This window comes from Arachis ipaensis, chromosome B6 (genome assembly GCF_059453495.1).
Source record: "Arachis ipaensis isolate K30076 ecotype BB chromosome B6, ASM5945349v1, whole genome shotgun sequence".
Taxonomy (NCBI): Eukaryota; Viridiplantae; Streptophyta; class Magnoliopsida; order Fabales; family Fabaceae; genus Arachis; species Arachis ipaensis.
The window spans coordinates 111,025,272-111,169,450 of record NC_142441.1 but is presented as its reverse complement, the minus strand read 5'-3'; the positions used below and the strand labels follow the sequence as shown (position 1 = coordinate 111,169,450).

At 37.7% G+C, this 144,179-nt stretch overlaps 1 long non-coding RNA gene and 5 other non-coding genes across 6 annotated transcripts; 3 read left to right on the top strand and 3 right to left on the bottom strand.

Moving 5' to 3' along the window:
• The first annotated feature begins 20,941 nt into the window (after positions 1-20,941).
• Positions 20,942-21,049, top strand: LOC148562312 (small nucleolar RNA R71). Its single transcript, XR_015886896.1, has one exon. It is a non-coding gene; the product is annotated as a small nucleolar RNA R71 (small nucleolar RNA).
• Positions 21,050-47,359: 26,310 nt separating this feature from the next.
• Positions 47,360-47,467, bottom strand: LOC148562311 (small nucleolar RNA R71). Its single transcript, XR_015887790.1, has one exon. It is a non-coding gene; the product is annotated as a small nucleolar RNA R71 (small nucleolar RNA).
• A 26,072-nt stretch (positions 47,468-73,539) lies between these two features.
• LOC148562310 (small nucleolar RNA R71) lies at positions 73,540-73,647 on the bottom strand. The gene has a single exon (XR_015886906.1). It is a non-coding gene; the product is annotated as a small nucleolar RNA R71 (small nucleolar RNA).
• Positions 73,648-90,253: 16,606 nt separating this feature from the next.
• Positions 90,254-90,357, bottom strand: LOC148562309 (small nucleolar RNA R71). Its single transcript, XR_015888250.1, has one exon. It is a non-coding gene; the product is annotated as a small nucleolar RNA R71 (small nucleolar RNA).
• Positions 90,358-122,285: 31,928 nt separating this feature from the next.
• Positions 122,286-125,837, top strand: LOC107604696 (uncharacterized). Its single transcript, XR_015886147.1, has 8 exons — positions 122,286-123,212; positions 123,333-123,468; positions 123,671-123,864; positions 123,990-124,084; positions 124,243-124,294; positions 124,630-124,746; positions 125,263-125,346; positions 125,633-125,837. It is a non-coding gene; the product is annotated as an uncharacterized LOC107604696 (long non-coding RNA).
• A 7,853-nt stretch (positions 125,838-133,690) lies between these two features.
• LOC148562308 (small nucleolar RNA R71) lies at positions 133,691-133,798 on the top strand. The gene has a single exon (XR_015887394.1). It is a non-coding gene; the product is annotated as a small nucleolar RNA R71 (small nucleolar RNA).
• The last annotated feature ends 10,381 nt before the right edge of the window (positions 133,799-144,179 follow it).

Here is a 144,179-nt window from a genome sequence, read left to right as displayed (position 1 = left end):
GGAGTTCCCTAAAGAGGAACCATGGGAATCTGAGGCTCACACTGAGACCATAGAGATTCCATTGAATTTACTTTTGCCATTCATGAGCTCTGATGAGTATTCTTCCTCTGAAGAGGATGAAGATGTTACTGAAGAGCAAGTTGCTAAGTACCTTGGAGAAATCATGAAGCTAAATGCCAGGTTGTTTGGTAATGAGACTTGGGAGAATGAACCTCCATTGCTCATCAAAGAACTGAATGACTTGACTAGGCAGAGATTACCTCTTAAGAGACAAGACCCTGGAAAGTTCTCAATACCTTGTACCATAGGCACCATGACCTTTGAGAAGGCTCTGTGTGACCTGGGATCAAGTATAAACCTTATGCCTCTCTCTGTAATTGAGAAGCTAGGGATCATTGAGGTACAAGCTGCAAGAATCTCACTGGAGATGGCAGACAATTTAAAGAAACTGGCTTATGGACTTGTAGAGGATGTCTTGGTAAAGGTTGAAGACCATTACATCCCTACTGATTTCATAATCCTAGAGACTGGGAAGTGTATGGATGAATCCATCATCCTTGGCAGACCCTTCCTAGCCATAGTAAAAACTGTGATTAATGTTGACAGAGGAGAATTGATCATTCAAGTGAATGAAGACTCCCTTGTGTTTAAAGCTCAAGGATATCCCTCTGTCACCATGGAGAGGAAGCATGAAGAGCTTCTCTCAATACAGAGTCAAACAAAGCCCCCACAGTCAAACTCTAAGTTTGGTGTTGGGAGGCCACAACCAAACTTTAAGTTTGGTGTTGAACCCCCACATACAAACTCTAAGTTTAGTGTTGGGAGGTTCCAACATTGCTCTGAACATCTGTGAGGCTCATGAGAGCCCACTGTCAAGCTATTGACATTAAAGAAGCGCTTGTTGGGAGGCAACCCAATCTTTAATTATCTATGTTAAATTTCTATTTTCTATTGTTATTTTATGTTTTCTGTAGGTTGATGATCATGTGAAGTCACAAAAATAATTGAAAAAGCAAAAACAAAGTGAAAAACAGAATGAAAAATAGAACACCCTGGAGGAGATAGTTACTGGCGTTTAAACGCCAGTAAAGGTAGCAGAATGGGCGTTAAACGCCCAGTCTTGCACCATTCTGGGCGTTTAACGCCAGAAAAGGGCACCAGACTGGCGTTTAATGCCAGGAATGGGCAAGAAGCTGGCGTTAAATGCCAGAAATGGGCAGCAGCCTGGCGTTTAATGCCAGGATTGGCAGAAAGGGGCGTTTTGCACGCCACATGGTGAAGGGATGAGAAATCCTTGATACCTCAGGATCTGTAGACCCCACAGGATCCCCACCTACCCCACCACTCTCTCTTCTTCACCCATTCACCAATCACCTCAATACCTCTTCCCCTAAAACCCTTCACCTATCAAATCCTACCATTCTCTTCACCACTCACATCTATCCTTCATAAAACCCCACCTACCTCACCATCCAAATTCAAACCACTTTCCCTTCCAAACCCACCCATAATGGCCGAACCATACACACCCCTCTCACTCTTATATAAACCCATCTTCACTCCTTCATTTTCACACAACCTAAACACCACTTCTCCCCCTTGGCCGAAACACAAAGCCCACTCCATCTCCTCTATTTCTTCTTCTTCTACTCTCTTCTTTCTTCTTTTGCTCGAGGACGAGCAACCTTCTAAGTTTGGTGTGGTAAAAGCTAAAGCTTTTTATTTTTCCATAACCATTTATGGCACTAAAGGTTGGAGAAACCTCTAGAAAGAGGAAAGGGAAGGCAAAAGCTTCCATCTCCGAGTCATGGGAGATGGAGAGATTGGAGAGATTCCTCTTAAGGGTGCATCAAGACCACTTCTATGAAGTTGTGGCCAAGAAGAAAGTGATCCCCGAGGTCCCTTTCAAACTCAAAAAGAATGAGTATCCGGAGATCCGACATGAGATCCGAAGAAGAGGTTGGGAAGTTCTCACCAACCCCATTCAACAAATCGGAATCTTAATGGTTCAAGAGTTCTATGCCAATGCATGGATCACCAAGAACCATGATCAAAGTGTGAACCCGGACCCTAAGAATTGGCTTACAATGGTTCGGGGGAATTACTTAGATTTTAGTCCAAAAAATGTAAGGTTGGCATTCAACTTGCCTATGATGCAAGGAGATGCACACCCATACACAAGAAGGGTCAACTTTGATCAAAGGTTGGACCAAGTCCTCATGGACATATGTGAAGACGGCGCTCAATGGAAGAGAGATTCAAGAGGGAAGCCGGTTCAACTAAGAAGGCATGACCTCAAGCCCGTGGCTAGGGGATGGTTGGAGTTCATCCAATGCTCAATCATTCCCACTAGCAACCGGTCCGAAGCTACTATAGACCGGGCTATCATGATTCATAGCATCATGATTGGAGAGGAAGTGGAAGTTCATGAGGCTATATCCCAAGAACTCTACAAGGTGGCGGACAAGTCCTCCCCTTTGGCAAGGTTAGCCTTCCCTCATCTTATTTGTCACCTTTGTAATTCGGTTGGAATTGACATAGAGGGAGACATTTTCATTGATGAGGACAAACCCATCACTAAGAAAAGGATGGAGAAAACAAGAGAACCTCATCAAGAGCATGAGGAAATTCCTCATCATAAAATCCCTGAGATACCTCAAGGGATGCATCTTCCTCCACAAAACTATTGGGAGCAAATCAACACCTCCCTAGGAGAATTGAGTTCCAACATGGGACAACTAAGGGTGGAGCACCAAGAGCATTCCATCATCCTCCATGAAATTAGAGAAGACCAAAGAACCATGCGAGAGGAGCAACAAAGGCAAGGAAGAGACATTGAGGAGCTCAAGCACTCCATAAGATCTTCAAGAGGAAGAACAAGCCGCCATCACTAAGGTGGACCCGTTCTTTAACTTCCTTGTTCTTTATTTTCCTGTTTTTCGAAAGTTATGCTTTATGTTTATCTATGTTTGTGTCTTTATTACATGATCATTAGTGTCTATGCCTTAAAGCTATGAAAATGAATCCATAACCTTTCTTAAATGAAAAATGTTTTTAATTGAAAAAGAAAAAGAAGTGCATGAATTTCAAATTTTAAAATAGTTTAATTATCTTGATGTGGTGGCAATACTATTGTTTTTCTGAATGAATGCTTGAACAGTGCATATTTTTGAATTTGATTGTTTATGAATGTTAAAATTGTTGGCTCTTGAAAGAATGAAAGGAAAAGGAGAAATGTTATCTGATGATCTGAAAAATCATAAAATTGATTCTTGAAGCAAAAAAAAGCAGTGAAAAGCTTGCAAAAAAAAAGGATATATGCGAAAAAAAAAAGAGAGAGAAAAGAAAAAGAAAAGCAAGCAGAAAAAGCCAATACCCCTTTAAACCAAAAGGCAAGGGTGATAAAAAGGATCCAAGGCTTTGAGCATCAGTGGATAGGAGGGACCACAGGAATTAAATCCTGGCCTAAGCGGCTAAACCAAGCTGTCCCTAACCATGTGCTTGTGGCGTGAAGGTGTCAAGTGAAAACTTGAGACTGAGCGGTTAAAATCGAGGTCCAAAGAAAAAAGAAGAGTGTGCTTAAGAACCCTGGACACCTCTAATTGGGGACTCTAGAAAAGCTGAGTCACAATCTGAAAAGGTTCACCCAGTTTTGTGTCTGTGGCATTTATGTATCCGGTGGTAATACTGGAAAACAAAGTGCTTAGGGCCACGGTCAAGACTCATAAAGTAGCTGTGATCAAGAATCAACATACTTAACTAGGAGAATCAATAACACTATCTGGATTCTGAGTTCCTATAGATGCCAATCATTCTGAACTTCAAGGGATAAAGTGAGATGCCAAAACTGTTCAGAAGCAAAAAGCTAAAAGCCCCGCTCATCTAATTAATACTGATCTTCATAGATGTTTTTAGAATTCATTGTATATTCTCTTCTTTTTTTATCCTATTTGATTTTCAGTTGCTTGGGGACAAGCAACAATTTAAGTTTGGTGTTGTGATGAGCGGAGAATTTATACGCTTTTTGGCATTATTTTTAGTATATTTTAATTAGTTTTTATTATATTTTTATTAGTTTTTATTTAAAAATCACATTTCTGGACTTTACTATGATTTTGTGTGTTTTTCTGTGATTTCAGGTATTTTCTGGCTGAAATTGAGGGACCTGAGCAAAAATCTGATTCAGAGGCTGAAAAAGGACTGCAGATGCTGTTGGATTCAGACATCCCTGCACTCAAAGTGGATTTTCTGGAGCTACAGAAGCCCAATTGGCACGCTCTAAATTGCGTTGGAAAGTAGACATCCTGGGCTTTTCAGCAATATATAATAGTCTATACTTTGCTGAAGATTTGATGGCCCAAACCGGCGTTCCAAGTCAGCTCAAGAATTCTGGTGTTTAACTCTAAAACTGGCACAAAAGCTGGCGTTTAACTCCAAGAAAAGTCTCTACTCGAAAATGCATCAATGCTCAGCCCAAGCACACACCAAGTGGGCCCACAAGAAGATTTATGCATTAATTACCTATTTCTGTAACCCTAGGCTACTAGTTTTCTATAAATAGGACCCTTTGCTATTGTATTTTTCATCCTTTACTCAGACTTTGATAGACCTTTTCACGTTTGGGGCTGGCCTCACGGCCATGCCTAGACCTTGATCTTATGTATTTTCAACGGTGGAGTTTCTACACACCATAGATTAAGGTGTGGAGCTCTGTTGTTCTTCATGAATTAATACAAGTACTATTGTTTTTCTATTCAACTCAAGTCTATTTCTTCTCCAAGATATTCATTCGTTCTTCAACTTGATGAATGTGATGATCCGCGACACTCATCATCATTCTCACCTATGAACGAGTGATTGACAACCACTTCCGTTCTACATGCAAACAAGCTTGAATGCATATCTCTTGGGTTTCTAATCTAAGATTGGAACCTTCGTGGTATAGGCTATAATTATTAGCAACCATTCCAGAGATCCGGAAACTCTAAACCTTGTCTGTGGTATTCCGAGTAGGATCTGGGAAGGGATGACTGTGACGAGCTTCAAACTCGCGATTGTGGGGTGTGTGACAGACGCAAAAGGATCAATGGATCCTATTCCGACATGATCGAGAACCGACAACTGATTAGCCGATGTTGTGACAGAGCATCAGGACCATTTTCACTGAGAGGACGGGATGTAGCCATTGACAACGGTGATGCCCAACATAAAGCTTGCCATGGAAAGGAGTATGAATGATTGGAAGAAGGCAATAGGAAAGCAGAGGTTCAAGGGGAACAAAGCATCTTCATACGCTTATCTGAAATCCACCAATGAATTACATAAGTATCTTTATCTTTATTTTATGTTTATTTTCATCACCTTAAACTCCATAACCATTTGAATCCACCTGACTGAGATTTACAAGATGACCATAGCTTGCTTCAAGCCGACAATCTCTGTGGGATCGACCCTTACTCACGTAAGGTTTATTACTTGGACGACCCAGTGCACTTGCTGGTTAGTTGTGCGGAATTGTGACAAAGTGTGATTCACGTTTAAGAGCTCCAAGTCCTTTGGCGCCATTGTTGATGATCACAATTTCGTGCACCAGCCTTCCGTGAAGAGTAGAAAACACACTACTAGTGCTAAACGCCAAACTCGGCATTTAGTGCCGCTAGACAGAAAGTAAATCTGTTGTTACTGGCCTCCTGGCACTAAATGCCAGGTAGCAGCATTTAGTGCTGCTACCGTACATCCTTGGCACCAGTTACGAAGCTTCTGGCGCTAAATGCCAGGTCGTGGCGTTTGGCGCTAGCTTCATAGAATGCTTGCACACTACACGAGGCTTGTGTCACTAAATGCCTAGTCATGGTGTTTAGCACCAGCTTGATAGCATCAAAATTCTTCCTTTTTTCTCTGCACGAACTCTATCCAACTCGCTCAAACTTTACCTAAAATAACCAGAACAATAGTGCACATCAAAGTAGCATCTAAACTGGTCTAAAACACCAAAATCTAATAAAAACTCCACAAATTCACATCTAAATTGCTATGAAAATATAGAAAAGATGTTCACACATCACAACACCAAACTTAAATTGTTGCTTCTCCTAAAAAAACTAAAAATAATATGAACCTGAGATGTGGGTTTGCCTGAGAGTTGAGTTTTCAATATAGCTCTTCATCCGTCTTGAAAAGGAAAATCTGTAGGGGGGGTGAGAACATCATAATCACTAGTTCTCAGTAGATGCTTTTAAGAATTATCATAAGAGAATACATATAAGAAAAGAATTGATTTCAATGGCAGTGATTATCGCTCGTCTTATGAATCTATTCAAAATATTTACAATTTATTATCCAAAATTTCAAAGTTTACTTCTTTAGTTAAAAGGATTTCAAAACTCAATTAATATCTCGTAATATAATCAATTACAGCCTCTGGCCGAACTCAAATCAACTCACGGCCTCTGGCCCAACATATAATCAACACCATCATCATTTCATTCGCCAATACTCAATTCTCAAACTAAATCAATCATAGACTTTAAATGTTGCAAGACAACACAATCAGGAACAATTTCAATCAGTACCACATCAGAAACAACCCTCTGCATCACCACCACTAGCATAAGGAATCTCTCAGTTATTCAAACACAATCAAAACAATACAAGGAATACACAAACAAAGAGAATAGTTACACCAATTAGTTCAATTAGAATATAGATACAATTATGCAAATAGGTAAACCAAATATAAGATGCACACCCAAACAATGCACATAAATACAAATAATGCATGCCTACCCTATGATCAATGATATCATCTATCGGTTATACAGCCAAACCCGACATGTCCGGAGCAAGTGAAATCACTCCACTATATTTACCCAGACAGGTATGTCTAGCAAACGGAATCATTCTGCTGCGACAAGTGGAATCACTCTACCACAAGTAATGGCAAACAGAATCACTCTACTGCGACAAGTGGAATCACTCCACTGCAATTCATAAATAAGTAGAATCACTCTACTACGGCAAGTGGAATCACTTCGCTACAATTAAATCATTTTCAAAATCATTCTCTTCATAGCTCAATCATAATCAATCGCTCATCACCTCTTAACATCATAATCACTCCCATCATATCTTAATCAAATTGATTCATCTTCATCTCTCAGTATCATTTTCCTTTAAAACCAAAACCAGTTTATTTTATAACATTTTCTGAAAGGGTTAAGTACTGAAATCGTCCCTAAGGTCTGGGGTGAAAATCAAAATCGTCCCCAACCTTTTTTTGTTATTAAAATCATCCTCAACATTACAAAACGTTATAAAATCATCCTTTTCCACTTCAATTTTATTTTTTTTTACCATATTACCGTTTATTATTAATAAAAATAATTAAAAATAATATTAAAAAAATTAAAACAAATCCCCCCACCACCCCCTCCCCTCCCACCCCTCAACCCTCCCCCCTCCCTCACCCTTCCGTAACCCCCTCAGCCCACTCCCTCACCCCCCACCCCTCAACCCTCACCCCTCCCGCCTCCCCCCTCCCTCACCCTCCCGTAACCCCTTCAGCCCACCCCCTCACCCCCCACCCCTCATCCCTCACCCATCACCCATCCACCCAATCACCCCACAAAACAAATTAACAGCAAATCAGAAGCAGAAGAAGTATAACAATTTCAATAATCACATCAATTTCAATAAACAATAATTCAATAATGATCAACTACAATTTTAGTTTTCAGATCCAAAAGTTCAATAATCATCAAGTTACAATTTCAGAAGCAGAAGTTCAAGCAGAGCAGAGGAAGAAGCAGAAGTTCAATAATCATCAATCATGTATATGTTCATCAAAAATTAAAAAAAAAAAAGAAAAAAACAAAAATAGGAAGAACAAAGGGTGGCGGCGGGTTGGACGCAGGGGTCGCGCGGGTTGGACGCAGGGGCGGCGGCGGTGGTGCACGAAATTGTGATCATCAACAATGGTGCCAAAGGACTTGGAGCTCTTAAACGTGAATCACACTTTGTCACAATTCCGCACAACTAACCAGCAAGTGCACTGGGTCGTCCAAGTAATAAACCTTACATGAGTAAGGGTCGATCCCACGGAGACTGTCGGCTTGAAGCAAGCTATGGTCACCTTGTAAATCTCAGTTAGGCAAATTCAGATGGTGATGGAGAATTGATATTTAGAAGATAAATAAAACATAAAATAAAGATAGAGATACTTATGTAATTCTTTGGTTGGATTTTCAGATAAGCGTATGAAGATGCTTTGTTCCTCCTAAACCTCTGCTTTCCTGTTGCCTTCTTCCAATCATTTATACTCCTTTCCATGGCAAGCTTTATGTTGGGCATCACCGTTGTCAATGGCTACTTCCCGTCCTCTCAGTGAAAATGTTCTACGCACGCTGTCACCGCACAGCTAATCATCTGTCGGTTCTCGATCATGTTGGAATAGGATCCATTGATCCTTTTGCATCTGTCACATGCCCAACAATCCCGAGTTTGAAGCTCGTCACAGTCATCACCTTCCCAGATCCTACTCAGAATACCACAGACAAGGTTTAGACATTCCGGATCTCAGGAATGGTCGCCAATAATTCTAGCCTATACCATGAAGGTTCCAATCTTAGATTAGAAACCTAAGAGATACACATTCAAGCTTGTTTGCATGTAGAATGGAAGTGGTTATCAGTCACGCGTTCATAGGTGAGAATGGTGATGAGTGTCACATAATCATCACATTCATCATGTTCTTGGGTGCGAATGAATATTTTGGAGAAGAAATAGACTTGAGTTGAATAGAAAAATATTAGTACTTTGTATTAATTCATGAAGAATAGCAGAGCTCCACACCTTAATCTATGGTGTGTACAAACTCCACCGTTGAAAATACAAAAGTGATAATGGTGTAAGCATGGCCGAATGGCCAGCCTCCAAGGTCTAGGGACTAAACATCCAAAGATCCCCCCAAATACAATAGTATAAGGTCCTATTTATAGAGAACTAGTAGCCTAGGATTTACAGAAATCAGTAATTAATGCAGAAATCTTCTTCTGGGCCCACTTGGTGTGTGTTTGGGCTAAGCATTGAAGCTTCCATGTGTTGAGACTTTTCTTGGAGTTAAACGCCAGCTTTTGTGCCTGTTTGGGCGTTTAACTCCAGCTTTTGTGCCAGTTTTGGAGTTAAATGCCAGAATTCTTGAGCTAACTTGGAATGCCTGTTTGGGCCATCAAATCTTAAGCAAAGTATGGACTATTATATATTGCTAGAAAGCCCAGGATGTCTAATTTCCAACGCAATTGGGCTTCTATAGCTCCAAAAAATGCACTTCGAGTGCAGGGTGATGTAGCGGAAAACGATCCGACACAAAACTCACCGGCAAGTGCACCGGGTCGCATCAAGTAATAATAACTCACGGGAGTGAGGTCGATCCCACAGGGATTGAAGGATTGAGCAATTTTAGTTTAGTGGTTGATTTAGTCAAGAGAATCAAGATTTGGTTGAGAGATTTGTGATTTGCAAAATTTAAATCGCATGGAAAGTAAAGGGAATGGGTAATTGGCATGAAATTAAAGAGAACAGGAATTAAAGTGCTGAATCTTAAAGAGCAAGAAATTAAATGGCAGAAACTTAGAACGCAAGAAATGTAAATTGCAGAATCTTAAAGTGCAAGAAATGTAAATGGCTTAAATTGTAAAGGGAATTGGGAATTGGATTTGCAGAAATTAAACAAGGAAAAGTAAAATTGCAACAAGCAGAGAAGTAAAGGATGACTTGAATTGAACCGGATCTTAAAACAGAAATGTAAAATGAGCTTGAAAGCAGTAAACAGAGAATTGAAAATGGGAAATCCGGATCTCAGGGCCCAAGAGACTAGATAACCAAGTCTAGATCTCAATGCCTTCCTAGATCCAACAAGAGTAATTGCAAAGGAAATGTAAATTGCAAAGAAAGTAGATGAAGAAGCAATTAACAGAAATTTTAAATTCAATTGTGCAGTAAAGAAACAAAGAGGTCTCAGGATGAGATTGAAACAGAATTCCTTCAATTCTCCAACCCAAGATCCAAGACAATTGTAATTGAAATTGAAAGCAAGAAAACTAAGAGGAAGGGAATTCAATTCTCCTTCCCCGAGACTTAGAAATTAAAATTCACTCCACACCAAAATCTCCCCGAAAACTCTCTATGAAAACTAAAAGGAAAGCTCTCTGAAAAAAACTTAAAGGAAAAAACTCCCCGAAAAACTTAAATCCTATGCTATTTATACACTTTCTTCAAATGGTCTTCAAGCCTTCAATTGGGCCTTTGCTCTTGATGGAATTGGGTTGATAGAGGCCTTGGTTGATTGCTCTTGGAGTTTGGAGAAGAACCAAATTGAACCGGGTTTGGAATCATGAAAGCTTGAGTAAAAGTTTGAGTAAAAGTTTGAGGCAAACTTTTACTCAAACTTTTCACATCAGCCACCCTCTTTTGCTGATACCAACGTTGGGGCAAAAGTTTAGGGTCAAACTTTTGCTCAAACGTTGGCCTCCCCTTGCACACTCATGGCGCCAACGTTTGCCAAAAAGTTAGAGGCAAACGTTGGCGCAAACTTTTGCTCTCCAGGGTGTGTTGTTCATGCGCCAACGTTTGCCAAAAAGTTAGAGGCAAACGTTGGCGCAAACTTTTGCTCTCCAGGGTGTTAATTTGTGATGCCAAAAGTTTGCCAAAAAGTTTGAGGCAAACTTTTGCTCCAGCTTTTTGCCCAAAAGTTTGCACAAAAGTTTGAGGCAAACTTTTGGTCCAGCTTTTTGCTCCCTGGTTCATTTTCACTTATTCCAAAAGTTTGAGCTAAAGTTTGAGGCAAACTTTTGCTCAAACTTTTTGTCCTCTCTTCCTCCTAGCCATTCCTTCTTGCTTCAACCTTTCTTCAAGCTTTCTTCACCTATCATTAATTAACCAAACACATCAAAGCTATGCTCAAAATCATGAGATATTCATTCTTTCATAATATGTGACAATTATAGCATAAAACCTCATGAAATTGCATTAATTCATCTATGGTTGATTAAATCAAAGGAAGCATGAAAATCTACCCAATTGGCTTGCTTATGGCTCAAGAAAGTGCATAATTCAATTGAAAATAAAAGAAAAAGGCTAGTGAAACTAGGCTAAGATGACTTGTCATCACAACACCAAACTTAAAGCTTGCTTGTCCCCAAGCAAGAAATGAATTTTGCTCAAAGGTTCTTTCAATTAAGACGGATTGAAGAATAAATTGTAAGGTCCTGTGAGTGAAGTGATTAAGTGTCAGTGGGGTGAACTCTAAATCATATGCTCATGCAAGGGCTTCAGTGCTTACTAGTCCTCACATATTGGGAGTCTTAGGTCTTAGGATTTTCATCCAAATGGTATCATGGAGATCTATTTATATGTAGTCACCTTGAAGCAGCTTATAGTTTCTTTGCTTTGGCCTTGACTCTAAGTGTCATGTCTCAAAGCGGCTCTTTAAATAAGCTTTCAATCAATACTCCTAAACCAGTTGGTTTTAAGGTATTAGGTGTTAAAGAACCCCTAAGGATTTACTTGCTCAAGCCTCTTTCTTTGACACAACTCAACCACAAGCATTTACTAGGCTAACAACTCTTTGAGTCATTGTTTCTTCTTTCTTTTCTGCCTAGTAATTGATGCTCAGAGCCTTGGGCCATGTTCTTTTTTGTTTTTGTATTTTCTTTATTTTCTTTTGTTTTGTTTGCTGCTTCTTGGATCAATAAATTTTTGAGAATCTCTACAATACTTCTTTGAACTTCATGTCCTGCCTATGAGCTCCCATGCAAGTTTTCATAAGCATGCAACCTCAATACATGATCATACAACTAGAACCGCCACTTCTCCTAATCTTTTGCTTGCCTCAAAATTGTCTAATTCCTCCATCCTTCTTTTCAAAGAACTTTTATGTGATGCATTTTTGAACATTGAGTGCAAACAAGTTTTGAAGAGAAAAATGTTGTGAATGATCAAGCATCTTGCTTATTGAATTATAGAGAACTATACCATGCAGACAGGCAGGGGTATTATATCACTTTCAATCATAGCAGTGTTTGATGTAAAACAATCATTTAACAATACAATCTTTTGGAGTTCGCTTGCTTTCCTTCTTCTCATCATCATTAGTGCTGGCCTTCCCGTTCATCTTTCATCTCTTTGGTTGATGATGCTTAATCTTCCCAAAAGTTTGTATGGTACTCTGCAGTGATATTGAAAGTTGCTTGTTCCCCAAGCACTTAAAAGAAGAAATGGTTAGCTTGCATGATTTATTTGTGGGCCTTTGAACTTACTTTGGTGTGGGAACACCAAACTTAGTACCTTGCCAATGGTTCTCATGCATCAGATTAACCATGTGTGAAACTCTTTTTCTTTTTCAAAAGTAATAAAACTGAAAACTTGGGAAACAGCAGAACAGTTAATTAGTTTATCTAAATGCTTGAAGCTAGCATTATGCAGAAAGTGAGAATGTGTGTTTATGATGGGATTTTGGTGGAACCCCAAACTTAGAATCCTTCATTCTCCTTTATATTGTTTTGGTGTGTAACACCAAACTTAGCTTCTAGCAATATAGATAAAACTAATTAGCCTTTTTATTGAAATAGATATAAAAAGATAGTTACCTCCGGTTGGGTTGCCTCCCAACAAGCGCTCTTTTATTGTCACTAGCTTGACATCCTTCATTCTGTGCTCATGGAAGTTGAGGCTTCTGTTGCCTTAGGTTTCCTCCTCTTGCTATGGGCTTCCTTCCCTCTGTTTCTCTTTCCATAGCCTTCTTACTTTCCTCCATGACTCCCTTCTCTTTCAACCCAGCATCCTTTTCATGGCTCTTTGGGTTCAGAGTCCCCTTCTTCTCACCCAATTCCGCAAGGTTTTGAACCAGTTGTTCCATCTGCCTTTCAAGTCTTCTGAGTGAGGGCTCTTGGTTCTTGTTTATCATCTCTTGATGTTTCTTTATTTCTTCCTGCTCTATTGCCATCATTTCTTGAATTTTCATGAACCTCTCCATCAGCATTTCTAGAATATAGATTCTTTGAAAGGTTGGAAGTGGTTGTGGCTGTGTCAATTGTGGTGGTCGATGAAGGTCATTTTGGGCGAATGGTGAGGTAGGACGGGGTTGGAAGTGTGTGTGATTGTTGTTGTGGGGATGTGTTTTATGTTGATTTTTGAAGCTGGGATTGTTGCAGTTGAAGTCCCTTGGTCTTTGGTTTTGGTTCTCAACCCCCCTCCCATTAGAATGAGTTCTCCAAGGTGGATTGTACACATCATTCTGAGGCCTGTGTTGGAGCACGCTAGAGTGATTGCTTGGAGATTGTAGTTACTCATAACTTTGTTGCTCATGGTTAATGACCCCAAAACTGTGTTCAGCTTGATTACACCCATATGAGCTTTGAGTCAGGTTGTATGTATGTACTACAGCATGTCTCAACTCAGTGATTTTTCTGGCCATCATGTCTAGTTATTGTAGAGTCTGCTGATGCATCTGCTTGTTTTGGCTTATGACTGCACGAGCACCTTCAATTTCTTTCTCTTGTGTGAATGGATGCACTTCTGCCTCTAGCTTAACAACTCTCTGTGATGGGTTCAACTTGACTAGGAGTTCACTCATCAGTTCTTCCCATCCGATAATGCTTCCTTGTGGAAAAGCTTCAAACCATTGGGCAACATCATTCATGGCTATGGATAGTTGCTTCGAACTATGGGTTACATTATCATCCAAGGTGGGGATATTACTCTCATGATTGCTAGAATTTGTTGAGTTCCCCTCCATGATCTGCACAGTCACAAACAATTCAAGTGATGATTGAATATTTTCAAGCTCAGAATGTGATTCAGAAGGTTAGCTGGCACAAAGTATCGAACAGTTGATGGACTTGGGATATTAGTGGCAGAGATTTGCTTCTCTTGTGTAAGCAAGAGCATTGCATAGAGCCAGAAATTTCTAGGAAAGCTTCACTTTGTTGCTAAAGCGAAGTTTCAGTCATCTCAGGCAAAAATTCAAACAGTTAATGGGTTAATTGAAAATTAAAGGACAGAAAAGAAAAAGTGCTTGATCTAGATCTCCACTTCACTTAATCATTGTCAATCTAATCAATCCCCGGCAACGGCACCAAAAACATGATGTAGCGGAAAACGATCCGACACAAAACTCACCGGCAAGTGCACCGGGTCGCATCAAGTAATAATAACTCACGGGAGTGAGGTCGATCCCACAGGGATTGAAGGATTGAGAAATTTTAGTTTAGTGGTTAATTTAGTCAAGCGAATCAAGATTTGGTTGAGAGATTTGTGATTTGCAAAATTTAAATCTCATGGAAAGTAAAGGGAATGGGTAATTGGCATGAAATTAAAGAGAACAGGAATTAAAGTGCTGAATCTTAAAGAGCAAGAAATTAAATGGCAGAAACTTAGAATGCAAGAAATATAAATTACAGAATCTTAAAGTGCAAGAAATGTAAATGGCTTAAATTGTAAAGGGAATTGGGAATTGGATTTGCAGAAATTAAACAAGGAAAAGTAAAATTGCAACAAGCAGAGAAGTAAAGGATGACTTGAATTGAACCGGATCTTAAAATAGAAATGTAAAATGAGCTTGAAAGCAGTAAACAGAGAATTGAAAATGGGAAATCCGGATCTCAGGGCCCAAGAGACTAGATAACCAAGTCTAGATCTCAATGCCTTCCTAGATCCAACAAGAGTAATTGCAAAGGAAATGTAAATTGCAAAGAAAGTAGATGAAGAAGCAATTAACAGAAATTTTAAATTCAATTGTGCAGTAAAGAAACAAAGAGGTCTCAGGATGAGATTGAAACAGAATTCCTTCAATTCTCCAACCCAAGATCCAAGACAATTGTAATTGAAATTGAAAGCAAGAAAACTAAGAGGAAGGGAATTCAATTCTCCTTCCCCGAGACTTAGAAATTAAAATTCACTCCACACCAAAAGCTCCCCGAAAACTCTCTATGAAAACTAAAAGGAAAGCTCTCTGAAAAAAACTTAAAGGAAAAAACTCCCCGAAAAACTTAAATCCTATGCTATTTATACACTTTCTTCAAATGGTCTTCAAGCCTTCAATTGGGCCTTTGCTCTTGATGGAATTGGGTTGATAGAGGCCTTGGTTGATTGCTCTTGGAGTTTGGAGAAGAACCGAATTGAACCGGGTTTGGAATCATGAAAGCTTGAGTAAAAGTTTGAGTAAAAGTTTGAGGCAAACTTTTACTCAAACTTTTCACATCAGCCACCCTCTTTTGCTGATGCCAATGTTGGGGCAAAAGTTTGGGGTCAAACTTTTGCTCAAACGTTGGCCTCCCCTTGCACACTCATGGCGCCAACGTTCGCCAAAAAGTTAGAGGCAAACGTTGGCGCAAACTTTTGCTCTCCAGGGTGTGTTGTTCATGCGCCAACGTTTGCCAAAAAGTTAGAGGCAAACGTTGGCGCAAACTTTTGCTCTCCAGGGTGTTGATTTGTGATGCCAAAAGTTTGCCAAAAAGTTTGAGGCAAACTTTTGCTCCAGCTTTTTGCCCAAAAGTTTGCACAAAAGTTTGAGGCAAACTTTTGGTCCAGCTTTTTGCTCCCTGGTTCATTTTCACTTATCCCAAAAGTTTGAGCTAAAGTTTGAGGCAAACTTTTGCTCAAACTTTTTGTCCTCTCTTCCTCCTAGCCATTCCTTCTTGCTTCAACCTTTCTTCAAGCTTTCTTCACCTATCATTAATTAACCAAACACATCAAAGCTATGCTCAAAATCATGAGATATTCATTCTTTCATAATATGTGACAATTATAGCATAAAACCTCATGAAATTGCATTAATTCATCTATGGTTGATTAAATCAAAGGAAGCATGAAAATCTACCCAATTGGCTTGCTTATGGCTCAAGAAAGTGCATAATTCAATTGAAAATAAAAGAAAAAGGCTAGTGAAACTAGGCTAAGATGACTTGTCATCACAGGGAGGTCAGAATCCAACAGCATCTGCAGTCCTTTTTTAGCCTCTGAATCAGATTTTTGCTCAGGTCCCTCAATTTCAGCCAGAAAATACCTGAAATCACAGAAAAACACACAAACTCATAGTAAAGTCCAGAAATGTGAATTTTAAATAAAAACTAATAAAAATATAATAAAAATTAATTAAAATATACTAAAAACATACTTAAAACAATGCCAAAAAGCGTATAAATTATCCGCTCATCACAACAGCAAACTTAAATTGTTGCTTGTCCCCAAGCAACTGAAAATCAAATAGGATAAAAAGAAGAGAATATACAATGAATTCCAAAAACATCTACGAAGATCAGTATTAATTAGATGAGCGGGGCTTTTAGCTTTTTGCTTCTGAACAGTTTTGGCATCTCACTTTATCCCTTGAAGTTCAGAATGATTGGCTTCTATAGGAACTCAGAATCCAGATAGTGTTATTAATTCTCCTAGTTAAGTATATTGATTCTTGAACACAGCTACTTTATGAGTCTTGGCCGTGACCGTAAGCATTTTGTTTTCCAGTATTACCACCGGATACATAAATGTCACAGACACATAACTGGGTGAACCTTTTCAGATTGTGACTCAGATTTGCTAGAGTCCCCAATTAGAGGTGTCCAGAGCTCTTAAGCACACTCTTTTTGCTTTTGGACCACGACTTTAACCGCTCAGTCTCAAGCTCTTCACTTGACACCTTCACGCCACAAGCACATGGTTAGAGACAGCTTGGTTTAGCCGCTTAGACCAGGATTTTATTCCTGTGGGCCCTCCTATCCACTGATGCTCAAAGCATTGGATCTTTTTTATCACCCTTGCCTTTTGGTTTAAAGGGGTATTGGCTTTTTCTGCTTGCTTTTCTTTGCTTTTTCTTGCTTCATGAATCAATTTTATGATTTTTTAGATCATCAAATAACATTTCTCCTTTTCCATCATTCTTTCAAGAGCCAACAATTTTAACATTCATAAACAATTAAATTAAAAAATATGCACTGTTCAAGCATTCATACAGAAAAATAATGGTATTGCCACCACATCAAAATAATTAAACTGTTTTAAAATTTGAAATTCATGCACTTCTTTTTCTTTTTCAATTAAAAACATTTTTCATTTTAAGAGAGGTGATGGATTCATTTTCATAGCTTTAAGGCATAGACACTTAGACACTAATGATCATGTGATAAAGACATAAACATAGATAAACATAAAGCATAATTTTCGAAAAACAGAAAATAAAGAACAAGGAAATTAAAGAACGGGTCCACCTTAGTGATGACGGATTGTTCTTCCTCTTGAAGATCTTATGGAGTGCTTGAGCTCCTCAATGTCTCTTCCTTGCCTTTGTTGTTCCTCTCTCATGGTTCTTTGGTCTTCTCTAATTTCATGGAGGAGGATGGAATGCTCTTGGTGCTCCACACTTAGTTGTCCCATGTTGGAACTTAATTCTCCTAGGGAGGTATTGATTTGCTCCCAATAGTTTTGTGAAGGAAAATGCATCCCTTGAGGCATCTCAGGGATTTCATGATGAGGAAATTCCTCATGCTCTTGTCCATGAGTGAGATCTCTTGTTTGCTCCATCCATTTCTTAGTGATGGGCTTGTCCTCATCAATGAGGATGTCTTCCTCTATGTCAATTCCAACTGAGTTGCAGAGGTGACAAATGAGGTGAGGAAAGACTAACCTTGCCACAGTAGAGGACTTGTCCACCACCTTGTAGAGTTCTTGGGATATAACCTCATGAACTTCTACTTCCTCTCTAATCATGATTGAGCATTGGATAAACTCCAACCATCCCCTAGCCACGGGCTTGAGGTCATGCCTTCTTAGTTGAACCGGCTTCCCTCTTGAATCTCTCTTCCATTGAGCGCCCTCTTCATAGATGTCCATGAGGATTTGGTCCAACCTTTGATCAAAGTTGACCCTTCTAGTGTATGGGTGTTCCTCTCCTTGCATCATAGGCAAATTGAATGCCAACCTTACATTTTCCGGACTAAAGTCCAAGTATTTCCCTCGGACCATTGTAAGCCAATTCTTGGGGTCCAGGTTCACACTTTGATCATGGTTCTTGGTGATCCATGCATTGGCATAGAACTCTTGAACCATTAAGATCCCGACTTGTCGAATGGGGTTGGTGAGAACTTCCCAACCTCTTCTTCGGATCTCATGTCGGATCTCCGGATATTCGCCCTTTTTGAGCTTAAAAGGGACCTCGGGGATCACCTTCTTTTTGGCCACAACTTCATAGAAGTGGTCTTGATGCACCTTTGAGAGGAATCTCTCCATCTCTCATGACTCGGAGGTGGAAGCTTTTGCCTTTCCTTTCCTCTTTCTAGAGGTTTCTCCGACCTTTGGTGCCATTAATGGTTATGGAAAAATAAAAAAGCTTTAGCTTTTACCACACCAAACTTAGAAGGTTGCTCATCCTCGAGCAAAAGAAGAAAGAAGAGAGTAGAAGAAGAAGAAATAGAGGAGATGGAGGGGGCTTAGTGTTTCGGCCAAGAGGGATAGGTAGTGTGTATGTTGTGTGAAAATGAAGGAGTGAAGATGGGCTTATATAGGAGTGGAGAGGGGGGTATGATTCGGCCATTATGGGTGGGTTTGGGTGGGAAAGTGGTTTGAATTTGAATGGTGAGGTAGGTGGGGTTTTATAAAGGATGGATGTGAGTGGTGAAGAGAATGGTGGGATATGATAGGTGAGGGGTTTTTGGGGAAGAGGTATTGAGGTGATTGGTGAATGGGTGAAGAAGAGAGAGAGAGGTAGGGTAGGTGGGGATCCTATAGGGTCCACAGATCCTGAGGTGTCAAGGATTTCTCATCCCTGCACCATATGGCGTGCAAAACGCCCCTTGTTGCCAATCCTGGCATTAAACGCCAGGCTGCTGCCCATTTCTGGCGTTTAACGCCAGCTTCTTGCCCATTCCTAGCGTTAAACGCCAGTCTGGTGCCCATTTCTGGCGTTAAATGCCCAGAATAGTGCCAGACTGGCCGTTTAACGCCCATTTTGCTTACCTTACTGGCGTTTAAATGCCAGTAAGTTTCTCCTCCAGGGTGTTCTATTTTTAATACTGTTTTTCCTTCTGTTTTTTCTTTTTCAATTGTTTTTGGGACGTCACATGATCATCAACCTATAGAAAACATAAAATAACAAAAGAAAATAGAAATTTAATATAGATAAGTAAAAATTGGGTTGTCTCCCAACAAGCGCTTCTTTAATGTCAATAGCTTGACAGTGGGCTCTCATGGAGCCTCACAGATGTTCAGAGCAATGTTGGAACCTCCCAACACCAAACTTAGAGTTTGAATGTGGGGGTTCAACACCAAACTTAAAGCTTGGTTGTGGCCTCCCAACACTAAACTCAGAGTTTGACTGTGGGGGCTCTGTTTGTCTCTGTATTGAGAGAAGCTCTTCATGCTTCCTCTCCATGGTTGCTGAGGGATATCCTTGAGCTTTAAACACAAGGGAGTCTTCATTCACTTGAATGATCAATTCTCCTCTGTCAACATTAATCACAACTTTTGCTGTGGCTAGGAAGGGTCTGCCAAGGATGATGGATTCATTCATGCACTTCCCAGTCTCTAGGATTATGAAGTCAGCAGGGATGTAGTGGCCTTCAACCTTTACCAAGACATCCTCTACAAGTCCATAAGCCTATTTCTTTGAATTGTCTGCCATCTCTAGTGAGATTCTAGCAGCTTGTACCTCAATGATCCCTAGCTTCTCCATTACAGAGAGAGGCATAAGGTTTATACTTGACCCCAGGTCACACAGAGCCTTCTCAAAGGTCATGGTGCCTATGGTACAAGGGATTGAGAATTTTCCAGGGTCTTGACTCTTCAGAGGTAATTTTTGCCTAGTCAAGTCATCCAGTTCTTTGATGAGCAATGGAGGTTCATCCTCCCAAGTCTCATTACCAAACAATCTGGCATTTAGCTTCATGATTGCTCCAAGGTACTTAACAACTTGTTCTTCAGTAATATCTTCACCCTCTTCAGAGGAAGAAAACTCATCAGAGCTCATGAATGGCAGAAGTAAATTCAATAGAATCTCTATGGTCTCTATGTGAGCCTCAGATTCCCATGGTTCCTCATCAGGGAACTCCATGGAGGTCAGTGGACTTCCATTGAGGTCTTCCTCAATGGAGATCACTGCCTCTTCCTCTTCTCCAGGTTTGGCCATGTGAGATGTGTTTATGGCCTTGCACTCTCTCTTTGAATTCTCTTCTGTATTGCTTGGGAGAGTACTAGGAGGGAGTTCAGTAATTTTCTTACTTAGCTGACCCACTTGTGCCTCCAAATTTCTAATGGAGGACCTTGTTTCAGTCATAAAACTTTGAGTGGTTTTGATTAGATCAGAGACAATGGTTGCTAAGTCAGAGTGGCTTTATTTAGAATTCTCTGTCTATTGCTGAGAATATGATGGAAAAGGCTTGCTATTGCTAAACCTGTTTCATCCACCATTATTGTTGTTGAAACCTTGTTGAGGTCTCTGTTGATCCTTCCATGAGAGATTTGGATGATTTTTCCATGAAGGATTGTAGGTGTTTCCATAGGGTTCTCCTATGTAATTCACCTCTTCTATTGCTGGGTTCTCAGGATCACAAGCTTCTTCTTCAGAGGAAGCTTCCTTAGTACTGCCTGTTGCTACTTGCATTCTAGACAGACTCTGAGAAATCATATTGACTTGTTGGATCAATATTTTATTCTGAGCCAATAATGTATTCAGAGTATCAATCTCAAGAACTCCTTTCTTCTGAGTTGTCCCATTATTCACAGGATTCCTTTCAGAAGTGTACATGAATTGGTTATTTGAAACCATTTCAATGAGTTCCTGAGCTTCTGCAAGCGTCTTCTTCAGATGAAGAGATCCTCCAGCAGAGCTATCCAATGACATCTTGGATAGTTCAGACAGACCATCATAGAAGATACCTATGATGCTCCATTCAGAAAGCATGTCAGAAGGACACCTTTTGATCAATTGCTTGTATCTTTCCCAAGCTTCATAGAAGGATTCACCTTCCTTCTATCTGAAGGTTTGGATTTCCACTCTAAGCTTGCTCAATTTTTGAGGTGGAAAGAACTTTGCCAATAAGGCATTGACTAGCTTTTCCCAAGAGTTCAGGCTTTCTTTAGGTTGTGAATCCGACCATGTCCTAGCTCTGTCTCTTACAGCAAAAGGAAAGAGCATAAGTCTATAGACTTTAGGGTCAACCCCATTGGTCTTGACAATGTCACAGATTTGCAAGAATTCAGCTAAGAACTGATGAGGATCTTCCAATGGAAGTCCATAAAACTTGCAATTCTGTTGCATTAGAGAAACTAATTGAGGCTTAAGCTCAAAATTGTTTGCTCCAATGGCAAGGATTGAGATGCTTCTCCCATAGAAGTCGGGAGTAGGTGTAGTAAAGTCACCAAGCACCTTCCTTGCATTGTTGTTTTCGGCTGCCATGGTTTCTTCTTCCTTGAAAAGCTCTGTTAGGCCCTCTAGAGAGAATTGTGCTTTAGCTTCTCTTAGCTTTCTCTTTAAGGTCCTTTCAGGTTCAGGATCAGCTTGAACAAGTATGTCTTTATCTTTGTTCCTGCTCATATGAAAGAGAAGAGAACAAGAAAGTAGGGAATCCTCTATGTCATAGTATAGAGATTCCTTGAGGTGTCAGAGGAAAAGAAGAATAGAAGGAGGATGTAGATAGAAGAGAATTCGAACTTATCAAGAGGGATAGAGTTTGAATTGCACCTTGAGGAGGAGTGTTAGTCCCTTAAATAGAATGATGTGAGAAGAGGGGAAGAATTTTTGAAATTTAATTAAAAGATTTTAAAATAATTAAAAGAAATTTTTGAAAATTTGATTGATGATTTTCGAAAACTAAGATTGGGAAAGAAATTAAGTGATTTTTGAAAAAGATTTTGAAATTAGAAATCAAAAAGATATGATTGAGAGTTAAGTTTGAAAAAGATGTGATTGAAAAGATATGATTGAAAATCAAATTAAAAAAAGAAAGTTTTTAAAATTAAAGTTGATTACTTGACTAACAAGAAATTAAAAGATATGATTCTTAATTTAAAATTTGATCCTTTCTTAATAGGCAAGTAACAACTTGAAAATTTTGAAGTAAATCATTAATTTTAGCAAGGATTTTTGAAAATAGTAATAAATAAAAAATGGAAAGAAATTGATTTTGAAGAGATATGATTGAAAAGATATGATTTGAAAAAGATTTGATTTTGAAAAATTATGAAGATTTGAAAAAAATTTGAATTAAAAACAAAATCTTCCCTCTAGTGTCATCCTGGTATTAAATGCCCAGAATGGCATCCATTCTGGCGTTTAACGCCCACAATCCTACCTTTTTGGGCGTTAAACACCCAGCCAGGTACCCTGGCTGGCGTTTAAACGCCAGTTTTCCTTCTTTATTGGGCATTTTGAACGCCCAGCTTTTTCTGTTTAATTCCTCTGCTGAATGTTCTGAATCTTCAATTCTCTATGTTATTGACTTGAAAAGACACAACTTCAAATTTTTTTTTGAATTTTTAAATGATGAGAAACAATAGTTAAAAGAATGCAACTAAGATTAAACAACCAATGCATGCAAGACACCAAACTTAAAAATTTTCATATAAGAGACACTAATCAAATTGAGAATGCATATGGGAAATAATAAAACATACAAAATAAGAGAATTTAAAGATCAGAGCAATCAAATCATCAAGAACAACTTGAAGATTAATGAAGAACATAATGCATGTTTTCGAAAAATGCAAGAAGAATAAAGACATGCAATTGACACAAAACTTAAAAATTGATACTAGACTCAAACAAGAAACATAAAATATTTTTGGTTTTTATGGTTTTATAAAATTTTTTTTTGTGATTTTCGAAACTTATATGGAAAAGAAAATAAAGGGATTCAAAACTTTTAATAAGAATTCAAGGAATCATGCAATGTTAGTCTAAAGCTTTAGTCTAAAAAGATTAGACATGGCTGGCCAAGCTTCAGCAGGACATTACATTTAGCAGCTAAATTGATGAGAATCAATCAGCTTTTGTGATGATAAGAACATCATCTTGAAACTCTAGAATTCATTCTTAAAAATTCTGAAAAATAAAAAGAAAAGTACCTAATCTAAGCAACAAGATGAACCGTCAGTTGTCCAAACTCGAACAATCCCCAGCAACGGCGCCAAAAACTTGGTGCACGAAATTGTGATCATCAACAATGGCGCCAAAGGACTTGGAGCTCTTAAACGTGAATCACACTTTGTCACAATTTCGCACAACTAACCAACAAGTGCACTGGGTCCTCCAAGTAATAAACCTTACGTGAGTAAGGGTCGATCCCACGGAGACTGTCGGCTTGAAGCAAGCTATGGTCACCTTGTAAATCTCAGTCAGGCAAATTCAGATGGTGATGGAGAATTGATAATTAAAAGATAAATAAAACATAAAATAAAGATAGAGATACTTATGTAATTCTTTGGTTGGAATTTCAGATAAGCGTATGAAGATGCTTTGTTCCTCCTGAACCTCTGCTTTCCTATTGCCTTCTTTCAATCATTCATACTCCTTTCCATGGCAAGCTTTATGTTGGGCATCACCATTGTCAATGGCTACTTCCCGTCCTCTCAGTGAAAATGTTCTACGCACGCTGTCACCGCACGGCTAATCATCTGTCGGTTCTCGATCATGTTGGAATAGGATCCATTGATCTTTTTGCGTCTGTCACACGCCCAACAATCGCGAGTTTGAAGCTCGTCACAGTCATCCCTTCCCAGATCCTACTCAGAATACCACAGACAAAGTTTAGACGTTCCGGATCTCAGGAATGGCCGCCAATAATTCTAGCCTATACCACGAAGGTTCCAATCTTAGATTAGAAACCTAAGAGATACACATTCAAGCTTGTTTGCATGTAGAACGGAAGTGGTTGTCAGTCACGCGTTCATAGGTGAGAATGGTAATGAGTGTCACATAATCATCACATTCATCATGTTCTTGGGTGCGAATGAATATCTTGGAGAAGAAATAAACTTGAGTTGAATAGAAAAACAATAGTACTTTGTATTAATTCATGAAGAACAGCAGAGCTTCACACCTTAATCTATGGTGTGTAGAAACTCTACCGTTGAAAATACAAAAGTGATAATGGTATAAGCATGGCCAAATGGCCAGCCTCCATGGTCTAGGGACTAAACGTCCAAAGATCCCCCCAAATACAATAGTATAAGGTCCTATTTATAGAGAACTAGTAGCCTAGGGTTTACAGAAATCAATAATTAATATAGAAATCTTCTTCCGGGCCCACTTGGTGTGTGTTTGGGCTGAGCATTGAGGCTTTCATGTGTAGAGACTTTTCTTGGAGTTAAATGCCAGCTTTTGTGCCAGTTTTGGAGTTAAACGCCAGAATTCTTGAGCTGACTTGGAACGCCTGTTTGGGCCATCAAATCTTAGGCAAAGTATGGACTATTATATATTGCTGGAAAGCCCAGAATGTCTACTTTCTAACGCAATTGAGAGCGCACTAATTGGACTTCTGTAGCTCCAGAAAATCCACTTCAAGTGCAGGGAGCTCAGAATCCAACAGCATCTGCAGTCCTTTTTCAGCCTCTGAATCGGATTTTTGCTCAGGTCCCCCAATTTCAGCCAGAAAATACTTGAAATCACAGAAAAACACACAAAATCATAGTAAAGTCCAGAAAAGTGAATTTTAAATAAAAACTAATTAAAATATACTAAAAATATACTAAAAACAATGCCAAAAAGCGAATAAATTATCCGCTCATCAGGCGGCGGGTTAGACGCAGGGGCGGCGGCGGCGGGTTGGACGCAGGGGCAGCACGGGTTGGACGCAGGGGTTGTGCGGGTTGGACGCAGGGGCGGCGGCGACGGGTTGGACGCAGGGGCGGCGCGGGTTGGATGCAGGGGCGGCGGTGGCGGGTTGGACGCAGGGGCCGGCGGCAGTGGGGTGAGGGGGTGAGGGAGTGAGGGAGGGGGTTTGGGGTGGAGGGAGAGACGAAGAGATCTCGGTGTGGGTGGGGGTGGGTTTTATTTTTTTTAATATTATTTTTATTAATAGTTAAGGATAATTTGGTCCAAAAAAATAGAAAAGGACGATTTTATAACGTTTTATAACGTTGAGGATGATTTTAATAACAAAAAAAGGTCGGGGACGATTTTGATTTTCACCCCAGACCTTAGGGACGATTTCAGTACTTAACCCTTTTCTGAAACCTTCTAAATGACATCACTCTAAACCCCCGTTCTCTTTCATAAAACTCAAATTTACTCAATCAAAATCTCCCAAACCAACTTCAAAACCATTTTCCAGTTTAAATCTCTTTCAAAAGACTCAAGAAAATTATTTATTTTAAATTCAATAAATACTTTCCAAAACATAACCCTTTCATTAAAAGTAATCAAATAAAACTCTTTCTCAAGTTTACTAACTTCCTAAAAACTCAAAAATCATCTCTCTTCATCAATCAAATTCAACTATTGTAAATTTACCAAACTCTTTAAAAGGTAATCCTTTATTTCAAACGCAAAGCATAACTCTTTTCATATTGAATCGAACTCAAAACAAAATTTCTTTCTTAAATAATTCAAACTCGAATTATAAACCTTTTCTTGGTAAATCAATTCAAAATAGTATAATTCTTTTCTTAACTAAATAAAACTCAAAACATAATTTTCTTAATAGTTCAAAGTTAACTAATATAATTCTTAAATCCAAGTCTTTCTAATCAGTCAATTCAAACGAAGTTTCAATTTTTATAAAAGTTTTGGCAGCAACTCCTTTAAAATTTGGACTTTGTCACCCTTCAAGGGTCCCAACAACCAAACCAAACAACTCTTGATCATTCAAATCATTTTCAATAAATCATTATCTCAGCAACTCTAACTCAACCCAAGGAAATCAACAAAAATCCAGAATTCAAACAACAAATCCAATAATTCACAATAATTCAACCTCAATTATCAATACACATTCAAACGCTCAATAATCATTATATTGAAATTCAGAAACCAATTTAATCAATAAATAAGTCAATCATTTATCCAAAATAACTCAGTGTAATCCATAAGACTCACATAATCATAAAAAGTATATTATTTGCATCAATATCGATTTATAACAATTCTTGAGAATAAAATAAGTTTAAGAAAAGCACCCTTACCTCAATCGTCACTTAACTACACGATACAGAACTCCTTTTTCTCCCAACTCGCAGCAGCGACAATATCATTCACGAGTTGGAATAACCGGGACACGACCCTATATTACCAAAACCTCAGAATCTCTAACTAAACATAACAGAATGCTGATTTTCAAAGGTTATAGAATGAAAACGCTTACCGTAACAAAGGAAGAACGACTAAACCTAGCAGCAGCAACCCTGGTAGTGGTTCCGATGACACTCACACCATACCTAATGATCAGAATGACAATGGAGCAGCTCCAATAGCAGCAGACAACTCAGCGGCATCATCTATCCGCAATAACGGCCACCGCAAGGACAACACCCCTCCCCATAGTCATCTTCTCTCTTCTCGGCGTCCAGTTCCAGTGGCGGACTCACCCATTGCGGTGACAGATGCGAGAACGGCAACGGGTTGCAGCAGCTCGACGGCGGCGAGGCAGAACGGTGAGGACGAGCTCCTGTAGCTCGCGACAGCAGTACTGTTGATGGACGCGGCAACGGCAACGGCCAAACGCAAACGACGACTAGGGTGACCACATCCCTCTCTTCCTCGCGCGTCGTCCTCCCTTCTAGCAACCACAACGACGGCGACGTTTGGACGAGACGCAGCGACTCCATGATTCCTCCGTTATCAACGCGAGCTCTCTCTGCGGGCTCTCCCCCCTCGACAGCATAGCGGCGGCGACATGGCAGGAACACCCAATGTGCTATCTCCCTCTCTTCTCGGCTTTCCCTTCTCCGTTCTCCTTCTCTTCCTCTGCTCTTTGTGTGTGTGGTTTTGTTTGAGTGTGTGTGTGTGTCTGTTAACAGTGAGGAAGGGGTGTTTTGGGGGGTGGCGGTTATGTTTAATGAAAGGGTGAGGAATTGTGTGTAAGACCCAGATTTTTAAAAATTAAATAATTAACTATTTATAAGTTATTATATTATATTGAGATATAATTTTTAAGAAAATTATTTTAACAAAAATAATTAAATAAAATTTTATGATTATTAAAATTTAATTTAATTATTACTTATTTTAATAAATTTAAATTATTTATAAAAACATATTTTAATTAGACAAATATTAAATTGATTATTATTATTATTATTATTATTATTATTATTATTATTATTATTATTATTATTATTATTAAAGTTAAAAAAAAAGAAAGAAGGAAGAAATTGGCCGAAGCCATTAGGGAGTAAAAGAAAGAAAATATAGCTTATATGTATATATACATATATAACACCAATACCACCAAATCACCATTTATTATATTTATTACCTTAGTTCCATAGATATAATTGTGACACTACCATTAAATTGGCCGAAGCCTTTAAAGGGAATCAAAGAAAAGAGATTGAAACGTGGCTTGTATGTATGTATATACATGTATAATCAATGACACCTATTAATGCTTTATAATCACAAATCTTTATTAATCACCATCATCCCTAATTATCTTTTTTCCCTCATACATCACCGAATTGAACTTGAAAGAAAAGAGAGTATGTTGTGAGTGAGGAACGAAAAACCATGGAACCTCTAACTTTTGGCGCTCGATTTCTTGAGATCTGTAACTCCAATTAAAAATTTAATCTGGTAAAAGTGTTTGTATTCTCTTCTTTTACATGTTGGTGTTACTTTTGTCCGGTAGAAGTTGACAGTGACGTAGCTCCTCTTCTCCTTGAGTTTGGTCAATTGTTGTTCTAGGAGGCACAGCCGACTTCTGACGTTTTCTTCTTCAGCAGCTCAGTTAGAAAGCTTCTCTAAAATTTTTGTTGATTCTGATTTTGTACGAAAGTAGGGAATTTCATGTTGAAATTAACTGTTTTAATTTATGAATGTCATGGAAGCCTAGTGGATATTTACAAATAATTTATGTTTGTTTGGAATGACTGAATGATAATTTTGAATTGCATTTGTGACTGAATGTGATGAATATGTATTTGATTTCTTGATTGTTTAGGAAAGTTGAGAATTCTGATTGTTGAGTTAGAAAGTCGGTTTGATTTGTTGGTATTGAACTGAGTTTTGAAAATAATTTCTGATTTTGGAAATGTTTGAAAAGAGGTTGGGAATTGTTCGGTTGGGACCCGAAAAGGGTGGCAAAGTCCGAGTTTTAGGAGAAATGCTGTCAAAATTTTATTATAAAACTTAAGACTTTGTTTGAAATATTTAGAAAAAGGTTGGACTTGAGAAATTGTATTATTTGGATTTTGATTTATTAAGAAAAGATTTACGTTTGGGTTTGATTTATTAAGAAGGACTTTATGTTTTGAGTTTGATTGTTGTCCTTCCTAAAGTCTCGAGACCCTGCCGTGAGATTCATTTAATAAATGATTCTTTTAAAGAGGTTTAAATCTGAAATGGTTTTGAAGTTGGGTTGGGAAATCATGGTTAAGAAAGAACTGGTTTTTGTATGAAAGAAGAACTTGTTGTAAGTAAAGTGGTTTCAGTGGTTTGGAAAGGTTATAAAGAGAGGTGTTGGTTTTAAATAAAAATGACTTGAATCTGATTTATTAAATAAAGGGACCTCTGCTATAGAAGAGCAGAGAGCAGTGACTGAAAAGATATTGAGTGTTGTTGGGCCTTAGTGCCAAGTGTCTAGTGAGGATGGCGATACATAACGCTCACTTGACACAATAGAGATGGCTTAGTAAGGACGGTGATACGTAACGCTCACTGGAGGCCGTGGGCTTTATGTGTGAATGATTGTGCGGGGATGCCAGTGTGCATGGAATAGCTTCCAGGGGAAAGTGGCACATGCTTCAGATGGAGAATCAGCGCCTGCAAGTACTTGCAGAGGTCATGTTCGGCATACTTCAGCTGGAGAATCAGCGGGTCATGTTCGACATACTTCAGCTGGAGATTCAGCGCCTGCAAGTACTTGCAGAGGTCAAGAAGTAGAAACTTGTAGAGGTTATGCGCTGGAATGCCATATTTGACTTTCGAGTCGGATTGCATCAGGTGTGGGTCGAAACCAACAAATGAGCTTATTACCTGCGATAGGACTAGACATGCATCATCATTGTTTGCACATTTACATTTGATTGTGTTTGCTTATCTTGTCTCTCTGTGATTGTGCTGTTTGTCTTATTGCTATTTGTTTGTGTGTTGATCTATTTCCTATGCTATTAGTTTGTGTATTGAGGTGACTGAGAACTGAGGTTGTGATTGAGATTTATCTTAAGTTCGGAAATTTAAAGAAGGTAATTAATTATATAAAGTAATAATAAAAAGTATTTTCAGAAGGTTTGATAAACATATAGTTTTATTGAGTAAAGTTAATTATTTGCATTTTATTTCATTACTCTTACGGCATTCCCATTCCCTACTGAGAACAAGTGGTTTATTTTCACCCCAAAATCTTCCACCCTTTCAGCTACAGGTGTGAAGGCTTAGTGCGCAACTACAAGAGCATAGAAGATTATATTCACGAGTTGAGTTGTTAGAATTTATTTTCCATTATCATTTATTGTTTATATTTTAGAGGGGGTAGAAATTGTATTTGAGGGTCTTTGAATAAGTCTATGTATATCATGCTATGTGAATATATATATATATATATATATATATATATATATATATATATATATATATATATATTAAGTTAGTGAAAGTAAAACTATTTTATTTTCTTAATTAAAGTTTCGTTTCGTATTCGCGAAAGCTCAGTATTAAATAAACATAGTAAATAACTAAAGGAATAGAGGTTAGTAGCGCTCGGACTTTTAGTACGATCATGAGGTGCTAAAAGTTAGGGTGTTACATTGTGTTGTGTGTAATAGAATTAGGGTTAGGGTTTCTTTGAATTAAAAAGGCGTAAGGATAGGTTGGTAATTTTAAATAAAAATATGGATAATATAGTAAATAAAAATCAATTTTAATCAAACACTAATATTTATAAAAATACTATTTAATTATCAACTTACAAATTATTTTCAAATAAATACTCTAATTCAATAATTAGAGATAATATAATTAATTCTTTTTATTCATAAAATTAAAAGTATTAAACTCCAAATATCAATTATTTAAATCAAATCATATAAAATTCTTACTATTTTATAATTACTAAACTTTATAATTTAAATATGAAAATTATCCAATAATTATAAAATTAGATAAAAATTCTAATTTAATTATCAAAACTTGATTTAATTATTTTTAATAAAAAAATTTCTAAAATTAAAGTCTTTAATGAATAAATAAATTGAAATTGAGTCATAATAAGATTTTCCAAAGGTTCTGGATCTTACATTCTATCCACCTTATAAAAATTTTTGTCCTCGAAAATTGATTCAAAATGAAAGAGATTTCATATCACTTCACTTTCGAACACATTTAAAGAAAAGCAAAACGATCTCATCATATATACATACAGTTTCAAATAATATACTTTTCATATGGCATAAAGATATAAGGGTATAAGTGTGATGCGAAACAGATGCTAAAAGACAGGCTTGATGCAAAAGATTACAAAACAGACTGGCATTAAAATAATGTGATTAACGTGTGCACACTAATCTTGCATCATCTTCAAAGATTCAACTACTCAAACTTTCATATAACTTATCTCCAGCATTCTCAACCGTACTTCATCGAATAGCTCATTTGAGGCTTCTCAACCTCATTAAACACTTTACAAACCACAACCAGTCGCAAGCCGATCATCATCAAAACTCTTTCACGTGAATCAAGGCTCCACTACTTCTTGTGACGTCTCAGACTTACAAGCTTCGCCTTCTGCGTCCATAAAATACATCCTAAAGAATTAATATATCGCTTGCTACTGGTGCGGGAATTCAAAATTCCCACAGCTTAAACGGCAAGTGCACCGGGTCATCCAAGTTCAGGTGAGTGAGGGTCGATTCCACGAGGATTGTTGGACTGAGTGATGAGCGGATAATTTATACGCTTTTTGGCATTGTTTTTACATAGTTTTTAGTATGATTTAGTTAGTTTTTAATATATTTTTATTAGTTTTTAAATAAAAATCACATTTCTAGACTTTACTATGAGTTTGTGTGTTTTTCTGTGATTTCAGGTATTTTCTGGCTGAAATTGAGGGACTTGAGCAAAAATCAGATTCAGAGGTTGAAGAAGGACTACAGATGCTGTTGGATTCTGACCTCCCTACACTCAAAATGAATTTTCTGGAGCTACAGAACTCCAAATGGCGTGCTCTCAATTCTGTTGGAAAGTAGACATCCAAGGCTTTTCACCAATATATAATAGTCCATACTTTGCCCGAGTTTAGACGACGCAAACTGGCATTCAACGCCAGCTCTCTGCCCTATTCTGGAGTTAAACACCAGAAACAGGTTGCAAAGCAGAGTTAAATGCCAGAAACAGGTTACTGATGACCGGATAATTTATACGCTTTTTGGCACTGTTTTTAGTATATTTTTAGTATATTTTAGTAAGTTTTTATTATATTTTTATTAGTTTTTATTTAAAATTTACTTTTCTGGACTTTACTATGAGTTTGTGTGTTTTTCTGTGATTTCAGATATTTTCTGGCTGAAATTGAGGGACCTGAGCAAAAATCTAATTCAGAGGCTGAAAAAGGACTGCAGATGTTGTTGGATTCTGACCTCCCTGCACTCGAAGTGGATTTTCTGGAGCTACAGAAGCCCAATTGGCACGCTCTTAATTGTGTTAAAAAGTAGACATCCTGAGCTTTCCAGCAATATATAATAGTCCATACTTTGCCCAAGATTTGATGGCCCAAACTGGCGTTCCAAGTCAGCTTAAGAATTCTGGCGTTTAACGCCAGAACTGGCATAGAAGCTGGAGTTAAATGCCCAAACTGGCACAAAAGCTGGCGTGTAACTCCAAGAAAAGTCTCTACACATGAAAGCTTCAATGCTCAGCCCAAACACACACCAAGTGGGCTTCGGAAGTGGATTTTTACACTAAACACCCTAGTTTACTCATTTTCTGTAACCCTAGGTCACTAGTTTACTATAAAAACTACTTTTAGTGATTCATCTTGGACCTCATGACACTTTACACGTTTCATATTATATCTTCTATGGCATGAGTCTCTAAAACCCATTGTTGGGGGTGAGGAGCTCTGCTGTTCTTCATGAATTAATGCAATTACTACTATTTTCCATTCTATCACGCTTGCTTCTATTCTAAGATATTCATTCGCACTTCAACCTGATGAATGTGATGATCCGTGACAATCATCATCATTCTCACCTATGAACGCATGCCTGACAACCACCTCCATTCTACCTTAGATTGAATGCATATCTCTTAGCCTCATGATTCAGATCAGAGTCTACGTAGTATAAGCTAGAATTATTGGCGGCCATTCCTGAGATCCGAAACATCTAAACCTTGTCTGTGGTATTCTGAGTAGGATCTGGGAAGGGATGACTGTGACGAGCTTCAAACTCGCGAGTGTTGGGCGTAGTGACAGACGCAAAAGGATCAATGGATCTTATTCCGACATGATCGAGAACCGACAGATGATTAGCCATGCGGTGACAGCGCATTTGGAACATTTTCAATGAGAGGACGGGAAGTAGCCATTGACAACGGTGATGCCCAACTTAAAGCTTGCCATGGAAGGAGCCTTGCATGCATGAAGAAGAAGATAGTAGGGAAGCAGAAATTCAGAAGACAAAGCATCTCCAAAGCCTCAACCTGTTCTTCATTACTGCATAACAAGTATTTATTTCATGTTCTTTTACTTTTTACAATTAAATCTGAGAATTGTTAATATCCTAACTAAGAGTTACAAGATAACTATAGCTTGCTTCAAGCCGACAATCTCCGTGGGATCGACCCTTACTCACGTAAGGTATTACTTGGACGACCCAGTGCACTTGCTGGTTAGTTGTGTGGAGTTGCAAAAAGTGTGATTGTAATTTCGTACACCAAGTTTTTGGCGCCGTTGCCGGGGATTGTTTGAGTTTGGACAACTGACGATTTATCTTGTTGCTTAGATTAGGAATAATTTATTTTTGTTGGTTTAGAGTCTTTTATTTGAGTTTAGTTTCATATTTTAAGTTTGGTGTCAATTGCATGCTTTTATTTCCTTTTAATTTTTCGAATTTGCTTGTTCCTAGTCCTTTCTTGATCTTTAAAAATTTTAAGTTTGGTGTCCCTTGTGCTTTTATTTATTTAAAACTTTTTCAAAAATTTGTTCTTAGTATTCATCTTGATCTTCAAAGTGTTCTTGGTGTTCATCTTGACATTCAAAGTTTTCTTGTTTGTTCTCTGTGTTTTGATCTAAAATTTCTAAGTTTAGTGTCATTTTTTTGTTTTTCTCTTTCCGCATTAAAATTCAAAAATAAAAAAATTATCCTTTCCTTATTTTACTCATAAATTTCGAAATTTTGCATTAATTTAGTCAAAGATTTTCAAAATCATATCTTTTTTTTAGTCAAGTCAAAATTCTAATTTCAAAAATTGATCTTTTCAAATCTTTTTGAAAAATCAAATCTTTTTAATTTCTTCAATCATATCTTTTCAATCATATCTTTTTTTTTTATAAATTGCAATCATATCTTCTCAATCATATCTTTTTCAAAATAATTTTCAATCATATCTTTTTTTTTTTAATAAATTGCAATCATATCTTCTAAATCATATCTTTTTCAAAATAATTTTCAATCATATATTTTTGATTACTTTTTCCAAATCTTTTTAATTAATTAATTAATTTAGTTTTCAATTTGCTTTTATTTCATTTTCTTCTAATTTTTGAAAGTATTATTTTATCTCCCATTTATTTTGTTTTATTTTCGGTTACTTTTAATTAAATAAAAAAAATATATTTAAAAATATAATTTATTTGCAATTCATATCAATTCCCTTTTCTCCATCATGGACATAAGTGGAAATGAACAGTCCAGAAGGACTCTGGGGTCATATGCTAACCCCATTACAACTGCATATGGGAGTAGCATCTATATACCTCCCATCAAAGCAAGCAGTTTTGAGCTTAATCCTCAGCTCATTATCATGGTGCAGCAAAATTGTCAGTATTCCGGTCTTCCACAGGAAGAACCTACTGAGTTTCTGGCACAGTTCTTACAAATTGCTGACACAGTACGTGATAAAGAAGTGGATCAGGATGTCTACAGATTATTATTGTTTCCATTTGCTGTAAAAGATCAAGCTAAGAGGTGGTTAAATAACCAACCCACAGCAAGCATAAAAACATGGAGACAATTAACCGACAAATTCCTGAATCAATTTTACCCTCCAAAAAGGATGACACAGCTAAGGCTGGACATCCAAGGCTTTAAACAAGAGGATCATGAATCTCTTTATAATGCCTGGGAGATGTACAGAGGGATGCTAAGAAAATGCCCCTCTGAAATGTTTTCAGAGTGGGTACAGTTAGACATCTTCTACTATGGACTTACAGAAAAAGCTCAGATGTCTCTAGACCACTCAGCTGGTGGATCTATACACATGAAAAAAATGATTGAAGAGGCTCAAGAACTCATAGATACGGTTGCTAGAAACCAACATTTGTACTCTAGCAGTGAGTCCTACATAAAGGAAGAGGCCAGGGTAGTAACTACTGATCCTAATCCTCAAGAACAGATTATTGAGCTTAATCAGCAATTACTCCTTATGACAAAACAATTATCAGAATTTAAAGAGATGCTCCAAGACACTAAAAATGCTAACAAGAATATGGAAGCACAATTGAATCAGACAAGACAGCAGCTATCTAAACGGATAACAGAAGAATGCCAAGCTGTTCAACTAAGGAGCGGAAAGACATTGAATAAAACAGCTCAAAGTAGCAGAAAGCCAAGAAAGGAATAACTAACAGAGGATAACCAAACTACTGCCCAAAATCCCTCTGAGGACAGCAAGAGCCTAGAAAGGAATAACTCTGGCGTTCAAACGCCAGAAAAGGGTGAAAGATTGGCGTTAAACGCCCATCCAGCACCCAATCCTGGCATTCAAACGCCAATGAGGGATCAGACACCTGCAAATGCTAATAGTAACCCCTCTAAGAAGGCTTCTCCAACCACCTCTGTAGGGAATAATGATGTGGGCGGAAATTGGCGAGTTAAGAATGATTATAAAATATGCGTTGCAAGTATAGTTCTTAACCAACCAGAAATCCGCTTATCAATTTAGAAGGGTGTCACAGAAATTAAAATTGAAATACTGGGAGTATGAATCCCAGGTCGTCTCCCAACGAGTTGCAGAAAAGTGTGCTATTTTATTAATCGGATGGTTTTCAAAAAGGTTTGAGTTGAATGGCAGAAAATTAAATTAGAGAATTTATATAAATTTAAATAAAAGCCTTGACTGGCAGTTGATTAGCTGGAAGCCCTATTCTTGTTGGAGTACTCTCAAGATTAATTGACAATTGAGGGTTATTATGTTTAGTTGTCCCCCACTAAGTAAGGGAAAGTTAAACAAGTTGGAAGGCTGTTTCTATCCACAAGTTCCAATCCGCTCTTGGGAGGATTGGTGTTAGTGACTAGAGAGCAATCCAACAATAAACCCAATTACAATCTTTCTCTTGAGCATCCCAACTCAAGGGTTCCTTTCAATCAACTCCCCATCAAGTTTGGGAACTACTCGCTCATTGTAAATGTAAAATTTATAACATAGGAAAGGGAATTAAAGAAAGACATAATAAATAATGATCAAAAGATTAATTAAAAATAAAAAGTGATTCTTGTATTAATAAATGCTAAAATAATCCAATAGTAAAATTAAGTAAATTAAGGAACATGGAAGAGTAAGAGACAAGTAAAGAGAACGAACTAGAATGTCGAAGTCTTGAGGAGGCAATAACTCTTCTCAATATCCCAATGCAAAAACAATGAAAATAACAAATCCTAAAAACTATGAATGTGTAGATAGAAAACCTAGAGGAGAGGAAAACTAGATCTGAAAAACTAAAACTATGCGGAATGAATGTTCTCTTTGGTTTCTGCATGTTCTCTGGCTCTAGTATGCTTTTCTGGGCCAAAAACTGGGTCAAAATAAGGCCCGAAATCGCCCCCAGCGATTCTGCAGATTATGCAGATCGCGCATGTCATGCGGACGCGTCATTCAGGCGGACGCGTCATTCGGCGTTTCGCTTTGCCACGCGGGCGCGTTGTCCACGCCTCCGCGTCACTTGTGCAGTTTCCAATTCGCACGGCTGCGTCATCCATGCGGCTACGTCATTGCGATTTCCTCTCTTCCGCGTTGTCGCGTCATCCATGCGGCCGTGTCGCTTCTCGATGGTCATCTCCTCAATTTCTTGTGTTCCTTCCATTTTTTGCAAGCTTCCTTTCCAATCTCTAACTCATTCATGCCCTATAAAGCCTAAAACACTTAACACACAGATCACGGCATCGAATGGAATAAAGGAGAAATAAAATACATAATTAAAAGTCTCTAGGAAGCAAGTTTTCAATCATGCAATAACTTTAGGAAGGAATTATAAATGCATGCTTATTTAATGAATAAGTGGGTAAAGATCATGATAAAACCACATAATTAAACACAATATAAACCATAAAATAGTGGTTTATCAAATAAACCTGCAATAACTAAGGTTGAAGAATATAAAGCCAAGATGCCTTATCCTCAGAAACTCCGCCAAGCGGAGCAGGATAAACAATTTGCCCGCTTTGCAGACTATCTCAGGACTCTTGAAATAAAGATCCCATTTGCAGAGGCACTTGAGCAAAAACCCTCTTATGCTAAGTTCATGAAAGAGATCTTAAGTCATAAGAAGGATTGGAGAGAAACTGAAAAAGTTTTTCTCATTAAAGAATGCAGTGCAGTCATTCTGAAAAGCTTACCAGAGAAGCTTACAAATCCAGGAAGCTTTATGATACCATGCACATTAGAGGGTGCTTGCACCAAGACAGCTCTATGTGATCTTGGAGCAAGTATCAACCTAATACCTGCATCCACTATCAGAAAGCTTGGCTTGACTGAAGAAGTCAAACCAACCCGGATATGTCTTCAACTTACTGATGGCTCCATTAAATATCCATCAGGCATAATTGAGGACATGATTGTCAAGGTTGGGCCATTTGCCTTTCCCACTGACTTTATAGTGTTGGAAATAGAGGAGCACAAGAGTGCGACTCTCATTCTAGGAAGACCATTCCCAGCAACTGGACGAACCCTCATTGATGTCCAAAAAGGGGAAGTGACCCTGAGAGTCAATGAGGATGAGTTCAAGTTAAATGTTGTCAAAGCTATGCAGCATCCAGACGCATCAAATGACTGCATGAGCACTGATATTATTGACTCTTTGGTGGAAGAGATCAATATGACTGAAAGTCTCGAATCAGAGCTAGAGGACATCTTTAAAGATGTTCAGCCTGATCAGGAGGAATCAGAGGAAATAAAAGAACCTCTGAAAATTCCTCAGGAAGAGGAGAAACCTCCTAAACCCGAGCTCAAACCACTACCACCATCCCTGAAATATGCATTTCTGGGAGAGGGTGACACTTTTTCAGTGATCATAAGCTCTGCTTTAAATCCACAGGAAGAGAAAGCCCTAATTCAAGTGCTAAGGACACACAAGACAGCTCTTGGGTGGTCCATAAGTGATCTTAAAGGAATTAGCCCAGCAAGATGCATGCACAAGATCCTATTGGAGGATGATGCTAAGCCAGTGGTTCAACCACAGAGGCGCTAAATCTAGCCATGAAGGAAGTGGTGCAGAAAGAGGTTACTAAGTTATTAGAGGCTGGGATTATTTATCCTATTTCTGATAGCCCCTGGGTGAGCCATGTCCATGTTGTCCCTAAGAAGGGAGGAATAACAGTAGTTCATAATGAAAAGAATGAACTGGTTCCTACAAGAATAGTTACAGGGTGGCGTATGTGTATTGACTTTAGAAGGCTCAATACAGCCACCAGAAAGGATCATTTTCCTTTACCATTCATAGACCAGATGCTAGAGAGACTAGCAGGTCATGAATACTACTGCTTTTTGGATGGCTATTCAGGATACAACCAAATTGCAGTAGATCCTCAGGACCAAGAGAAAATAGCATTCACATGTCCTTCTGGAGTATTTGCCTATAGAAAGATGCCCTTTGGTCTATGCAATGCACCTGCAACCTTTCAGAGGTGCATGCTCTCTATCTTCTCTGATATGGTAGAAAAATTTCTGGAAGTCTTCATGGATGACTTTTCTGTATTTGGAGACTCATTCAGCTCCTGTCTTGACCATTTAGCACTTGTTCTGAAAAGATGCCAAAAGACCAACCTAGTTTTAAACTGGGAAAAATGTCACTTCATGGTGACTGAAGAAATTTTCCTTGGGCATAAAATTTCAAACAAGGGAATAGAGGTGGATCAAGCTAAAGTGGAAGTAATTGAAAAATTACCACCACCTGCCAATGTAAAGGCAATCAGAAGCTTTATGGGACATGCAGGATTTTACAGAAGGTTTATAAAGGATTTTTCAAAAATTGCAATACCTTTGAGCAATTTGCTAGCTGCTGACATGCCATTTGTATTTGACACAGAGTGTCTGCAAGCGTTTGTCACAGCACCAGTCATCTCTGCACCAGACTGGACATTATCATTCGAACTAATGTGTGATGCCAGTGATCTTGCCCTTGGTGCAGTGTTGGGACAGAGGCATAACAAGCTTCTGCACGTCATTTACTATGCTAGCCGTGTTTTAAATGATGTACAGAAGAATTACACAACCACAGAAAAAGAGATACTTGCAGTGGTTTATGCCATTGACAAGTTTAGATCCTATTTAGTAGGTTCAAAAGTGATTGTGTATACTGACCATGCTGCTCTTAAATACCTACTCACAAAGCAGGATTCAAAACCCAGGCTCATAAGATGGGTGTTGTTTCTGCAAGAGTTTGATATAGAAATAAGAGACAGAAAAGGGACAGAGAACCAGGTAGCTGATCACCTGTCCCGGATAGAACTAGTAGCAGGGGCGTCCCTCCCTCCTACTATTGTTGGATATTCTCCAGAAAAAAGTCAAAATATGGTTCTTATGGGCGGGTTAACAAAACTTACGCCAATTACAAAAACAGCTTTTTTAATAGGTACGCTCTCTCTTTGTGGTATTCCACCCTTTGCTTGTTTTTGGTCCAAAGATCTGATTCTTAATGATAGTTGGTTGTATTCGCCAATTTTTGCAATATTAGCTTATTTTACAGCTGGATTAACCGCATTTTATATGTTTCGCATCTATTTACTTGTTTTTGAAGGATATTTCAATGTTCATTTTCAAAATCTCAATGGCAAAAAAAAGAATTCATTATATTCAATATCTTTGTGGGGTAAAGAAAGAAAACAAAAAGTAAAAAAAAGATAACCTTTCCGGATGAGCAACTCTTTGCCATTCAGGAAGCACCATGGTTTGCATACAGGAAAGGGAAGAAGCATGAAAGGCTTCTCTCAATACAGAGTCAAATAACACCCCCACATTCAAACTCTAAGTTTGGTGTTGAGAGGCCACAACCAAACTCTAAGTTTGGTGTTAAGAGGCATTCATCATGCTCTGGGTATCTGTGAGGCTCCATGAGAGCCCACTGTCAAGCTACTGACATTAAAGAAGCGCTTGTTGTGAGGCAACCCAATTTTACTTATCTATGTTAAATTTCTATTTTCCATTGTTATTTTATAATTTCTGTAGGTTGATGGTCATGTAAAGTCACAAAAACAATTGAAAAAGCAAAAACAAACTGAAAAACAGAATGAAAAATAGCACACCCTGGAGGAGAAGCCTACTGGCATTTAAACGCCAGTAAAGGCAGCAGAATGGGCGTTAAACGCCCAGTCTGGCACCATTCTGGGCGTTTAACGCCAGAAATGGGCACCAGACTGGTGTTTAACGCCAGAAAAGGGTAAGAAGCTGGCGTTAAACGCTAGAAATGGGCAGCAACCTGGCGTTTAACGCCAGGATTGGCAGCAGAGGGCGTTTTGCACGCCTAATTGGTGCATGGATGAGAAATCCTTGACACCTCAGGATCTGTGGACCCCACAGGATCCCCACCAACCTCAACTCACTCTCTCTCACTTCTTCACACCTTTTCATAATACTCTTCCCAAAATAACCTCTACCAATCACCTCCATTACTCCTCCAAAACCATCATAACCACCTAAAACCCCCCTTGGCCGAACAATTCACACACCTCTATCTCCCCCATCTCTTCTTCTTTTCCTCCTTTCTTTATTCTTTTGCTCGAGGACGAGCAAACCTTTTAAGTTTGGTGTGGAAAAGCTCAGCTTTTTTGTTTTTCCATAACCATTTATGACACCTAAGGCCGGAGAAACCTCTAGAAAGAGGAAAGGAAAGGCAATTGCTTCCACTTTCGAGTCATGGGAGATGGAGAGATTCATCTCAAAGGTCCATCAAGACCACTTCTATGAAGTTGTGGCCAAGACTCCTCATTGAAGAGAACAAGCCCATCACTAAGAAAAGGATGGAGCAAACAAGAGAGCCCACACATGGACCTCAACAAGAGCATGAGGAAATCCCTTATCATGAAATCCCTGGGATGCCTCAAGGGATGTATTTTCCTCCACAAAATTATTGGGAGCGAATCAACACCTCCCTAGGAGAATTAAGTTCCAATATGGGACAACTAAGGGTGGAGCACCAAGAGCATTCCATCCTCCTCCATGAAATTAGAGAAGAGCGTTATGAGAGAGGAGCAACAAAGGCAAGGAAGAGACATTAATGAGCTCAAGCACTCCATAAGATCTTCAAAAGGAAGAACTAGCCGCCATCACTAAGGTGGACCCGTTCTTTAATTTCCTTGTTCTTTATTTTATGTTTTTCAAATTTTATGCTTTATGTTTATTTATGTTTGTGTCTTATTACATGATTATTAGTGTCTAAGTGTCTATGCCTTAAAGCTATGAGAATGAATCCATCACCTTTCTTAAATGAAAAATGTTTTTAATTAAAAAAAAAAGAAGTACATGAATTTCGAATTTTAAAATAGTTTAATTATTTTGATGTGGTGGCAACACTTTATGTTTTTCTGAATGAATGCTTGAACATTGCATATTTTTGAAATTGTTGTTTATGAATGTTAAAATTGTTGGCTCTTGAAAGAATGAGGGAAAAGGAGAAATGTTATTGATGATCTGAAAAATCATAAAAATGATTCTTGAAGCAAGAAAAAGCAGTGAATGTAAAAAAAAAAAGATAAAAAAAGAAAAAAAAAGAGAGAAAAAAAGGAGAAAAAGTAAGCAGAAAAATCCAATAGCCCTTTAAACCAAAAGGCAAGGGTAGAATAAAAAGGATCCAAGGCTTTAAGCATTAGTGGATAGGAGGGCCCACAGGAATAAAATCCTGGCCTAAGCAGCTAAACCAAGCTGTCCCTAACCATGTACTTGTGGCGTGAAGGTGTCAAGTTAAAACTTGAGACTGAGCGGTTAAAGTCGTGGTCCAAAGAAAAAAGAGTGTGCTTAAGAGCTCTGGACACCTCTAATTGGGGACTTTATCAAAGCTGAGTCATAATCTGAAAAGGTTCACCCAGTTATGTGTCTGTGGCATTTATATATCCGGTTGTAATACTGGAAAACAAAATGCTTAGGGTCACAGCCATGACTCATAAAGTAGCTGTGTTCAAGAATCAACATACTTAACTAGGAGAATCAATAACACTATCTGGATTCTGAGTTCCTATAGAAGCCAATCATTCTGAACTTCAAAGGATAAAGTGAGATGCCAAAACTGTTCAGAGGCAAAAAGCTAAAAGCCCCGCTCATCTAATTAATACTGATCTTCATAGAAGTTTTTGGAATTCATTGTATATTCTCTTCCTTTTATCCTATTTGATTTTTAGTTGTTTGGGGACAAGCAACAATTTAAGTTTGGTGTTGTGATGAGCGGATAATTTATACGCTTTTTGGCACTATTTTTAGTATATTTTTAGTATATTTTAGTTAGTTTTTATTATATTTTTATTAGTTTTTATTTAAAATTTACTTTTCTAGACTTTACTATGAGTTTGTGTGTTTTTCTGTGATTTCAGGTATTTTCTGGCTGAAATTGAGGGACCTGAGCAAAAATCTGATTCAGAGGCTGAAAAAGGACTGCAGATGCTGTTGGATTCTGACCTCCCTGCACTCGAAGTGGATTTTCTGGAGCTACAGAAGCCCAATTGGCGCGCTCTTAATTTCTTTGGAAAGTAGACACCCTGGGCTTTCCATCTATATATAATAGTCCATACTTTGCCCAAGATTTGATGGCCCAAATTGGTGTTCTAAGTCAGCTTAAGAATTCTGGCGTTTAACGCCAGAATTGGCATAAAAGCTGGAGTTAAACTCCCAAACTGGAACAAAAGCTGGCGTTTAACTCCAAGAAAAGTCTCTACACATGAAAGCTTCAATGCTCAGCCCAAGCACACACCAAGTGGGCCCCGGAAGTGGATTTTTACACTAAACACCCTAGCTTACTCATTTTCTGTAACCCTAGGTCACTAGTTTACTATAAAAACTACTTTTAGTGATTCATCTTGGACCTCATGACACTTTACACGTTTCATATTTTATCTTCTACGGCATGAGTCTCTAAACCCCATTGTTGGTGGTGAGGAGCTCTGTTGTTCTTTATGAATTAATGCAATTACTACTGTTTTCCATTCTATCACGCTTGCTTCTATTCTAAGATATTCATTCGCACTTCAACCTGATGAATGTGATGATCCGTCACAATCATCATCATTCTCACCTGTGAATGTGTGCTTGACAACCACCTCCGTTCTACCTTAGATTGAATGCATATCTCTTAGCCTCATGATTCAGATCAGAGTCTTCGTGGTATAAGCTAGAATTATTGGCAGCCATTCCTGAGATCCGGAACATCTAAACCTTGTCTGTGGTATTTTGAGTAGGATCTGGGAAGGGATGACTGTGACGAGCTTCAAACTCACGAGTGTTGGGCGTAGTGATAGACGCAAAAGGATCAATGGATCCTATTCCGACATGATCGAGAACCGACAGATGATTAGCCGTGCGGTGACAGTGCATTTGGAATATTTTCACTGAGAGGACGGGAAGTAGCCATTGACAACGGTGATGCCCAACTTAAAGCTTGCCATGGAAGGAGCCTTGCGTGCATGAAGAAGAAGATAGTAGGAAAGCAGAAATTCAGAAGACAAAGCATCTCCAAAGCCTCAACCTATTCTTCATTACTGCATAACAAGTATTTATTTCATGTTCTTTTACTTTTTACAATTAAATCTGAGAATTGTTAATATCCTAACTAAGAGTTAGAAGATAACCATAGCTTGCTTCAAGCCGACAATCTCCGTGGGATCGACCCTTACTCACGTAAGGTATTACTTGGACGACCCAGTGCACTTGCTGGTTAGTTGTGCGGAGTTGCAAAAAGTGTGATTGTAATTTCATGCACCAGTTACAAACTGGCGTTTAACTCCAAGGAAGACCTCTACACGTGAAAGCTTCAATGCTCAGCCCAAGCACACACCAAGTGGGTTCCGGAAGTGGATTTCTGCATCATTTACTCATTTCTGTAAACCCTAGTAACTAGTTTAGTATAAATAGGACGTTTTACTATTGTATTTATATCTTTAGTTTTATCTTTAGTTTCATCTTTGGATTATCTTTTGATCCATGGATCACGTTTTAGGGGATGGCCATTCAGCCATGCCTGGACCTTATTCTTATGTATTTTCAATGGTAGAGTTTCTACACACCATAGATTAAGGTGTGGAGCTCTACTGTTCCTCGTGAATTAATGCAAAGTACTATTATTTTTCTATTCAATTCAAGCCTATTTCTTATCTAAGATATATACTTGTTCTTCAACCTGAGGAAGATGATGATCCGTGACACTCATCATCATTCTCACCCGTGAACACGTGCCTGACAACCACCTCCATTCTACTTGCAATCGCTTAAGTGCATATCTCTTTGCCTTCTGGTTCATGACGCATGGTTGCCTCGCCTGACAACCGAGCCTTCCATTCCATGAGATCAGAGTCTTCGTGGTATAGGCTAGAATTATTGGCGGCCATTCTTGAGATCCGGAAAGTCTAAACCTTGTCTGTAGTATTCCGAGTAGGATCCGGGAAGGGATGGCTGTGACGAGCTTCAAACTCGCGAGTGCTGGGCGTAGTGACAGACGCAAAAGGATGCTGAATCCTATTCCAGTATGATCGAGAACCGACAGATGAATAGTCGTGCAGTGACAACGCATTTTGGACCATTTTCACTGAGAGGACGGGATGTAGCCATTGACAACGGTGATGCCCTGCATAAGCTTGCCATGGAAGGGAGTAGGAATGATTGGATGAAGACAGTAGGAAAGCAGAGGTTCAGGAGGAACGAAAGCATCTCTATACGCTTATCTGAAATTCTCACCAATGAACTACATAAGTATCTATATCCTAGTTTATATCTTAATTATGTTTTAATTATCAATTCTCTATAACCATCTGAATCCGCCTGACTGAGATTTACAAGGTGACCATAGCTTGCTTCAAGCCGACAATCTCCGTGGGATCGACCCTTACTCACGTAAGGTTTATTACTTGGACGACCCTGTGCACTTGCTGGTTAGTTGTGCGAAGTTGTGACAAAGTGTGATTCACGTTTGAGAGCACCAAGTCTTTGGCGCCATTGTTGATGATCGCAATTTCGTGCACCAAGTTTTTGGCGCCGTTGCCGGGGAGGGAACGAACAACAATTTCACATTTGTTTCCGGCAACAACAGTGCCAAGTTTGGTCCGGCAACAACACCAAGTTTTTGGCGCCGTTGCCGGGGATTTTTCGAGTTTGGACAACTGACAGTTCATCTTGTTGCTCAAATTAGGTAATTTTATTTTAATTTTAACCTTTTTGTTTTATTATTCTTATTTTCAAAAAAATGGAAAATAAATAAATAAATAAATAAATAAATAAAATTTTTAATAAAAAAATAAATTATTCTATGTTCTTTAGAATTTTTAAGAAGGAATTCTAGAATCTCATAAGATGGGTTGAATCCTGGCTGGCTGTTAAGCCATGTCTAATCTTTTGGACCGAGGTTTCAACTATCTCAAGAGAAGAGCTTCTTTGTCTTTTCCAGCAGATTAGCTGTTGTACATAATGTTCTGCTGAAGCTTGGCTGGCCATTGGCCATGTCTAGTGTTTTGGACCGGAGCTTTCACTGAAAGCTTGGCTGGCTAGTAAGCCATGTCTAATTCCCGAACCGGAGTTTTAGACTAATATTGCATGATTCCTGGAATTCCTATTAAAAATTTTGAAATCCTTAGTTTTCTTTTTCCAAATAATTTTCGAAAAAATCCAAAATTTTTTTTTAATAAAATCATAAAAACCAAAAATAATTTTGTGTTTCTTGTTTGTGTATAGTGTCAATTCTTAAGTTTGGTGTCAATTGCATGCTTTTACAATTTGCTCTAATTTTCGAAAATTCATTATATGTTCTTCATGATCTTCAAATTGTTCTTGATGAATTTTCTTGTTTGATCTTTGCATTTTCTTGTTTTGTGTCTTTTCTTGTTTTTCATATGCATTTTCAATTTGTTAGTGTCTAAAGTTTGAAAATTTTTAAGTTTGGTGTCTTGCATGTTTTTCTTTTCTTAAAAATTTTCAAAAATAAGTCTTGATGTTCATCTTGATCTTCAGAGTGTTCTTGGTGTTCATCTTGACATTCAAAGTGTTCTTGCATGCATTATTTGTTTTGATCCAAAATTCTCATGCATTGAGTCTTTTTGTTGTTTTTCTCTTTCTTCATTAAAAATTCAAAAAAAAATATCTTTCCCTTATTTTCTCATAAATTTTCGAAAATTTGATTTGATCTAGTCAAAAGTTTTTAAAATTTAATTGTTTCTTATGAGTCAAATCAATTCTTCAATTTAAAAATTCTATCATTTTCAAACCTTTTTTTTCAAAAATCAAATCTCTTTCACTCTTCTTTTATGATTTTCGAAAATTGCAAATTTATTTTCAAAAATCTTTTTCTCATTTTGTTTCATAATTTCAAAATCTTTACTAACAATTAATGTGATTGATTCAAAAATTTTAAGTTTGTTACCTGCCTAATAAGAAAGGTTCAATCTTTAAATTTTAAAATCCTATCTTTTGTTTCTTGTTAGTCAAGTAATCAACTTTAATTTTCAAAATCAAATCTTTTTAAATTTCTTTTTCAAATCTTTTTCAAAATAAATTTCAATCACATCTTTTTCAAAATTAATTTCAAAATCTTTTCTAACTTCTTATCTTTTCAAAATTTGATTTTCAAACCTTTTTCAATTAACCACTTAACTTTTTGTTTGATTCTTATCTTTTTCAAAACTACCTAACTAACTCTCTCTTTCTAATTTTCGAAAATCCCTTCCCTCTTTTTCAAAATTCCTTTTTAATTAACTAATTGTTTTAAACTTTAATTTAATTTAATTTCATTTTTCTTTTTAATTTTCGAATTATAACTTTGATTTTAAATTAAAAACAAAAATATTTTTATTTTATTTTATTTTATTTTCGAGGTCTCTCATCTCTCATCTCCTTCTATTTAATTATTCATCTACTAACACTTCTCTTCCACCCAAAATTCGAACACCATCTTCCTCTCTGTGTTCGAGTTTTTCTCTTCCCCTTCTTTTATTCTTCTCTTCTACTCACATAAAGGAACCTCTCTACTGTGGCAAAGAGGATCCCTATTATTTTCTATTCTCTTCTTTTTCATATGAGCAGGAACAAGGATAAGAACATTCTTGTTGATGCTGATCCTGAACCTGAAAGGACTCTGAAGAGGAAGCTAAGGGAAGCTAAGCACAACTCTCTGGAGAAAATCTGACAGAAATTTTCGAAAAAGAAGGAGACATGGCCGAAAATAATAACAATGCAAGGAAGATGCTTGGTGACTTTATTGCACCAAATTCTAATTTACATGGAAGAAGCATCTCAATCCCTGCCATTGGAGCAAACAATTTTGAGCTAAAGCCTCAACTAGTTTCTCTGATGCAACAGAACTGCAAGTTTCATGGACTTCCTTCAGAAGATCCTTTTCAGTTTTTAACTGAATTCTTGCATATCTGTGATACTGTTAAGACCAATGGGGTTGATCCAGAGGTCTACAGGCTTATGCTTTTCCCGTTTGCTGTAAGAGACAGAGCTAGAATATGGTTGGACTCTCAACCTAAGGATAGCCTGAACTCTTGGGATAAGCTGGTCACGACTTTCTTAGCCAAGTTCTTTCTTCCTCAAAAGCTTAGTAAGCTTAGAGTGGATGTTCAAACCTTCAGACAGAAGGACGGTGAATCCCTCTATGAAGCTTGGGAGAGATATAAGCAACTGACCAAAAAGTGTCCTTCTGACATGCTTTCAGAATGGACCATCCTGGATATATTCTATGATGGTCTGTCTGAGTTATCAAAGATGTCATTAGACCATTCTGTAGGTGGATCCATTCACCTAAAGAAAATGCCTGCAAAAGCTCAGGAACTCATTGACATGGTTGCTAATAACCAGTTCATGTACACTTCTGAAAGGAATCTTGTGAGTAATGGGACGCCTCAGAGGAAGGGAGTTCTTGAAATTGATGCTCTGAATGCCATATTGGCTCAGAACAAAATATTGACTCAGCAAGTCAATATGCTTTCTCAGAGTCTGAATGGAATGCAAGCTGCATCCAACAGTACTCAAGAGGCATCTTCTGAAGAAGAAGCTTATGATCCTGAGAACCCTGCAATAGCAGAGGTGAATTACATGGGGAACCCTATGGAAACACCTATAATCTCTCATGGAGAAATCATCCAAATTTCTCATGGAAGGATCAACAAAAGCCTCAACAAGGCTTTAATAATGGTGGAAGAAACAGGTTTGGCAATAGCAAGCCTTTTCCATCATCCACTCAGCAACGGACAGAGAATTCTGAGAAGAGTCCATCTAGCTTAGCAAATATAGTCTCTGATCTATCTAAGGCCACTCTAAGTTTCATGAATGAAACAAGATCCTCCATTAGAAATTTGGAGGCACAAGTGGGCCAGCTGAGTAAAAGGGTCACTGAAACTCCTCCTAGTACTCTCCCAAGCAATACAAAAGAAAATCCAAAGAGAGAGTGAGGGGCCATTGATTTGACCATCATGGCCGAACCTACAAGGGAGGAGAAGGACGTGAATCCTAGTGAGGAAGACCTCCTGGGACGTTCAGTGACCAATAAGGAGTTTTCCTTTGAGGAACCAAAGGAATCTGAGGCTCATCTAGAGACCATAGAGATTCCATTGAACCTCCTTCTGCCCTTCATGAGCTCTGATGAGTATTCTTCCTCTGAAGAGGATGAAGACATTACTGAAGAGCAAGTTGCCAAGTACCTTGGTGCAATCATGAAGCTGAATGCCAAATTATTTGGTAATGAGACTTGGGAAGACGAACCTCCCTTGCTCACCAATGAACTAAATGCATTGGATAGGCAGAAATTACCTCAAAAGAAACAGGATCCTGGTAAACTCCTAATTCCCTGTAACATAGGCACCATGACCTTTGAGAAGGCTCTATGTGACCTGGGGTCAGGAATAAACTTAATGCCACTCTCTGTAATGGAGAAACTTGGAATCTTTGAGGTACAAGCTACCAGAATCTCTTTAGAGATGGCAGACAACTCAAGAAAACAAGCTTATGGACTAGTAGAGGACGTTTTAGTAAAGGTTGAAGGCCTTTACATCCCTGCTGATTTCATAATCCTAGACACTGGGAAGGATGAGGATGAATCCATCATCCTTGGAAGACCCTTCCTAGCCACAGCAAGAGCTGTGATTGATGTGGACAGAGAAGAATTGATCCTGCAACTAAATGAGGACAACCTTGTGTTTAAAACTCAAGGATCTCCTTCTGCAACCATGGAGAGTAAGCATGAAAAGCTTCTCTCACTGCAGAGTCAACCAAAGCCCCTATAGTCAAACTCTAAGTTTGGTGTTGGGAGGCCACAACCAAACTCTAAGTTTGGTGTTGAACCCCCACATTCAAACTCTAAGTTTGGTGTTGGGAGGTTCCAACAATGCTCTGAACATCTGTGAGGCTCCATGAGAGCTCACTGTCAAGCTATTGACTTTAAAGAAGTGCTTGTTGGGAGGCAACCCAATGTTATTTAATTATATCTATTTATTTTCCATTGCTATTTTATGTTTTTTTAGGTTGATGATCATGTGGAGTCACAAAAACTACTGAAAAATCAAAAACAGAATGAAAAATAGCTTTAAAAATAGCTCACTCTAGAGGAAGAACTTACTGGCGCTTAAACGCCAGTAAGAAGCATCAAACTGGCGTTTAACGCCAGAAAGAAGCATCAAGCTGGTGTTAAACGCCAGAAACAAGCACCAGACTGGCATTTAATGCCAGAACAGAGCATGGAAGTGGCGTTAAATGCCAGAAACAGGCAATATTTGGGCGTTTAACGCCAGAAACAAGCAGCAGTCTGGCGTTAAACGCCAGGATTGCACAGCAAGGGTGTTTTACACGCCTAATTGGAGCAGGGATGTTAAGTCCTTGGCCCCAATGGATCTGTGGACCCCACAGGATCCCCACAGGATCTGTGGACCCCACAGGATCCCCACAGGATCTGTGGACCCCACAGAATCCCCACCACTTCTTCTCTCCTCATTCACACCTTTTTCATAACTCTCTTCCCCAAATACCCTTCACCAATCACCTCAATCACTCTTCCCTATCACCTCTTCACCACTCACATCCATCATCTCTTCCCCATAAACCCCACCTACCTCCAAAATTCAAACTCTTTTCCCTCCCAAACCCAACCCTAATGGCCGAACCATAAATCTTCCCCCACTCCTATATAAACCCCTCATTCCTTCTTCATTTTCCCACAAAATAACCCTCTCTTCTTCCCCTTGGCCGAATACACCTTCTCCCTCTATCTCCTCCATTTTTCTTCTTCTTCTCCTTCTTTCTTTCTTCTTTTGCTCGGGGACGAGCAAATATTTTAAGTTTGGTGTGGTAAAAGCATTGCTTTTTATTTTTCCATAACCATTAATGGCACCTAAGGCCAGAGAAACCTCAAGAAAGAGGAAAGGGAAGACAAAAGCTTCCACCTCCGAGTCATGGGTGATGGAGAGATTCATCTCAAGGGTCCATAGCTCAGTAGTAGAGCATTTGACTGCAAAACAAGAGATCATGGACCTCAACAAGAGCATGAGGAAATTCCTCACCATGAAATCTCTGAGATGCCTCAAGGGATGCACTTTGCTCCACACAACTATTGGGAGCAACTAAGGGAGGAGCAACAAAGACAAGGAAGAGACATAGAGGAGCTCAAGAGCACCATTGGTTCTTCAAGAAGAGGAAGACGCCACCCTCACTAAGGTGGACCCGTTCCTTAATCTCCTTGTTCTTATTTTCCTGTTTTTCGTTTATTATGCTTTATCTTTTATTTATGTTTGTGTCTTTACTATATGATAATTAGTGTCTAAGTGTCTATGTCTTAAAGCTATGAATGTCCTATGAATCCATCACTTCTCTTAAATGAAAAATGTTTTAATTACAAAAGAACAAGAAGTACATGAATTTCGAATTCATCCTTGAAATTAGTTTAATTATTTTGATGTGGTGACAATACTTTTTGTTTTCTGAATGAATGCTTGAACAGTGCATATGTCTTTTGAATTTGTTGTTTATGAATGTTAAATATGTTGGCTCTTGAAAGAATAAGGAAAAAGGAAAAATGTTATTTGATGATCTGAAAAATCATAAAAATGATTCTTGAACCAAGAAAAAGCAGTGAATACAAAAGCTTGCGAAAAAAAAAGAAAAAAAGAGAAAAGAAAAACGGCAAAAAAAAAAAGAGAAAAAGAAAAAGCAAGCTGAAAAAGCCAAAAGCTCTTTAAACCAAAAGGCAAGAGCAAAAAGCCAATAGCCCTTTAAACCAAAAGGCAAGGGTAATAAAAAGGATCCAAGGCTTTGAGCATCAGTGGATAGGAGGGCCTAAGCGGATAAACCAAGCTGTCCCTAACCATTTGCTTGTGGCGTGAAGGTGTCAAGTGAAAACTTGAGACTGGGCGGTTAAACTTGAGGTCCAAAGCAAAAGAAGAGTGTGCTTAAGAACCCTGGACACCTCTAATTGGGGACTTTAGCAAAGCTGAGTCACAATCTGAAAAGGTTTACCCAGTTATGTGTCTGTGGCATTTATGTATCCGGTGGTAATACTGGAAAACAAAGTGCTTAGGGCCACGGCCAAGACTCATAAAGTAGCTGTGTCAAGAATCAACATACTGAACTAGGAGAATCAATAACACTATCTGAATTCTAAGTTCCTATAGATGCCAATCATTCTGAACTTCAAGGGATAAAGTGAGATGCCAAAACTATTCAAAAGGCAAAAAGCTACTAGTCCCGCTCATCTGATTGGAGCTAAGTTTCATTGATATTTTGGAATTTATAGTATATTCTCTTCTTTTTATCCTATAATTGGGGACAAGCAACAATTTAAGTTTGGTGTTGTGATGAGCGGATAATTTATACGCTTTTTGGCATTGTTTTTACATAGTTTTTAGTATGATTTAGTTAGTTTTTAGTATATTTTTATTAGTTTTTAAATAAAAATCACATTTTTGGACTTTACTATGAGTTTGTGTGTTTTTCTGTGATTTCAGGTATTTTCTGGCTGAAATTGAGGGACTTGAGCAAAAATCATATTCAGAGGTTGAAGAAGGACTACAGATGCTGTTGGATTCTGACCTCCCTGCATTCAAAGTGGATTTTCTGGAGCTACAGAACTCCAAATGGAGCGCTCTCAATTGTGTTGGAAAGTAGACATCCAGGACTTTTTAGTAATATATAATAGTCCATACTTTGCTCGAGTTTAGATGACACAAACTGGCATTTAACGCCAGCTCTCTGCCCTATTCTAGAGTTAAATGCCAGAAACAGGTTGCAAAGTAGAGTTAAACGCCAGAAACAGGTTACAAACTGGCGTTTAACTCTAAGGAAGACCTCTACACGTGAAAGCTTCAATGCTCAGCCCAAGCACACACCAAGTGGGCCCCGGAAGTAGATTTCTGCATCATTTACTCATTTCTGTAAACCCTAGTAACTAATTTAGTATAAATAGGACTTTTTACTATTGTATTTATATCTTTAGTTTTATATGTAGTTTCATCTTTGGATTATCTTTTGATCCCTGGATCACGTTTTAGGGACTAGCCATTCGGCCATGCCTGGACCTTGTTCTTATGTATTTTCAACAGTAGAGTTTCTACACACCATAAATTAAGGTGTGGAGCTCTGCTGTTTCTCATGAATTAATGCAAAGTACTATTGTTTTTCTATTCAATTCAAGCCTATTTCTTATCTAAGATATGCACTTATTCTTCAACCTGAGGAAGGTGATGATTCGTGACACTCATCATCATTCTCACCCATGAACGCGTGCTTGACAACCACCTCCGTTCTACTTGCAATCGCTTAAGTGCATATCTCTTAGCCTTCTGGTTCATGACGCATGGTTGCCTTGCCTGACAACCGAGCCTTCCATTCCATGAGATCAGAGTCTTCGTGGTATAGGCTAGAATTATTGGTGGCCATTCTTGAGATCCGGAAAGTCTAAACCTTGTCTGTGGTATTCCGAGTAGGATCCAGGAAGGGATGGCTGTGACGAGCTTCAAACTCGCGAGTGCTGGGCGTAGTGACAGACGCAAAAGGATGACTGAATCCTATTCCAGTGTGATCGAGAACCGACAGATGAATAGCCGTGCGGTGACAGTGCATTTTGGACCATTTTCACTGAGAGGACGGGATGTAGCCATTGACAACGGTGATGCCCTGCATAAGCTTGCCATGGAAGGGAATAGGAATGATTGGATGAAGACAGCAGGAAAGCAGAGGTTTAGGAGGAACGAAAGCATCTCTATACGCTTATCTGAAATTCTCACCAATGAACTACATAAGTATCTCTATCCTAGTTTATATCTTAATTATGTTTTAATTATCAATTCTCTATAACCATCTGAATCCGCCTGACTGAGATTTACAAGGTGACCATAGCTTGCTTCAAGCCGACAATCTCTGTGGGATCGACCCTTACTCACGTAAGGTTTATTACTTGGACGACCCAGTGCACTTGCTGGTTAGTTGTGTGAAGTTGTGACAAAGTGTGATTCACGTTTGAGAGCACCAAGTCTTTGGCGCCATTGTTGATGATCGCAATTTCGTGCACCACTGAGCAACAATGGTTATCTAATTGGCTTAGGTAGGCAAATAGAAAAGGTTGTTTGGTGAGTCAATTTCACATAAAGAAATAAATAAGAAAAGAAAGAAAGCAAATAAAGGGTTTGGTATAAAAACAGTGCAAGAAAATAGTAAAGGTTTCGGAGATGTTTATCTTTCCGAATTCAAAGTTCTTGCCAACTGTTTTAACAATGTGAGATTCCTTCCATGGAAAATTGTAATTAACTAAACCCTAATCTCTTAGTGATTTAGTTTTCTCTAACCTTCATTAACTGCCACTCTCGTGGTTACTTAATTCTGATTAGAGGGTTAAGTTCAAAAACTAGTTTATGGCCACAAAAACTCTAATTACCCAAAGCTAACAGGATTATATGTTATATATCTCAATTAGTTCATGTAATTGGCAATTTAGGAGGAATTTATTTTTAAGTTGTTGTTCAAGTGAGATAACTCTCTTGAGAATCACAAGAACTCATGTGGAATAAAGATCATACTCTCGTTCCATCCAAATTCATAAGATTAAGAACGAATACATCCTTGGAATTGAATCAAAACATTAATTAAAATAGAAGAATAATAGTTCTAATCAATAGAAATAAACAGAGCTCCTAACCTTAACCAAGAGGTTCAGTTGCTCATGACTTACAGAGAAAATAGGGTTCTAAAAAGTGCGGAAGGGCAAAGATTCCAAGATACAAGAGATCTTTTCCCTTTTATATTAACCTAATTTTATTTGGAAAATAAAGTAAAATAATAAATCCTAAAACCAAAAGGTATTGTTGGTAATTAAAAATTACAAAAAAAATAAAATAAAACTAATAAATGCTAAATCCACTTGAGAAGCCAAAGAGAGAGTGAATTCCGTTAGGCTACTAGCGTTAAACGCCAGTAGTCACATGCATGCTTGTGTCCCTTTTGGTGCTAAACGCCAGTTGGGCATTTAGCGCCCATAGGGGGTACTGTCAGCTTTGTTTCTTTTTGCTCCAAACTTTGCCAAATAGCTCTGAATTTCACCTGAAATCATAAAAACACTAAAACAACTCAAAGTAGCATCCAAAGGGGATTTTTGCACTAAAATCAAGTAAAAATAAATAAAATATTACTAAAAATAACTAGAAAATACTAAGAAAAAGGGTACAAGATGCTCACACATTACAACACTAATGAGCATATATTTTATACGCTTTTTGGCATCACTTTCATATAGTTTTTAGTAGTTTTTATTTAGTTCTTATTGAGTTTTTATAGGTTTTAGTGTTAAAATCATATTTTTGGATTCTACTATGAGTTTTTGTATTTTTGGACAATTTCAGGTATTTTCTGGTTGAAATTGAAGAGCTGGAGTAGAAGTCTGATTTAGAGACAGAGAAAGCACTGCAGATACTGTCTGGATCTGACCTGCCTGCATTCAGAAGAGCGTATCTGGAGCTACATAAGTCCAAATAGAGCGCTCTTAACGGCTATGGAAAGCTGACTTTCAGAGCTTTCCAGCAATATATAATAGTTTATACTTTGCTTCGTATTAGAAGGCCCAAAACTGGCATCCAACGCTAGCTACCTGCCTCCTTCCAGGTGTCCAGCACCCAAAGAGCAAAGACCAATGTGCAAATGCCAAAAGAGGACCCCCTAGCTGGCGTTCTGATGAGCGGAGAATTTATACGCTTTTTGGCATTGTTTTTATTATGTTTTAAGTATATTTTAATTAGTTTTTATTATATTTTTATTAGTTTTTATTTAAAAATCACATTTCTGGACTTTACTAAGAGTTTGTGTGTTTTTCTGTGATTTCAGGTATTTTCTGGCTGAAATTGAGGGACCTGAGCAAAAATCTGATTCAGAGGCTGAAAAAGGACTGCAGATGCTGTTGGATTCTGACCTCCCTGCACTCAATTTCAGAAGTGGGTTAGCTGAGTAAGAAAATTACTGAACTCCCTCTTAGTACTCTCCTAAGCAATACAGAAGAGAATCCAAAGAGAGAGTACAAAGCCATAAATTCGTCTCTCATGGCCGAACCTGGAGAGGAGGAAGAGGCAGTGATCTCCACTGAAGAAGACCTCAGTGGATGTCCACTGACCTCCATGGAGTTCCCTGATGAGGAACCTTGGGAATCTGAGGCTCACACTGAGACCATAGAGATTCCATTAAATTTACTTTTGCCATTCATGAGCTCTGATGAGTATTCTTCCTCTGAAGAGGATGAAGATGTTACTGAAGAGCAAGTTGCTAAGTAACTTGGAGCAATCATGAAGCTAAATGCCAGGTTGTTTGGTAATGAGACTTGGGAGGATGAACCTCCATTGCTCATCAAAGAACTGGATGACTTGACTAGGCAGAAATTACCTCTGAAGAGACAAGATCCTGGAAAGTTCTCAATACCTTATACCATAGGCACCATGACCTTTGAGAAGGCTCTGTGTGACCTGGGATCAAGTATAAACCTTATGCCTCTCTCTGTAATGGAGAAGCTAGGAATCATTGAGGTACAAGCTGCAAGAATCTCACTAGAGATGGCAGATAATTCAAAGAAACAGGCTTATGGACTTGTAGAGGATGTCTTGGTAAAAGTTGAAGACCATTACATCCCTGCTGATTTCATAATCCTAGAGACTGGGAAGTGTATGGATGAATCCATCATCCTTGGCAGACCCTTTCTAGCCACAGCAAAAGCTGTGATTGATGTTGACAGAGGAGAATTGATCATTCAAGTGAATGAAGACTCCCTTGTGTTTAAAGCTCAAGGATATCCCTCTGTCACCATGGAGAGGAAGCATGAAGAGCTTCTCTCAATACAGAGTCAAACAGAGCCCCCACAATCAAACTCTAAGTTTAGTGTTGGGAGGCCACAACCAAACTTTAAGTTTGGTGTTGATCCCCCACATTCAAACTCTAAGTTTGGTGTTGGGAGGTTCCAACATTGCTCTGAATATCTGTAAAGCTCCATGAGAGCCACTGTCAAGCTATTGACATTAAAGAAGCGCTTGTTGGGAGGCAACCCAATTTTTACTTATCTATATTAAATTTTTATTTTCTTTTGTTATTTTATGTTTTCTATAGGTTGATGATCATGTGAAGTCACAAAAAAACAATTGAAAAATCAAAAATAGAAGGAAAAACATAATGAAAAACAGAACATCCTGGAGGAGAAACTTACTGGCATTTAAACGCCAGTAAGGATAGTAGAATGGGCGTTAAACGCCCAGTCTGGCACCATTCTGGGCGTTTAACGCCAGAAATGGGCACCAAACTGGCGTTTAACGCCAGGATTGGCAACAAGGGGCGTTTTGCATGCCACATGGTGCAGGGATGAGAAATCCTTGACACCTCAGGATCTGTGGACCCCACAGGATCTCCACCTACCACACCTCTCTCTCTCTTCTTCACCCATTCACCAATCACCTCAATACCTCTTTCCCAAAAACCCCTCACCTATCAAATCCCACCATTCTCTTCACCACTTACATCCATCCTTCATAAAACCCCACCTACCTCACCATTCAAATTTAAACCACTTTCCCACCCATAATGGCCGAACCATACCCCCCTCCCCACTCCTATATAAACCCATCTTCAATCCTTCATTTTCACACCACCTAAACACCACTTCTCCCCCTTGTTCAAAATACAAAGCCCCCTCCATCTCCTCTATTTCTTCTTCTTCTACTCTCTTCTTCCTTCTTTTGCTCGAGGACGAGCAACCTTCTAAGTTTGGTGTGGTAAAAGCTAAAGATTTTTTGTTTTTCCATAACCATTAATGGCACCAAAGGCCGGAGAAACCTCTAGAAAGAGGAAAGAGAAGGCAAAAGCTTCCAGCTCCGAGTCATGGGAGATGGAGAGATTCCTCTCAAGGGTGCATCAAGACCACTTCTATGAAGTTATGGCCAAGAAGAAGGTGATCCCCGAGGTCCCTTTTAAGCTCAAAAAGGGTGAATATCTGGAGATCCGACATGAGATCCGAAGAAGAGGTTGGGAAGTTCTCACCAACCCCATTCAACAAGTCGGAATCTTAATGGTTCAAGAGTTCTATGCCAATGCATGGACCACCAAGATCCATGATCAAAGTGTGAACCCGGATCCTAAGAATTGGCTTACAATGGTCCGAGGGAAATACTTAGACTTTAGTCTGGAAAATGTAAGGTTGGCATTCAATTTGCCTATGATGCAAGGAGATGCACACCCATACACTAGAAGGGTCAACTTTGATAAAAGGTTGGACCAAGTCCTCATGGACATCTGTGAAGAGGGCGCTCAATGGAAGAGTGATTCAAGAGGAAAGCCGGTTCAACTAAGAAGGCATGACCTCAGGCCCGTGGCTAGGGGATGGTTGGAGTTTATCCAACGCTCAGTCATTCCTACTAGCAACCGGTCTGAAGTTACTATAGACCGAGCTATCATGATTCATAGCATCATGATTAGAGAAGAAGTAGAAGTTCATGAGGTTATATCCCAAGAACTCTACAAGGTGGCGGACAAGTCCTCCACTATGGAAAGGTTAGCCTTCCCTCATCTCATTTGTCACCTCTGCAATTCAGCTGGAATTGACATAGAGGAAGACATCCTCATTGATGAGGACAAGCCCATCACTAAGAAAAGGATGGAGCAAGTGAGAGAACCTCACCAAGAGCATGAGGAAACTCCTCATCATGAAATCCCTGAGATGCCTCAAGAGATGCATTTTCCTCCACAAAACTATTGGGAGCAAATCAACACCTCCCTAGGAGAATTAAGTTCCAACATGGGACAACTAAGGGTGGAGCACCAAGAGCACTCCATCCTCCTCCATGAAATTAGAGAAGACCAAAGAACCATGAGAGAGGAACAACAAAGGCAAGGAAGAGACATTAAGGAGCTCAAGCACTCCATAAGATCTTCAAGAGGAAGAACAATCCGCCATCACTAAGGTGGACCCGTTCTTTAATTTCCTTGTTCTTTATTTTCTGTTTTTCGAAAATTATGCTTTATGTTTATCTATATTTGTGTCTTTATTACATGATCATTAGTGTCTAAGTGTCTATGCCTCAAAGCTATGAAAATGAATCCATCACCTTTCTTAAATGAAAAATGCTTTAATTGAAAAAGAAAAAGAAGTGCATGAATTTCAAATTTTAAAACAGTTTAGTTATTTTGATGTGGTAGCAATACTATTGTTTTTCTGAATGAATGCTTGAACAGTGCATATTTTTGAATTTGTTGTTTAAAGAATGTTAAAATTGTTGGCTCTTAAAAGAATGATGGGAAAAGGAGAAATGTTATCTGATGATCTAAAAATTCATAAAATTGATTCTTGAAGCAAGAAAAAGCAGTGAAAGGCTTGCAAAAAAAAAATAAAAAAGAAAAAAAAAAGAAAAGCAAGCAGAAAAAGCTAATACCCCTTTAAACCAAAAGGCAAGGGTGATAAAAAGGATCCAAGGCTTTGAGCATCAGTGGATAGGAGGGCCCACAGGAATAAAATCCTGGCCTAAGCGGCTAAACCAAGCTGTCCCTAACCATGTGCTTGTGGCGTGAAGGTGTCAAGTGAAAACTTGAGACTGAGCGGTTAAAGTTGAGGTCCAAAGCAAAAAGAAGAGTGTGCTTAAGAACCCTGGATACCTCTAATTGGGGACTCTAGCAAAGCTGGGTCACAATCTGAAAAGGTTCACCCAATTATATGTCTGTGGCATTTATGTATCCGGTGGTAATACTGGAAAACAAAGTGCTTAGGGCCACGGCCAAGACTCATAAAGTAGCTGTGTTCAAGAATCAACATACTTAACTAGGAGAATCAATAATGCTATCTGGATTCTGAGTTCCTATAGATGCCAATCATTCTGAACTTCAAGGAATAAAGTGAGATGCCAAAACTGTTCAGAAGCAAAAAGCTAAAAGCCCCGCTCATCTAATTAATACTGATCTTCATAGATGTTTTTGGAATTCATTGTATATTCTCTTCTTTTTTATTCTGTTTGATTTTCAGTTGCTTGGGGACAAGCAACAATTTAAGTTTGGTGTTGTGATGAGCGGATAATTTATACGCTTTTTGGCATTGTTTTTAGTATGTTTTTAATATATTTTAGTTAGTTTTTATTATGTTTTTATTAGTTTTAAATAAAATTCACTTTTCTGGACTTTACTATAAGTTTGTGTGTTTTTCTGTGATTTCAGGTATTTTCTGGCTGAAATTAAGGGACCTGAGCAAAAATCTTATTCAGAGGCTGAAAAAGGACTGCAGATGCAATTGGATTCTGACCTCCCTGCACTCAAAGTGGATTTGGAGCTACAGAAGCCCAATTGGTGTGCTCTCAATTGCGTTGGAAAGTAGACATCCTGGGCTTTCCAGCAATATATAATAGTTCATACTTTGCCTGAGATTTGATGGCCCAAACCGGCGTTCCAAGTCAGCTCAAGAATTCTGGCATTTAACTCCAAAACTGGCACAAAAGCTGGAGTTAAACGCCCAAACTGGCACAAAAGCTGGAGTTTAACTCCAAGAAAAGTCTCTACACAAGAAAGCTTCAATGCTCAGCCCAAGCACACACCAAGTGGGTCCGAAAGAAGATTTCTGCATTAATTACTGATTTCTGTAAACCCTAGGCTACTAGTTTTCTATAAATATGACCTTTTGCCATTGTATTTTCATACTATCGGTCTTTGATAAGTCTTATGCTATCTTAGACACGTTTGGAGGCTGGCCATTCGGCCATGCCTAGACCTTGTTCTTATGTATTTTCAATGGTGGAGTTTCTACACACCATAGATTACGATGTGGAGCTCTGCTGTTCTTCAAGAATTAATACAAAGTACTATTGTTTTTCTATTCAACTCAAGTCTATTTCTTCTCCAAGATATTTATTCATTCTTCAACTTGATGGATGTGATGATCCGTGACACTCATCATCATTCTCACCTATGAACATGTGCCTGACAACCACCTCTGTTCTACTAGCAATGGCTTGAATGCGTATCTCTTGGGTTTCTAATCTAAGATTGGAATCTTCGTGGTATAGGCTAGAATTATTGGTGGCCATTCCTGAGATCCGGAACGTCTAAACCTTGTCTGTGGTATTCTGAGTAGGATCTGGGAAGGGATGACTATGACGAGCTTCAAACTCGCGATTGTGGGACGTGTGACAGACGCAAAAGGATCAATGGATCCTATTCTGACATGATCGAGAACCGACAGATGATTAGCCGTGCGGTGACAGCGTATTTGGAACGTTTTCACTGAGAGGACGGAAAGTAGCCATTAACAACGGTGATGCCCAACATAAAGCTTGCCATGGAAAGGAGTATGAATGATTGGAAGAAGGCAATAGGAAAGCAGAGGTTCAGGAGGAACAAAGCATCTTTATACGCTTATCTGAAATTCCAACCGAAGAATTACATAAGTATCTCTATCTTTATTTTATGTTTTATTTATCTTTTAATTATCAATTCTCCATCACCATCTGAATCCGCCTGACTGAGATTTACAAAGTGACCATAGCTTGCTTCAAGCCGACAATCTCCGTGGGATCGACCCTTACTCACGTAAGGTTTATTACTTGGACGACCCAGTGCACTTACTGGTTAGTTGTGCGGAATTGTGACAAAGTGTGATTCACGTTTAAGAGCTCCAAGTCCTTTGGCGCCATTGTTGATGATCACAATTTCGTGCACCATAAAACTAAAGAAATATTTGGTACATGAGTATGTGATGCAGAAGTGGGAATTATGGGTAGCTAGGCACGAATTTAGAGTTACATAGAGTGTGTGTGTGTTAGGTGAGAGCTTAGGTTAGTCAAAGATTCATATTACAGCTCACTTGGCCATACATATATCCTCACCTTCACCTTAGCCCCATTACAACCTTAAAAAGACCTCATGATGTTTGCATTGGTATACTAAATTTTTGTTGATTGGTTAGATGAAGAACAAAGTTTAGAAAGCATGACTAGAGAAGAGTAGAGTGAATTAACCCTAGACACTTGAGCGATTAGAGTGCATATACACTACCAGTGAGGGTTCAATGCTTGATTCTATGTTCCCTGCTTTCATGAGCTATCTTCTTACAAGTTTACTTGTCTTTTATTGTATGATTTGAATTAGTGGAATCTGGTTTATTTTTGTCTTGGGAACCTATTCACTTTTTAACCATGTAAACAAAATCATCTTAGCATATAGTTGCATTCATAGGTTGCATCTCATGAGTCTTACTTTCCTCCATTCATTCTGTATATCTCCTTGAGCTTAGCATGAAGACATGCTAATATTTAAGTGTGGAAAGATTGATAAACCACTATTTTATGATTTATCTTGTGCTCAATTCCCCAGCAACGGCGCCAAAAATTGATGGGGGTGGAAATTAGCTGATTAAGAAATTAATATAGAAATAACGTTGCGAGTACAGTTCCTAATCGACGAAAATCCGCTTATCAATTTAGAAGGGTTGTCACAAGTTTAGAATAAAAATACTGGGAGTAGAAATCCCAGGTCGTCTCCCAACGAGTTGACAAAAGGGTGCTATTTCATTAGTCAGGAGTTTTCTGAGAAATTTTGAGAGTTGAAGAACAGGAATTTAAGTAATCGTAAATTAAAGCAGTATAAATTAAAAGAGGTTTTATATAATCAGAATAAAAAGCCTTGACCGGGGGAAGATTAATTGGAAGTTCTATTCTTGTTGGATTTTTCCAAGTGGAATAGCAAGAGGTTGTTGTTTTCACTTAGTTAACCCTTACTAAATAAAGGAAAGTCAAGTGATAGAGCTAACTCTTATTCGTAAGTCCTAATCATCTCCTTATGGAAGGATTAGCGTTAGTAAATAGAGAGTTAACCAACGACTTCTAATTGAACTAATCACTTGAGTATTCCAATTCAAGGGACTCCTTTTAATCAACCCCCAAGTCAAGTTGGGAGTCTACTCCATTGACATGAATGTAACTTTCATAAATGATAAAAAGGAATAAGAAGAAGACATGATAAATTAAATAAAATAATAACTGAAAATTAATTAAAGATAAAAATAGTTCTTTGCATTAATAAATCCCAAAATCATAATATACCTATCTGAACAGGGTTAATAGGTAACTAAAAGAGTAAAGGAATAAGAAAATAAACTAGAATAATGAAACTTCAACGGAGGTAGTGACTCTTCTTAATATCCAAAGCAAAAGCATAAAACTAGAAATCTATGAATGTAAAAGAAACCTAGAGGAAGTAGTAATTTCTCTCTAAGATTCAAAACTAAAACTAAAAACTATGCGAATGAGAATGTCTGTTGAGTCTCTACTTGTCCCCTGGCTCTAGTCTGTGTTTTTGGGCCAAAAACTGGGTCCAAACTTGGCCCAAAATCGCCCCCAGCGTTTTCTGTGATTTCTGTAGATATCGCACATCACGCGTACACGTCAGTCACGCGTATGCGTCGTATGGAAAATTTCCTTGTCACGTGTACGCGTCAGTCACGTGCACGCGTCGCCATGCAAACTCCAATTCACGCGCACACGTGAGCCATGCGTGCGCGTCACTTCTCGCTGGTTGTCTCCTTTATTTCTTGTGCTCCTTCCATTTTTGCAAGTTTCCTCTCCATCCTCTAAGCCATTCATGCCCTATAAAGCCTGAAAACACTTAACGCACAGATCATGACATCGAATGGTATAAAGGGGAGTTAAAAATATACAATTTAAAGGCTCAGAAAGTAAGTTTTCAATCATATAACAAAATTGGAAAGGAATTGTAAAATCATGCAAATTATATGAATAAGTGTGCAAAGACTTGATAAAACCACTCAATTGAGCACAAGATAAACCATAGTGGTTTATCAATGATCTAACAAATTAGCTCTGTTCATCACATTAAGATGAATGTGCCTGACAAACACCCGCATCTACTTGGGTTCAGAATGCGTCTTTCACCGGACAAGGATGAACCAATAACTATGTTTATACATCTCTCAGATGACTAATCCACGACTTTGTTGGGGAGTTCTCGAGACATCAGTTCAGCCGATTTCTGGGGAGATTAGGGTCTCTGTTGTAGAGGCTAGAACCCAAGGTGCATCATTCTCTGATCCGGAAGATCTGACCTTGTCTGTGGCGTTTTGAGTAGGATCATTAAGGAGAATGAACTGTACGAGCTTCACTCTCAATCAGAATGGATCCGCACTAAACCTGGGGTTCAGATCTGGAGGAGTATTAGTAGCTGCTCAAACCGGTGTCAATCACATATAGCCTGCCATTGAAGAAATCACTCACAAGCAAAGAGAGCAGTTATACCAGAGTTAATTCAGAAAGACAAAGCAACTCTAATCCTCAACTCTATTCCCATTATTGATTCCATTTAATTTACAGAGTATCTTTATTAGTTATATGTTTTCATAGTTTCATGATCATCGTACTTCAACAACCTTCTGATCTGCCTGACTAAGACCTACAAGATAACCATAGCTTGCTTCAAGCCACAATACTCGTGGGATCGACCCTGACTCGCTCAGGTATTACTTGGACGACCTAGTGCACTTGCTGGTATTGCTTTACAGAAGTGTGGGGATTCGTACGCACCAAGTTTTTAGCGCCATTGCCAGGGTTTGTTGAGTTTGGACAAACTAACGGATTGTCTTGCTCCCTAGATCAGGTAATTTATTTTATTTTATTTTATTTTATTTTATTTGAGTCTTTTAATTTTGTTTTCATCTTCTTCAATTTTCGAAAATCATAAAAACTTTTTCAAAAATATTTTTCTTTTCTTTGTTTGATCTTTGATTTTATTTGAGTCTCTTTATTTTGTGTTTTTCTTGAGTTTTTTATTTTTATTCTCTTCTTCTCTAATTTTCGAAAAATTCAAAAACCTTTTCAAAATTATTTTTATTTTCTTTTCTCAATTGGTTAGAGCCTTGTGCTTATGTTCTTGGTAATTGTTGTTCCTTTGAGTCTTTCTTTCTAAACATTTTCAAAAATATTTTTTTTTGTTAAATCTTATTTCAATTTTTAAGTTTGGTGTTTTCTTGTTGTGTTTCTTTTAATTTTCAAAAATTTGCTTTTACTTTTCTAAAACTTTTAAGTTTAGTGTTCTTTTTATGTTCTTGTGTTCTTTGAGTCTTTGAATTTTGTTATTTTTTTCTTGTGAGTCTTCAAAGTGTTCTTGAGTCTTTTATGTATTTTGATCTTAAAATTTTTAAGTTTGGTGTCCCTTTGTGTTTCCCTCCAAAATTTTTGAAAATCAAGGGTACTAGATCTAAAAATTTTAAGTCTTGAGTCTTTTGTGTGTTTTTCTCTTTCATCATTAAATTCAAAAAATAAAAAAAATATCTTTTCTATTTTTATTTAACCATAATTTTTTAAATTTTAACATAGAAATTCAGATTTTAATTCAAAATTTTTATCTTATCATATCTTAGTCTTCAAGTTTTCAAAAATCAAATCTTTTCAAAAATTAAATCTTATCTTTTTCTCATCTTTTTTAAAATTTAAAAAATCTTATCTTAGAGTGGAAGTTCAAACCTTCATACAAAGAGTGGAAGTTCAAACTTTCAGACAAAGAGAAGGTGAATCCCTCTATGAAGCTTGAAAAAGATACAAGCAGCTGATCAGGAGATGTCCTCCTGACATGCTCTCAGAATGATCCATCATAGGTGTGTTCTATGATGGCTTGTCTGAGATATCCAAGATTTTCTTGGATAGATCTGTAGGTGGATCCCTCCACTTGAAGAAAACACCTACGGAAGCAAGAGAACTCATTGAAATGGTTACTAACAATCAGTTTATGTACACTTCTGAAAGAAATCCTGTGAACCATGGAATCTCTCAGAAGAAAGAAGTTCATGAAGTTGAGACTCTGAATGCCATCTTGGCTCAAAATAATATCTTGACCCAACAGGTCAACATGATCTCTCAACATCTAACTGGGATGCAAACTGCAGCTGGCAATGCTCAGGAAGCTTTTCCTGAAGAAGGAGCTTATGATCCTGATCAACCCACCATGGAGGAGGTAAATTACATGGGAGAACCGTATGGAAACACCTACAATCCTTCATGGAGGAACCATCCTAACCTTTCATGGAAGGATCAACAGAAACCTTAGCAAGGTTTCAACAACAATCAAGGTGGTAGGACCCAGAATGGGTTCAATAACAGACCACCATTCGCATCTTCTCAAGGGAATATAGAAATCTCTAAGCAGAGCCTTTCTGACTTAGTGACTCTGGTTTCCAGCCTCTCTAAGGCCACTCAAAGTTTCATTAATAAAACAAGGTCTTCCATTAGAAATTTGGAGGTGCAAGTTGGTCAATTGAGCAAGAGGATCCCTGAGATTCCTCCTAAAACTCTTCCCAATAATACTGAGATTAATCCAAGAGAAGAGTGCAAGGCCATAACTATTGAAGACATGGCCGAATCAGAGAAGAATGGGAGGGTGTTGGACGCCAGTAAAGAAACCTTCACTGGGCGTTCAATGCCCACAATGGCAGTAAGCCTAGCGCTGAACGCCAGTGAGGAATTCGTCACTGGTCGTTCAACGCCCATCATGGCAGCAGAGCTGGCGTTAAACGCCAGCTAGGGAGCACTGGCTGGGTGTTCAATGCCCAAACACCTAGGCTTCTTGGCGTTGAACACCGGTGAGGAACCCCTCACTGGGCATTCAACGCCCAACCAGGTAGGCTTCTTGGCATTGAACACCAGTGAAGAACTCCTCATTGGGTGTTCAACGCCCAACCATGCAACCATTCTGGTGCTGAACACCAGAGAAGAACCCCTCACTGGGCGTTCAACACCCACTCACCCAGGGAAGCTGGCGTTGAACGCCAGCAAAGACATCCCTGCTGGGCGTTCAATGCCCAAAATGTTAGAGGGACTGGCGTTTAACGCCAGTCAGGCTGGACAGCAAGGGTGTTCAACGCCCAATAAGCTAACAGAGCTGGCGTTGAACGCCAATCAAAGCTCACCCCTTGAATGCCTAAATCCCACTCAAGAACCCTCTAGCCTAGAACCAAAGAAAACCATAAAGACCATTGAGGTTCCTTTGCATGCACTTCTGTAGTGCATGAATTCTGATGAATACTCATCCTCAAGTGAGGATGAAGATACTAGGGAAGTGCAAGTTGCCCGGTACCTAGGAGCTCTTATGAAGCTGAATACCAAGTCATTTGGTAGAAAGCCTCTGGAGGAAGAACCCCCACTGCTTACCAAAGAACTCCATGCTTTGGTTCAGCAAGAGCTACCTCAGAACCTTCTAGATCCTGGACATTTTCTGATTCCTTGCACCATAGGCACCATGACCTTTGAAAAGGCTCTGTGTGACCTAAGGTCAAGCATTAACCTCATGCCACTTTCTGTAATGGAGAAACTGGACATCATTGAGGTGAAATCTGTAAACATCTCACTAGAGATGGCAGACAAGACAATGAAAAAGCCATATGGCTTAGTGGAGGATGTCTTGGTTAAAGTTGAAAACCACTACATCCCTATAAACTTCATTGTCTTGGACATAGGAGAGGATGAGGATGACTGTGTCATCCTTAGAAGACCTTTCCTAGCCACAACCAATGCTATCATTGATGTGGCTAAGGGAGAACTGACTTTACAGTTAGGGGAGGACCACATCTTATTCAAGATGCCTCATCCCAATTCTTCCTCTAAGAAAGAGACAACTATGCAACACCTAGTGTTCCAACCCTCTCTTTCTGTGGAGAGCTTTACAAAACCCCGAGACATTAATTCTAAGTTTGGTGTTGGGCATCCCTCAACAAGCTCTAAGCACAAAAGAACTAAAAAGAAAGTACCTAAAGGCTGGAGGGACAAGAAAGTCCCAACTGAAGGCTTCTCACCTGGAATTAGAGTTGTCTTCGCTAAGAAGCCAGCCTTACCACATACAGTGAGTCATGTCCTGTCTCTAGAGCATGTGGAGCTGATTCATGAGAGGACAGGAAGAAAGTTCACTGTAAGAGGCAAAAATATGAGCCCTTACTCAGCTCTTTAAGGAGCTAAAGGTCAAGCTAGTGACGTTAAAGAAGCACTTGTTGGGAGGCAACCCAACCTTAATTAATTATTATTTCCTTTTATTTTGTTTTTCTCATTTTTAGAGTCATGATTATATGAAGCATTCAGTCAAGAGACAGAATTTCACAGCAGTGAAAACAGAACACTCTGGATAGAGTGTTAAAGTTAAACGCCAGCTGATAAACCCCATTTGTAGGGTTTATCTTATGCCTCATTTAAGGGATTTTATAACCTTTCCTCACATTTATTCAATAAAATAGCATGGTTTTATAACTTCTCCTTTAATTGTGGTTAAGAGTGAGAACATGCTTTTTAGGACTTAGAATAGCTAAATTTAAGTCACCTTGATTCCATTAGATGCCTTGATATGTTTGTTAAGTGATTTCAGATTTAGGAGGCAAAGATTTGATCAAGGAAATGAAGGAAAAGCATGTAAAAATAGAGAACTCATGAAGAAATGAAGGAATCGCAAAAGCTGTCAAGCCGACCTCTTCACACTTAATCGATCATAACTTGAGGTACAGAGGTCTAAATGATGCAGTTCTAGTTGCGTTGGAAAGCTAACATCCAGGGCTTCAAAACAATATAAGATTTGCCATAGTTGCTACACGTATGGTGACACGTACGCGCACTGTACGTGCACACATCGTTGCTGCCACATGATCCACTTAAAGCAATACGTGGCCAGTGAATTCTAAAGCCTTGTGGGCCCAATCCAACTCATTTATGATGCTATTTAAGCCAAGGATTGAAGGGAAATTAGGAGACTTTATATACTTTCACACATCTAGTCATTAGTTTAGTTTTATTTTAATTTTATGAGGCTTTAGTTAGTTTCTAGAGAGAGAAGCTCTCTCTTCTCTCTAGAATTAGGAGTAGGTTAGATCTAGATTAGGAATTCTTAGATCTAGGTTAATTTCATGCTTTGATTTACTTTTCCTTTATCAATTCTTCTTCTTCTACATCTCTTCTCTCTAGTTTAGCATTTAATTCTTGTAATTCTCTACTTTTATGTTTATGCATTTTTGTTCATCCATTTTCTTTTAATGCAATATATGATTCATGTTCCTTTATTGTTGATTTGCTTTATTGTTGTTTAATTCTTTACAATTAAGTAGTGTAGATTTACATTCCTTGCAATTTTACTATGCTTTCCTTTTGTGCCTTCCAAGTTTTTGATAAAATGCTTGGTTGGATTTTAGAGTAGAATTTTATGCTCTTGGCTTGGGAAGGTAACTTAGGAACTCTTGAGTTACTGATGTCCAAGTGATTGATGATTGGGAGCCATTAACTCTATATCTCACTAATTGATTTGGTGGAGAACTAGGACTTATGGACTTGGATTGACATAGCTCATTTGACTTTCCTTTATTAGTTAGAGGATGACTTAATGAGGTTGATCCTTGCCAATTCTCATGTTGTGGTTAGTGATTAGGATAGAGATCTTTGACCACCAAACCTTGCCAAGACCTTTTTGTAGTTGTTAGTTTATTTTTATTTCCATTTACTTTTCACGCCTCTTATCAAAAACCCCAAATATAACTCATAACCAATAACAAGACACTTTATTGCAATTCCTAGGGAGAAGGACCCGAGGTTTAAATACTTCGGTTTATAGATTTTAGGGGTTTGTACTAGTGACAAACAAATTTTTGTATGAAAGGATTATTGTTGGTTTAGCAACTATACTTGCAACGAGAATTTATTGTAAATTCTAAACCGTACAAAAGTCCAAATCATCAAAATGGCGCCGTTGCCGAGGAATTGCAATGGTGTTGTGTTATTGGTTATTGTATATATGTGAATATTGTGAATAGCTTGATTTTTGGATTTCTTGTTAGCTTTTGCTAGTTTTAGAACTTTGTTTCATTATTTCTTATTATCTTTTGTTTCTATTTTCTCTTTCCATTATGAATTCTCACTTTGGCTATGAGTTTGGTTCTAACTATGTTGTAGGAAATGAGGGCTACAATGAGGATGCGTATCAAGGATGGGATAATCAAAGGTGGGAAGAGCCTAATGTATATGATCAATCTTCATGGCAACAACCTCCACCAATGCACTATGAAGAAGAGCCATTCTATGATGCATATCAATCCAATGGCTATGGTGAATTGATGAGCGGATAATTTATACACTTTTTGGCATTGTTTTTACATAGTTTTTAGTATGATTTAGTTAGTTTTTAATATATTTTTATTAGTTTTTAATTAAAAATCACATTTCTGGATTTTACTATGAGTTTGTGTGTTTTTTTGTGATTTCAGGTAATTTCTGGCTGAAATTGAGGGACTTGAGCAAAAATCAGATTCAGAGGTTGAAGAAGGACTGCAGATGCTGTTGGATTTTGACCTCCCTGCACTCAAAGTGGATTTCTGGAGCTACAGGAGTCCAAATGGTGCGCTCTCAATTGCGTTGGAAAGTGGACATCCAGGGCTTTCCAGCATTATATAATAGTCCATATTTTACCCGAGTTTAGATGACGCAAACTGGCGTTCAACGCCAGCTCTCTGCCCTATTCTAGAGTTAAACGCCAGAAACAGGTTGCAAAGCAGAGTTAAGCGCCAGAAACAGGTTACAAACTGGTTTTTAACTCCAAGGAAGACTTCTACATGTGAAAGCTTCAATGCTCAGCCCAAGCACACACCAAGTGGGCCCAGAAGTGAATTTCTGCATCATTTACTCATTTCTGTAACCCTAGTAACTAGTTTAGTATAAATAGAACTTTTTACTATTGTGTAAAACGTCTTTAGATCTGATCTTTGATTGGTTTTATGCTATCTTAGACCTTTATGGGGGCTGGCCATTCGGCCATGCCTGGACCATTATCACTTATGTATTTTCAACGGTAGAGTTTCTACACACCATAGATTAAGGTGTGGAGCTCTGCTGTTCCTCATGAATTAATGCAAAGTACTACTGTTTTTCTATTCAATTCAAGCCTATTTCTTCTCTAAGATATTCATTCGCACACAAGAACATGATGAATGTGATGATTATGTGACGCTCATCATCATTCTCACTTATGAACGCGTGCCTGACAAACACTTCCGTTCTATATGCAAACAAGCTTGAATGTGTATCTCTTAGCCTTCTGATCATGAGATTAGAGTCTTTGTGGTATAGGCTAGAACTATTGGCGGCCATTCTTGAGGTCCGGAAAGTCTAAACCTTGTCTGTGGTATTCCGAGTAGGATCCGGGAAGGGATGGCTGTGACGAGCTTCAAACTCGTGAGTGCTGGGCAGAGTGACAGACGCAAAAGGATTACTGAATCCTATTCCATTATGATCGAGAACCGACAGATGAATAGCCGTGCGGTGACAGCGCATCTTGGACCATTTTCACTGAGAGGATGGGAAGTAGCCATTGACAACGGTGATGCCCTACACAAATCTTGCCATAGAAAGGAGTGGGAATGATTGGATGAAGACAGCAGGAAAGTAGAGGTTCAGGAGGAACAAAAGCATCTCTATACGCATATCTGAAATTATCACCAATGAATTACATAAGTACCTCTATCTTTATTTTATGCTTTATTTATCTTTTAATTATTAAAACTCTATAACCATTTGAATCCACCTGACTGAGATTTACAAGGTGGTCATAGCTTGCTTCAAGCCGACAATCTCCGTGGGATCGACCCTTACTCACGTAAGGTTTATTACTTGGACGACCCAGTACACTTGCTGGTTAGTTGTGCGAAGTTGTGACAAAGTGTGTGAATTATGTTCCGAGCACCAAGTTTTTGGCGCCGTTGTTAAGGATCACAATTGCGTGCACCAAGTTTTTGGCGTCGTTGTCGGGGATTGTTCGAGTTTGGACAACGGACGGTTCATCTTGTTGCTCAGATTAGGTAATTTTATTTTAATTTTAACTCTTTGTTTTTATTAATTTTCGAAAAAAAAATATATATATATATATATATATATATATTTTTTTTTTTTTCAAAAGAAATTTACTTTATGTTCTTCAAAATTTTTAAGAAGGAATTCTAGAGTTTCATGAAACATGTTGAAGCCTGGCTGGCTGTAAAGCCATGTCTAATTCTTTTGGACCGAGGCTTCCACTCATCAGCACAGAAGCAAGTTGAATGAAGTATCAGCTGTTGTATGTCTGATTTGTATCTGCTGAAGCTTGGCTGGCCATTGGCCATGTCTAGTGTTTTGGACCGGAGCTTTCACTGAAAGCTTGGCTGGCTAGTAAGCCATGTCTAATTCCTGGACTGGAGCTTTAGACTAACATTGCAAGATTCCTGGAATTCCTATTAAAAATTTTGAAATCCTTATTCTACTTTTTCCAAATAATTTTCGAAAAATATACAAAAAAAATTAATAAAATCATAAAAATAAAAAATAATTTGATGTTTCTTGTTTGAGTCTTGTGTCAGTTTTTAAGTTTGGTGTCAATTGCATGTTTATCTCTTTCTTGCATTTTTCGAAAACTCATGCATGATGTTCTTCATGATCTTCAAGTTGTTCTTGATGAATCCTCTTGTTTGATCTTTAAAATTTCTTGTTTTGTTTCTTTTCTTGTTTTTCATATGCATTCTTGAATTCTTAGTGTCTGAATATTAAAAAATTCTAAGTTTGGTGTCTTGCATGTTTTCTTTTATTGAAAATTTTTCAAAAATACATACTTGATGTTCATCATGATCTTCAAAGTGTTCTTGGTGTTCATCTTTGCATTCAAAGTGTTCTTGCATGTTTCCTTTGTTTTGATCCATAATTTTAATATTTGGAGTCCTTTTGTTGTTTTTCTCTTTCTTCATTAAAAATTCAAAAATAAAAAAAATATATTTCCCTTATTTCACTCATAAATTTCGAAAATTTGGATTGACCTAGTCAAAATTTTTTTTAAAATTTAGTTGTTTCCTATTAGTCAAGTCAAATTTTCAATTTAAAAATTTTATCTTTTTTTTTTCAAATCTTTTTCAAAATTCAAATCTTTTTCATTTTTCTTTCATAATTTTCGAAAATTTTTAAAATCAATTTTCAAAATCTTTTTCTTATTTTTATTTCATGTTTCCAAAATTATTACTAACAATTAATGTGATTGATTCAAAAAATTTTTCAAGTTGTTACTTGCCTATTAAGAAAGGTTCAATCTTTAAAGTTTAAATCATATCTTTTTGTTTCTTGTTAGTCAAGTAATCAGCTTTAATTTTCAAAATCAAATCTTTTTAAATTTCTTTTTCAAATCTTTTTCAAAATAAGTTTCAATCACATCTTTTCAAAATCAATTTCAAAATCTTTTCTAACTTCTTTTCTAACTTCCTATCTTTTCAAAATTTGATTTTCAAATCTTTTTCAATTAACTACTTGACTTTTTGTTTGATTTTAAAAGTTTACTATTTCAATCATATCTTTTTCAAAACTACCTAACTAATTCTCTCTCTAATTTTCGAAAATCACCTTCCTCTTTTTCAAAATCCTTTTTTAATTAACTAATTGTTTTAACATTTAATTTGATTTAATTTTATTTTCCTTTCTTAATTCTCGAATTCTAATTTTTAATTCTAAATTAAAAACAAAAATATTTTTCTTTTCTTTTCAATTATTTTCAAAAATTCTTCTCCCTCACCTCCTTCTAATTATTTATTTATCTACTAACACTTCTCTTCTTCTTAAAAATTCGAACCCTCTCCCTCTTTCTATGTTCGAATTTCTTTTCTTCTTCTACTCACATAAAGGAATCTCTATACTGTGACATAGAGGATTCCTCTTCTTTTCTATTTTTTTCTTTCTCATATGAGCAGGAACAAGGATAAGAATATTCTTGTTAAAGCTGATCCTGAACCTGAAAGGACTCTGAAGAGGAAGCTAAGGGAAGCTAAAGCACAACTCTCTGGAGAAAATCTGACAGAAATTTTTGAAAAAGAAGGAAACATGGCCGAAAATAATAACAATGCAAGGAAGATGCTTAGTGACTTTACTGCACCAAATTCCAATTTACATGGAAGAAGCATCTCAATCCCTGCCATTGGAGCAAATAATTTTGAGCTAAAGCCTCAATTAGTTTCTCTGATGCAACAGAACTGCAAGTTTTATGGACTTCCATCAGAAGATCCTTTTCAGTTCTTAACTGAGTTCTTGCAGATCTGTGATACTGTTAAGACCAATGGGGTTGACTCCGAGGTCTACAGGCTTATGCTTTTCCCGTTTGCTGTAAGAGACAGAGCTAGAATATGATTGGACTCTTAACCTAAGGATAGCCTAAACTCTTGGGATAAGCTGGTCACGACTTTCTTAGCCAAGTTCTTTCCTCCTCAAAAGCTTAGCAAGCTTAGAGTCGATGTTCAAACCTTCAAACAGAAAGAAGGTGAATCCCTCTATGAAGCTTGGGAGAGATATAAGTAACTGACCAAAAAGTGTCCTTCTGACATGCTTTCAGAATGGACCATCCTGGATATATTCTATGATGTTCTGTCTGAATTATCAAAGATGTCATTGGACCACTCTGCAGGTGGATCCATTCACCTAAAGAAAATGCCTGCAGAAGCTCAAAAACTCATTGACATGGTTGCAAATAACCAGTTCATGTACACTTCTGAAAGGAATCCTGTGAGTAATGGGACGCCTCAGAGGAAGGGAGTTCTTGAAATTGATACTCTGAATTCCATATTGGCTCAGAACAAAATATTGACTCAGCAAGTCAATATGATTTCTCAGAGTCTGAATGGATTGCAAGCTGCATCCAACAGTACTCAAGAGGCATCTTCTGAAGAAGAAGCTTATGATCCTGAGAACCCTGCAATAGCAGAGGTGAATTACATGGGAGAGCCCTATGAAAATACCTATAATCCCTCGTGGAGAAATCATCCAAATTTCTCATGGAAGGTTCAACAAAAGCTTCAACAAGGCTTTAATAATGGTGGAAGAAACAGGTTTAGCAATAGCAAGCCTTTCCCATCATCCACTCAGCAACAGACAGAGAATTCTGAGCAGAATCCATCTGGCTTAGCAAACATAGTCTCTGATCTATCTAAGGCCACTTTAAGTTTCATGAATGAAACAAGGTCCACCATTAGAAATTTGGAGGCACAAGTGAGCCAGCTGAGTAAAAGAGTCACTGAAACTCCTCCTAGTACTCTCCCAAGCAATACAGAAGAGAATCCAAAAAGAGAGTGCAAAGCCATTACCTTACTTGGTATGGCCGAATCCAGAGAGGAGGAGGAGGACGTGAATCCTAGTGAGGAAGACCTCCTGGGACGCTCAGTGACCAGTAAGGAGTTTCCCTTTGAGGAACCAAAGGAATCTGAGGCTCATCTAGAGACCATAGAGATTCAATTGAACCTCCTTCTGCCCTTCATGAGCTCTGATGAGTATTCTTCCTCTGAAGAGGATGAAGACATTACTGAAGAGCAAGTTACCAAGTACCTTAGTGCAATCATGAAGCTGAATGCCAAATTATTTGGTAATGAGACTTGGGAAGATGAACCTCCCTTGCTCACCAATGAACTAAATGCATTGGATAGGCAGAAATTACCTCAAAAGAAACAGGATCCTGGTAAATTCCTAATTCCCTGTAACATAGGCACCATGACCTTTGAGAAGGCTCTGTGTGACCTAGGATCAGGAATAAACTTAATGCCACTCTCTGTAATGGAGAAACTTGGGATCTTTGAGGTACAAGCTGCCAGAATCTCTTTAGAGATGGCAGACAACTCAAGAAAATAGGCTTATGGACAAGCAGAGGACGTGTTAGTAATGGTTGAAGGCCTTTACATCCCTACTGATTTCATAATACTAGACACTGGAAGGATGATGATGAATTCATCATCCTTGGAAGACCCTTCCTAGCCACAGCAAGAGTTGTGATTGATGTGGACAGAGGAAAGTTGGTCCTCCAACTGAATGAGGACAACCTTGTGTTTAAAACTCAAGAATCTCCTTCTGTAACCATAGAGAGGAAGCATGAAAAGCTTCTCTCACTGCAGAGTCAACCAAAGCTTCTCCCATGAGAGCTCACTGTCAAGCTATTGACATTAAAGAAGCGCTTATTGGGAGGCAACCCAATGTTATTTAATTATATCTATTTTATTTTATTGTGATTTTATGTTTTTTTTTAGGTTGATGATCATGTGGAGTCATAAAAACTACTGAAAAATCAAAAACAGAATGAAAAACAGCTTTAAAAATAGCTCACCCTGGAGGAGGAACTTACTGGCGTTTAAACGCTAGTAAGAAGCATCAAACTGGCGTTTAACGCTAGAAAGAAGCATCAAGCTGGCGTTAAACGCCAGAAACAAGCACCAGACTGGCGTTTAACGCCAGAACAGAGCATAGAAGTGGCGTTAAACGCTAGAAACATGCTACATTTGGGCGTTTAACGCCAAAAACAAGCAGCAAGCTGGCGTTTAACGCCAGGTATGCATGCTAAGGGCGTTTTACACGCCTAATTGGAGCAGGGATGTTAAGTCCTTGACCCCACAGGATCCCCACCTCTTCTTCTCTCCTCTTCACACCGTTTCATAACCCTCTTCCCCAAATACCCTTCACCAATCACCTCAATTACTCTTCCCCATCACCTCTTCACCACTCACATCCATCCTCTCTTCTCCAAACCCCCCCCCACCTACCTCCAAAATTTAAACTCTTTTCCCTCCCAAACCCAACCCTAATGGCCAAACCCTAAACCTCCCCCTACTCATATATAAACCCCTCATTTCTTCTTCACTTTCACACAACACAACCCTCTTTTCTTCCCCTTGGCCGAATACACCTTCTCCCTCCATGTCCTCTATTTTCTTCCTCTTCTCCTTCTTTCTTTCTTCCTTTGATCGGGGACGAGCAAACATTTTAAGTTTGGTGTGGTAAAATCATAGCTTTTTGTTTTTCCATAACCATCAATGGCACCTAAGACCAGAGAAACCTCAAGAAAGAGGAAAGGGAAGGTAATTGCTTCCACCTCTGAGTCATGGAAGATGGAGAGATTCATCTCAAAGGTCCATCAAGACCACTTCTATGAAGTTGTGGCCAAGAAGAAAGTGATCCCTGAGGTTCCTTTCAAGCTCAAAAAGAATAAGTATCCGGAGATCCGACATGAGATCCGAAGAAGAGGTTGGGAAGTTCTCACCAACCCCATTCAACAAGTCAGGATTTTAATGGTTCAAGAGTTCTATGCAAACGCATGGATCACTAGGAACCATGATCAAAGTGTGAACCCGAATCCAAAGCATTGGCTTTCCATGGTTTGGGGGAAATACTTAGATTTCAGTCCGAAAAATGTAAGGCTGGCGTTCAACTTGCCAATGATGGAAGAAAATGCACGCCCCTACACTAGAAGGGTCAAATTTGATCAAAGGTTGGACCAAGTCCTCATGGACATATGTGTAGAAGGAGCTCAATCGAAAGTTGACTCAAGAGGCAAGCCGGTTCAATTGAGAAGACTGGACCTTAAGCCTATAGCTAGAGGATGGTTGGAGTTTATTCAACGCTCAATCATTCCTACTAGCAACCGGTCTGAAGTTACTATAGACCGGGCCATCATAATCCATAGTATCATGATTGGGGAGGAAGTAGAAGTTCATGAGATTATACCTCAAGAACTCTACAAGGTGGCTGACAAGTCCTCTACTTTGGCAAGGTTAGCATTTCCTTACCTCATTTGCCACCTCTGCAATTTGGCTGGAATTGACATAGAGGGAGACATCCTCATTGAAGAGGACAAGCCCATCACTAAGAAAAGGATGGAGCAAACAAGAGATGATGGACCTCAACAAGAGCATGAGGAAATTCCTCACCATGAAATCCCTGAGATGCCTCAAGGGATGCACTTCCCTCCACAAAACTATTGGGAGCAAATCAACACTTCCCTAGGAGAATTAAATTCCAACATGGGACAACTAAGGGTGGAGTACCAAGAGCACTCCATCATCCTCCATGAAATTAGAGAAGATCAAAGAGCTATGAGGGAGGAGCAACAAAGGCAAGGAAGAGACATAGAGGAGCTCAAGAGCACCATTGGTTCTTCAAGAAGAGGAATACGCCACCCTCACTAAGGTGGACCCGTTCCTTAATCTCCTTGTTCTTATTTTTCTGTTTTTCATTTACTATGCTTTATGTTTTATTTATGTTTGTGTCTTTACTATATGATCATTAGTATTTAAGTGTCTATGTCTTAAAACTGTGAATGTCCTATGAATCCATCACCTCTCTTAAATGAAAAATGTTCTAAAAATAAAAGAACAAGAAGTACATGGTTTCAAATTCATCCTTGAAACTAGTTTAATTATTTTGACGTGGTGACAATACTTTTTGTTTTCTGAATGAATGCTTGAACAGTGCATATGTCTTTTGAATTTGTTGTTTAAGAATGTTAAATATGTTGGCTCTTGAAAGAATGATGAAAAAAGAGAAATGTTATTTGATGATCTGAAAAATCATAAAATTGATTCTTGAAGCAAGAAAAAGCAGTGAAGAACAAAGCTTGCGAAAAAAAAAGAGAGAAAAGAAAAGGAAAAGAAAAATGGCGAAAAAAAAGAGAAAAAGAAAAAGCAAGCAGAAAAAGCCAAAAGCTCTTTAAACCAAAAGGCAAGAGCAAAAAGTCAATAACCCTTAAAACCAAAAGGCAAGGGTAAAAAGGATCCAAGGCTTTGAGCATCAGTGGATAGGAGGGCCTAAAGGAATAAAATCCTGGCCTATGCGGCTAAACCAAGCTGTCCCTAACCATGTGCTTGTGGCATGAAGGTGTCAAGTGAAAACTTGAGACTGAGCGGTTAAAGTCGAGGTCCAAAGCAAAAGAAGAGTGTGCTTTAGAACCCTGGACACCTCTAATTGGGAACTTTAGCAAAGCTGAGTCATGAATCTCCTTGTGACTTTCAAGAACCACTACCATATGCCTATGAGTCATATCCTCAACATGAACCTCAACCACACTCACAAGCGTATTTTCACCAAACATCTCCATATGACCATGATCCATATCCACCATACCAACCACCTTTTGAACCATATGAGCCCTACATGGAACCACCATTCCAAGATTACTACTCCCAAGAACCACCTCAATACACACCACCACATCCTTACCAAGACGAACCATCTTCCTATCATAAACCCATTCTCCAAGACAATGAACCCTCCTATCCACCCCAATCCTCAATGGATGAAATCCTTAGCCTTATACTTCAAGGGCAAGGAGAAATGCAAAAGGAGACACTAGAATTTGTGGCTACTTTGGCCAAGGTAGTAAGCATTTTAGCCTCCCAATACTTGAGCACTCAAAGTACTCCCATGGTCACATGTGGAGAATTAATTGAAAGACATAGCATGAAGGAGAGATTGGAAACTCCGATGGAAAATGAGGGATGTTATTTTGTGTTAGAAAAATTGGAGAAGCCTATGATCATTGAAGAAGAGGAAGAAGTGGTTGAAGACTTAGGAGATGCGGAACCTCCTTGGGAACCTAGAGTCGAAGAGAACCTCTCCAAGGCGATTGAATTTGATGTTGAGGAGGAAAGTGCACAACCTCCAAAACAATTTTTGAATGAAGACTTGGAAGGAATGAAGCAAGAAGTAAGTTCTCTTGGTGATGAAGATCATGCATCCAACATTCTTAGTGATGAATCCTTTGAATTTGAAGAACCTTCTCCCAATGGGATAGAAAGCGATGTGGAGGTAGATTTCTCTCAACCTCCCATTTATGATTTGAGTGACGGAGAAGAGTTAGAAGAAATTGATGCAAAAAGGATTGAAGTTGAAGAAATTTGTGAAGAGGTAGAGGTAACCAAGGAAGAACACAAGGGAGTTAAACTTGATAGCACATTGGAGATACCTCTCCCCAAGCCACCACCATCCATTCTTTCATTCAAGTGGGTAAATTCCTTATACTTAAGCTTTATTATTCCCCTTGAATATGGATTGCTTGAGATGGATGGTCAACTTAGATATATTTGTGGCTTTAAGAGCAAAAGAGAGATGGCTAGTGATTGGAAATATCATTCTAGGTTCATGATGGCTACACGTTCAAAGCCTAATTGCAATGGTTGGTGTAGAACTAGATTGCTTGGGTCTAGGATGTTGTTTGGCTGCTTAAATGAGAACTCCAAGATTATGCCACCCGAATAGAATAATGATAATCAACTCAAAGATGGGTGTAGAAACAAGATATGGGATCCTGACATACATGAGGATCAACTTTGGGAGCCCATAGTCTATGAAGAACTCCATAAAAGCTTCGGAGAATTGAACTTGAAGAATGGAGCTTATTGGAGATTCAAACATTGGTGGATGTTCAAAGAAAGCTTCAAGCATAAGCCACCTTGAGAGGAGCTCCCCATATGTCCAACTTAAGGACAATAAACAAAAGTGCTAGGTGGGAGGCACCACACCATGGTAACTTCTTTTCATTTTCTCTTTTTTGTACATATTGATAATTAGTTCAAATTCATGTTTTGATTGATTTGTTGAGTTTGTTTGGTAGTTTAGTATGTTAAATAAGGTTTTATGGTGTTTTGGTAGTTGTTTGGAGGTTTGGAATGCTTGGATTGGTGCAAAAACATAGAAAAGTTTTGAAAAAAAAAGAGCACCATCCGTGCATACGCGCACTGCGCGCGCACGTGTGCATCGAGCATTTTCGCCTATCCGTGCGCACGCGCCATGTACGCGTACGTGTGAATTGAGAAATTCCACCCCCAGCCAAAAAACCTGAGAGTTGTGCGAACGTTGCGCACGCATTGTGCCTTTCGCACAAACCAACTCGCGCGTACGCGTCACTCTCGAAACAAGCCATCGACGCGGGCGCGCCATGTACGCGTACGCGTCGCGTCGATTGCACCACCATCCGCACGCGCGCCATGCGTGCGTACGCGCGGATGTCCTTCCTTCACTACATTTCTTTTCTTCTCCTCTTTTTCCATTTCTTACCTTCTCCTTTCTTCTTCCCTTCTTCTACCCCTCATCTAACACTCCTAAACACCATTGACAACCATTTATTTTAGTTAACTAATTAGTTAGTTAGTTAGTTAGTTAGTTAGTTAGTTAGTTAGTTAGTTTTAGTTTAGTTTTCATTTCATTTTTTCTTCTTTTCATTATGAGTGTTGGATTATTGATTTTGTTTACTGTACATTGCTGCCTCATATTGCCTAAATGCTATGTTAGCAAGAATGTTTTTAGATATTCATTGTTGGATTCTATTGTTGAGGTTATATTTTGCTACATGGTTTTGAATTCTTCATGCTTAACTTTTGTGAAAACCAAGTGAATGATTTTGCCTTTAAAGCACTTAGACTTCTTGAATTACATGATTTTGCCACCATGTGATTTGAACCCTATTCTTTGATTAGGCAATCTCTTGACATTGGATGGTGTTCATTTCCCTTAATGCATTGTGTTTTGTGATCATATGCATCCATATGCTTTTAGCTTGAATGCTTTCATGCTTCTTTAATGCTTGTTTTACCTTACAAGTTTACTTAAAGCATCTCAAGCACACTAGAATAAGTGAAGTGCATACTTCTTTTGTGACATTATTTTTTATGCTAATGTGTGTTCTAAACCGCGCAATTTAGAATTCACATTCCTTTTTGTCATTAATGTCACACTAATTCACTCACTCAATTCTAGTGATTAGTACCTCATTCCCAACAATGTATGCTTCCTTGCTTTTGTATTATCCTACCTTATGGTGTTGTATTCTTGTTTTTCATGAATGATGCACCGCAAGCAAAATTGGAAGCGGAAGAAAGAACACGCAGCAAACGGTTGATCTACTAGCTGAAGGTAGCAACTCGGAAAGTTGCCGTACCCCTTGCTCATCTTCGAATACACCGAGGATGGTGCAAACTTTTTAAGTGTGGGGAGGTCGTCCGACCAGTCGGCGATTTTGGGTGACAAATTTTTAATCCCAACACTTTTGTATTTCATTTTAGGCTTTTAGGATTTTTACTTGCATTTTCGTATTTTTGCATATATATACATAATAAGCTTAGTCAAAGTAATGAAATTTTTCAAGATTTCTATCTATAGGGCACCAATTGATTTGAGTGAAAACTTTTCATAGAACTTGCTTAAATTATATATATTGTGGAACATGATTTTTGAGCTAAGAACACAAGCTTGTGAGATTTGAGCCTAATGGTATGGTTACATCTTATAATCACTTATTTTCCTTCTTGTGTGCATTATTCTCTTTCTATGATTGTAATCTTTGATTTGTTTGATTCTCTATGTCCATATTTTGTGTATTCATGCATTTATATGATTGAGGCCATCATTTCAAATAGCTCACTTACCCAAATAACCTTACCTCTTATCTTCAATTGTTAGCCAATTTGAGCCTACGCTTAACCTACTTGTTCTAAATTTAGCACATTACAAGCCTTAAAAGCAAAAAATAATAAATGTCCTTTATTTGGATCTTTGATTAGCTTAGGCTAGTGAGTGTGTGTACCATTCAAGTGTGGGAACCTCGGGACATTGGTTGAGAAAAGGGTAGTTTTGTATTTTTGTTGTAAATATTGGAAATTGGGTATATGCTCATGTGTTAATTAAAATGTAAAACCTTATGCATTGATGTTCTTGTATATATTGCAAAGCAAAAAGAAAAAAAATGAGAAAGACAAAAGAAAAAGAAAAAAAAATAGTATGGAAAAGAAAAGAGAAAAAATAGAAAAAAAAAGAAAGAAAAAAAAAGAAAGGAATAAAAAGGGGACAAAATGCCCCAAAGCAAAGTGAAGCTCAATAAAGATCAATGCATATGGGTTGAAATGAAAAAGAAATGCATGAGTATGTGAAAAAGTAAAAAAAAATGCGTAGTTAGGTTAGCTTTGAAATTGTATAGGATGTCATAGGTTAGGTGGGAAGTTTAAGCTTATCAAAGATTCAAATTTCAAGCTCACTTGACCAAATATGCATCCTACCTTGACCCTAGCCCCATTACAACCAATGAAAAGACCTCATGATATGTGTATGCATGCATGAAATATATGTTTATTGTTAGAAGAAAAACAAATCTTGGAAAGCATGATTAGGGGAGAATTGAGTAAATCAACCCTAAACACTTGAGCGAATAGAGTTCAAATACATCTGGTGAGGGTTTGATGCTCAATTACATGTTTCCACCTATGATCATCACTTTTCATGCAAGTTTGTAAAAATATTTAATAACTCAATTCAATTGTGGATTAGACTTGCTAGTCCTTAGCCCTTGTGCATATATGCTTCTTGGAAATTGATTTATTTTGACCAAGCAATTGCATTCATTTAGATAGTTGCATATAGGTAGTTTGCATTTAGATTAGATTTCATTAAATAAATGTTGATACCCTTTACTTTCTCTTGGTTTAAGCATGAGGACATGCTTGGTTTAAGTGTGGGGAGGTTGATAAACCCCATTTGTAGGGTTTATCTTATGCCTCATTTAAGGGATTTTATAACCTTTCCTCACATTTATTCAATAAAATAGCATGGTTTTATAACTTCTCCTTTAATTGTGCTTAAGAGTGAGAACATGCTTTTTAGGACATAGAATAGCTAAATTTAAATCACCTTGATTTCATTAGATGCCTTGATATGTTTGTTAAGTGATTTCAGATTTAGGAGGCAAAGATTGGATCAAGGGAATGAAGGAAAAGCATGTAAAAATGGAGAACTCATGAAGAAATGAAGGAATCGCAAAAGCTGTCAAGCCGACCTCTTCGCACTTAATCAATCCTAACTTGAGGTACAGAGGTCTAAATGATGCGGTTCTAGTTGTGTTGGAAAGCTAACATCTGAGGCTTTAAAACAATATAATATTTGCCATAGTTGCTATACGTATGGTGATGCGTACGTGCACTGTACACGCACGCGTCGTTGCTGCCATATGATCCACTTAAAGCAATACGTGGCCAGCGAATTCTAAAGCCTTGTGGGCCCAATCCAACTCATTTCTGATGTTATTTAAGCCAAGAATTGAAGGGAAATTAGGAGACTTTACATACTTTCACACATCTAGTCATTAGTTTAGTTTTATGAGGCTTTAGTTAGTTTCTAGAGAGAGTAGCTCTCTCTTCTCTCTAGAATTAGGAGTAGGTTAGATCTAGATTAGGAATTCTTAGATCTAGGTTAATTTCATGCTTTGATTTACTTTTCCTTTATCAATTCTTCTTCTTCTACATCTCTTCTCTCTAGTTTAGCATTTAATTCTTGTAATTCTCTACTTTTATGTTGATGCACTTTTGTTCTTCCATTTTCTTTTAATACAATTTATGATTCATGTTCCTTTATTGTTGATTTGCTTTATTATTGTTTAATTCCTTGCAATTGAGTAGTGTAGATTTACATTCCTTGCAATTTACTATGCTTTTCTTTTGTGCCTTCCAAGTGTTTGATAAAATGTTTGGTTGGATTTTAGAGTAAAATTTTATGCTCTTGGCTTGGAAAGGTAACTTAGGAACTCTTGAGTTACTAATGTCGAAGTGATTGACGATTGGGAGCCATTAACTCTAGATCTCACTAATTGATTTGGTGGAGAACTAGGACTTATGGACTTGGATTGACATAGCTCATTTGACTTTCCTTTATTAGTTAGAGGATGACTTAATGAGGTTGATCTTTGCCAATTTTCATGTTGTGGTTAGTGATTAGGATAGAGATCCTTGACCACCAAATCTTGCCAAGACCTTTTTGTAGTTGTTAGTTTATTTTCATTTTCATTTACTTTTTATGCCTCTTATCAAAAACCCCAAATATAACTCATAACTAAAAACAAGACACTTCATTGCAATTCCTAGAGAGAACGACCTGAGGTTTAAATACTTAAGTTTATAGATTTTAGGGGTTTGTACTAGTGACAAACAAATTTTTGTATGAAAGGATTATTGTTGGTTTAGAAACTATACTTGCAACGAGAATTTATTGTGAATTCTAAACCGTACAAAAGTCCAAATCATCACCAGCCAAGGTATCCCTGCTAGGCATTCAACGCCCATCATGGGCAGCATTGCTGGCGTTGAACGCCAGCAAGGGAGCAGTCCCTGGGTGTTCAAATGCCAGTGCAAGAGAGCAGGTAATCTGGAATTCCTAACCTCTCAAGACTAGTAGGTCCCACAGAAGCTCCACCTACCCTACCTTTTTCTACCCTACTTTGCTCGAGGACGAGAAAAACTCTTAAGTTTGGTGTTGCAAAAGCTTTGCTTTTTGACTTCTACCACTCCTAAGTATGGAAGAAGAGAATGGAGCAAACTAGAAAGCATGCACATGAACTTGTGCAGCCGCTTCAACAAAGACAAAGGAGTGACATTGAAGAGATTAAGCACTACATTGGATCCTCAAGGAGGAGCACTAGCCACCATTATTCAGGTGGATTCGTTTTCTTTTATCTCCTTTCCTTTATCATTTTTCTATTTTTCTATTATGTTTTGTCTGTTCTATTGTTCTAGTTACATGATCATTTGCATTGATGTCTTAAAAGTTGTAAAATATTCTATATATCTCTCACCATGCTTAAAAGAAAACTTTTAATTGAAAGGAATTGAGAGATGCATGAATTTCAAATTTAAAATAAGAGTGGTTTAATTATGTTGATGTGGTGTCATTTGCTTTTATTTTCTGAATGTATGATTAAACAATGTATATTTAAAGTTGAAATTTTAGAATGTTAACTCTTGAAATAATAAGGAAAAAGGAAAAATATTATTGATAATCTGAAAAAACTAAAAATTCATTCTTGAAGTAAGAAAAAGCAGCAAAAAGAAAAAGAAAAAGAAAAAGCATGTTGCAAAATAAAAAAATATATATATATAGCATGTGAAAAAGAAAAAATGGCGAAAAAAAAGAAAAAAAGAAAAAGCAGAAAAATCCATTACTGCCCAAAAATGCAGGAAAATGAGGGCAGATTGAAAAAGCCAATAACCCTTTAAACCAAAAGGCAAGGGTAAAAGGACCCAAGGCTTTGAGCATTAATGGATAGGAGAGCGTACAGGAATAAAATCCTGGCCTAAGCGGCTCAACCAAGCTGTCCCTAACCATGTGCTTGTGGCGTGAAGGTGTCAAGTGAAAAGCTTGAGACTGAACGGTTAAAGTCGTGGTCCAAAACAAAAGAGTGTGCTTAAGAACTTTGGACACTTCTATCTGGGGACTCTAGCAAAGCTGAGTCACAATATGAAAAGGTTCACCCAGTTAAAGTGTCTGTGGCATTATTGTATCCGGTGGTAATACTGGAAAACAAGGTGCTTAGGGTCACGGCCAAGACTCTGAAAGCTGTGTTCAAGAATCAAAATAAGCTTAACTAAGAGAGTCAATAATATCATCAGGATTCTAAGTTCCTAAGGATGCCAACATCTCTGAGTTTCAATGGATAGTGAGATGCCAAAATTATTCAGAAGCAAAAAGCTACTAAGTCCCTCTCATCTGATTGTAACTAAGCTTCATTTGAAACTTAGACATTTATTGTATCTTAATTTTATTTTTTATCCTGCTATGTTTTTAGTTGCTTGGGGACAAGCAACGGTTTAAGTTTGGTGTTGTGATGAGCGGATATTTTATACGCTTTTTGGCATCATTTTCATATAGTTTTTAGTAGTTTTGTTTAGTTTTATTGAGTTTTTATAGGTTTTAGTGTTAAAAACATATTTTTGGATTCTACTATGAGTTTTTGTGTTTTTGGACAATTTCAGGTTTTTTCTGGCTAAAATTGAGGAGCTGGAGCAGAAGTCTGATTCAGAGACAGAGAAAGCACTGCAGATGCTGTTTGGATCTGACCTGCCTGCATTTGAAAGAGCCTTTTTGAAGCTACAGAAGTCCAAATGGAGTGCTCTCAATGGCTATCGGAAGCTGACTTTCAGAGCTTTCCATCAATATATAATAGTTTATACTTTGCTTCAAATTCGAAGGCCCAAAACTGGCGTCCAACGCCAGCTACCTGCCCCGTTCCAGGCTTCCAGCACTCAAAGAGCAGAGACCAATGTATAGACGCCCAAAGAGGATCCCCTAGCTGGCGTTCCATGCCCTAGAGACTTCATCGCACGTGGATCTCATCAAAGCTCAGCCCAAACACTCACCAAGTGGGCCCAGAAGGAGATTTTAGCACTAAATAGAATGTTTTACCCTTATTAATCATTTGTTTAGTATTTAAGTGATAATGTTTATGTAATACAAACACATGGAGCATACTGATGAGCGGATAATTTATACGCTTTTTAGCATTGTTTATACAGAGTTTTTAGCATGTTTTAGTTACTTTTTATAATATTTTTATTAGTTTTTATGCAAAAATCAAATTTCTGGACTTTACTATGAGTTTGTGTATTTTTCTGTAATTTCAGGTATTTTCTGGCTGAAATTAAAGGACCTGAGCAAAAGTCTGATTCAGAGGCTGAGAAAGGACTGCAGATGTTGTTGGATTCTGACTCTCCTGCACATGAAGTGGATTTTCTGGAGCTACAGAAGCCCAATTGGCGCACTCTTAATTGCGTTGGAAAGTAGACATCTTGGGCTTTCCAGAAATGTATAATAGTCTATACTTTGCCCGAGATTTGATGGCCCAAACTGGCGTTTAAACGCAAGCCAGAGACCCTTTTCTGGCATAAAACGCAAGAACTGGCACCAGAACTGGAGTTAAATGCCCAAACTGGCATCCAAGCTGGCGTTTAACTCTAGAAAAGGCCTATGCACGTGTAAAGCTCAATGCTCAGCCCAAGCACACACCAAGTGGGCCCCGGAAGTGAATTTCTGCACTATCTGCACTTAGTTACTTATTTTCTGTAATCCTTAGTAACTAGTTTAGTATAAATAGCACTTTTTACTATTGTATTCAAGGAGCTTATGCCATTTTTCACATTTGGAGGCTGGCCATTCGGCCATGCCTAGACCTTTTTTTCTTATGTATTTTCTAACAGTGGAGTTTCTACACTTCATAGATTAAGGTGCGGAGCTCTGCTGTTCTTCATGAATTAATGCAAGTACTATTGTTTCTCTTTCAATTCACGCCTACTTCTTCTCCAAGATATACTCTCGTACTTAATTTAGTTAAGTCAGAATGAAGGGGTGACCCGTGACAATCACCCACTATCTTCGTTACTCGCTTAGCCAAGATCCTCAGGACTGACAACCACAAGCGGTCTACATGATGTTCAACGTAGTCATTTGACGACAGCTGGAGTATAGTCTCTTGGGTCTCTGATCCACGGATTTGACTTGCCTCTCCTGACAACAGAGCATTTGAATCCGTGAGATTAGAACCTTCGTGGTAGAGGCTAGAACCAATTGGCAGCATTCTTGAGATCCACAAAGTCTAAACCTTGTCTGTGGTATTCTGAGTAGGATCTGGGATGGAATGATTGTGACGAGCTTCAAACTCACGAATGTTGGGCGCAGTGACAGTGTGCAAAAGGATAGAGAGATCCTATTCCGACACAAGTGAGAACCGACAGATGATTAGCCGTACGGTAGTTGTGCCTGGTATTTTTCATCCAAGACGAGAGATCCGACAGTTGATTAGCCATATAGAAACCGTACCTGGACCATTTTCACTGAGAGGACGGATGGTAGCCATTGACAATGGTGATCCACCAACATACAGCTTGCCATGGAAGGGAGCACGCATGATTGGATGAAGACAATAGGAAAGTAGAGGTTCAGAAGCAACAAAGCATCTCCAAATGCTTATCTGAAATTCCCACCAATGAATTACATAAGTATCTTTATTTTAATTTACGTTTTATTTATCTTTCAATTATCAAAACTCATAACCAATTGAATCCGCCTGACTAAGATTTACAGGATGACCATAGCTTGCTACAAGCCGGCAATCTCTGTGGGATTGACCCTTACTTGCGTAAGGTTTTATTACTTGGACGACTCAGTGCACTTGCTGGTTAGTTGTACCGGAGTTGTGAAAAGTGTGATCACAATTCCGTGCACCAATTTTTTGGCGCCGTTGCCGGGGATTGTTGGAGTTTGGACAACTGACGGTTCATCTTATTGCTTAGCTTAGGTAATCTTCTTCTTGTTTCAACCTTTATTTTATTTTCAAAAAAAAATTAATAAAATCATAAACCAAAAAAATTTTTGTGTTTCTTGTTTGAGTATAGTGTCAAATTTTAAGTTTGGTGTCAACTGCATCTTTTTAATTTTTCTTAGACTTTCGAAAATTCATGCATTGTGTTCTTCATGATCTTCAAGTTGTTCTTGATGATTTTCTTTGTTTGATCTTTACATTTTCTTGTTTTGTGTCTTTTCTTGTTTTTCATATGCATTTTCAAATTGTTAGTGTCCCTAGTATAAAAGTTCTTAAGTTTGGTGTCTTGCATGTCTTTCTTTTCTTAAAAATTTTCAAAAATATGTTCTTGGTGTTCATCTTGACATTCAAAGTGTTCTTGGTGTTCATCTTGACATTCAAAGTGTTCTTGCATGCATTATTTGTTTTGATCTTAAATTTTTATGTTTTGTTTCATTTTGTTGTTTCTCTCTCCTCATTAAAAATTCAAAAGTCAAAAAATATCTTTTCTTTATTCTTCTCATAATTTTCGAAATTTTGAGTTGACTTGGTCAAAATTTTTTAAAATTTAGTTGTTTCTTGTTAGTTAAGTCAAAATTTCAATTTAAAAACTTTATCTTTTTAAATCTTTTTCAAAATCAATTCTTTTTCATTTTTTTATGATTTTCGAATTTCATTCTTAAAATTTTTCAAAATCTTTTTCATTTTTCTTTTAATGTTTTCGAAAATTTTAAAACTAATTTTTCAAAATTTTTTTTCTTAATTTTATTTCATATTTTCGAAAATCCTTGCTAACAATTAATGTTTTGATTCAAAAATTTCAAGTTTGTTACTTTCTTGTTAAGAAAGGTTCAATCTTTAAATTCTAGAATCATGTCTTTTAGTTTCTTGTTAGTCAAGTCATCAACTTTAATTTTAAAAAAATCAAATCTTTTTAATTTCTTTTTCAATTCTTTTTCAAAATAAATTTCAATCATATCTTTTTAAAATTTTAATTTCAAAATCTTTTTCTAATTTCTTATCTTTTCAAAATTTATTTTCAAATCTTTTTCAACTAACTACTTGACTTGTTTGTTTTAATTTTAAAAAGTTTACTATTTCTTATCTTTTTCAAAACCACATAACTACTTTTCCACTTCTAATTTTCGAAAATCACTAACCATTTTTTCAAAAATCTTTTTAATTAACTAATTATTTTAGTTTTTAATTTTCTTGTATTTCTTTTTCAAATTTTTGAAACTAACTTAATTAATTAAATAAAAATAAAAATATTTTTCTTTTCCCTCTTCTTAAAATTCGAATACTCTCTCTCTCTCTCTCTCTCATCTCTTTCTATTTATTTTATTTATTTACTAACATTTCTCTTCTACTCATCTAATAATTCGAACCCTCTCCCTCTCTCTGTGTTCGAATTTTTCTTATTCTCTCTCTACCTCATTCTTCTATTCTTCTGTTCCTCTGACACATTAAGGAATCTCTAGACTGTGATATAGAGGATTTCACTATTCTCTTTGTTCTTTTTTTTTTCATATGAGCAGGAACAAGGATAAGAACATTCTTGTTGAAGCTGATCCTGAACCTGAAAAGAATCTGAAGAGGAAGCTAAGAGAAGCTAAAGCACAACACTCCAGAGAGGACCTTACAGAAAATTTTGAAAAAGAAGCAGACATGGCAGCCAAACCCAACAACAATGGTGGAGATGCAAAGAAGATGCTTGGTGACTTTACTGCACCAACTTCCAACTTCTATGGAAGAAGCATCTCAATTCCTGCAATTGGAGCAAACAACTTTGAGCTTAAGGCTCAATTAGTTTCTCTAATGCAGTAGAATTGCAAGTTTCATGGACTTCCATTGGAAGATCCTCATCAGTTCTTAGCTGAATTCTTGCAAATCTGTGACACTGTTAAGACCAATGGGGTTGATCCTGAGGTCTACAGATTTATGCTTTTCCCCTTTGCTGTAAGAGACAGAGCTAGGATATGGTTGGACTCACAACCTAGAGAAAGCCTGAACTCTTGGGAAAAGTTGGTCAATGCTTTCTTGGCCAAATTCTTTCCACCTCAAAAGATGAGCAAGCTTAGAGTGGAAGTCCAAACCTTCAGACAAAAGGAAGGTGAATCCCTCTATGAAGCTTGGGAAAGATACAAGTAATTGATCAGAAGGTGTCCTTCTGACATTCTTTCAGAATGGAGCATCTTATGTATATTCTATGATGGTCTGTCTGAATTGTCCAAGATGTCATTGGACCACTCTGCTGGTGGATCTCTTCATATGAAGAAAACACCTGCAGAATCCCAGGAACTCATTGAAATGGTTGCAAATAACCAGTTCATGTATACTTCTGAAAGAAATCCTGTGAATAATGGGATGACTCAGAAGAAAGGAGTTCTTGAGATTGATACTCTGAATGCTATATTGGCTCAGAACAAAATATTGACGTAGCAAGTCAATATCATTTCTCAGAATCTGACTGGATTGTAAGTTGCATCCGGCAGTACTAAAGAAGCCTCATCTGAAGGAGAAGCTTATGACCCTGAGAATCCTGCAATGAAAGAGGTGAATTACATGGGAGAATTCTATGGAAACACCTATAATCCTTCATGGAGAAATCATCCAAATTTATCATGGAAGGATCAATAGAAGCCTCAACAAGGCTTCAATAATAATGGTGGGAGAAATAGGTTTGGCAATAGCAAGCCTTTTGCATCATCTTCTCAGCAACAGACAGAGAATTCTAAGCAGAGCCTCTCTAACTTAGCAACCATAGTCTCTGATCTATCTAAGACCACTCTCAGTTTCATGACTGAAACACGGTCCTCCATCAGAAATTTGGAGGCACAAGTGGGTCAGTTGAGTAAAAGAGTTACTGAAATCCCTCCTAGTACTCTCCCAAGCAATACATAAAAGAATCCAAAGAAAGAGTGCAAGGCCATAACTATATCCAAAATGGCCAAACCTGGAGAGAGTAAAAAGGTAGTGATTTCCAGCAAGGAAGACCTTGCTGGATGTCCACTGACCAATAAGGAGTTCCCTATTGAGGAACCAAAGGAATCTGAGGCTCATACAGAGACCATAGAGATTCTACTGAACTTACTATTGCCATTCATGAGCTCTGATGAGTATTCCTCCTCTGAAGAGGATGAAGATATTGTTGAAGAGCAAGTTGCTCGGTATTTAGGAGCAATCATGAATCTAAATAATAAGTTATTTGGTAATGAGACTTGGGAGGATGAACCTTCATTGCTCATCAATGAACTGAATGTCTTGGTTCAACAGAAATTACCTTAGAAGAAACCGGATCCCGGAAGGTTCTTAATACCTTGTACCGTCGGCACCATAAACTTTGAGAAGGCTCTGTGTGACCTGGGATCAGGTATAAACCTCATGCCACTCTCTGTAATGGAGAAACTAGGGATCTTTGAGGTACAAGCTGCAAGAATCTCACTAGAGATGGCAGACAAATTAATGAAACAGGCTTATGGACTTGTAGAGGATGTTTTAGTGAAGGTTGAAGGCCTTTACATCCCTGATGACTTCATAATCCTAGACACTGGGAAGGATGACGATGAATCCATTATCCTTGGAAGACCCTTGTTAGCCACAACAAGGGTTGTTATTGATGTGGACAGAGGAGAGTTAGTCCTTCAATTGAATGAGGACAACCTTGTGTTTAAGGCTCAAGGATCTCCTTCTGTAACCATGGAGAGGAAGCATGAAAAGCTTCTCTCAATACAGAGTTAAGCAAAGCCCCCACATTCAGACTCTAAGTTTGGTGTTGGGAGGCCACCATCACGCTCTGAGTGTCTGTGAAGCTCTCTAAGAGCTCACTGTCAAGCTATTGACATTAAAGAAGCGCTTATTGGGAGGCAACCCAATGTTATTTAATTATATTTATTTTTTTTATAGACATTTGTTTTTCATTGCCATGTTATATTTTCTTTAGGTTGATGATCATGTGCAGTCACAAAAATAGCTACAGAATTAAAGCGAAATCAAGAAACAGCATAAAAAATAGCACACCCTGGAGGACAGGCTTACTGGCGTTTAAACGCCAGTAAGGATAGCAGAATGGGTGTTTAACGCCCAGTCTGGCAGCATTCTGGGCATTAAACGCTAGAATTGGCAAACAGACTGGCGTTTAACACCAGAAAAGGGTGTCTGGCTAGCGTTAAATGCCAGAATTGGCAGACAGACTGGCGTTTAATGCCAGAAAAGGATGTCTGGCTGGCATTAAATGACAGAATTGGCAGACAGACTAGCGTTTAACGCCAGAAAAGGGTGTCTGGATGGCGTTAAACGCCAGAAAAAGGGTATCAACCTGGCGTTTAATGCCAGGAAAGGCAGCAGAGCTGGCATTAAATGCCAGAAAGGGCTGTCCAAGGGCGTTTAAACACCAGAAAGGTGCAGGGAGCATAATTTCTTGACACCTCAGGATCTGTGGACCCCACAGGATCCCCACCTACCCCAACTCTTTTTCTCTCCTTTTTACACCTTTCTATAACACTCTTCCCCAAAATAACCTCCACCAATCACCTATATTTATCCTCCAAAACCATCGTACAACCCACCTACCCCTACCCATTCAAATTCAAACCATCTCCCTCCCAAACCCAACCCCTATTACAAGAATTCCCTCTTCACTCCACTCCCATATAAGCCCCTCATCATTCCTTCATTTTCACACATCATAACCACCTAAAACCCCCTTGGCCGAACCATTCACACACCTCCATCTCCTCCATATCTTCTTCCTCTAATCCTTTCTTTCTTCTTTTGCAAGAGGACGAGCAAACCTTTTAAGTTTGATGTGGAAAAAGCTCTGCTTTTTGTTTTTTCATAACCATTAATGGCACCTAAGGCCAGAGAAACCTCTAGAAAGAGGAAAGGGAAGGCAGTTGCTTTCAACTCCGAGTCATGGGAGATGGAGAGATTTATCTCAAAAGCCCATCACTAGAAAGAGGATGGAGCAAACAAGAGAGCCCACTCATGGACCTCAACAAGAGCATGAGGAAGTCCCTCATCAAGAAATCCCTGAGATGCCTCAAGGGATGCATTTCCCTCCACAGAACTATCGGGAGCAACTCAACACGTCTTTAGGAGAATTGAGTTCCGACATGGAGCAACTAAGAGTGTAGCACCAAGAGCACTCCATCATCCTCCATGAAATCAGAGAGGACCAAAAGGCCATGAGAGAGGAGCAATAAAGGCAAGGAAGAGAGATAGAGGAGCTCAAGAACTCCATTGGTTCTTCAAGAGGAAGAAGAAGCCACCATCACTAAGGTGGACCCGTTCTTTAATCTCCCTATTTATTTTCTTTTCTGTTTTCGGTTTTTATGCTTTATGTTTTGACTATGTTTGTGTCTTTATTACATGATCATTAGTGTTTAGTGTCTATATCTTAAAGCTATGAATGTTCCATGAATCTTTCACCTTTCTTAAATGAAAAATATTTTCTGAAAAAGAAAAAGAAGTACATGAATTTTGAATTCTATCTTGAAAATAGTTTAATTATTTTGATGTGGTGGTAATACTTTTTGTTTTCTGAATGAATGCTTGAACATTGCATATTTTTTATAGTGAAGTTTATGAATGTTAAAATTGTTGGCTCTTGAAAGAATAATGAAGAAAGAGAAATGTTATTGAAAATATGAAAAATCATAAAATTGATTCTTGAAGCAAGAAAAAGCAGTGAAAAACACAAAGCTTGTGAAAAAAATGGCGAAAAAAAAGAAAAAAAAAAGTAAGCAGAAAAAGCCAATAGCTCTTTAAACCAAAAGGCAAGAGTAAAAAGCCAGTAACCCTTTAAACTAAAAGGCAAGGGTAAAGAGGATCCAAGGCTTTGAGCATCAGTGGATAGCAGGGCCCAAGAGGAATAAAATCCTGGCCTAAGCGGCTAAATCCAGCTGTCCCTAACCATGTGCTTGTGTCTTGAAGGTCCAAGTGAAAAGCTTGGGACTGAGTGGTTAAAGTCGTGATCCAAAGTAGAAGAGTGTGCTTAAGAACTCTGGGCACCTCTAACTGGGGACTCTAGCAAAGCTGAGTCATAATCTGAAAAGGTTCACCCAGTTATTTGTCCGTGGCATTTATGTATCAGGTGGTAATACTGGAAAACAAAATGCTTAGGGTCACAGCCAAGACTCATAAAGTAGATGTGTTCAAGAATAAAAAAGAACTTAACTAGGAAAATAAATAACATTATCTGTATTTTTGAGTTCCTAAAGATGCCAATCATTCTGAACTTCAAAGGATAAAGTGAGATGACAAAACTGTTCAGAAGCAAAAAGCTACTAGTCCCGCTCATCTAATTGGAACTAAGCTTCATTGATATTTTGAAATTTATTGTATTTTTTCTTCTTTTTATCCTATTTTGTTTTTAGTTGCTTGGAGACAAGCAATAATTTAAGTTTGGTGTTGTGATGAGCGGATAATTTATACGCTTTTTGGCATTGTTTTTACATAGTTTTTAGCATGTTTTAGTTACTTTTTATTATATTTAATTAGTTTTTATGCAAAAATCACATTTCCGGACTTTACTATGAGTTTGTGTATTTTTCTATAATTTCAGGTATTTTCTGGCTGAAATTGAAGGACCTGAGCAAAAGTCTGATTCAGAGGCTGAGAAAGGACTGCAGATGCTGTTGGATTCTGACTCTTCTATACTCGAAGTATATTTTCTAGAGCTACAGAAGCCCAATTGGTGCGCTCTCAATTGCGTTGGAAAGTAAACATCTTGGGCTTTCCAGCAATGTATAATAGTCCATACTTTACCCGAGATTTGATGGCCCAAACTGGTGTTTAAACACCAGCTAGAGACCCTTTTCTGGCGTAAAACGCCGGAACTGGCACCAGTACTACAGTTAAACGCCCAAACTGGCATCCAAGCTGGCGTTTAACTCTAGAAAAGGCCTATGCATGTGTAAAGCTCAATGCTCAGCCCAAGCACACACTAAGTGGGCCCCGGAAGTGGATTTATGCACTATCTGCACTTAGTTACTTATTTTCTGTAATCCTTAGTAACTAGTTTAGTATAAATAACACTTTTTACTATTGTATTCAAGGAGCTTATGCCATTTTTCACATTTGGAGGCTGGTCATTTGGCCATGCCTAGACCTTTTTTTCTTATGTATTTTTCAACGGTGGAGTTTCTACACCTCATAGATTAAGGTGTGGAGCTCTGCTGTTCTTCATGAATTAATGCAAGTACTATTATTTCTCTTTCAATTCACGCCTACTTCTTCTCCAATATATACTCTTGTACTTAATTCAGTTAAGTCAGAATGAAGGGGTGACCCGTGACAATCACCCACTATCTTCGTTACTCGCTTAGCCAAGATCCGCGTGACTTACAACCACAAGCGGTCTACATGATGTTCAACGTAGTCATTTGACGACAGCCGGAGTATAGTCTCTTGGGTCTCTCATCCACGGATTTGACTTGCCTCTCCTGACAACAGAGCATTCAAATCCGTGAGATTAGAACCTTCGTTGTAGAGGCTAAAACCAATTGGCAGCATTCCTGAGATCCGCAAAGTCTAAACCTTGTCTGTGGTATCCTGGGTAGGATCTGGGACGGGATGACTGTGACAAGCTTCAAACTCACGAATGTTGGGCGTAGTGACAGTGTGCAAAAGGATAGAGAAATCCTATTCCGACACAAGTGAAAACCGACAGATGATTAGCCGTGCGGTAGCTGTGCCTGGTATTTTTCATCCAAGATGAGAGATCCAACAGTTGATTAGCCGTATAGAAACCGTACCTGGACTATTTTCACTGAGAAGACGGATGGTAGCCATTGACAACGGTGATCCACCAACATACAGCTTTCCATGGAAGGGAGCACGCATGATTGGATGAAGACAATAGGAAAGCAGAGGTTCAGTAGCAACAAAGCATCTCCAAACGCTTATCTGAAATTCCCACAAATGAATTACATAAGTATCTTTATTTTAATTTACGTTTTATTTATATTTCAATTATTAAAACTCATAACCAATTGAATCCGCCGGACTAAGATTTACAGGATGACCATAGCTTGCTTCAAGCTGGCAATCTCCGTGGGATCGACCCTTACTCGCGTAAGGTTTTATTACTTGGACGACCTAGTGCACTTGCTGGTTAGTTGTACCAGAGTTGTGAAAAATGTGATCACAATTTCGTGCACCACATACCATTCTGCATTATTTTCATTTTACATTGTATTTTTACTTCAGTATGAGTTTCTAAACCTCTTAGGTTGAGGGGAGGAGCCCTGCTGGGTCCTATGAATTAATATAAGTATTACTGTTTCTCTTCGATCCGTGTTTGATTAATTCTAAGATGTATATCTGATCTTCATCGTGGTGAATAGGATGATCTAACAAATTAGCTCTGTTCATCACATTAAGATGAACGTGCCAGACAAACACCCGTGTCTACTTGGGTTCAGAATGCATCTTTTACGAGACAAAGATGAACCAACAGCTATGTTTATACATCTCTCAGACAGCTAATCCACGACTTCATTGGGGACTTCTCGAGACATCTGTTCAGCTAATTTTCGGAGAGATTATGGTCTCTGTGATAGAGGCTAGAACCTAAGGTGCATCATTCTCTGATCTGGAAGATCTGACCTTGTCTGTGGCATTTTGAGTAGGATCATTAAGGAGAATAAACTGTACGAGCTTCACCCTCAATCAGATCTGATCCGCACTAAACCTGGGGTTCAGATCTAGAGGACTATTGGCAGCTGCTCAAACCAGTGTCAATCACATAGAGCCTGCCATTGAAGAAATCACTCACAAGCAAAGAGAGCAGTAATACCAGAGTTAATTCAAAAAGATAAAGCAACTCTATTCCTCAACTCTATTCCCATTATTGATTCCATTTTATTTACAGAGTATCTTTATTAGTTATATGTTTTATAGTTTCATGATCATCGTACTTCAACAACCTTCTGATCTGCCTCACTAAGACCTGCAAGATAACCATAGCTCGCTTCAAGCCACAATCCTCGTGGGATTGACCCTGACTCGCTCAGGTATTACTTGGACGATCCAGTGCACTTGCTGGTACTGCTGTACGGAAGTGTGGGTATTCGTACGCACCAAACACCAAACTAAAATTGTTGCTTGTCCTGAAGGAACCAAAAACAATGTAGGACTAAGAAGAGAAAATGCTTAGGATTCGAGTTGTCAATTAAGCTCAAGTGTAGTTTTTGAATCAGGCTAATGACATTCTAACTCTGAATAGCTTCGGCATCTCACTTTCCTTTGAAGCTCAGAAATGTTGATATCCTTCAAAACTAGAACTTGGATGATATTATAGATTCTCTTTCTTAGGTTCTAATCGATTCTTAAACACAACTTTTCTTTTCCTTTTCTTTGGTTCTTTGCACCTTGAGCCTAGCCGTGACTCTAAATGTTTTGTTTTCAAGCTTAACTTGATACAAGAACACCACAAGCACTTAACTGGGAAACTCCTTGAGTTTGAATTTCTCTTTCTCTTTCTCCCAGACAGTGGTGCTCAGAGCCTTAGGCATACTCTGTAACAGCAATGGGTCACGACTTTAAGTGTTCAGTCTCAATGGTTACTTAACACTTTCGCACCACAAACATATGGTTAGGAAAAACTACTCTTTTGGGCTTTAGATCAATTTTGACCTTTCTAACCATTGATGTTCAAAGCATTGGTTCATTCTCTTGTGATTTTTCTTTTCTTTTCCTTTTGTTGTTTGTTTTGCCTCAAGAATCATTCTTTTCCTATTTCAGAGAATCAATAATACTTTTCTAAATTCCTGTTCCTCAAAAACTAATAATCTTCAACTCTAATATCAAATATGCATAGTTAATTCATACATTTAGAAATAGAGATAGTGCCATCACATTAAAATAACTAGAAAACTCATTATATATAACTCAAAATTCTCATACAGTTATTATTTCTTTTCTTTTAAAATTTTATTTAAGCTCAGTGAGCAATACATGAGACGTCTTTCAAAAAGGTAAGCATAAAGTACTAAAATAACAACTTAACTCTAAAATAGGAAAATCCTACTAATGATCATGCAACTCAAAATTGAAAATAGCAAATAGAATAAAATACTAAAAAATAGAAATAAGATAGGGGACACTACAAGAAAAAGCAGTATTTGTAACAAAAAAATTGTTACAAAAAATCTAAATTTTGAAACTAAAGGTATTTGTAACAAAAAAAAGGGGCTGTTGCAGTATGTCCCGTTACAAAAAGTTTTTGTAACAAAAAATGGAATTGTTACAATACAAAGTGATATTTTGTAACAAATGTTTTTTAATACAAAAGTGATAACAATTTTTTATCTTTAAAATATTTTTTGTAACAATTTAAATTTTTGTGTCATAATATTTTGTTACAAAATACTACTTATTTTTGTAATATTTTTTATTCTTAGTTACAAAAATAGAAAATTTATTTTAAAATATTTAATTAAATAATTGATATATCAATTAATTTTCTAAACAAGCTAGCTTAACATTTATATAATATCTAATCATATAGATAATTAGAATATCTTACATGTCATTAAGATTCTTTTACAATAAAATAAGTTCTACAAATTCAACTAAACATAACTTTTTTCTAACATAAAATTGTATCGTATCGACTTTATAATTCTTGACTCTTCTAGCATATTCAGTTAATATAAAGTCTAGCATGTTGGTATTAATTTTGTACCCCTGCAAATATGAACAATAAAAACTAAAATTAAAAAATAACACATAATACTATCTTCATCAAAGTAAAAATTAAAAAAGAACTTACAAGTTAAAATTAACTAATTCTTTAAGAATTTATTCTCAATTTTAAAACTAGCCAATCAAGAATGCAAATTATCAAAAATTGACAATTCAATATATAAGCTTGGACTAATTAATCATAATTCAATTCATTAAATTTACATAAGTATCAATTGTCAAACAATCGCTACAAAACACAATTTCCACCAAAATCCTCATAACAAATATACTTGACTTTTTTCTCTTTATGCTTTTACACTCATAAAGTTCCATAATGATGTTTATGTCAAAATACAAGATAAGAACATTACAATAATTATCCTATTGAAAATCCAAACTTGAAAAGAGAAAGTTCCAAAGTAACACGCCATCTAAATTTAACAAAGCAGTGAAGCACCTGAACAAGTTTATGTTATTGCAGAAGCATATAGTGATGCAGAGAGTTTGGAAATAGAAAAGTATAACAAGAATGGAAAAATAAAACTGAATTAACTAAAATTGACAATGAGAAGAAAATGCTAATGGATTACAATGAGTATTAGGCTTTTATAGGCTTATATAGGAGGAGACTGTTGATAATAAAGCTAAAGGCTCCCCAACTATCTTATAACAAACTGAATAACAACTTAGAAGCTAAGCCACACTATCTTAAACTTTTTTGAACTCTAATTGGTCTTGCTTTTCATCACTAGCTTTAACAGCACCATCAACAAAATTATTCCATAATCATTAAAATCAACCATCAATAGTTATTCTAGTTTCATAAAGATTATAGAAATAAAAAACTTAACAACAGAAGCTGCAATAACTTTATTCTGTCTGAGTTCATAATAAAAAAAATCAGCATCATAGCACCATCAATAACTTAGAATCAGACAAATAAGCAACCAACAACTCAGAAATCATAATGAATAAAATTAACAAAACTTAACAATGCAGGGAAACACCATAGCACCATCAACAAGTCAGAATCAGAAAGATCAGTAACTAACAAATAGGGGAGAGACAAGGCTCAGTGATATTTTTCAGCAACATAAAACTTTACCTCTAAATATGATTTTAAGCAACAAAAAAATTTAGCTTACTCATAATTTCAGCAACAAATTCAACTTTCATAAAAAAATTAAAGGCACAACGATGATTTATAGCAATAAAATTGAAAAAAAAAAGAATATGGCCGAAGGAATCTCACTCCAGGGACTAACTGACGGTGAAGGAAGCTGACCAACTGATGACCGAAGACGATAACAACCACCAGCTAAGGGACTAGATGCTGGTTCCTTCTCCTGGCGACAGCGAAAACCAGCTTCTTCTCCTCATCGCATTTTGGTCCTCTCCCGGTGATGGTGTGCATGGCGACGGCGACAGGTTCAACGGTAGTGACAGATCTAGCGACGACGGGAGCAATGGTGACTGGAACGAACGGCGATGTTGATGGACCGTCAGCAGTGGTGACGGTGCATGCAGTGGTAGCTCACGGTGACAATGGCGACGCGGACCACCACAATGGCGATGGAACGTGACAGCAGCTCCCTACTCATGCTTGCTCTCTCTCTCCTCGACGGCCAAGCTTGGACAACAGTAGGCATTCGGCGGCGGTGAGACGAAGACATGTGACTTCACGGACGGTGAGGCACTATGCCGGCGTGGGACAGCCGCCTCCCCTCTTCTCTTCTGTCGCATCTCACTGTCTTCCCTTTTCCTTTCTTTCTTTGTTATTTTAGTGTGTGTGTGTGGGGGGGCTGTGGGAAGAACCGAAGAAGTAATGTTAGGGTTCTTAGAGGTAAAATTAGGATTTTAATTTGGAGATTAGGGTTTGGTTAGAGATTAATTAAAAATTAAATTAAATTTAATATAATTAATTTTAAAAATAGTATTTATTTTTTAAATTTATAAATTATTTTTAATTTAATATTTTAATTTAAAATTAGAGATAAATAAATAACTTTTTTTAATTCATAAAATTAATCAAAACTTTCAATTATTCAATTTAAATTGTATAAAATTTTAATTTTTTTAGTTAATAAAACTTTAAATTCTTAATATGAAAATACTCAATTATTTTAAAAAAATTTATAAATCCTAATAGATTTTGAACTCAAAGTATCATAAAATTTAATTTAATTACCTTTAAAAAAATAATTTTTTAAAAATAAAATTATCAACAAATATATTTTACTATTAAATATTTTTTATTTGAGAAATTAATTTCTAATAAGAATTCAGAGTTGATTTCTAATAGATATTAGATATATTAATTTTTTAAAAAATTTATTATTAATAAAGATTAAATTTATTAATTTTTTTAAAAGATTAAAAGATATTTTTTACAATTTTTTAGAATTAATCAATTAATTTTTAATATTTATAAAAAATACTTAATTATCAAAACCAATATTTTAGAAAAACTAAAGTTTTGAAAAAAAATTACTATACAAAAAATTATATAAATAATTTTTTTTAACACTAAAGGTTTTAACATCTTTAAACAAAATCTTTTTTAGTTACAAAAAATTTTTAATACTGAATTTTGTGAAAAATTAATTTTTTGTTACAAAATATTTTGAACTTTTGCAATAGCTTAATTTTTTGTTACAAAACATTATAAATTTTTTGCAACAAAATATCATTTTGTTAAAAAAATCAACACAATTTATAACAAAAGAAATCATGTTGTTACAAAAAATTCTTATTTTGTAACTATAACTAATTTTTGTTACAAATGCTTCATTTTCTTGTAGTGGGAGGAGAGTGAAACTCAACCACCTCAGTCATAGTGGCTGTTGCTTCCTTCAGGGAACCTTCTCTGGTGCTTCAGTTCTTCCAGCTCACGCCCCTGCTTCTGTTGTTCCTCTGTCAACTTATGGAGGATGGTGGACTAGCTCTGGTGCTTCTGTTTCAGCTGATCCATAGTGGATATCAACTGTCCGATGGATACTGCTAGCTGAGTCCAATACTCGTGTGGAGGGAGATCCTATCCTGCAGGTAGTTTAGGCTGCCTCTTTTGAGGAGGGGAAATCGGCTTCTGAGGTGGTGCTTGGCCAATTTTTTGAGTGTACTCCATACTCTTCTTAGTGATTGGGCTATCCACTACAATAAGCATATCTATATCAATTTGGACATTGGCTGCCTAACATAAGCGGGAGATGAGGTGAGGGAAGGCTAATCTAGAGATGGTTGAGGTTTTTGTTGCGATGTTGTATATCTCTAGAGTGATCATTTGATGAACTTCCACCTCATTGCCAAGCATAATGCAGTGAATCATCACATCTCACCTCACAGTAACCTCAGACCGATTACTAGTGGAGAGGATAGAGTGTTGAATAAACTCCAGCCATCCTCTAGCAACTGGCTTCAGATCATTCCTTCTCAGCTGGTATGGCCAGCCCTTGGCATCCTTCCTCCACTGTGTTCCTGGAAGGCATATATCCTTAAGGACTTGATATAACCTCAGATCAGCTATGACTCTCCTATTATAAGAGTGAGGGTCATCTCTAGATGGAGGCAGCTGAAGTATCTCCCTCACTCTTCCCATTCCAAACTGTAGGGTCTTTCCTCAAACCATGGTGGGCCAAGTCTTGAACTTTGAATGCTCATTCTTGTGCTTGTCCATTATCCACAGGTTTGCATAGAACTCTCTGACCTTCAGAACTCTGACTTCAGTTACAGGGTTGGCCAGAATTTCCCAACCCCTGCTTCAAATTTGTTCTTGAATTTTAGGATACTCGTCAGCTTTCAATTTGAACTTCACCTCCGGTATCACCTTCTTTTTGCTACAATCTTGTAGTAGTGATCCTCGTGAAGCTTAGTGTAGAACCGGTGGAGCTCATGTGGGATTGTAGAGGGAGTCTTTTTCTTCCTTTTCCTTAAAGATAATTCACCAACTTTTTGTGCCATAGAGAGTGTGAGGAGAGTGAAAAGCAGAGCGCTCCAACACCAAACTTAAAACGTTTGCTCATCCTTGAGCAAAGAGAAGAGAGAATAGAAAGAAAAAGGGTGAGATAAAAGGGAGAATGAAAAGTAGAATGAAGGGGTGAGGAGAGGTGAGAATTGAAGTGATATTTATAGGGGTGGGGGTGCAATTTCGGTCATGGGGGGGGGAAGAGAAAATGGAGTGAATTTTTGCCTAATGGTGAGATGATATGCAAAGATATGAGTAGATTATGTGGAGATACGGTATAAAAATAATAGGGACATAAAGAGAGTTTGATGCATGAGAATGAGTAGTGAAACAGGAAGGAGGGGATAAAATAAAAAAGATATGATATGAAAAGATATGAGTGGAATTTAAGAGATTTGGTAGGAAATTGACCCCCCTGGTGGCACTAAACGCCCTCCCTGGCATTTAGCGCCCAAGTGGAGATGGCTTTGTCCCCTTTCTGGCATGAAATGCCACTGCTGGCGTTAAATGCCCGCAGTCCCCCCTTCTTTTTTTTTATCCTTGGTGGTGTTAAACGCCCATTATGGACGTGAAATGCCCCAGTGGTTACTTTTCGAGTTGGAACGCTCATTTGGGGCGTCAAATGCCCCATTCAAAACTCCTCTGCTGGTGCTAAACGCCCTCTTCGGTGTTTAGCGCCCCCAGCATGTTGTCTTCAGGGTGTTCTGTTCTTCTGTCTGAATTTTGCTGTCCCTATTTTGAGTGCTGTACATGACCACAAACATTGGAAAAATTAGGAAAACTATGAAAATCAATGAAAAATAAAATGAAATCAAATCAAACTAAAATAAAACTGAAATCAAATTAAAACAAACCAAAGGATACTTATGGCTGGATTGCCTCCCAACAAGCGCTTCTTTACTGTCATTAGTTTGACATTCACAATTGCTATGTCAGCAGATGGGTGGATCTCTGGCGATGAATCTCATCTCCAAGATAATGCTTCACCCGCTGGCTATTGACTATGAATTTGCTGTCTGAATTCCTATCTTGAAGTTCCACATGACCATAGGGTGACATTCCAGTGGCCACAAAGGGTTCTGACCATCTAGACTTAAGCTTCCCAAGAAAGAGCTTAAGCCGAGAATTGAATAGTAAAACCATCTAGCCAGACTCAAATACTCTTGATGCTATCTTTCTGTCATGCCACTTTTTGGCCCTTTCCTTGTAGAGCTTGGCGTTTTCATATGCAGAGTGATTGGACTCATCAAGCTCATTCAGCTTGAGCAACGTTTCTCTCCTGCAGCTTTGGAATCAAAGTTCAGGAACGTTGTTGCCAAATATGCTCTGTGCTCCAACTCCACTGACAAATGACAAACCTTACCATAAACTAACTAGTATGGAGACATTCCAATGGGGGCCTTGAAAGCTATCTTGTACGCTCAGAGAGCATCATCAAGTCTCCTTGTCCAGTCCTTCCTTGAGATGCTCATTGTCTTCTCTAAGATCTTCTTGAGTTACCTATTTGAAACCTCAGTCTGTCTATTTGTCTCTGGATGATAGGGGGTTGCCACTTTATGATGGACTCCATATCTTTGCAGAAGTGAGTCCAGTTGTTTATTACAGAAATGACTGTCCCCATCACTGATCAGTGTCTTTGGGACACCAAACCTGCTAAAAATGTATCTCTGCAAGAAGTTCAGTACGACTCTGGTGTCATTATTGGGTGACGCTATTGTTTCCACCCATTTGGACACATAATCTACTACCACCAAGATGTATGTGTTGAGTATAAGGGAGGAAAAGGTCCATGAAATCTATCCCCCATACATCGAATAGTTTAATCTCTAGAGTCTCTTGCTGTGGCATTTCAAGATTGTGGGGAAGATTCCCAGCTCTTTGACACTTGTCACAGTTTCTTACAAATTCTCGTGAGTCTCTGAAGTGGGTCGGCCAGTAAAACCCACTCTAAAGGACCTTGGTGATTGTTCTTTCTCTACAAAAGTGGACTCCATACTCGGAACTATGACAATGCTAGAAGATCTGCTGTGCTTTCTCATCTGAGACACAAATCATCCTATCCGAGCATCTCTTGAAAATGTAGGGTTCATCCCATAAGTAATACTTAGCATCATGTAAAAGCTTTCTAACTTGTGGCTTAGTGTACTCCTTAGGGATGAACCTCATGGCCATATAGTTTGCAATGTCTGCAAATCATGGAGACTTCTGGATCATGAAGAGGTACTCATCTGGGAAGATCTTAGTTACAACAATGCGGGGTAGCGTTCCTTCTTCAGGCTCAATCCTGGACAGATGATCAGCTACTTGGTTTTCTGACCCTTTCCTGTCTCTAATCACAATGTCAAATTCCTGAAGAAGAAGTAGTACCCACCTGATCAATCTTAGTTTAGAGTCCTGCTGGGTTAGAAAGTACTTAAGAGAAGCATGGTCAGTATAAACAATAACCTTGGAACCAATTAAGTAAGATTTAAACTTATCAATTGCATAGATAACAACTAGTAATTATTTTTCTATAGTGGTATAATTCTTTTGCACGTCATTCAAAACATGACCGGCATAATAAATGACGTGAAGAAGCTTGTCTTGTCTCTATCCCAAGACAGCCCCTATTGCATAATCACTGGCATCACACTTTAGTTCAGATGGTAATTCCCAGTTGGGAGGGGCAATAATGGGTGCAGAGAGAAGCTTTGCTTTTAAATTTTCAAAGGCTTGCAGGCATTCTTTGTCCAAAACAAAAGGAGTGTCAGCAACCAATAGGTTGCTCAGAGGTTTCATAATCTTGGAAAAATCCTTTATAAACCTCCTGTAAAATCATGCATGTCCTAAGAAACTTCTTATTGCCTTAACATTAGCGGGTGGTGGTAATTTTTTAATTACTTCCACCTTGGCTTTATCAACATCTATTCCCTTGTTTGAAATCCGGTGACCAAGAACAATTTCCTCAGTTACCATAAAATACATTTTTTTCATTTCAAAACAAGTTTTGTTTCTTGACACTGTTTCAAGACCAAGGCTAGATGCTTAAGGCAAGAATTAAAAGAATCACCAAAAACAAAGAAGTCATCCATAAATACCTCAATGAACTTTTCAACCATGATTGAAAAAATAGAAAGCATACACCTTTAAAAAGTTGCTAGGGCATTACAGAGTCCAAACGGCATCCTTCGGTAAGCAAATACTCCAAAGGGACAAGTGAACACTGTCTTCTCCTGGTCTTGAGGGTTTACTGCGATATGATTTTATCTAGAGTATCCATATAAAAATCAATAGAAGGCATAGCCGGCGAGCCTCTCAAGCATCTGATCAATGAAAGGTAGAGGAAAGTGGTCTTTCCTTGTAGCGTTATCGAGCCTCCTAAAGTCAATACACATGCGCTATCCTGTGACAGTTCTTATGGGAATAAGCTCATTCCTTTCATTTTAAATCACTGTCATGCCCCCCCTTCTTGGGAACCACTTATACTGGACTCACCATGGGCTACTAAAAATAGGGTAAATGATCCCGGCTTCCCAAAGCTTCATAAGTTCCTTCTGGACCACCTCTTTCATGGTTAGATTCAGTTGCCTCTGTGGTTGCACAACTGGTTTAGCATCATCCTCAAGTAAGATCTTGTGCTTACACTTGGTTGGAGTGATCCCTTTTAAGTCACTAATGGTCCATCCAAGAGATGTTTTATGACTCTTGAGCACCTGAATCAGCGCCTCCTCTTCCTCCTGTCTCACGGAGGAACTTATGATCACTGAATAAGTGTCTTTGTTACCTAGGAATGCATATTTCACGGATGGAGGCAAAGGCTTCAACTCGGGTTTAGGGGGTCCTTCCTCAGTATTGGGCGTGCCAAGCTTCTCCCTCTGAGGTGCTGGTTCATCAACTTCAAGCAGAGTGTCTTCAGGGGAAGTGTCCAGGTCATCTTTAGGCTTTCCGGCTTCAAATGCTTCATCAACCAGAGGTTCAATAATGTCAATCCTCATGCATCCTTCAGAATCATCCGGATGTTGCAAGGCCTCTAAAACATCTATCACAATCTCCTCTTCATTGACTTTTAGAGTTACTTAACCCTTCTGTACATCAATGAGAGCTCTTCCTGTGGCTAAGAAGGGTTTTCTGTGCGCGTACACGTCGATTGGCAATTTCTCCATCCGCGCGGAAGCGACATGTACGCGTGCGCGTCCATGGGCGAGATCCCTTTTTTGCGCGTGCGTGCCTTGTGCCCGTGCGCGTCCTTTGATGCACTCCCAATATTTGTTTCTTCATGCATTCTCCCCTTTGTATAATTTTCTACTCACTTCTCCCATCCAATGCTTGCCTTATAACCTGAAATTACTCAACACACACATCAAGGCATCGAATGGAATTAAAGTGAATCAAAATTACTAATTTAGGGCCTAAAAAGCATGTTTTTACACTTAAGCAAAAATCAAGGGAGAATCTTAAAACCATGCTATTTCATTAAATAAATGTGAGAAAAGGTGATAAAATCCCTTAAATTAAGCACAAGATAAACCACGAAATCGGGGTTTATCAGGGTCTTCCAAGAATGATGGATGCATTCTTGTCCTCTTCCATATCCAATATCACAAAGTTAGTAGGGAAGATAAAAGACCCGACTACCACAAGTAGATAAAAGACCCGACTATCACAAAATGGCGAGGATGAGCTCCTTCACCTCGCGTGCAGCAGCACTGATAGAGGGTGTGGCAGTGGCGACGGCCAAACACAAACGGCGATGAGGGTGACCGTAGCCCTCTCTTCCTCGTGCGCCGTCCTCCTTCTCGGTGACCACGATGACAGCGACGCCTGGACAAGACGCGGCGGTCCATGGTTCCTCTTCTCTCAATACGAGCTCTCTCTGCGGGCTCTCCCCTTTCGATGGTACAGCAGTGATGACAGTGGCAAGACTACCTACCTCTCCATCTCCCTCTCTTCTCGTCTTTCCCTTTTTTGTTCTCCCTCTCTTCCTCTGCTGTGTGTATATGTGTGTGTGTGTGTGTTGAGAGTGAGGAAGGGGGGTTTTGGGGGTGGCAGCTATGTTTGATAAAAGGGTGAGGGAGTGTGTTGTGTGTAATGAAATTAGGGTTAGGGTTTTTTTGAATTAAAAATGGATAAAGTAGGTTGATAATTTCAAATAAAAATGTGGATAATATAGTAAATAAAAACCAATTTTAATCCAACACTAATATTTATAAAAATACTATTTAATTATTAACTTTCAAATTATTTTCAAATAAATATTCTAATTCAATAATTAGAGATAATTTCATTAATTTTTTTATTTATAAAAATGAAGGTATTAAACTCCAAATCTCTATTATTTAAATCAAATCATATAAAATTCTTATTATTTTATAATTATTAAACTTTATAATTTAAAAATAGAAATTATTCAATAATTATAAAATTAGATAAATTCTAATTTAATTATCAAAACTTGATTTAATTAGCTTTAATAAAAATTATTTCTGAAATTAAAGTCTTTAATGAATAAATAAATTGAAATTGACTCATAATAAGATTCTCCAAAAGTTCTGGGTCTTAAAATGGGCTCTGGCACTAGGTTGAACCACTCGGGATATATGGATTGGATATCGAAGGGAGACTGGTGCACAAATTGTGAATCACACTTTTCACAACTCGTACCACTAACCAGCAAGTGCACTGGGTCGTCCAAGTAATACCTTACGTGAGTAAGGGTCGAATCCCACGGAGATTGTTGGTATGAAGCAAGCTATGGTCACCTTGTAAATCTCAGTCAGGCAGATATAAATGGATAATGGTGTTTTCGAATAATAATTAATAAGATAGGGATAGAGGTACTTATGTAAATCATTGGTAGGAATTTCAGATAAGCGAATGGAGATACTTTCGTTCCTCTGAACCTCTGCTTTCCTGCTATCTTCATCCAATCAGTCTTACTCCTTTCCATGGCTGGCTTTATGCAAGGGCATCACCGTTGTCAGTGGCTACATCCCCTCCTCTCAGTGAATAATATGTTCACGCACCCTGTCACGGCACGGCTATTCATCTGTCGGTTCTCGATCATGCTGGAATAGGATTCACCCTCCTTTTGCGTCTGTCACTAACGCCCAACAATCGCGAGTTTGAAGCTCGTCACAGTCATTCAATCATTGAATCCTACTCAGAATACCACAGACAAGGTTTAGACTTTCCGGATTCTCTTGAATGCCGCCATCATTCTAGCTTACGCCACGAAGATTCTGGTTAGGAGATCTAAGAGATACTCATTCTAGCTTATTTCATGTAGAACAGAAGTGTTTGTCAGGCACGCGTTCATAAGGGAGAATGGTGATGAGCGTCACACATAATCATCACCTTCATCACGTTCTTGGGTGCGAATGGATATCTTAGAAGCGAAATAAGATGAATTGAATAGAAAACAGTAGTACTTTGCATTAATCTTTGAGGGACAGCAGAGCTCCACACCTTAATCTATGGAGTGTAGAAACTCTACCGTTAAAAATACATAAGTGAAGGTCCAGGCATGGCCGAGATGGCCAGCCCCCTAAAACGTGATCAAAGGATCATAAGGTAATCCAAAGATGCCTAATACAATAGTAAGAGGTCCTATTTATAATAAACTAGCTACTAGGGTTTACATGAGTAAGTATTTGATGTATAAATCCACTTCCGGGGCCCACTTGGTGTGTGTTTGGGCTGAGCTTAAGTGTTGCATGTGCAGAGGCCATTTGTGGAGTTGAACGCCAGTTTTTGTGCCAGTTTGGGCGTTCAACTCTGGTTTTGGATCCTTTTCTGGCGCTGGACGCCAGATTTGGGTAGAAAGCTGGCGTTGAACGCCAGTTTACGTCGTCAATTCTTGGCCAAAGTATGGACTATTATATATTGTTGGAAAGCCCTGGATGTCTACTTTCCAACGCAATTGGAAGCGCGCCATTTCGAGTTCTGTAGCTCCAGAAAATCCACTTTGAGTGCAGGGAGGTCAGAATCCAACAGCATCAGCAGTCCTTTTTCAACCTCTGAATCTGATTTCTGCTCACGTCCCTCAATTTCAGCCAGAAAATACCTGAAATCACAGAAAAATACACAAACTCATAGTAAAGTCCAGAAATGTGAATTTAACACAAAATCTATTAAAAACATCCCTAAAAGTAACTAGATCCTACTAAAAACATACTAAAAACAATGTCAAAAAGCGTATAAATTATCCGCTCATCACAACACCAAACTTAAATTGTTGCTTGTCCCCAAGCAACTGAAAATCAAAATAGGATAAAAAGAATAGAATATACTATAAATTCCAAACTATCAATGACACAGAGCTTCAATCATATGAGCGGGACTTATAGCTTTTTGCCTCTTGAATAGTTTTGGCATCTCACTTTATCCATTGAGACTCAGAATGATTGGCATCTATAGGAACTTCAGATTTCGAATAGTGTTATTGACTCTCTTAGTTCAGTATGATGATTCTTGAACACAGCTTCTTTATGAGTCTTGGCCGTGGCCCTAAGCATTTTGTTTTCCAGTATTACCACCGGATACATAAATGCCACAGACACATAATTGGGTGAACCTTTTCAGATTGTGACTCAGCTTTGCTAAAGTCCCCAATTAGAGGTGTCCAGGGTTTTTAAGCACACTCTTCTTTTGCTTTGGACCTTGACTTTAACCGCTCAGTCTCAAGTTTTCACTTGACACCTACACGCCACAAGCACATGGTTAGGGACAGCTTGGTTTAGCCGCTTAGACCAGGATTTTATTCCTTTAGGCCCTCTTATCCACTGATGCTCAAAGCCTTGGGATCCTTTTTAATTGCCCTTGCCTTTTGGTTTTAAGAGCTTTGGCTTTTTCTGCTTGCTTTTTCTTTTTCTTTCTATTTTTTTTTCGCCTTTTTTTTTTTTTTTGCAAGCTTTGTTCTTTGCTGCTTTTTCTTGCTTCAAGAATCATTTTTATGATTTTTCAGATTATCAAATAACATGTCTCCTAGTCATCATCCTTTCAAGAGCCAACATATTTAACATTCTTAAACAACAACTTCAAAAGACATATGCACTGTTCAAGCATACATTCAGAAAACAAGAAGCATTGTCACCACATCAATATAATTAAACTAAGTTCAAGGATAAATTCGAAACTCATGTACTTCTTGTTCTTTTGAATTAAAACATTTTTCATTTAAGAGAGGTGATGGATTCATAGGACATTTATAACCTTAAGACAAAGTTACTAACTACTAATGATCATGTAATGAAGACACAAACATAGATAAGCACATAACATAGAAAACGAAAAGCAGAAGAATTAAGAACAAGGAATGAATCCACCTTAGTGATGGTGGCATTTTCTTCTTGAGGAATCAATGATGTCCTTGAGCTCTTCTATGTCTCTTCCTTGCCTTTGTTGCTCCTCCTTCAGTGCTTTTAGATCTTCTCTGATTTCATGAAGGATGATGGAGTGCTCTTGATGTTCCACCCTTAGCTGCTTCCAATAATTGTGTGGAAGAAAATGTATCCCTTGAGGTATCTCAGGGATCTCTTGATTTGCAGTCAAATGTTCTACCACTGAGCTATAGACCCTTGATGGAAGCTTTTGTCTTCCCTTTCCTCTTTCTAGAGGTTTCTCTGGCCTTAGGTGCCATCAATGGTTATGGAAAAAACAAAAAAGCTATGCTTTTACCACACCAAACTTAGAATGTTGCTTGCCCTCGAGCAAAAGAAGAAAGAATAGAAGAATAAGAAGAAGATATGGAGGAGATGGATGGGAGTGTGTATTCGGCCATATGGGTGGGATTGGGTGGGAGAGAGATATTGAATTTTTGAAGGTAGTGGGTGTATGGATGTGAGTGGTAAATGGAAAAAAAGAAGGGATGATCATGAATGGAAAGAGAGATGATGAGGTAGGTGGGGATCCTGTGGGGTCCACAGATCCTGAGATGATCCTGTGGGGTCCACAGATCCTGAGGTGTCAAGGCATTTACATCCCTGCACCAATTTAGGCATGTAAAATGCCCTTGCACACAACTCTGGGCGTTCAGCGCCAGGTTGGTGCCCATTTTGGGCGTTCAACGCCCCTTTGCTGCCATTTCTGGCGTTGAACGCCAGAACCATGCTTGTTCTGGGCGTTGAACGCCAGAACCATGCTTGTTCTGGGCGTTCAGCGCCAGGATGCTCCCATTCTGGGCGTTCAGCGCCAGAACTATGCTCTATTCTGGCGTTTGAACGCCAGACAGATGCTCCTCTAGGGTGTGATTTTTCTTCTGCTGTTTTTGATTCCGTTTTCAATTTTTATATTTATTTTGTGACTCCTCATGATCATGAACCTATAAAGACACATAACTAAGAAAAATATAGTTAGATAAATAAACATTGGGTTGCCTCCCAACAAGCGCTTCTTTAATGTCAATAGCTTGACAGTGGGCTCTCATGGAGCCTCACAGATGTGCAGAGCTTTGTTGAGACTCTCCAACACCAAACTTAGAGTTTGGATATGGGAGTTCAACACCAAACTTAGAGTTTGGTTGTGGCCTCCCAACACCAAACTTGGAGTTTGACTGTGGGGGCTCTGGTTGACTCTGCTTGGAGAGAAGCTTTTTCTGCTTCCTCTCCATGGTTGCAGAGGGAGATCCTTGAGTTTTAAACACAAGGGAGTTCTCATTCCATTGAAGGAATATTTCACCTCTCTCAACATCAATCACAGCTCTTGCTGTGGCCAGGAAAGGTCTTCCTAGGATGATGGATTCATCCTCTTCCTTTCCAGTATCCAGGACTATGAAATCAGCAGGGATGTAAAGGCCTTCAACCTTTACTAACACGTCCTCTACTTGTCCATAAGCCTGTTTTCTTGAGCTGTCTGCCATCTCTAATAAGATTTTAGCAGCTTGCACCCCATAGATTCCCAGTTTCTCTATTACAGAGAGGGGCATGAGGTTTATTCCTGAACCAAGGTCACACAGAGCCTTAAAGATCATGGTGCCTATGGTACAGGGTATTACGAACTTTCCAGGATCCTGTCTCTTCTGAGACAATGTCAGTTGATCCAGATCACTTAGTTCATTGATGAACAAGGGAGGTTCAACTTCCCAAGTATCAATGCCAAATAATTTGGCATTTTGCTTCATGATTGCACCAAGAAACTTGGCAGTTTGCTCTTCAGTAACATCCTCATTCTCTTCAGAAGAGGAATACTCATCAGAGCTCATGAAGGGTATAAGGAGGTTCAATGGAATCTCTATGGTCTCTAGATGAGCCTCAGAGTCCTTTGGTTCCTCAGAGGGAAGCTCCTTATTGATCACTGGATGTCCCAGGAGGTCTTCCTCCTTGGGATTCACGTCCTCTCCTCTCCTCACAGGTTCGGCCATGGTGCTTATGTCAATGGCCTTGCACTCTCCTTTTGGGTTCTCTTCTGTATTGCTTGGGAGAGTACTAGGAGGGATTTCAGTGATCCTTTTACTCAGCTTATCCCATGAGTTCAGGCTATTCTTAGGTTGAGAATCCAACTAGAGTCTAGCTCTGTCTCTTACAGCAAAAAGGGAAAAGCATGAGCCTGTAGACTTTAGGATCTACTCCATTAGTCTTTACAGTATCACATATCTGCAAGAATTCAGTTAAGAACTAAAAAGGGTCTTCAGATGGAAGTCCATGAAACTTGCAGTTCTGCTGCATCAGAAAAACTAATTGAGGTTTCAGCTCAAAGTTGTTTGCTCCAATGGCAGGAATGGAGATGCTTCTTCCATGTAAATTGGAATTAGGTGCAGTAAAGTCACCAAGCATTCTCCTTGCATTATTATTATTTTCAGCTGCCATTTTCTTTTCTTGTTTGATAATTTCTGACAGGTGCTTGCTGGTTTGTTGTAATTCAGCTTCTCTTAGTTTCCTCTTTAGAGTCCTTTCAGGTTCTGGATCTGCTTCAACAAGAATGTTCTTGTCCTTGCTCCTGCTCATATGACAAAGAAGAGGGCGCAGAAAAATAATAATAATAGATATCCTCTTTTTTTTTTTTTTTGTGAGGGAGAGATGTTAGTGGATGAATAAACAAATAGAATAAGGTGAAAGAGGGGAAATTTCGAAAATAATTTTTTTGAAAAAGAGTTAGTGATTTTTGAAAATAGTTTTTGAAAAAGGTTAGTAATTTTTCGAAAAAAATTTTAAAATAAAAAATAAAAATAAAAATAATTAGTTAAAAAGAAAATTTTTTTTTTTGAAAAGGAGGGAAGATATTTTCGAAAATTAGAGAGAGAGAGTTAGTTAGGTAGTTTTGAAAAAGTTAAGAAACAAACAAAAAGTTAGTTAGTTAGTTGAAACAAATTTTGAAAACCAATTTTGAAAAGATAAGAAGTTAGGAAGTTAGAAAAGATATTTTGAAAAGATATTTTTGAAAAAGATAAGATAAGAAGATATTTTTGAAAAGATATGATAGAAATTAGTTTTTGAAAAAGATTTGATTTTTAAAATCACAATTAATGACTTGATTCACAAGAAATCACAAGATATGATTCTAGAACTCAAAGTTTGAATCTTTCTTAACAAGCAAGTAACAAACTTGAAATTTTTGAATCAAAACATTAATTAATTAGTTATTTTCGAAAATTTTATATAAAAATAAGAAAAAGATTTTTGAAAAATATTTTTGGAATTTTCGAAAATAACTAATAATTTTGAAAAAGATTTGATTTTTTTTTTTGAAAAAGATTTTGAAAAAGATAAGATTTTCAAATTGAAAATTTGATTTGACTCATAAGAAACAACTTGATTTTAAAAATTTTTGAAAAAGTCAATCCAAATTTTCGAATTTGATGAGAGAAAAAGGGAAAGATATTTTTTTTTATTTTTGAATTTTTATGATGAGAGAGAAAAACAAGAAAAATAATGCAATGCATGGCAATTTTAGATCAAAACTATGAATGTGTGCAAGAATGCTATGAATGTCAAGATGAACACCAAGAACACGTTGAATATCATGATGAACATCAAGAACATATTTTTGAAAAGATTTTTTTTAATGCAAAGAAAACATGCAAGACACCAAACTTAGAAATCTTTCATGTTTAGACTCTAATAAATAAAAAATGTACATGTAAAACAAGAAAAGACACAAAACAAGGAAAACAACAAGATCAAACAAGAAGACTGACAAAGAACAACTTGAAGATCATGAAGAACACTATGAATGCATGAAATTTTCAAAAAATGCAAGATGCACATGCAATTGACACCAAACTTATAACATGACTCAAGACTCAAACAAGAAACACAAAATATTTTTGATTTTTATGATTTTCTAATTTTTTTTGTATTTTTTTTTCGAAAACAAGTGAGAAAATTTTGAAATATTTTTGAAAAATTTTTGAAAAGAAAACAAAAAGAAAATTACCTAATCTGAGCAACAAGATGAACCGTCAGTTGTCCAAACTCGAACAATCCCCGGCAACGGCGCCAAAAACTTGGTGCACGAAATTGTGATGTCCAGGCTCAAACAATCCCCGGCAACGTGAGCAACTTGGTGCTCTGATCTCAATACATAATTGTCACAACTTCGATACAACTAACCAGCAAGTGCACTGGGTCGTCCAAGTAATACCTTACGTGAGTAAGGGTCGAATCCCACGGAGATTGTTGGTATGAAGCAAGCTATGGTCACCTTGTAAATCTCAGTCAGGCAGATATAAAGTGATAATGGTGTTTTCGAATAATAATTAATAAGATAGGGATAGAGGTACTTATGTAAATCATTGGTAGGAATTTCAGATAAGCGAATGGAGATACTTTCGTTCCTCTGAACCTCTGCTTTCCTGCTATCTTCATCCAATCAGTATTACTCCTTTCCATGGCTGGCTTTATGCAAGGGCATCACCGTTGTCAGTGGCTACATCCCCTCCTCTCAGTGAATAATATGCTCACGCACCCTGTCACGGCACGGCTATTCATCTGTCGGTTCTCGATCATGCTGGAATAGGATTCACCCTCCTTTTGCGTCTGTCACTAACGCCCAACAATCGCGAGTTTGAAGCTCGTCACAGTCATTCAATCATTGAATCCTACTCGGAATACCACAGACAAGGTTTAGACTTTTCGGATTCTCTTGAATGCCGCCATCATTCTAGCTTACGCCACGAAGATTCTGGTTAGGTGATCTAAGAGATACTCATTCTAGCTTATTTCATGTAGAACAGAAGTGTTTGTCAGGCACGCGTTCATAAGGGAGAATGGTGATGAGCGTCACACATAATCATCACCTTCATCACGTTCTTGGGTGCGAATGGATATCTTAGAAGCGAAATAAGATGAATTGAATAGAAAACAGTAGTACTTTGCATTAATCTTTGAGGGACAGCAGAGCTCCACACCTTAATCTATGGAGTGTAGAAACTCTACCATTAAAAATACATAAGTGAAGGTCCAGGCATGGCCGAGATGGCCAGCCCCCTAAAACGTGATCAAAGGATCATAAGGTAATCCAAAGATGCCTAATACAATAGTAAGAGGTCCTATTTATAATAAACTAGCTACTAGGGTTTACATGAGTAAGTATTTGATGTATAAATCCACTTCCGGGGCCCACTTGGTGTGTGTTTGGGCTGAGCTTAAGTGTTGCACGTGCAGAGGCCATTTGTGGAGTTGAACGCCAGTTTTTGTGCCAGTTTGGGCGTTCAACTCTGGTTTTGGATCCTTTTCTGGCGCTGGACGCCAGATTTGGGTAGAAAGCTGGCGTTGAACGCCAGTTTACGTCGTCAATTCTTGGCCAAAGTATGAACTATTATATATTGTTGGAAAGCCCTGGATGTCTACTTTCTAACGCAATTGGAAGCGCGCCATTTCGAGTTCTGTAGCTCCAGAAAATCCACTTTGAGTGCAGGGAGGTCAGAATCCAACAGCATCAGCAGTCCTTTTTCAACCTCTGAATCTGATTTCTGCTCAAGTCCCTCAATTTCAGCCAGAAAATACCTGAAATCACAGAAAAACACACAAACTCATAGTAAAGTCCAGAAATGTGAATTTAACACAAAATCTATTAAAAACATCCCTAAAAGTAACTAGATCCTACTAAAAACATACTAAAAACAATGTCAAAAAGCGTATAAATTATCCGCTCATCAGAGACTCTGGCTTGGGCTCCGTCAAGTGCAGTGGCTGAGGAGGAAAAGGAAAATGGGTACTGATGCGCGAGCATCTTTCCTATCTTTTTCTAGTGAATTTACATCTAATTTGTTGAGTTTAATAAAGAATTAATTATCTTTTAGCCAATATGGATGCTACTTTGGTCTTTTGCAATTTTGTTTATTTTAGGTAGCATTTGGCGAAATTTGATAGAGTTTCTGCAGCACAAGAATCAAAGGAGATGGTAGCGAGGAGCGATGCGTACGCGTGACTGACGCGTACGCGTGATTTGGAGCTTTCCATGGTGACGCGTGCACGTGACTGACGCGTACGCGTGATTTGAAGTTTTGCACAGCGACGCGTGGGTGTGACCGACGCGTCCGCGTGACTCGCGAAAAAGACCATCGACGCGTACGCGCGACTGACGCATACGCGTGACATGCGCCACGTGCAGAAAACGCAGAAAAACGCTGGGGGTGATTTCTGGGCTATTTTGACCCAGTTTCCAGCCCAAAAAACACAGATTATAAGCTGCAGAATGGACAAAACAAGTGGTCTCCACCATCAACTGAAGACTGAATTAATTCAAATTTTAAATTCAAATATTATTTTTAGGAAAAGATATGATTTTAGTTTTAGATAATAGATTTTAAATAATTAGGATTAGATATAAAAGGGAATTCCAACAAGGTGATTCGAAAACAACATCTTAGAACAACATTATTCCAATTCATAATTTACAATCCTAGTTTTCTACTCTGAACCATGAGCAACTAATCCTCCACTGTTAAGGTTAGGAGCTCTGTCTATTTGTATGGATTGATTTTATTGCTTTTTCTATTTTAATTTATGCATAAATTTATAATTTAAGAATTGTTCTCGCTCTTTATCTTATGAATTTGGGTTGAACGGAAGTATGACCCTTTTTCTATTTGAGTTCTTGTAAAACTTGGAAAAGCTCTTTATTTGAACAACAGCTTGAAAACATATTCTCCTAAATTTTAATTATCTGGATTTAACGGGATACGAGACATATAATCCTTTTATTTTTGGATAATTAGAGTTTTTGTGGCATGTAAACTGGAATTTGATCATGCAGCTTCTAATTGAAATTAATTGACCAAGGAATTGGCAGTTAATGAATTTTAGAGGAGACTAGAAAGGTCTAAAGAATTAAGGTCTTGTCACATATAGTTTACCATAATTTAATCCTACATGATTAAAATAGTTAGTAAGAAAAGTTAATCCAGAAAAATAGATAACTTTGATACCTTAACTATCTTCTCCATATTTTATTCCCAACTTATTTACCTGTCTGACCTCAAACTCTTCTTTATTGTTTAATGCTTTTGAACTCTCAATTATTCTTTTCTGTTTGTCTAACTAAGCCAATAAATCAATCATTGTTGCTTGATCCATCAATCCTCGTGGGATCGACCCTCACTCACCTGAGGTATTACTTGGTACGACCCGGTGCACTTGCCGGTTAGTTTGTGGTTATAAATTCCGCACCAGGTACCTCCCAGATACAGCTCAGACAGTAGAAGATACGGTGCATCAGGATCAAACTCTAGAATAAGAAGAAGGTGAGAGAGAGGTCTATCAGGAAGAATGTACATGATGGTATGAACGTCGCCCCATATAGGGTCCAAGTAGTAGCTTGGTGCGGGAACCTCAAAGAAGATGACTCCCAATCCCATCTGTAGAGTGAGGGAAGAAGAGGGTGAGAACCAAAGGATTCCAACAGGGTGACAATGGGAAACAGGGAGAATTTCGTGCTAAGCCTAAGTTTCGTAGGGATTTAGGGGATTTATAATACTAACTCTATGCTTATTGTACTCATTCCCATAAGTTACCCATACATGTAGTAAATCAAGTAGATAACAGAATACAAGTGATAATTATAAACTCACAAATCTAATTACAAAATAATGTACAACTAAGTATGATGCATGCTTGGTCTTAGTACAGGCCATGAGTTCACGTGTCGGTTGGTTGCATGAAATTCCAACAATGTTTTCGACATAGACGTTGTGTATCGCTGTCATTACCTCGAAAAGTGTATCTCCATTAGTGTTATGTATCGTTGTCCTCATGGGAAAGACCTTCCTTCTTGTCTTAAGTGAGCATTACATATCGCCGTCCTTACATCTTTCTAACACTGGTTAAGAGGAATGGAATTCCACACTACTAGGTAGACCTTAAGCACCTTGGGGTTTAGTTTTCTCTTTGGGACAGAGCGGAGTAATCTCTGAAGGGATACTTTTGGCCTTGATCTCTCAATACACTGCAATGGTATCCTTCCATAGCTCAAGAAATCCTTTTGCTCTTAGCCTTTCGACATCGATACCATGTTGCCCTTGCTTGTACTAAGGGACCCTTTTGCCCTTAGCAATTTAATTATAGTCTTTTATGGTCTCTTTTCTTGTTTCTTGAGTCTCCAAGACTTTTAATTTACAGTTTTTATTTTCTACTCTTAGATTATACCGAATTCTCATATTATCCTTCCTTTCTTTAAGTGTTACACAATCTTTAAACCTAAAAGTGACACTTTACTAGTTTATCCTTATGTTTTACAAAAAGACCATTTTACTTCTAAGCATTCTAATTAACCATTTTAAATCTTAATTTTCTCTAAAATGACTATTATAGCCCTAGGTGTCACATTCAACTATTCTTAGTGCTAATTATTATGAAAGTTACCAACTTATACCCTCATTTATCAGATTATCCCAAAAACTCTTATTAATGTCATTTTTACCCTTTTCAATATAAAATATTATCTCTTTCTTAGATTATTTATCATTATCTTATTTTTTTACCATAGTTTTACTTTTTACCCCTAACTTTTTGTCAATTTTTTTAGTTAGACTCAACTCTTTTCTTTAATCACAATTTTGATCCAATTATCTCCTCTAGTTCCATATTTATCCCTAAGACTTCTGCATTCATGTTTCTAGGTTTAGTTCTTATTAATTACATCCTTAACCTTCTTAGTCTTCTAATTTATCTAAGTGTCACTTTTGGTGCATCATATTTTTTTTCTAGAGATACATTTTATATTTTTAACTTTTTTTGACTCTTTTTCACATATCTTTTACTCTTTCACTTAATTATCTTTCTTAAGCTTCCTTTTATGACTTATATTAACTCTTGGTATATTTTATGAAATAAAACTTCAACCCCAAGTGTATCATAGGCCATTATTCATACAATAGGCATAGCCATAATGTTTACATATGACATATATTGCATCAATAAAGAGACAATTCATCATATAATCAAGATTCATACAAACATACACACCATCATTCTTTCAAGAGAGGATATGAGCATCACTTTCAAACATAGAAATTAAATAAGTGTTATTAACCCTTAACTTTTCCTTGATTTACTCTCTTGAATACGTTAGTCACCAAGAATTTTCCAAACAAGTGCAATTTGATCATTAATGAAATTGAGGTGGCTATAGTCAAAACTTAGAGAAATTGAGAAAATAAAAGGCAACTCTCTTGAGTTTGAGTTTGAGGACTCCTATGCATGCTTGTTGTGGTTCCTGATTAGCGGATATTTTATACGCTTTTTGGCAAAGTTTTCACATAGTTTTTAGTTTGTTTTGTTTAGTCTTTATTAAGTTTTTACAGGTGTTAGTGTTAAATTCACATTTTTGGATTTCACTTTGAGTTTGTGTATTTTTTTGTACCATTTCAGGTATTTTCTGGCTAAATTTGAGGAGTTGGAGCAGAAGTCTGATTCAGAGACAGAGAAAGCACTGCAGATGCTATCTGGATCTGACATCCTTGCACTTGGAAGAGCTTTTATGGAGCTACCAAAGTCCAAATGGAGCGTTCTCAATGGCTATGGAAATTTAACTTCTAGAGCTTTCCAGAAATGTATAATAGTCCATACTTTGTTTCGGATTAGAAAGCCCAAAACTGGCATCCAACGCCAGCATCCTGCCCTCTTCCTAGCATCCAGCGCCCAAGGAGCAGAGTCCAGCGTCCAAACGCCCAGAGTGGACCCCCTAGCCAGTGCTTCACACCCTAGAGACCTCATAGCACGTGGATCTCATCAAAGCTTAGCCCAAACACTCACCAAGTGGGCCCCAGAAGAGGATTTTAGCACTAAAAAGACTATTTTACCCTTACTAGTCATAAGAGTTATTTTACATAATCATTCGGACTTTTACACACCATATTTGAATTCACCATTGTATTTTCCTTTCAGTATGAGTTTTTAAACCTCCTAGGTTGAGGGAAAGAGCCCTGCTGAGTCCTATGAATTAATAAAAGTATTATTGTTTCTTCTTCGATCAGTGTTTAATTTATTTCTAAGATGTATAATTGCTCTTCAACATGGTGAATAGGATGATCAGTGACAATCAGCTCTGTTCATCATACTAAGACGAATGTGCCTGACAAACACCCGTGTCTACTTGGGTTCATGTGAATACATGGCTGGAAAGCACGAAGTACCAGCTATGTTTATACATCTCTTAGACGGCTAATCCACGACTTCGTTGTAGACATCTCGAGACACCAGTTCAACTGATTTCCGGGGAGATTAGTGATATGGATTTACTTGGGGTTTAATACATTCAAAGTAATAAAATCATAATGGAAGGGGGACAAGAAAAGAATGGCATTAAGAAGAGGAATTTATTGGTATAAAGAGACACATCAGAAACATAAAAGATAGATAAAGGTTTTTCCTACTAGACCTCTAAGATACGTGTTCTTAGCAACCTCGGTCACCGGAAAGGATTTCCTACTAGACCTTCAAGGAACTTGTCCTTGACAACCTAGATCAGAGGGACGGAAACTGAAAGAAACCACCACGCAGATCACCTTAGTGTTGGATCCTCCAATCTTCTTCATGCAACAAGCGAAGCAAGTCACTCACCTCACTTCCCACACAATAAACGTGCTTAAAAAAAAGCAACTGAAATTTATTCATCAAAGTTATGTAAATTATCTCACCAGAAGGTGTTTAAATAGACCCCAAACAAACTAGCTAAAAGATAAGATAAGATAACTAATTTAAATCAGATTTGATCTTATTGAATTAGATTAGATTTGATTTAAAATTTAAAATCCTAAAGATATGATAACTAATTTAAATCAGATTTGATCTTATTATATTAGATCAAATTTGATTTAAATTTAAAATCCCTAAAAATACTACTAAGCATAGCAGATTTAAAACAAGTCTCACTACAAGATTTTTACTTATTTATGGGATTTTTTTTGTAGAGGTTTTAAATAACCCCCACAACTTATTTTATTTATGACAAAATATAAAACTCCCATTAATTAATACTAGTTGAAATTTTTAATCACAATTACCCAAACAAATAATCAGACTTTAAGCTACTCTAATTAAAATGAAACAAATTTCACTCTAAACAAAAATTTGTCAAAAAAAAATTTAAAAAAGAAAAAAGAGAGATCTGAAACCCTAGATCTACTCTCCGCCACCACAAATTCATCTCTTCGCCATTGTCACCGTCAAGTCGCCATGGCGTCTGAGATCAGAGGGAGAGTCAACTCGCCGCTGCTGCCATTCATGTCCTCATCGTTGCCGCCATCAAGCTTCTAGGTCAATGTCCTCATCTTTGAGGAGCTTTGTGATCTTGTTTTTTGTTAACCGGTGGTTTAGATGTGGGAATCCTTTCGATGCCGTGGGAAGCGTTAATGGTACACCATGACTGAATCAATCGGTGAAGAGTGTGGTTTGGAGTTAGATCGGAGAAATCAGAAGAACAGAGTTGTTGCTTCGTTACGGAGCAGATCTTGTTCTTGCTGGAGAAGAGCCATGTCTCGATGCTCTGTCTGTTGTAGGTGATGCCGGTGAAAACGGTTACAGGATCCTTCATGATTTCAAGTGAGATTGGACAGAGAAAGAAAGGAGGAATATCGATCTCATTATCCATACTCTAATGCTCTATGGTTACAGGCTTAGATTATTATTATTATTATTTACCTGGTTCAAGGTTCTTGTTGCCACAGTGAGCAAACTATCATTCTTTTGCAATGATAATACTAAAACAAATTTGCTTATGATATCAATTAATTTAGCCTGAAATATACTTTGGTTTACAAGTCAATATCATTGTGCTTGTAATTTTAATGGTGTTTTATTGATGCATTGGGTTGCTTATATGCTTTATTTAGTTCATCCACCACTTGTTCTGTTCTAATAACCTTTGACTAACATAGATCCTGACCTTGCCCAAAAGATTGGAGCTGCAACCACTCTCGAAGTCAGAGCAACGGAGATTCCTTATGTCTTTGCTCCATGTATTGCGGTAAATAAAAAGCAAGAGTCTAATGATAAACTTGTGTAGGAAAAATTCTTGTTAGGCCTAATATGTTCACATTTCTACCTTCGATAACTTAACTAATTACTTCTGGAACACTATTTGTAGGTTTGTAGAGATCCAAGATGGGGTCGGTGTTATGAAAGCTATAGTGAGGATCCTAAAATTGTGGAACAAATGACAGAGATAATACCTGGACTACAAGGAAGTCTCCCTGCCAATGCCAAGAAGGGATTTCCATATGGTACATAGTTACATAATTTTCGTGTTTAGTGCTTATGCATCACTAATGTTGTAATGTAATAATTAACTAATAAGTTTCAACTTTAAGAAATTAATGTGGTGGATGGCAGTGGCTACAATTGTTGGTACTCTAGTGGCGTTTCTAATAGTGCCTATGCGATCTCTAGGCTCTGATAACTGGAAAATAATTGCTGCTCTCATAGGTAGTTATATTGGTGGATGTAAGTGCTCAAACAATTTGCCTTTGAATTTAAATGCATGGAGGTATTGAGCCTCAAATCGAGCTGGTATTGCTTATCATGGAGGTATTGAGTCTCTAATCGATCTTCTTGGCTCAAAGAATGCGTCTATCCAGCACAATGTAGCTTTTGCTCTATATGGCCTTGTGGATAATGAGGTGAAATTGGGTTTATTATTCTTAACTTTGTCAAAATTTTATGTTACTATGTTACCCTTTATGGCCTTGTGGATAATGTTACCTTAGCTAGTTATGTTCTTATTGGTTGCATATTTAATTTGAAGGTTCAAGCCAAGGCTATTGTTTGAGAAGATAAGAGGGAAGATGCTAATATTTGTTGAAGACTCACTAAAAAGAAAATAGTGGGAATAAGTGGTTTGTATGTTTCACCGAACAAGAGTATAGAAATAATTATAATTAACTATTAGTAATTGGCATTAATAAAAAAGCTAGTGTGTATATATGTTAATCATTAGTTAATTACCTCTCTTGCTTTTGTGTTATCTTGCAAAGATAATTCATCTTCAATTTTGCCAGCTGTGGCTTCAGGAACATAATCTTTGTTCATATTAAGTGTTATCCTGCGCAGGTATTTCTTCCTTCTTTGTTCATATTAGAGCTTTGATCTTCTATCTCCTGCACCCCAAGTCAAATATTCATTCTATTTGATAATTCATTACCCTTCCTATAATTAAGAGACAAATCAAGGTTTTAATATATATATATATATATATCAAAGGCTTTACTTCACACACAAGAAACTGTCTAGTTGTTTAGCTCTATGTGTGTTGAAGCTGTGCCTTTATGAGTGATCTCTCTTAAATTTTTTTAATCAATTACATTGACAAACTACACTTGATATATCAAGAGCTTAATCATTCAGTTCGGTCATTGCTTTCTTGGTTCATATTTTGTTTCTAGCAGTGTTCCAGGGCTCTCGCTAAGGTGTAAATAGTAAGGACTTTCTCCATAAAGAAACTCGTTCTTCACAGCAGTGTTCAAGAAGAGAGATTCAAATATTGCTGAGAGAAATCATGAAGAGTATGAACAAATTAAATTTTCACTAGTATTGGTAACAGAAAACTGACAAATCTCAAATCTAGTGTTCAGTTATATATATAGCAATGGCCTAACTATATCTAACTACTAAGTGCACCTGATAAATACAAACACCAACAATAAATTTATTAGTTTAGTGACTAGCTAGCTTGATGAATTACTGAAGCTAGCTCACAATATCTATAAGTTTTTTGTAGTGCTTCTAGCTTATGGTGTCTTTTATTTTATTCTCTCTCTTTTCAGTTTATTTTTTTCTTAAAAAATAGTGGATTCCACGAATTATTCCCCTATTCCACGAATCATTTTTTTCTTAAAAGCCTTGATTAATAGAGCATGGATGCATTAAAATCCACAAATAGATGTATAGTTAGCTGTTTATAGCAATTTAAGTCTTGTGTTTGATTATCATTTTCTTCCGTAATTATTTTTGCACCTAATATAAATTTTGATTGTTTGCATGTTTTCTTTTCTCACTCTTAATGACTTTTAAAACTTCAGTGTGTATTTTCTGGCATGGTTCATGTCATATCAAAAAACCAGCTTTGTCATTATGAGTCAAAGACTTCTCGCCAATCTTCTCAGGTAACAATGCAAAACTTCACTATGAACATGTTCGAAAATAATAAATACTTTTTTTTTAACCATTTACTGGTAAAGAAAGCAAATATGAATTGAGTTTTCTAAGTTTATTTGCAAAGCCTAATGTAATGCTAAAGTGCCATTTTTTATATGCTTGACTTTTACCTATTGTATAAACAAGCAGTGACATTTTTCATTCAAGCATATTATTGTCATTACCTATTCTTCTAGTGCTATTTTTCTAAACTCTAACAGATGCTTACCTTTTTTTATGTATGCTTCTGTTCAGGGTGCGGTTTTACTATGGCCATCCAGAAGTATTTGATAGATTACTTTTTATGTAATTAGATGATACTAAAATATTACAGTTGTTTTATTTTTCTTTTTAAAGAAAAACAATAATAGTTATGTAGAATAATTCTATATGTAATTATATTTTGAATTATTGACATTGAAAATTTTTTATATATATAGTTATGTCTTATATTGAGAAATTGTGTTATAAAAGATTTAGTTTTTAAATTTTGATATTAAATAATAAATTTTTAATTTGAGAATATGTAAATGAGATGAGAATAATGAATGATTTAAAATTAAAAATAAATAAATAATGATAGGATTTGTGGAGGTTTGGAAATCTCACAAAATAGTTAATTTTTTTTAAATTAAAAAATTAATTTGTGGGGGTTTTAAACTGCCACAAAAGTGATTTAAAACTATCACAAAAGTCTAATATAAAACCCCCACTAAACACATACAAAACCTCCACTGAATAGATTATGGAGGTTTTTAAAAATCCCCACAAAAGATCTCGTGGCACCTCAAATTTTGGGGGTTTTAGAAACTCCCACAAACTATTTGGTGGGGGTTATAAACCTCCACAAATAAGAAAAAAAACCGCCACAAATAAACTTGAATCTTGTAGTGTCTTCTAACAAACTTTTGACCACATAACAAACTAAAACAAAAGTATAGAATTTCGAAATTTAAAGATAAATTATGCCTTCCATTAAATTCGAAAAGCATTATTGGGCTTCTTGCTCTCCTGACTTAGCCCAATGGGCCTTGCCCATTCTTCCTTGGTTAGAACTTGATGTAACTCCATATGCATAAGTGCTGCCAGGTTCCCAAAGCTCTCTTGAGCTTCTTTGCACGTGCTCTAGTGATGGGGCCCTCTGGAAGTATGAAATTCTCATTCTGCCCTTTTGTCTTAGAATGCCCCTATTGTCTTTCCGAGCATGTATCATTCCCTCCTTCCTAAAAAAGATTCGTCCTCGAATCTGTGTCCATATCAAAAGGAGAGAGATTAGAAATATTGAAAGTAGCAGAGACATTATACTCACCTGGTAGGTCAATCTTGTAGGCATTGTCATTGATCTTCTCAAGCACTTGGAATGGGCCATCCCCTCTAGCATCAAGTTTAGACTTCCTCTAAGTAAAAAATCTCTCCTTCCTTAAATGTACCCAAACCCAATCTCCTGGTTCGAAGACTATATGCTTTCGGCTCTTGTTAATCCTTTCAGTCGTGGCTTTGTTCTTCCTCTCAATTAGGTCATGAGCCTTTGCATGTATTGCTTTAACTTTCTCAGCCTTGCTTGCTCCATCTAAGCTAATAAGATCACTCAAGGATAAAGGCATTAAATCTAAGACAGTTAGAGGATTAAAGCTATATACAAGTTCAAAGGGCGAAAAACCAGTGGAAGAATGGATTGTCCTGTTATAAACAAACTCAATAAAAGGTAAACAATCTTCCCAGGTTTTCAAATTCTTACCAAAAACAGCACGCAACAAGGTTCCCAATGTCCTATTTACCACTTTAGTTTGACCATCAGTTTGAGGGTGACAAATAGTTGAGTATAACAATTTTGTTCCCATCTTACTCCACAAAACTTTCCAAAAGTGACTTAAGAATTTGACATCACGATCAGAAACAATAGTTTGGGGAACACCATGTAAGCGCACAACTTCTCTAAAGAATAGGTCAGCAATATTTGTGGCATCATCAGTTTTATGGCAAGCAATGAAATGAGCCATTTTACTAAATCTATCTACCATAACAAAAATGCTATCTCGACCTCTCCTAGTTCTAGGCAAACCAAGAACAAACTAATTTTGTCTTAGTATTTTTAGGGATTTTAAATTTAAATTAAATCTGATCTAATCTAATAAGATCAAATCTGATTTAAATTAGTTATCATATCTTTAGGATTTTAAAATTTAAATCAAATCTGATCTAATCCAATAAGATCAAATCTTATTTAAATTAGTTATCTTATCTTATCTTTTAGCTAGTTTGTTTGGGGTCTATTTAAACACCTTCTGGTGAGATAATTTACATAACTTTGATGAATAAATTTTAGTTGCATTTTTTAAAGATAAATTATTCCTTCCACTGAATTAGGAAAGTATTATTGGGCTTCTTGCTGTCCTAACTTAGCCCAATAGGCCTTGCCCATTCTTTCTTGGTTAGAACTTGATGTAACTCCATATGCATAAGCGCTGCCAAGTTCCCAAAGCTCTCCTTGAGCTTCTCTGCACGTGCTCTAGTGATGGGGCCCTCTGGACGTGTGAAATTCTCATTCTGCCCTTTTGTCTTAGAATGCCTCTGTGGTCTTTCTGAGCATGTCTCAATTAGGGTCTCCATGGTATAGGCTAGAATCCAAAGAAGCAGCATTCTCTGATCCGGAAGAGAATGAACTGCTAGAGCTTCACCCTCTGTCAGATTGCATGACTGGTGCACGAAATTGTGATCTCCAGGCTCGAACAAATCCTGGTAATGGCTCCAAAGCTTGGTGCTCTGATCTTAATTCATGATTGTCACAACTTCGATACAACTAACCAGCAAGTGCACTGGGTCGTCCAAGTAATACCTTACGTGAGTAAGGGTCGAATCCCACGGAGATTGTTGGTATGAAGCAAGCTATGGTCACCTTGTAAATCTCAGTCAGGCAGATATAAAGTGATAATGGTGTTTTCGAATATTATATAATAAAATAGGGATAGAGATACTTATGTAATTCATTGGTAGGAATTTCAGATAAGCGAATGGAGATGCTTTTCGTTCCTCTGAACCTCTGCTTTCCTGCTATTTTCATCCAATCAGTCTTACTCCTTTCCATGGCTGGCTTTATGTGATACATCACCACTGTCAATGGCTACTTTCGGTCATCTCTCGGGAAAATGATCCAATGCCCTGTCACGGCACGGCTAATCGTCTGGAGGCATCACCCTTGTCAATGGCTTCATCTTATCCTCTCAGTGAATAATATGCTCACGCACCCTGTCACGGCACGGCTATTCATCTGTCGGTTCTCGATCATGCTGGAATAGGATTTACTATCCTTTTGCGTCTGTCACTAACGCCCTGCAATCGCGAGTTAGGAGCTCGTCACAGTCATTCAATCATTGAATCCTACTCGGAATACCACAGACAAGGTTTAGACCTTCCGGATTCTCTTGAATGCCGCCATCATTCTAGCTTACGCCACGAAGATTCTGGTTAGGAGATCTAAGAGATATTCATTCTAGCTTAATTCATGTAGAACGGAAGTGTTTGTCAGGCACGCGTTCATAAGGGAGAAGGATGATGAGCGTCACACATAATCATCACCTTCATCACGTTCTTGGGTGCGAATGGATATCTTAGAAGCGAAATAAGAAGAATTGAATAGAAAACAGTAGTACTTTGCATTAATCTTTGAGGAACAGCAGAGCTCCACACCTTAATCTATGGAGTGTAGAAACTCTACCGTTAAAAATACATAAGTGAAGGTCCAGGCATGGCCGAGATGGCCAGCCCCTCTGATCTAAGAACCAGACGTCCAAAGATGCCTAATACAATAGTAAGAGGTCCTATTTATAATAAACTAGCTACTAGGGTTTACATGAGTAAGTATTTGATGTATAAATCCACTTCCGGGGCCCACTTGGTGTGTGTTTGGGCTGAGCTTAAGTGTAGCACATGCAGAGGCCATTTGTGGAGTTGAACGCCAGTTTCTGTGCCAGTTTGGGCGTTCAACTCTGGTTTTGGATCCTTTTCTGGCGCTGGACGCCAGATTTGGGCAGAAGGCTGGCGTTGAACGCCAGTTTACGTCGTCAATTCTTGGCCAAAGTATGGACTATTATATATTGCTGGAAAGCCCTGGATGTCTACTTTCCAACGCAATTGGAAGCGCGCCATTTCGAGTTTTGTAGCTCCAGAAAATCCACTTTGAGTGAAGGGAGGTCAGAATCCAACAGCATCAGCAGTCCTTTTTCAACCTCTGAATCTGATTTCTGCTCAAGTCCCTCAATTTCAGCCAGAAAATACCTGAAATCACAGAAAAACACACAAACTCATAGTAAAGTCTAGAAATGTGAATTTAACACAAAATCTATTAAAAACATCCCTAAAAGTAACTAGATCCTACTAAAAACATACTAAAAACAATGTCAAAAAGCGTATAAATTATCCGCTCATCACAACACCAAACTTAAATTGTTGCTTGTCCCCAAGCAACTGAAAATCAAAATAGGATAAAAAGAATAGAATATACTATAAATTCTAAACTATCAATGAAACAGAGGTTCAATCATATGAGCGGGACTTATAGCTTTTTGCCTCTTGAATAGTTTTGGCATCTCACTTTATCCATTGAGGTTCCGAATGATTGGAATCTATAGGAACTTCAGATTTCGAATAGTGTTATTGACTCTCTTAGTTTAGTATGATGATTCTTGAACACAGCTTCTCTATGAGTCTTGGTCGTGGCCCTAAGCATTTTGTTTTCCAGTATTACCACCGGATACATAAATGCCACAGACGCATAATTGGGTGAACCTTTTCAGATTATGACTCAGCTTTGCTAAAGTCCCCAATTAGAGGTGTCCAGGGTTCTTAAGCACACTCTTTTTTTTTTTTTTTTTTTTGCTTTGGACCTTGACTTTAACCGCTCAGTCTCAAGTTTTCACCTGACACCTACACGCCACAAGCACATGGTTAGGGACAGCTTGGTTTAGCCGCTTAGACCAGGATTTTATTCCTTTAGGCCCTCCTATCCACTGATGCTCAAAGCCTTGGGATCCTTTTTATTTCCCTTGCCTTTTGGTTTTAAGGGTTATTGGCTTTTTGCTCTTGCCTCTTGGTTTTAAGAGCTTTTGGCTTTTTCTGCTTGCTTTTTCTTTCTATTTTTTTTTTCGCCTATTTTTTTTTTTTTCTGCAAGCTTTGCTCTTTGCTGCTTTTTCTTGCTTCAAGAATCATTTTTATGATTTTTCAGATTATCAAATAACATGTCTCCTAGTCATCATTCTTTCAAGAGCCAACATATTTAACATTCTTAAACAGCAACTTCAAAAGACATATGCATTGTTCAAGCATACATTCAGAAAACAAGAAGCATTGTCACCACATCAATATAATTAAACTAAGTTCAAGGATAAATTCAAAACTCATGTACTTCTTGTTCTTTTGAATTAAAACAGTTTTTATTTTAAGAGAGGTGATGGATTCATAAGACATTCATAACTTTAAGACAGAGTTACTAACTACTAATGATCATGTAATGAAGACACAAACATAGATAAGCACATAACATAGAAAATGAAAAACAGAGAAAGTAAGAACAAGGAATGAGTCCACCTTAGTGATGTCCTTGAGCTCTTCTATGTCTCTTCCTTGCCTTGGCTGCTCCTCCTTCATTGCTTTTAGATCTTCTCTGATTTCATGAAGGATGATGGAGTGCTCTTGATGTTCCACCCTTAGTTGCTTCCAATAATTGTGTGGAAGAAAATGTATCCCCTGAGGTATCTCAGGGATCTCTTGATTTGCAGTCAAATGTTCTACCACTGAGCTATAGACCCTTGATGGAAGCTTTTGTCTTCCCTTTCCTCTTTCTAGAGGTTTCTCTGGCCTTAGGTGCCATCAATGGTTATGGAAAAAAACAAAAAAGCTATGCTTTTACCACACCAAACTTAGAATGTTGCTCGCCCTCGAGCAAAAGAAGAAAGAATAGAAGAATAAGAAGAAGATATGGAGGAGATGGATGGGAGTGTGTATTCGGCCATATGGGTGGGATTGGGTGAGAGAGAGATGTTGAATTTTTGAAGGTAGTGGGTGTATGGATGTGAGTGGTAAATGAAAAAAAAGAAGGGATGATCATGAATGGAAAGAGAGATGATGAGGTAGGTGGGGATCCTGTGGGGTCCACAGATCCTGAGATGATCCTGTGGGGTCCACAGATCCTGAGGTGTCAAGGCATTTACATCCCTGCACCAATTTAGGCATGTAAAATGCCCTTGCACACAACTCTGGGCGTTCAGCGCCAGGTTGGTGCCCATTTTGGGCGTTCAACGCCCCTTTGCTGCCATTTCTGGCGTTGAACGCCAGAACCATGCTTATTCTGGGCGTTCAGCGCCAGGATGCTCCCATTCTGGGCGTTCAACGCCAGAACTATGCTCTGTTCAGGCGTTTGAACGCCAGACAGATGCTCCTCCAGGGTGTGATTTTTCTTCTGCTGTTTTTGATTCCGTTTTCAATTTTTTTGTTTATTTTGTGACTCCACATGATCATGAACCTAAGAAAACATGAAAAACAATAAAAATAAGAATTAGATAAACATTGGGTTGCCTCCCAACAAGCGCTTCTTTAATGTCAATAGCTTGACAGTGGGCTCTCATGGAGCCTCACAAATGTGCAGAGCTTTGTTGAGACTCTCCAACACCAAACTTAGAGTTTGGATATGGGAGTTCAACACCAAACTTAGAGTTTGGTTGTGGCCTCCCAACACCAAACTTAGAGTTTAACTGTGGGGGCTCTGGTTGACTCTGCCTTGAGAGAAGCTTTTTCTGCTTCCTCTCCATGGTTGCAGAGGGAGATCCTTGAGTTTTAAACACAAGGGAGTCCTCATTCCATTGAAGGATTATTTCACCTCTGTCAACATTAATCACAGCTGTTGCTGTGGCCAGGAAAGGTCTTCCTAGGATGATGGATTCATCCTCTTCCTTTCCAGTATCCAGGACTATGAAATCAGCAGGGATGTAAAGGCCTTCAACCTTTACTAATACGTCCTCTACTTATCCATAAGCCTGTTTTCTAGAGCTGTCTGCCATCTCTAATGAGATTTTAGCAGCTTGCACCCCATAGATTCCCAGTTTCTCTATTACAGAGAGGGGCATGAGGTTTATTCCTGAACCAAGGTCACACAGAGCCTTAAAGATCATGGTGCCTATGGTACAGGGTATTATGAACTTTCCAGGATCCTGTCTCTTCTGAGGCAATGTCAGTTGATCCAGATCACTTAGTTCATTGATGAACAAGGGAGGTTCAACTTCCCAAGTATCAATGCCAAATAATTTGGCATTTAGCTTCATGATTGCACCAAGAAACTTGGCAGTTTGCTCTTCAGTAACATCCTCATTCTCTTCAGAAGAGGAATACTCATCAGAGCTCATGAAGGGCATAAGGAGGTTCAATAGAATCTCTATGGTCTCTAGATGAGCCTCAGAGTCCTTTGGTTCCTCAGAGGGAAGCTCCTTATTGACCACTGGACGTCCCAGGAGGTCTTCCTCCTTGGGATTCACGTCCTCTCCTCTCCTCACAGGTTCGGCCATGGCGCTTATGTCAATGGCCTTGCACTCTCCTTTTGGATTCTCTTCTGTGTTGCTTGGGAGAGTACTAGGAGGGATTTCAGTGATCCTTTTACTCAGCTGGCCCACTTGTGCTTCCAGATTTCTAATGGAAGATCTTGTTTCATTCATGAAACTTACAGTGGCCTTAGATAGATCAGAGACTAGATTTGCTAAATTAGAAGCATTTTGTTCAGAGTTCTCTGTCTGTTGCTGAGTTGATGATGGAAAAGGCTTGCTATTGCTAAACCTGTTTCTTCCACCATTATTAAAGCCTTGTTGGGGCTTTTGATCCTTCCATGAGAAATTTGGATGATTTCTCCATGTTGAGTTATAGGTGTTTCCATAAGGTTCACCTAAGTAATTCACCTCTGCTATTGCAGGGTTCTCAGGATCATAGGCTTCTTCTTCAGAAGATGCCTCTTGAGTACTGTTGGATGCAGCTTGCATTCCATGCAGACTCTGAGAGATCATATTGACTTGTTGAGTCAATATTTTATTCTGAGCCACTATGGCATTCAGAGTATCAACTTCAAGAACTCCCTTCTTCATAGGCGTCCCATTACTCACAGGATTCCTTTCAGAAGTGTACATGAACTTGTTATTAGCAACCATGTCAATGAGTTCTTGAGCTTCTGCAGGCGTTTTCTTTAGGTGAATGGATCCACCTGCAGAAGTGTCCAGTGACATCTTTGATAGCTCAGATAAACCATCATAGAATATATCCAGGATGGTCCATTCTGAAAGCATGTCAGAAGGACACTTTTTGGTCAACTGTTTGTATCTTTCCCAAGCTTCATAGAGGGATTCACCTTCTTTCTGTCTGAAGGTTTGAACATCAGCTCTAAGCTTGCTCAGCTTTTGAGGAGGAAAGTACTTGGCTAAGAAAGCCGTGACCAGCTTATCCCAAGAGTTCAGGCTGTCTTTAGGTTGAGAATCCAACCATAATCTAGCTCTATCTCTTACAGCAAAAGGGAAAAGCATGAGCCTGTAGACTTCAGGATCTACTCCATTAGTCTTAACAGTATCACATATCTGCAAGAATTCAGTTAAGAACTAAAATGGATCTTCAGATGGAAGTCCATGAAACTTGCAGTTCTGCTGCATCAGAGAAACTAATTGAGGTTTCAGCTCAAAATTGTTTGCTCCAATGGCAGGAATGGAGATGCTTCTTCCATGTAAATTGGAATTAGGTGCAGTGAAGTCACCAAGCATCTTCCTTATATTATTATTATTTTCGGCTGCCATCTCCTTTTCCTGTTTGAAAATTTCTGAAAGGTTATCTCTGGATTGTTGTATTTTAGCTTCTCTTAATTTTTTTCTTCAGAGTCCTTTCAGGTTCTGGATCTGCTTTAACAAGAATGTTCTTGTCCTTGCTCCTGCTCATATGACAAAGAAGATGGCACAGAAAAAATAGTAATAATAATATGGATCCTTTATACCACAGTATAGGGATCCTTGTGTTAGTAGAAGAAAAGAAGGGAAGAAAATCTGAACTCAGAGAGAGAGGGGGTTCGGATTTTTGGAGAGTTGAAGGAAAGATGTTAGTATATCAATAAACAAATAGAAGAAGATGAGAGGGGGAAGTGAATTTTCGAAAACAATTTTTGAAAAAGAGTTAGTGATTTTTGAAAATAGTTTTTGAAAAATGTTTAGTATTTTTTTCGAAATTTTTTTTTAAATAAAAAATAAAAATAATTAGTTAATAAAAAGGAATTTTTGAAAAAGAGGGAAGATATTTTCGAAAATTAGAGAGAGAGAGTTAGTTAGGTAGTTTTGAAAAAGTTAAGAAACAAACAAAAAGTTAGTTAGTTAGTTGAAACAAAATTGAAAAGATAAGAAGTTGGGAAGTTAGAGAAGATATTTTGAAATCAAATTTTGAAAAAGATAAGATAAGAAGATATTTTTTTGAAAAGATATGATAGAAATTAGTTTTGAAAAAGATTTGATTTTTAAAATCACAATTAATGACTTGATTCATAAGAAATCACAAGATATGATTCTAGAACTTAAAGTTTGAATCTTTCTTAACAAGCAAGTAACAAACTTCAAATTTTTGAATCAAAACTTTAATTGATTATGTTATTTTCGAAAATTATGATATAAAATAAGAAAAAGGTTTTTGAAAATTATTTTTTTGGAATTTTCGAAAATAATCATGAATTTTGAAAAAGATTTTGAATTTTGAAAAAGATTTTGAAAAAGATAAGATTTTCAAATTGAAAATTTGATTTGACTCATAAGAAACAACTTGATTTTAAAAATTTTTGAAAAAGTCAATCCAAATTTTCGAATTTGATGAGAGAAAAAAAAGGAAAGATATTTTTTTGATTTTTAAAATTTTTATGAAAAACATGAAAATTATGCAATGCATGAAATTTTTAGATCAAAACATGTGATGCATGCAAGAATGCTATGAATGTCAAGATGAACACCAAGAACACTTTGAATGTCAAGATGAACATCAAGAACATATTTTTGAAAAATTTTTAATGCAAAGAAAACATGCAAGACACCAAACTTAGAATTCTTTAATGCTTACGCACTAAGAATTCAAGAATGCATATGATAAACATGAAAAGACACAAAACAAAAAATCATCAAGATCAAACAAGAAGACTTACCAAGAACAACTTGAAGATCATGAAGAACACTATGAATGCATGAAACTTTCGAAAAATGCAAGATGCATATGCAAGTGACACCAAACTTATAACATGACTCAAGACTCAAACAGGAAACACAAAAATATTTTTGATTTTTATGATTTTCTAATTTTTTTTGGATTTTTATTTTATATTTTCGAAAAACTATTTTGGAAAAGAAAAATAAGGATTCCAAAATTTTCAATATGAATTCCAGGAATCTTATGCTCTAAAGCTCCAATCAAAGGGTCAGGCATGGCTCAATAGCCAGCCAAGCTTTAGTATGTAACTCAGACATGACACGCCTGACATTCCTTACATTCAACAGCCAATTGGCTAAGAAAGATAAAGAAGCTCTTCTCTTGGGTATAAGGATTGAGACATGGCTTTACAGCCAGCCAGGCTTCAACATGCTTCATGAAACGCTAGAATTCATTCTTAAAAATTCTGAAACCATAGAATAATTTATTTTTGAAAACATATTTTTTTTTTTGAAAATATTGTTATTATTTTTTTTCGAAAACAGATGAGAAAATTTTAGAAATATTTTTGAAAAATTTTTGAAAATAAAATAAAAAGAAAATTACCTAATCTGAGCAACAAGATGAACCGTCAGTTGTCCAAACTCGAACAATCCCCGGCAACGGCGCCAAAAACTTGGTGCACGAAATTGTGATCTCCAGGCTCGAACAAATCCTGGTAATGGCTCCAAAGCTTGGTGCTCTGATCTTAATTCATGATTGTCACAACTTCGATACAACTAACCAGCAAGTGCACTGGGTCGTCCAAGTAATACCTTACGTGAGTAAGGGTCGAATCCCACGGAGATTGTTGGTATGAAGCAAGCTATGGTCACCTTGTAAATCTCAGTCAGGCAGATATAAAGTGATAATGGTGTTTTTGAATATTATATAATAAAATAGGGATAGAGATACTTATGTAATTCATTGGTAGGAATTTCAGATAAGCGAATGGAGATGCTTTTCGTTCCTCTGAACCTCTGCTTTCCTGCTATCTTCATCCAATCAGTCTTACTCCTTTCCATGGATGGCTTTATGTGATACATCACCACTGTCAATGGCTACTTTCGGTCATCTCTCGGGAAAATGATCCAATGCCCTGTCACGGCACGGCTAATCGTCTGGAGGCATCACCCTTGTCAATGGCTTCATCTTATCCTCTCAGTGAATAATATGCTCACGCACCCTGTCACGGCACGGCTATTCATCTGTCGGTTCTCGATCATGCTGGAATAGGATTTACTATCCTTTTGCGTCTGTCACTAACGCCCTGCAATCGCGAGTTAGGAGCTCGTCACAGTCATTCAATCATTGAATCCTACTCGGAATACCACAGACAAGGTTTAGACCTTCCGGATTCTCTTGAATGCCGCCATCATTCTAGCTTACGCCACGAAGATTCTGGTTAGGAGATCTAAGAGATATTCATTCTAGCTTAATTCATGTAGAACGGAAGTGTTTGTCAGGCACGCATTCAAAAGGGAGAAGGATGATGAGCGTCACACATAATCATCACCTTCATCACGTTCTTGGGTGCGAATGGATATCTTAGAAGCGAAATAAGAAGAATTGAATAGAAAAAAGTAGTACTTTGCATTAATCTTTGAGGAACAGCAGAGCTCCACACCTTAATCTATGGAGTGTAGAAACTCTACCGTTAAAAATACATAAGTGAAGGTCCAGGCATGGCCGAGATGGCCAGCCCCTCTGATCTAAGAACCAGACGTCCAAAGATGCCTAATACAATAGTAAGAGGTCTTATTTATAATAAACTAGCTACTAGGGTTTACATGAGTAAGTATTTGATGTATAAATCCACTTCCGGGTCCCACTTGGTGTGTGTTTGGGCTGAGCTTAAGTGTAGCACGTGCAGAGGCCATTTGTGGAGTTGAACGCCAGTTTCTGTGCCAGTTTGGGCGTTCAACTCTGGTTTTGGATCCTTTTCTGGCGCTGGACGCCAGATTTGGGCAGAAGGCTGGCGTTGAACGCCAGTTTACGTCGTCAATTCTTGGCCAAAGTATGGACTATTATATATTGGCGGAAAGCCCTGGATGTCTACTTTCCAACGCAATTAGAAGCGCGCCATTTCGAGTTCTGTAACTCCAGAAAATCCACTTTGAGTGCAGGGAGGTCAGAATCCAACAGCATCAGCAGTCCTTTTTCAACCTCTGAATCTGATTTCTGCTCAAGTCCCTCAATTTCAGCCAGAAAATACCTGAAATCACAGAAAAACACACAAACTCATAGTAAAGTCTAGAAATGTGAATTTAACACAAAATCTATTAAAAACATCCCTAAAAGTAACTAGATCCTACTAAAAACATACTAAAAACAATGTCAAAAAGCGTATAAATTATCTGCTCATCAATGACCACGGCCAATGGCGTTTGATCTGAAAGCAGAGGAGATTGATGACCATGGCCCATGGCATCAATCACATACAGCCTGCCATAGAAGAAATCACTCACAAAAGAAGAAGACAGTAATACCAGAGTTAATTCAGAAAGGCAAAGCAACTCCAATCCTTCAACATATCCCTATTACTGATTCCATTTAATTTATAAAGTCTTAGCACTCTATTATAATAGATCTTTTTCACTCTACCAATCCAACAACTTCTGATTTGCCTGACTAAAACCTGCAAGATAACCACAGCTTGCTTCAAACCACAATCCTCATGGGATCGACCCTGACTCGCTCTGGTAATACTTGGACGACCCAGTGCACTTGCTAGTACAGCTGTACGAAAGTGTGGGGATTCGTGCACCAAGCTTTTGGCGCCGTTGCCGGGGATTGTTCTAGTTTGGACAAACTGACGGATTGTCTTGCTATCAGGTACTTTATTTCTTAATCATTTTTAATTGAGTCTTTTGATTTTAGTTGAGTCTTTTATTTTTATTTTATTTCTCTTCTTTATTTTTCGAAAAAATTTAAAAAGCTTTTTCAAAAATTTTTATTTTCTTTGTTTGATATTTGTTCTTGGTTTGAGTCTTACATGTTCCTGTTTTTCAATTCCAAAAATTTTAAAACTTTTACAAAAATCTTTTTAAAACAGTTTTTTTCCAAGCATCCTTAGCTTTCTGTTTGGGTCTTTTATTTGTGTTCTTGGTAAAATTTTTGAAAATCCTTGAATCCTTTCCTAAAAAATTTCAAAAAAAAAAGTCTTTTTGTTTGAGTATTGTTTTAATCTTTAAGTTTGGTGTCTTTTTTTGTTTTTCTTTATATTTTTCGAAAATTTGTGTTTAGTTTTCTAAAAATTTTAAGTATGGTGTCCTTTTGCATGTTCTTGTGTTCTTTAAATTTCTTGAGTCTTGTTCTTTGTGTTCTTGTTTGTCTTCAAAGTGTTCTTGTGTTTCTTTGTGTTTTGATCTTAAAAATTTTTAAGTTTGGTGTTCCTTTGTGTTTCCTTCCAAAATTTTCGAAAATAAGGAGCATTAGATGTAAAAATTCTAACTCTTATGTCTTTGACTTGTTTTTCTCTTTCATCATTAAATTCAAAAATAAAAAAATATCTTTTCTATTTTTATTTTTAGTAATTTTCGAAATTTTTAAAATAAAAATTCAGATCTTAATTTCAAAAATTTTATCTTATCTTATCTTAGTTTTCAATTTTCAAAAATCAAATCTTTTCAAAAATAAAAATCATATCTTTTTCAAAAATCATATCTTTTTCAAAATTTTATCTTATCTTTTTCAATTTTCAAAATCTAAGAATTCAAATTTCAAATTTTAAAATTAAATCTTTTTAAAAATCTAATTTAAAAATCTTATCTTTTTCAAATCTTTTTCAAATCTTTTTTATTTTTCATCTTACCTTTTCTTATCCTATTTTAAATTCAAATCTCTTCTTAATTAATTACTCATCTTCTTTTTCTTAATTTTTGAAAACTCTTTCTCCTTCTCTCTCTTCTATTTTCGAAAATTTAACATTTAAATTTTAAATCCTTTTAATTAATTAACTTTAATTTTTGAAATCAATAAACAAATAAAATAAAAACAAAAATAATTTTAATTCTTGTTCATCCTTTCTACTTCTATTTTTTCTTCTATTCCTTCGATCTTCATCCTTCTTTCTCTTCTTTTACCTTTCTTCACCATAAACCCAAATGGGAATGAAGAGTTCAGAAGAACTCTGGGGTCTTATACAAACCCCACTGCTGACTTCTATGGAAGAAGTATTAGCATACCTCACATTAGAGCAAGTAGCTTTGAACTAAATCCTCAACTTATTACCATAGTACAGCAAACCTGCCAGTTTTTTGGACTTCCACAGGAAGAACCTACAGAATTCTTAGTAGATTTCTTAAAGATTGCTAACACTGTACACCATTAGGGAGTAAACTAAGATGTCTACAGACTATTTCTCTTTTCTTTTGCTGTAAAGGATCAAGCAAAGAGGTGGTTGGATAACCAGCCTAGATCTAGCTTGAAAACTTGGACACAGTTAGTAGACAAGTTTTTAAATCAATATTTTCCTCCAAGAAGGATGACCCAGCTCAGGCTGGACATCCAGGGCTTCAAACAAGGAGATAATGAATCTCTTTATGATGCCTGGGGAAGGTATAGGAGGTGATAACTGCACATCATGTTATGTTTTTCTATGCTTTTTCATATGAAAAATTAGTTTATAATGCTTAATTATTGAGTGTTTTTGTGCTTAAGTTGTATATTGCTTTGATTTCTTTGAATTATTTAACTTTGTAGAAAATGGTGGAAAAAGAAGCAAAAAGCACAAAACGAGCAAAGGAAGCTGGCATGCCACTTGGTGCTCTGGGCGTGCCACGCCAAGCTTGCAAACCCAACTCTCATTTATGGGCGTGCCACTTGGTACTCTGGGTGTGGCACGCCAAGCTTGTGAAGTCAAGATCTCAAAGAGGGTGTGCCACTTGGTGTTTTGGGCGTGGCACGCCAAGTTTTGGTTCCAGAGAAGTGATTTTATCCAGTACTATGGGCGTGGCACGCCAAGCATTGGCGTGGCACGCCGGGGTATATGCCGGCCTGACCTCTTCCCATTCAAATGAACATATCATGAGCTACACAACTCCAAATGAGGTGATTTTAGCGCCATTCGAAAGTAGACATCCAGAGCTTTCCAACCATATATAACACTTTATAGTGGACCGATGAACCACTATTTCGTGGCATATTTTGTACTTAATAGAGTGGATTTTATCCACTAAACTTACACTTATTCATATAATTCGCATGTTTTACATTTTTCTTCCTAATTTTGTGCTATGAATAAAAACATGCTTCTTTGGCCTTAAATTTGCTATGTTTAATCCCCTCTTATTACCATTCGATGCCTTGATATGTGTGTTAAGTATTTTCAGGGTTTATAGGGCAGGAATGGCTTAGAGGATGGATAGGAAGCATGTAGAAGTGGAAGGAATACAAGAAATTGAAGGAATTGCTAAGCTGTCCAGCCTGACCTCTTCATACTTAACTGACCATAACTTGAGCTACAGAGGTCCAAATGAGGCGGTTCTAGTTGCGTTGGAAAGCTAACATCCAGGGCTTCAAAATGATATATAATTTGCCATAGTATCTCTGAAGATAAGCAATGCGCACGCGTGCATCACGCGCACACATACATCTGCGAAAATTCAGCATATCAAAATTCGCCCCCAATGATTTCTGGGCTGTTTTTGACCTAGTTTTCAGCCCAAAAAACACAGATTAGAGGCTACAAAGTGGGGAAATCAAGGATTCATTTAGATACTTCTCATTATTCATAATTTAGGTTTTAGATGTAGTTTTCTAGAGAGAGAGAGGCTCTCTCCTCTCTCTAGAGTTTAGGATTTCTCTTAGTTTTAGGTTTAGTTATTCTCAATTCCAGGTTCAATGTTCCTCTAATTTAGTTTCTCTTCTACTTTTATTTGTTCTAGTACTTTGATTTATCTATTCTTCTTGTTGATTCTCTTCTTTTTCAATTTGATTTATGAACCTTCCACTGTTAGACTTGATTTTCTATATTAATACAATTTGAGGTATTTTAGATATTTATGATTGTTTTTATGTTATTGGTGCTTTCAATTGGTTATTTTAGATTTTACATTCCCTATTACTCTTCTATGTTTTTATGTTATGCCTTCCAAGTGTTTGACAAAATGCTTGGTTAGATTTTAAGTTAGATTTTTTTATTCTTGGTTTTGGTTGAGTAATTGGAGACTCTTAAGTTATCAAACTCCTTTGTTGATTGATAATTGAAAGTTACCGGTTGATTTGGATCCCTCTAAAGCTAGTCTTTCCTTAGGAGTTGACTAGGACTTGAGGAATTAAATTGATTAGTCCACTTGACTTTCCTTTATTTAGTAAGGGTTAACTAAGTGGGAGCAATGAATAATTCTCGTCACAATTGATAAGGATAACTAGGATAGGACGTTTAATTCTCATACCATGCCAAGAGCCTTTCTTAGTTATTAATTTACTTTCTTGTTATTTTATTTCCTTGTTCCTTATTTCAAAAACCCAAAAAGATATAATCTCATAACCAATTATAAGTAACACACCTCCCTGAAATTCCTTGAGAGACGACCCAAGGTTTAAATACTTCGGTTATTATTTTTATTGGGTTTGCTTTAGTGACAAACAATTTTTTTGTATGAAAGGATTCTTGGTGGTTTAGAAACTATACTAGCAACTGTAATTTATTTGTGAATTCTTTACTAGCAAAAATCCGTTCATCAAAATGGCGCCGTTGCCGAGGAATTGCAAACATGTGCCTCATTATTGGTTATTGTGAATATTGTGAATAATTTTCGTTTTCGTTTCTTTTTTAATTATTTCTAGTTTTAGGAGTTTATTCTCATTATCTTCTTATTAGTTTTTGGTTTTACTTTCTTTTGTTACTATCAATTCTCACCCCTTTGGCTATGAGTTTAGTTCAAATTATGTTGTAGGGGATGGAAGCTATAATGAAAACATACATCAAGGTTGGAACAATCAGAGATGGGGGGACCCACAAGGATTTGATCAACCCTCTTGGAAACAACCTCCTCCAACTTACTATGAGCAAGAGCCATTCCAAGGTGCATACCAAGACAATGGATATGGTGGACCCCCTTGTAGTTACCAACGAGCCCCACCATATGCCTATAAACCGCCTCCTCAATATAACTTTGAACCACCATACTCACAATCCACCTACAACCATTCACCTCCTTATGACCCCAACCTTTATCCACCATACCAACCACCATACGAACCATGTGAACCATACCCAGAACCACCACCTCAATATTCACCATCCCCATACCCGTACCAAGAAGAACCACCTTCCTATTATGAACCCTTTCTCCAAAATAATGAACCCCCCTATCCACCCCAACCTACACTAGATGACAACATCCTTAATGTTATTCGCCAAAGGGAAATAGAGCTTTAAACCACACTTACCTCTGCTTTCACCGGTCTCACCTCTACTGTCCAAGCTCTTATATCTCGTGTGGAATCATCCTTTATTCCTAATATTCAACCCTCAAGCTTTGGTGTACTTCTTTCTCAACCACATAATGTTCTCTCCATCCCATCACCACCTCCCATGGAAAAGCACCCACATCCATCAATCCAAGAGCAACACGATCCCAATTATGCTAGTGACATGGAACAAGAGAGAAGGGATCGTCTTAGGGACGTAATGGATCGGTTTCACGAATTCATACTTCAAAAGAAGCAAGAGGAGGCCCAAAAGGTGGAGGTAGGAGAGACTCTTAAAGAAAGTTGTCAAGAAGTAGAGGTCATCAAGGAGGAGTTGGATTTTGTACTAGAGCAAGCAGAGAAAGCCAAAATTATTGAAGAAGAGGAAGTGTTGAAGACTTAGGAGATGCGGAACCTCCATAGGAACCTCCAGTCATAGAACCTCCCTCCAAGAAGCTTGAAATTGATGTTGAGGAGGGTGTACAACCTCCAATGCCCTTGGTAAGAAATGAAGAAGAGATTGAATTGGAAGAAAGCTACCAAGGGGAAGAGGTTGAAATTGAAGAAGCTTGCAAAGAGGTGAAAGTTGTCAAAAAAGAACATAAAGGAGTGGAGCTTGAAATCACCTTGCTAAAGTTGCTGAAGGACTCTCCCCCTAAGTCACCATCATCCTTCGTAACATTCAAGTGGGTAATATTCATATCCCTTAGCTTTCTCATGCCACTTGAATATGGTTTGCATGAGACAGATGGTCAACTTAGGAATATTTGTGGCTTTAAGAGTAAGAGGGAGATGGTTAATGGTAGGAATTGTCATGCAAGGTTCAATATGGTTGCATGCTCCAAATTGAAGTACAAGGGTTGGTATAATTCTCAATTGAATGGGTCTAGGAAGTTGTTTGATGTCTCAGTGAGAAATCCGATTGCTCACCACCCAAGTGAAAAAATGATGATCAACAAGAAGACGGGTGAAAAAGAAAGGTTTGGGACCCCGTAATTCATTATAGCAATTAACACTCTTGGGGCCTTGTCACTAACATTAACTTGCTTGAAGGATTTATGCAACTAGTGTGGGATCCCGGAGGCTATTATAATTACAAACACTGGTGGGGATTCCTGGATGAGTTCAAGCACAAGCCACCATGACAAG